General features: G+C 37.7%; 1 protein-coding gene and 1 long non-coding RNA gene across 4 annotated transcripts; one reads left to right on the top strand and one right to left on the bottom strand.

Moving 5' to 3' along the window:
* The first annotated feature begins 70,879 nt into the window (after positions 1-70,879).
* On the top strand, positions 70,880-141,524 carry kitlga (kit ligand a). Of its 3 annotated transcripts, XM_039761787.1 has the most exons (12): positions 70,880-71,110; positions 101,564-101,677; positions 102,102-102,189; positions 107,838-107,954; positions 109,852-109,914; positions 110,412-110,567; positions 112,252-112,420; positions 117,443-117,520; positions 132,687-132,799; positions 133,899-134,008; positions 138,280-138,339; positions 139,653-141,524. In XM_039761787.1, exons 2-11 carry the CDS (start codon positions 101,628-101,630, stop codon positions 138,302-138,304), a joined length of 969 nt encoding a protein of 322 aa, XP_039617721.1. In that variant the 5' UTR covers positions 70,880-71,110; positions 101,564-101,627; the 3' UTR covers positions 138,305-138,339; positions 139,653-141,524. The 3 variants fall into 3 exon arrangements, with proteins under 3 accessions (XP_039617721.1, XP_039617723.1, XP_039617722.1); XM_039761789.1 differs by lacking the exons at positions 101,564-101,677; positions 102,102-102,189; XM_039761788.1 differs by lacking the exons at positions 70,880-71,110; positions 102,102-102,189 and having other exon boundaries at positions 101,570-101,677.
* On the bottom strand, positions 121,469-139,712 carry LOC120534299. The gene is made up of 3 exons (XR_005634719.1): positions 139,630-139,712; positions 139,336-139,433; positions 121,469-121,503 (listed from the first exon to the last, which is right to left on the bottom strand). It is a non-coding gene; the product is annotated as an uncharacterized LOC120534299 (long non-coding RNA).
* Positions 141,525-144,179: the final 2,655 nt, after the last annotated feature.

Below are 144,179 nucleotides of genomic sequence, written 5' to 3'. Positions count from 1 at the left end.
GGATGTAATTCACCTGTGTGCATCTTCCTCCACTCTTGTACGTCACCCTATGTTCCTCCCTCTTCTTAAAATACCTATTCACCACAGCCATGCCCACCCTTTTGGCAAAATCCACTATCCTCTGACCTTCTTCATTCCTCTCCTTGACAGCATACCTACCCATCACTTCCTCGTCTTCTCTGTTTCCTTCACCAACATGTCCATTGAAATCTGCTCCAGTCACCACTTTCTGTCCCTTGGGTAAATTGTTAATCACTTCATCCAACTCATCCATCCATACGAAAATGATAATGTGCATCTTTTCTTAACAATAATGCTGCAGGAAAATTTCAGATGATCCATTTATTTCCAGATGAATAAGCCATTGTGATAAATGACATTGCCATGTATTGTAGAATTTCATATTGCATGAGTGGGTAAATAATTCAACAACACTATATATATTCTGTAAGGAATCTAATTAGCACTTTGTGCTTTTAACTTTTTCATTCTCTCCCGTTAAACACCATAAAACGTAATGTAGAAAATTTTGCAATTTAAGTGAACAAAGAACCCCTCCAGACCTGTATTTCAAGTTTAGTGTTTATAAAACTCTGGGGTATTATGCCCTCAGGTAAAATTGCAAATTTTCTCTGTTTTCAGTTTTGCTGTCTTTCTTCAGGCCCATTTTCAATACGTTCCCACCCACGCTGTCAATGGTAAAGCTATTAAGTTCTTCTCTTTTTTTCCTTTTTCCCCCAAATACATTGGAATATTTATTGGCTTGGGTAGGAAACAGACAATATGTTCATTTTAACATGTTATTTACCTTTTGTAATAAATCATAACAGTACTATGAAATTAATTCCAAATGAAGTATTGAATAATTAAAAGGGGAAAAGATAGACTGTGCTTTTCCATATAAGTTTTTAAACTCAGAAATGCCTTTGTATCAGAATAATAGGCTAAGATTAGCCAGGAAAACATATAATGAAAGGGAAAAGAAGAAGATTAAAAATTGGCTTGCATATGGAAATTTATTATCTCTATGGAATCAAGTGTGAAATAAAAACAGCTGAAATGTAACACAAGTTAAAAATATAACCCAAAGCACATTGTAGTAGGTGTTGTAAAAAGATTTTCAAAGGCCTGACAGTCATTTCAGTTTAACAATGCTTCCAGTACTGGTAGCTCATCCTAGTTCAATTCCCTATGTGAACTGTTGAGCGCCTGCAGTTCTGTAATAGAAAAAGTGTATTTTAAAAACTAAGAATGAAATTTGACTTTTGACAATGTCATATTTATTTGCTTACAATATTTATATTATCTTCCCTTAAAGATAAGGTGAGAAGTTCAATCATCCGGGAGGGGCTCAGAGTAGAGCCGCTGCTCTTCCGCATCGAGAGAAGTCAGATGAGGTGGCTCGGGCATCTGAACAGGATGCCTCCTGGACGCCTCCCTGGTGAGGTGTTCCGGGCACGTCCAACCGGGAGGAGGCCCGGAGGAAGACCCAGGACACTCTGGATGAACTATGTCTCCCGTGACAAGACAATTTATTGAGTTATTGTTTTGCTTCATTTCATCCAACTGTGTAATTTCTTCTCCCATCATGCCCATCATGACTACCGAAAGTTATAACAGGCATAAGGAATGCATTTCTTTGTATTATTATATCATTATTAATGTTTGTATTTTCTACATCTTGCACTTATGTAATAATTTGTGCTATATGTAATGTTTTACAGTATGTACTGTGTTGGTTCTGGAGAAACTGAATTTCCCTTCAGAGTTCAACAAAATGCCACCTATGGGTCTGTTTTATTGATGGGCTTCAAATTCTGTATTATTAACAAAAATTTGAATAATATTATTGTTCTTAAGGTTTACTGTATATTTATTTGCCAAAAAATAAACTGGAAGAAATACTAAAAATACCCACAAAGAAGATAATTTCCTCCTTTAAAGAAATCTGAAGCCATTCTTTGTTTCAGGCTTCTCTGGGAAGAACCGAATTGCAGGTCAGTGAGCATTCAAGTCAGGATCTCATTAACATTTCCTTAACGATGGCATACAGGGGTGGAATATGCATTTTATTTTATAAAGTGACGAGAGCCTACATTTAATCCAAGTGAAGGTGCAGGTTTATCCAGTTTTGTGCACTGCATAAACCAAACAGGATTAGCAGCATGGTGAGAGATGGAGTGAGCAAAACAGATTAAAAAGAGAATGAAATAAAGAAAACCTTTCAGGTACTGATAGATTAACAAGTGAACTCAAAAAACTCCATAGTTTCAAACGATAATGTTTGGCAAGTAATTAAAATATTTCCCTTCTAGGCTTTGTTTAATGAACAATATAAATTTTACTGTCACAAAAAACTTTATGAAATGCAATTTGATACTTTTTGTTGTATGTTGATCAAAACCGTTGTAAATTAATTGTATAATTTTAAATCATTTCATTTGATGAGTTGATGACAATTGGCAGGGCATATCTATCTTCTATCTGCTGATTATTTATAGGACTATTAAAAAGAAAAATTTTATACTTGGTTTTTGTCCAAAACAGCACAACTTCACTGAACATAAACCAAGAGCCAAATTGTGATGGCTACACAAATGGGTCAGAGCATCTCCGAAACAGGAGGTCTTGTGGGATGTTGCCAGTATGCATCAGTTAATGACTAGCAAATGTGGTCGAAGCAAGAACAACTAATGAATTGGCAACAGGGTCATGACGTCCAAGGCTCCTTGAGGAGAGTGGGGAATGAAGGCTAGCCCGCCTCATCTAATCCGAGAGGAGAGCTACTGTAGCACAACTTAATGAAAAACATAATGGTGGCCATTAAAGAAAGGTGTCAGAACACACAGTGCATCACAGCTTGCTAGTATGGGGCTGCATAGCTGCAGACCAGTCAGAATGCCCATGCTGACCCTTGTCCACCTCCTAAAGTGCCCACAGTGGGCATTTGAGTGTCATGACTGGACTACAGAGCAATGGAAGACGGTGGCCCAATGTGATGAATCACGTTTTCTTTTAGATTAGATTACATTATGTGGATGGCCAGTTGCATGTGTGCTGTTTACCTAGGGAAGACACTATTATGCTCTGGGCAGTGTTGTTCTGAGAAACCTGGGGTCCTGGCATTCATGCTGTTGTTAATTTGACACATACCTTGTACCTAAAATTTTTACACACCATGTACACCAATTCATCGCAATGGTATTTCCTGATGGCAGTGGCATCTTTCAGTAGGATAATGTGCTCCGCCACACTTCAAAAATATGTCAGGAATTGTTTGAGTTGTTGACTTGGCCTTGAAGTTCCCCATATCTGATCAAGCATCTCTAGGATGCATTAGAAAAACAAGTCTAATCCATGGAGGCCCCACTTCACAACTTGCAGGACATAAACAATCTGCTGCTAATATCTTCTTGCCAGATACCACAGGACACCTTCAGATGTCTTGTGAAGTCCATGCTTCCATGTGTCATTGCTTTTATGAAGGAACATGTAATGTTGTGGCTGATTAAGGTATAGTCAGTATTCTACACAGTATACAGTATCTGATATCACAAAACGCAATCAATATCCTGTGCTATACACTTCGTATCCCATAACAGACAGCTGGCATTGTATAACCTTCCATCAATATTCCAGAATATATAGTCAACAGCCCACAACATACAGTCAGAATCCTGTATTCCATACCACAGTCTGTTACTGTACATATCCAGCACTTGGAATCCATTAAAATTAAATATACACATATGATACTCTATCAAATATGGTCAATATCCAGTACTATACACTTGAAATTAACTAACATACGGTACAGCTGTTATCTTTGTTATGACTGATACTTACTGTTAATTTTTACACACTTCTCTGAACCGATTATATCTTGCTTTATATGTAATTATTATTTTTATTTTGTGGTGGAGTGTAGTTTTAATAAGGTTACAAATATTTCATGTCTTTTCTGACACAGTCTTTGTTTTTATGCACACTGCCATTTTGAGCAATGATTACTATACATACACCTATGCTCATGCACTTCATGGCCATCTGAGTTTGTAGATATTGTAAGGAATTCTCAGTGCTTTTGGTGTTCAGTGTTTGCAATTACTATACTCAACCTCCTTTTCTGGCTCGACTTTGATTTCTGGTTAGCTTTTTCCATTTGATGCAGGATGGGATGGACCACTGGTAACAATGCACTTGGCTTGGTTTACTGACATTTTCTTTCCTGGTCATTTTCATTATAAAATGTTTGCCTTCCTTTTGCCAACCATAACAATGCCCAAAACATACGAATGTTATCCCATAACTTACAGTTAGTATGCTTTCTTATACAGTTGATATTCAGGGCCAAACAATTAATATCTTCAAATATTTAGTTGCTATTCTTTCACATACAGTTTAAATCCAGTACTATACACTGGATATGCCACCACAAAAGGTACCTGTCCCATACCACACAACCAGTATTCTATATCACCACTAAAGTTTGCTCACTGACATCTTCCTGCAGTTAGCTGGCTATTAAAATGCCTATCTTTGCTAGTGTTGTTTATGGCAATCAGTCATAATGTGAATGTGTCTTATTTGCTGTACAAGAAAACAGGGACACAGATTGAAATTTGTTAAGGGTAAATTCTGCACAAACATTGAAAGATTTTCTTCAGAGAGCCATAGATACATGGAGTAAAATTCTGAGTAGTATGATAAACTGAGTGGTAGGGTCCTTCAGATATTCAAAACTGATTTTGTGGAAAACAGGTGGATAGGATTGGTGAGCTTTGTTCAGAATTTTTCTAATGTTCTAATTGATTAGCAAATGGCATTCATTGCCCTGAAAAGTATAATATAACTCACAGACTTCTCAATCCTACTTAATCTAAATCATTGGTCACTGGAGAGTGCAGCCCATCCTGGAAGCATAGAGAGCAAGGCAGGAACCTCCACCAAAACAGGACACCAGTGCATCACAAAGCCCAAGGGCCAAGTAGGGCCAAGTGGATTTTTGGTATGTCTTTGGTATAATGGAGGAAACATACAAACTGGAAACAGGATTTAAACGGGCTGCACTAAATATGTGAATCCGAGTGTGGGAGTGCGTGTGATTATACTCTGCAATGGACGGCCACACAGTCGAGGTGCGCTGCATGCTTTGCTCCTGATGCAGACATTTCATTTGTCTTTTAGCCATAGCTACTCCCCTCTTTGCTGTCTACTCTTAACACCCAGGGGCATTTGTAATTTTAAAATATTATTTCAGATAACAAATTAACTAAAATGTTTAAAAGAGATTTTTAATTATGAAAAATACTTGAATGCATTTAATGAGCCCTGGAGAGGAGTTGCCCATTCATTATCATTCTTTTCAGTGCAGACTAACTGGTGTTTACGCCTTTGAACAAGCAGCAACAGTGAAATTCTATGAAGTGGGTTGGAAAGTGAATATGCTTTTGTGGACTACACACTATTCATATTTAGCTTTGCTCTGTTTCACATTACATTTTAATTATGGTCTCTTTCACAAAGAGCACAAACAATAACATTAGAAACAGAACAATGCAGGGGAGTTAAAACCTCCTACAGAAATTAAACTGATTAAGAGATTATCTGCAGTGAAAACCTGTCACTAGCCAGTTATTCCTAGCTTGGAGTTGTATAGGCTTGGCTGTGGGTTTGTACCTTTTACATTTAAAATGTTTCAAGTGCTGCATGGGATGTAAAACAAATTGCTGTCTCTTAAGGAACGCGTTCAGTATCGCACGATTTGGAGATCAGCAGGTTCTGATCATAGTGCAGAACAGTTCTCACTGCCAAATTCTGACTCAGTTATTTTACAGGACAATGAATTGGGGTAGATGAACTATCGCAGATATCATCTGGTGTGTGTCCATAGTCTCTGGACACCAGGGTCCTTAGGGGGACATAACCAGTGGGATATTATTGAATAAAAAACAACAATAGTCATAACATATGTAGGCCACACAGAAGTGGCCTTCTTTGTGTCCTTTGGAGGGTGACATCTCCTGTTCCAAACTATACTGCATCAAACATGAATAACGGCTGCCATTAGAAAGATTAAGGCAGCTTGAAGAAAACCTGCTTTTCAAGGTCCACCAGCTCCTGCAGCATTGTTAACTTCACTGGATACTGTTTCAGCATGAATTAAGGAACATTTGGAATAGTCTTGCAAAGAACTTGAAAGGGAAGGATTGGTGAGCCTTCTTAAATGCTATGTCTGTCAGCTCATCTTTCACTCTTTAAAGATGCAGCGTATCAAATGCCCTAAAGTATACTTTTTATGGATGATCTGGTAATGTGCATGATGATCACAAGGAAGAATGGAGGGGAGAGTTAAAACAAGAAGCTTCAACTGCATTTGCACTTCTAAACCTGTCCAATACCAAGAACAATGCACCCATGTTTATTTTTAATTTACATTATTATAGTTCTCTGGAAAAATGTCCACCTTGGACAGCCTGTTTTGGGCATAATAGTACCAGGACCAATTCTGATGTCATAGTCAAAGACATCACAATACATGATTTTGCAGTTTTCAGCAGCCATGTTGACTCGGCAAACATACAGTATAAGCCACAAATGCCAGAAACGTGTAATTCACATATTTTAATTAACTGAATCTAATCAGTGGCCACTTTCAAAACCAATACCCTAGAATAGCCCTTCCAGGTTAAGACTCAAAACATTTTGATCAACATATGTAGTGAAGGCTGGCAAGGTGGTAGCATGAATGTTAATGGGATTTCCTACAGTAAGCATAGTGTAGCCAAACAGCCAGTAATAAGGCTGATCTTGCCACACGTTTATGAGAAGAACTGTCATTAAAGGTAATCTGGGCCAAAAACTGCTAGGGGGCTGTTGTATATATTATAGTTATGCTGCCAGAGAGATGTTACTAGGGTCATGAGTTTCACCAATGTGACAAAAGCCAGAATGGTTTGGAAAACTACATAAAGTCAGTGATACTGGTTTTATGAAATGGAGACAGGACCATATCAAAACGTGCATGAGGCTGTCCAAACCAGCCTGTCCCCAGTCCAGCCATCTCTCACAATACATCTTGAGACTCCGGCCTACCAAGACCAGAAATGGGGAAACTGGCTTTAAATTTTTAAAACTGTTTAACCAATCCATAATATCAATGATGTCTCCCAAGGGAAAGGAAACCTCAAAAAACATTTGACTTGAAGAGACAAAGGAGCCAAAAATTCTTTATAGATGAGGATTTGTTTCAGAAAAGTAAAAGTAACAGCAAATGCTCAAAAGAGAAAACAGGGAATTACCTGAAAAGGCAATCCACAGCAAACAAATTCCAATACACAATCTGTAAAAAAAAATCCAGGAAACCGAGCAAAATTTTTAAAAACACAGAAAATCGACAAGAAACATAATACTCACGAAAAGCTCCTTCACAAGTATAATGGATCCCGCCTCTTGGCGTACAGGGACACAGGAGAACATTGCATAACACAAAGAAACACAGTAATTTAAAAAAGCAAGATCAAAGAAATATATTATTTTACATAAGCGAAAACAATAAAAACCAGAACTGATGCAACTTGGAAACATAAACAACAAGGAAAAACTTTAAATATGCCAAAAATAAACTGTGGCTTAACTGTAACAATTGGCAGAATGTAATCTTCCTCAGTTGGATCATCTAACTGATAAGACTTTCTGAGTAAATTTTTCAGGTAGATGTGATTTCTACACGGAAACCCCCATCATTGTTGGGAAAGTTGACTGAATCCTGTTGTACTGAGATAACCTGGTTTCTTTTTTATTTTTCCTTTTTTTGCAAAACAATTGAGATTGTTTCCACCATAGACAATACAGGCGTGAGGAACAAACGGAGAGATACAGAAAGTTGCTGCAAATTAACTCTGATATTACTTTCTGAAACTATTTCAAGGATGTCTCTTGACTTACATTGCCGGTATTAAGCACAACTAAAATTTTCTGTGTAGTCCTTGTCTGACAGAAATTCTGAGCCAACCTGTCCAGAAGGGCTCTTCAGTTACATCCTGCAGTTTTAGTTAGCTGGCTTGTTACGATTCAGAACCTTTAATTGTGAATTTTAGTTTTACTCAGTTGCATTAAGGTTTTAATTGTTGCCTGCTTTCTTAACGGGTCGTTAGTTAATAATGACGTGCAAATGGCAAAGGAACCAGTTCTCCAGCTGACATACTTCCATTTAAACCTGTGTACATGCATCATGAATGCGTCATGTTATACATGCATCAACAAAAAGAAAAAGCTCTTGACGTCTCAAAATAACAGTCTTCAAATAAGAAAAGGCTTCTAAAAACCTTTGTCTGGACTGTTTTTGGAGTGGCTGTGAGACAAGGACCTTAGGAGTTAAGAGGAAAGAGACTAAATTCATTTGAGCTATGGTGCTTAAGGTGCTATGTTGAAAATTAAATGGGCTGATAAAATAATTAATGAAGATGTTCTCCCAAGTGTATGGGAAACTATAGCTCAAAGATGAATTAAACTTGTGGGACACATGAAGGGCTCCTGAAATTGATAATGGAAGGACAGGTGAATGGGAAGACAGGCAGAGAAAGACAAAGTTTGCAATATCTTCAGCAAATAAGGAAAGAGGAAGGATGCAAGAGCTACCAGGAAATGAAAAGGAAGGCGGAAAAAAAGAGGAGTGGAGAGTTGCTGCAAACCGATCTCTGGATTAAACATTAAAGAAAAAGAAGACACACATCATGAAGTATTTCTGTTAATGCAGTATTTTGAAATCAATGAGAGTGAAGGAAAGGACCGAGAGATATAAATCTGGTTTGGACCTCAAAACCCATGGAAAATATTCTTAGAAAATGAAAAATCTGCAGTGATTTGTCTTGGAAAAATGAAAGCACTAACAAGTGTCATTGTCTGCTAGACCTGGCTTCTAATTACAAATCTGGTTGGAACAAAACCAGCTACTATGTCTCACCAGGACCATGACTGAGGAAGCCTACTGTAAACCATTATATTATTCTGTATATACACTAGATAGATATTTTGCATGAGAGAATTCAGCTGATTGCAGCCTGACTGGACATTTGACAAGGCATTAAACACTCACACAAGTCATATCCTTGTGAAATTGAGAATGTGTGATAGAACTTTAATTTCCCACATCACCATCCAGAGAACATGTCAGTAAATGGAATCAAAGGCAGCCTTCAGGTTAATGGAGGTGGTGTATACTAGGTATTAAACTTTATTGGCTTCTTAGACAGAAGCTATATCATAGAACGTGGTACAACCTGACGGTCCTGATCATTGTTTGGTTGATACAAGTGTTTGAAGTCAAGTTAGTAACATGTAAGAAAAAACCTTAGAATTGACATTAATGTGTTTGGGCAATAGCTTCTTTAGCCCTCTCCACAGCTTTTTACTTTGTAAATTGATAAGATTACATCTTCTTTCCAGTCACCTGGGACCTCCTAGGACCACTCATCCAGACCCTGAGAAACAACAAGTGTAATTCAAAACTGGCTGGTTTAGTCACAAATCAAAGAAGATCCATAGATATTAAATCACAGCCTGCTGCATTGGGGTATGTTGAGTTTTCTTGCCCTGTTTTTCACTTTTACTAGAGCTGTACTATCTTTTGGTGTCATAGGGTCATCAGCTGAAGAGTCCAGTCAGGCAGCATGTTCTTGCCATTGTGTACCAGCAAAGACATTTAGAACTGTAATTCAGTATTCATTGGTAGACCTGGACTACTATGACTGCAGTATTGGTGAGGCTGTAATCTCTTTCAGAACTAGTGAGTTAGCCATTTATTTGTGATCCATAACATAGCATTACAGTCTCAAACCTGATTAATCCAATTCAGCATCAGTCTATCCCATTAGCTTTAGGTGTGGAGCAGAAAACAGCCCTGGACAGTATGACACTCTAACACAGGGCCAACTTGCCTACCCATGCACACTCATGCTCGCACAGGGCTAATCTGGAATCGCCTTAACATCTATGGGGATGTAGTAGGAAGATTTTAAAACCTGTATAGTCACAGGAAGAAACTCCACACAGACAATAGATGGGTATGAAACTCAAATCCAGGACAATGGAACCATTAGGTGGCAGGGCTGCCAAACCTTGCCACCCCTGTGGGGAAAAAAAACAGAATTTAAAATTATTTTGTATCAGTAATAAATAAAATATAACAATAGATTAGATAACAGGAATGATTTAGAATTTTAATTTAATTGTAATATCACCACATCTAAGTTTGTTTCCTGCCTGGATAGGCTGTGAACTCTATGATCTTTAATTAGATTAAGAATTTTTAAAATGAATAAATACATACACTTGTAAGCAAAGTATAACAAATGTGCTGTTATGCAAAAAAATGAGTAAGTGGGTGTCCACCTGTATCTTCAAAGAAGTGGCTACCCCAAAAGTTGTATGCTGCTCTCCCACTAATCTGTGTTGACGTCAAAAAATAGAGAAAGTACATTAAAGTGATGAGAAGAGTGAAATTATTTTTAAAACAAGTTGACCACTGCAGATACAGGGCTGACTTTGGATGTTTGTTAACAGGAGGTTTCACATAGATGCTAAGTTTCTTTTCATAAACAGAATTGTATGAAACCAGACACATAGATGTGGGGTTTAATTTTTTTTTTACATATGGCCATAGTTATCTCAAGTTCTCCATTAACTTTTTGAAATTCAAAGTGTGCCCAAGCTTTAGATTTAAATTACTGTGCATTGCATAAATTTGACGACATCCTTGATCAGTCACGTTCTCGTTTTGCTCTGCTTTAACAGGGCACATTCCGTCAGCAAAATGTGTCTGTGTGCAGAAACCACGTATGGACATTATTGCAGCAGCATAAGTAAATGTATGTACTATGCTTTCTAATTACAATAAATGCATCAGTAAACTGCTAGTAAATAAATGTCTGGTGCACGCCATTCATATTTAACTATCTAGAACAGGGGTCTCCAACCTTTTTTCCCTTGAGAGCTTCTTTTACAAAATGAAAATGGCCAAAAGCTCCTCATGTTTTCTAATATCACATTTTCTAATATCACATTTCCCTTTGGGATTAATAAAGTATCTATCTATCTATCTATCTATCTATCTATCTATCTATCTATCTATCTATCTATCTATCTATCTATCTATCTATCTATCTATCTAATGTTTATTCTCATAGCTCATTTCAACCCAAACAAACTGAATAAGCTTGTTTTGCCTGAACATTTACAAAATGTTGGTGTCCACAACTCACATTTTGAATTAAAACATCACAAAAAATATTTAGTTCCCCTGCAAGTGCATTTTGTATGCCTGTATGCATTTTCTAGTGTTTGTCACACTTTTGAATTAAAACATGAATGCTGTCAAAACAAAACAATGCAATTACAAATACACAGATATGACTTATTCATTTGTCATTTTGTTCCATGTCCCTGTTTCACTTCACATGTCCAGTTGCATGTGTGATGTGCTTTAAGTGAGTGAGATGACTGGCACTGCATGGAGTCAACAAGAGAGGTGTATGGTGGAGTGTAGCCACTTAGGTTCCCTCTTATGGAGTCATTTAAATATTCATCTGTCAGTCTTGGTCTGAACTTTGATTTCATGACATTCATGTCAGACTCACAGAGGTATGTAGACCCAAACAAAGCAGACATTTTCAGAGTTGCTTGGTGAAGATTCTTATAGTTATCTGGCTCTACTAAGCTCTGGAAATGCTAAGAATGCTGTTGAGACTTAAACTGCACATTATTTTAAAGGTTTACTAATATATAATATATAAAATCCAATATCTGTCTGTCTGTCTGTCCACTTTTCACAAGAGAACTACTTAACATATTGAGATCAGGATTTTTTCTATAATTTGCTTGAACATTTGACAACTTCTCTCATTTTGCTATGTATCATAATTCGCTTGCGGCATCAATTTATTTGCGCAAATCCCAGAGACACGCAGTGGACCGAGGAGACGGGTCTTCCTCACTCACTTGCCAGCTTTGGGGCATGTTCCTTAACTCCACTTAGCTAGTGAATGAGAGAACAATTGAATTCAACTTTGTTTAATATTTAAAATAAAGTGTTACTCAAGTCTTGATGAGTTTGAGTCTGGATATTCTCTTAAGTGTATGCCACATTGAAAGCAATTCAGATTGTGGATTGTGATTTTGTGTTAAAAAGGATCGTGATATGATTTTTTGAAAAGATCGCCCACCCCTAATTTGAGGTTTCAAATATATGTAGGATTTATTAACCCTTTGGCGAGCTACTTGGAAAGGGTTATGTAAACTACCGGTTGGAGACCCCTGATCTAGAATAATTAACCACATAGTATGTTTTTTTTTTTTGCTTTTAAAAATTGATTTTTTAATCAGCCTGGTGATCTGATAATTTCCATATTTTTGGAATCATGATCTGTAAATTAATCGATTTTTTCCCCCACCCCTAGTATATATGCTCTGTATTAATGGTATGCACTTCCATTTATAAAAAAGACCTACAGTATACTATTTTCATATGTAGATTGGATTCCTCCATTAAACAGGCTACTTTGGCTAAATTCACTCTTCTTCAGCTTCTCAATGACCATTTTGACCTCATATGTTAAACAAATTTGAGATTTATAGAGAAGTGTGAATAGCAAAAAAATACATGGAATTAGAACTTTTCATAAGTGCTGCTAAATCTTCTATGAAGACATTTGTCTTAAACATGACCTATATTTTAACACTTGAATTGGAATTTCATAGAAATGTACAGTCCCCAAATAATTTATATCTCTGCATTAGAAATCCAGTTGGATGAGAGCTTGGGCTCGTCGTACCAATAGAAAGAAAGCATCATGGCCATACAGCCCAATTGCCTTGTGTTTTCTGATGGAAATGACACATCTCGAACACATTCTTTTCTGACAGACTTGACATAAGTGATCGAATATCTCTCTCAACATTCTGAAATTGTCATATCACACACAGCCCATTTGGTATGTGATTTCCTTCAGATCACACACCTTAACATAGTAAATTAAGGTCACACTTTCTCAAGCTCTGGCTAAAACAAACAACCGAGTCTTTGAAGGTAAAGAAATCTCAAATAAAAAATAAAAGGAGGGACAAACGAAAAAGGATAAGCTGGAGGCTAGAATGAATTATGACCCTCAGTTGTATGGCACTTATTTCATGCCCTCAAAATATTACTTTTTGTAACACCTAAGGAGAAGTACATTCTTTTTTTCTATAGAAGTACTCTGTCTACTGAACTCTCATATTAACCTTTTGTTGCCAGACATTAATTAAAGAATTCAGTATCTCTCTCAGCATTCTGATATTGTCAGACCAGTCTTTTATATCACAGCCCTTCCCCAGTCCTCATGTTCATAAGTTTCTATGTATAGTTAGAGATGTAGTATTGGTGTTGAAAGCATCAGTTACAATTTTTCATTTCAATTTTTATCTTGCCATTGTGAGCTGAAGAATCTGCAAGCATTATTTCGCATTTGGAAACTAAATTCTCTACAGACACATGTGACTCGAAAACAGTGTTAAGCAACCCAGCAACCAGAATGCGAATTACTGTTCTTGGTGGTCTATTAGGTTGCACATGAGCTGAAAAATTAGTTTTCATCCATCTTGCACATACAGGGCTCATTCAGATTAGATATCTATACACACTCTCTTATCACATTTAGATCATATGGAAAATTAAAATGAACAGTCAAAGAAACAAAAAAAAAATAGTTATGAGCCAAATATCACAATTAAGTTGCTTTTAGCTGCAGTGTGAATAAAGTGTAGTGCTGCAATTACCCTAAGAAGTACCCACAAGGAATCAGTAAAAATACTAAAATTTAAATCGAAAGTTCTTAAAGATCTAATCACACAAGTAAAGGATTAGAACAAAACACATTGAAATGAGTAATTATGTAACAATTTAACACAAAAGTAATTCTGTTTTATTTACAAAATATGTAAAAGAGATATTTAATGATTTATATGAATAATGGTTTTTGATTGAGAAAGAACCAAGGCATAAAGAAAACTTAAATTAACACTAGAATATTATTAAATATAAATCCAAAAGAAATCATAATAAACTTCAGGAAAGAAAAGGCTATAAACCAGAAGAAAAGAAGAGAAAACAAAACAGTCTTTTCAAAAACAGAAGCTCTAATCATTCCAAACTCAAAATATCTTTATCCCACTCCCTGATCTGACATAACTAGAACAACATCCAAACTTTTGGACCAAATCTCCTATACCTTAAATAGAATCCAAAAGTCAAAAAAAAACAGAAATGAAAAGCCACAGGAAATGTGAGAAAAACCTGGACTCACAGAAGGGGCACAAGACAAGGACTGAGCACTGCACTGGACTCGGAAGCCCTCTAAGTAGCCGAGCCTTAATTAAATGTAGTATTCAAGTAGAACACAGTGATTGGAAGTCATTCACTTTTAGGCTCTGGCTGAAACCAGCAACTAAGCCTAAGAACTTAAGGAAATCCTACCTAAACCTTAAAGAAGGAACAAGAAAACTTAAAGGAGGAACAACCGAAAAAGGAAAGGATGGAGTCAAGTGCAGAGCCCAGAATGAATTGTGACCTTTAGTTGTAATGCCACTCATTTGAAAAGTTACTTCATTCTGATGCATAATGAGATGTTCATTCATTTTTGTCTATAGTAGTACTCTGTATACTGAACTCTCATATCATTCTCATTTCTTTGTAAATTGATCTGACAGCCACTAATTCAAACTGGAGTAAAATTGTTTTAATTTATAGTAAACGGTCTAATAAATTGGTAGATCTTCTGATCCTCCATCAATCTTGCTTAATCCATTTTTACCAGTGCAATATTCCTACAACATGTAATTAATGTTATATACTTTTCATTATCGGGTAGCTCAGTTATAATTGAGATTGGCCCCTGTGTGTTTGTGTGTGTGTTCACTCTGAGATAGACTGGTGACCCATCCTTAAATTGTTCCTGTCTTGCACCTGATGCTTGCTGGGATAGGCTCTAGATTCCCTATAACCCTACTCCTGAATATGCGGGTTTAGAATACGAATGGATGGATGAAGATATAATATGTTTTTCCAGGTCCAAGACTGGGAACCATTGTTGAAGATTAATATAGTCTTGTAGTACATATGCTATGAAATGGCACAGACATCCTCCAAGAAAAATACAGACAGTAGGAGAGGACCAAAATGTGGTAATGTGGAATCACTGTGGGGTGGTATGAACTGTAATGTACAGTGGGTGTACTGCTTTGGAAGAACATAAGGAAAGGATTTCATGCGTGCTAGTGAGAGATGTGGTCTGGGTGTTAGTGTGTCTAATGCTCCCCTAGGGACACCAGAGGGCAGGCCACCAAGTACATTTCATGGATGCCTGACCCTTTCATCCATCCATCCATTTTCTAACCCGCTGAATCCGAACACAGGGTCACGGGGGTCTGCTGGAGCCAATCCCAGCCAACACAGGGCACAAGGCAGGAACCAATCCTGGGCCGGGTGCCAACCCACCGCAGGACACACACAAACACACCCACACACCAGGGCCAATTTAGAATCGCCAATCCACCTAACCTGCATGTCTTTGGATTGTGGGAGGAAACCGGAGCGCCCAGAGGAAACCCACGAGACACGGGAGAACATGCAAACTCCACGCAGGGAGGACCCGGGAAGTGAACCCGGGTCTCCTAACTACGAGGCAGCAGCGCTACCACTGCACCACCGTGCCACCCTGACCCTTTCATTGAAAAGGAAATGATGCCAAGAAGGATGTGACAAAGCTGGCAATAACCCCTGCCATGCTGGAGGGTCCTTGGTCCTAGAAGAGAACATAGAGGATTATGCCACTCATCTGACAGAGCCACGCGAACGGATGATCTGCCTTTGAAGACTTGTCCCTACAGTATACCGAAGCTACTTATTTTTATATTTATTCTCTGTGTTCAGTTCTTCCTTTTAGTTTTTTTTTTTTAATAAAGACACAATCTTTAACTAATTTGTAAATACAGAAGGTTGTTACAAAGGCTCCCTCATATCTAATTCCCCAGAAATAATACATGCACAAAAACATGTATTGGTACATAATATATTTATCTTTAAGACTGACCAATACTGAAGAAGGCAGTGGCACTGACTCAGGATATTATTAAAAAGTCGCCTTGATCATAAGCCAAAGATTCCAGCAAATTGGGAAAGGGAGCCCCGGGGGTTGGATAATTCACCTGCATGTTAAACACACAGTACTTGATAATAATGTAATAGCCTAAATAAAATGTGAGAAAAAATGTAAAAGCTAAAGCAGTTAAATCATTCAAGCATGACTCACCAGTGAACAGAGGCTGAATGTCATGACAGTGCTGGAATATTCTTCTGTGTGCCTGGAAGACTAATAATTCCTCCACAGGAGACTCCAGCTTCACTTTCCAAAAGTTGTCCAAGTGGTTTATACTGACTTTTTGTCTATTCATTTTCTGTACTCACTTTATTTATTTGGAAGCAGAGCCACACCCAGAGAAATTCTGCACAAGACAGGGCTCAAACCTGAATTAGCCACCAGCACATTATGGTGCTTACACTGGCTTGCTCATGTTCACATACTCACACTAACTTACTCATTCACACTCACACTCACTGTTTTGATGTGGGAGGAAAACCGAAGTGCCCAACAGAAACCTTAGACAGACAGAGAGAGAATATGCATGTTCAATAGAATAAAGGTCGTGTTGGGACTCAAAACAGAGAGTGAGGTTAACCATTACATCACCATGCTTCCATTTATTGGGTATTCTTTTGGCAAACAAAACATCTCAAAATCTGAAAAGTCTAGTAACAGCAACATCCGGCCCATGTAATGGATGTTTTCTGGATTTAGAAATGGTGGTTGATACTGAATGCAGCATTCTGTGATATGAAGATGTTCCCACTCCAACTTAAAGTTGTTTAGTTGTTTTGACTAGTATCAAAAATATTTATATACAGTAACCATATGTATTGACTGATTTTTCTGCATTTTTTCACTGTTTTCCAAAATAATTTTCTTAGTTCCGCTGAACTGAAATGATCAATAATTAACCCACTTCTGACCATCAGTAAAGGCTATCCATAACTGATGACCAAGTGAGCAAACATCTAAGGAAGCTACACACAGAAAAAAAACATGGACTAGGTGGAATTAGTCCTCACATTCTTAAAGCCTGTGCCAACCAACTTTATGGTATCCTCTGTCATCTGTTCAGTCTGTCATTTAGGCTGCAAAAAGTGCTACTGATGTGGAAAACACTCTGCGTTGTTCCTGTTCCAAAGAAAGCAGGCACCTCTTCACCTAATGACTACAGACCAGTGGCCCTTACATTTCACCCCATGAAGACTATTGAGAACTGTTTCTGGCCTATATGAGGCTTCTTGTGGTAGACATCCTGTGCCCACAGCAGCTTGCCTATTGGACAAAGGTTGGAGTGGAGGATGCAATTATATATCTGTTCCACAAGGCTTATTCACACCTGGACAAAGCTGGCAGCACTGTTATATCTCTAGCACCTTTAATACCATCCAGACATCCCTGTTAAGGAGTAAGCTTGGAGATATGCAGGTAAATGAGCCTATGGTGTCCTGCATAGTGGATTATCTGTCAGACAAACTGCAGTTTATAAGACTCAAGAACTGTGATTCAAATACAATTGTGAGCAATGCTGGAGCACCACAAGGAACAGTCCCGTCTCCTTTTCTCTTCACTTTGTACACCTTTAACCTTTAACTATAAATACAATGCCTGATCATGTCACTTGCACAAGTGTTTTGATGATTTTGCACTTATGGGGTGCATTGATAATAGGAATGAGACAGAATATAGGAGTCAGGTGGCTATCTTTGTTTCTTGGTACAAATAACATTTTGTGCAACTTAACATTAGCAAAAAAAAAAAAAACTGGTTATAGAATTTAATCACACCAAAGAGATGGTCCCTACTTAAGGAGTGGATGTAGAGGTGGTGAATTGCAACAAGTACTTGGGAGTCCACATCAATCACAGGCTGGTCTTGTCTGGTAACACAAAGGAACTATATTAAAAAAGGAAGAGCAGTATCTTTTCTATTAGGAGCTTGTACTCCTTTAATATGGGTAATAACATCCTCCATGTCTTTTATAACTCTGTGATGACCAGTGCGATTTTCTACATGGTAATGTGCTGTGCTGGTAACATCACTGCGAGAGAGGCCCACTAAATCAACAAGATAATTAAAAGGGCAGGCTCAGTTTTGGGACACACTCCGGACCCCCTGGAGATAGTAGCAAAGGAGAGAATGAAAACAAAATGGAGTGTCATTATGAGCAATTCTTCCCATCCATTCTGAAACACTAACACACTGGACCTTCAGCCGAAAAATGATTCAGTAGAATTATATCAAGAAATGCTTCTTCATACCAACACTACAGTATGGCTATATGCCTGCACAATGCCTCGCTGTGCCTGTGACTGCCGAGTCAGATGTTTTCTTTCTTTTTTAGCCATACTGGTGAATATTTGAGAGCGGTTTGCTGTTTTTCATAATATTATAATAATATTAATAATAGTATTATTATAATTTAATAATATTATAGTAATATTTATGTATTATTTGAACTTTCTATCTATCTCTCTAAAACCTTAACTCCCAGCTTATAAGATCCTCATTGTTGGGGACCAGTCCAAGGAGTAGCCCAATTGGCACCTGGCTGAGGCAGATAGAGGGTAATTTCTGGAGGATGGGACTGGACCGTGTGTCTGCCTGGGGGGTTGCCAACCGGGATCCCGAGTTGTTTTGTCTTGTAGTGGGAACGGGCAATGCACTGTACCAGTGCATGCTCCGCTACTTTTACACATGAATGATGATTGCCATTTCCAAAGTACTGTTTAATCTGATGCAAAAACACCATTTACTTTTATTTGGGAGTGTTCATTGTAACATTAATAGGATAACCACCATTTCTCGGATTGGAGGTTATAATAATTCAAGAAACAGAGCTAAAATATAGCAAAATACTGTAGTCTATCCTGTTTTCCCTACTAAATTCCTGTCCTTAAATGTAGGCAATGTGAATGATCATTAGAATTCTGACATTCAACTCAGGCCATTTGCCATCATTACAATATATGTCATCATGTTCAGTTCATGACATTATCCACCACTACCATTTACATTATTTCAACCTTCTTCTTGACAATCCCTTACACCTTCCTGAAAGATCACATTTTCACCCAACCGTTCTCCATTTTTTTTCTTTACATAGGTAATCCACTTCTCTGCTTCTTCTCATCACTTTCTCATCAATCCAATCAACTATAGGGCACATAGAATATTTCTGTACACGCAAGCAATCATTCAAATTTCATTCTGTTCCAACTGTTCTTCATCAAAATTTATTCACATATTTGAATGACTTTTTCCTTTTTGATGCCAAAAAGGAGGTGGCACTTCTTACAGAACACCCACACTTTTGCTAACACCACACAATCTCTACTTTATAACACACTAGACATTCGATTAAAATTTTATGAATTTTTTACCTTACAAAAAGTAAAGCTTTTATTGCTCCCTTTAACACACTTTTGAAAAAGTACATGAATTTACTACCTGTAGGCTTTCTCGCTCTCACAACACTAATTCCTTTCTGAACCTACTTCCTGTAGTCCATGCAATGAAAATATTTCACAGTAAAAATATTATACCAGACACAATACATTCTATATAACTTTCTTTCACTTACTCTTTATCTTACACCCGTACACCAACTTTAATTATTTCTGTAACCATTTTCATGCTTTTTTTTTTTTTGCTTTTCACTTCAGTATTATCTCTTTAAACTATACACCACTTCAGTTTTCCCAATCAGTAGAAGATCAGAAGCTGCCAAAACAGCCAGTCCCTTAAAATTCAACAGTAGTTAAACAATAAAATGAGACCACTCAGCCAATCAAACTCCTTTTCCAATATCTCAGTTTACATTTTTGTAAATTTCCCAGATTCATATATATTGTAAGATAATAAATTGAGAGACATAAGAAGTGTTAGGGTCACAGACTGACATACTATAGACATAAAAATATCAAATAAACTGCTCAAAATTTAAGAAAACATTCTGCCAACAACACTGGTGGATATGATGTATTAACTCACATCCACTTCCTGTTTATGTGTCCTTTATAGATCGGTGCCAGAAAAGGTGGGCTTCGAGGTGAGGTAGAAGTGACGTCAGGGGGTGCTCTTCAAAGGAATTGTATTCTGCTCTAGGGATGATAGTGGAGAATGGGTCAAATGCTATTCAATATTCCTTCTCTTTGCTTAGTGCAATCTTAAATTAATCCCAAAAAGAAATTCCTTAAGGTCACATGCTTGACAAAATGAACCAGTAGACTTATCCAGAGCCAATACCTTTAAAGATATTGAAGACCCGATTTAATCAAAAGGCAGAACAGTGGCACGTTGGTTATTTAACTGCTCTACCACAAATACATATGTGGTGTTTGCATATTCTTCCTGCCTGTCAGAATGGGACTTCAGCTGTAAACAGTGCCCCTATGTTTGTGTGTAGGTCACCCTCTGCCCAATATTGTCTCTAGTCAGTCACTTGGGCACAATTTCATCACTGGTCCTTAACACTGGCATCTTTTCAAGGAAACTGAGGCACAAGACATGAAAGTGGAGCCTTCTACATTACAAATAGCGGACAGGACATGTTTTAATGTGACTGCAGATCCAGATGGGTGGAGAGAAACTATGGAAAACAGGTGAAAATAAAATAAATGCTTTGTTGACATATATAATACAAAAAGCAAGTTTAAAAAGAAGCAATTAGAGGTAACACAATAGTTAGACAGACAAAAATAAGAGACAGGCTAAAACATATAAAAGAAGGTATATGAATTCAACTAGACAGCTTTTATAAAGCCAGCAGAAACACAGTGCTACAGCAGAGGTGTCCTCCTTTATTTCCATAATTCTAGAATCAAGGTGTACATAAATGGAAGTGCAGAGGAAGGTCACATTAAGTGACTTCTATTCATGGGCTATGTCAGACTTGCTGAAACACAGATGATGACCAAAAATGTCAGTATAAATGACTGAAAATCATGGGCCATGTCATACACACCTCCACCACCGTATTACTAAAGATAAAATTAAACATGTTGAATTTTATTAGAGTAAATTGCAGACTAGTTAGAATGGGTTGCTCGGCATGCCACATTATGCAACCATCTCCATGAGGTAAAATTGCTGGCTTCCTACAAGTCACTAAGATTAAGTAAATTCAAAGCTGCGACTGTAAATTGCTGGAAAGGTCTTGTAATGAGTCAAGGCCTTAAGCCACATTTTGTACTTCTAAAATTTTTATTTGTATACTGTATCGAGGATTTGTTCTGTTCTGTGTATTGTATTGTACTGTATTGTATTGACCTCCTTCTTTTTGACACCCACTGCACGACAAACCTACCTGGAAAGGAGTCTCTTTTTGAACTGCCCTTCCCAAGGTTTCTTCCATTTTTTCCCTAATGGGTTTTTTTTGGGAGTTTTTCCTTGTCTTCTTAGAGAGTCAAGGCTGGTGGTCTGTCAAGAGGCAGGGCCTGTTAAAGCCCATTGCGGCACTTCTTGTGTGATTTTGGGCTATACAAAAATAAATTGTATTGTATTGTAATTGTATTGTATTGATAAGGCCTTTCAACAGGGACAACACTTTCCTGCTCCATCCCAAAGACGAGGTGATTGCTCTAGTATTAATGTGTGATGTGGGTTTATGAGTCACACCCTAACCCTAACCTTACATTTATAACAAAAATCACTAAACTTGAGACTCCTTAAGAATAAAATAAGAAAAACAAAATAAAATATTTATAATATAAAGTATCCCAGAACAATTAGACAACAAGTAATCCAAATTATAGACCCAAATAGAAGGCATTAAGGCAACAAGTTTAGAAAAGATGGTTAGGAGACCCTTAAAGCATTCTACCTTCTCGTGTTAGAGGGCGGATGTCTGTTACAAAATAACAAAAAGGTTTTTAACCTTACAATTTGAATATTTCATTAATTAAAAATCTTCACAATGCAACCTAGTGAGACAGATAAGCAGAGGTTTACATGGACTACTAGCCATGCTGAAATAATTCCACTGCAATTGAAGAAGAAAGGGCATCTCATTCTTTGTGAAATTTGTCCTCTTTGTTCATTTTATCAGAAACACTTGAAGGGTCTTTCATGTTGCTGGGTGGTAAATTAGTCAATTATACAGGAGACAACATCACTTGAATGGCTAATCTACTAACTGTCTGGTGTATATTCAGCTATCTGATAGAAAAAGTGAAGTAAGTTTATTTCAGCATGGAGTCAAACTGTACATGGCTGTTTTTCAGAAAATAACACTTCATTCTGGGTGTGGTTTGGGGGAATTGTATCAATTTAATTAAACATTAGAAATGAAAGGGTTTTTATAAGTTTCGAATATACTTCTAATTTTGGTTTAAAATGCTAAAGTCTGTCCGAGGAAATTGGTGAATGAACTAATGAATTGATTTCATTGTAATGGTCTCCTTTTTCTTATTATTCACTATCTTTATTGTTTCTAGCACATTATATTAAAATGCCATTATGAAGGGAAGCTTGTCTTAACTTGATATTCAGTAGTAAGACAGAAATCAGAATATTGAGGTTACTGAATTATTAGAAACCTTTGATCTCTGACAGTCTTTTGGCAACATGTATGAGAAAATAACTAAAACTATTATATCTAACCTCAAAAAGAAATTTCTGAGTGATGCAGAAATACCTTAGAGAAAAAAATGGAAAGAAATATTATAACTAAGGAACAATAATGCAAAATAGTTTTGTTTTCCACAAGAGAATTGGTGATTAATGAGGATGTGCACATAAGTGGGCCCTGTGGCGTCCCTTGCAGTGAAGCAGATACCCACTGCACCCCTGAATTTGTTTAAATGGGTATAAAAATGGTGTGTCACAGGATAAATAACACATTTTCTCAAGGATGAATAAAGAAATAATAAAATATTAGTGAGGCTGTAGATCACCTACAAGTAAAATAACATAAGTGTGCAATGTGGAGCTTAAAAAATATGCTAGAAAAATCATAAAAGGTGGCTGAATATATTAATAATACTGAACGTAACTAAAAGAAGTTCTTTTGAAGTTGCAGGGTCAGTTCAAGTGTTTTAAGAACAGCAAGAGAAAAACACACAGGAAAAGAAAGTACAGAATGCACTGAATTCTTGTTTTCACTGCTAATAAGATTAGTAATATACCAAGGAATATTAGGGTCAAATTAAATGATGTGGAAATTATAATTGCAAAGACTAAAAAGAGGATTTAAAAGACTAAACATACAGTCCTTCAATAAGCAATATTAACCAAAAGGTCTTAAAGAAGGTAATGATCCTACACAACTATTTAACATTTCTTTTTTGGGGTTCGTTAATGATTGGGGAGAGTCTTAAGCAATGGAAGCTTAGTGCTCTTTGTGCTCTTTGTACCATTATGCCTAAGAAAGAGAGTTTGCAGCCCTCAATAATTACAGGCCCATTAGCATAACTTGTATCTCAGGTAAATTAATTGAACCAATTGTAAAAGACAGCTCTTCAGCCCAGGTGTGTTCCCAGATGGTAAGTACTGATTGAAACAGGGACGGTCCTGTTTTCCATAATATGCTAGAAGAGCCTTACAAGGAGGCAAAAAGAGCATTTGGAGGCAGGTAGCTATATGATTTTATCTTTCTTGTCTTACAAAAAACCTTTTGATAAAGCACTTCATAAGAAACCAGTCATCAAATTGCAGAGAATGAGGATGCAGTATGCAAATAAGAACAGAATTGACTAAACCACAGATAATTGAGGTTTGTAGTTTAAAGAACTTGGGTTACTTACTGGGGTCATCGTAAGGGTCTGTTGCGGTGACTATTTCCTTTTTTAGTTATTTAAATTTCAAAAATAAAAATATAATAGACAAGTTGGTGAAATGACAGATGATGCTAAAATAAATGGATTAGTTGATCCCGGAATAAGAACAATTACCTACATAGAGAGACTCATAGGCAAGGAGCATGTTGAAAGGAGGTGTAAATTTATGACATAATTTTATATTTTTTTAATATTGGAAATATTTTGCAAAAATAATCCCAGGCATTGTCCACATCTGTAATTAGTAATATAGCTAACAATAGCCGCAATTAAGGCTTACATTTTACAAACCATTTCCTGAATGGATAACACATACATTATGATAATTTATATAGCAACAGATACATTTTCTAGAATACAAACAAGTGTACTAATGAAATAGCCTGATTAATTTAAATTCCCTGATCAATAATTACACAGGTATACATTGAAAAAATTGTTTGGATTATTTTATATGATTCTTTGAATTTACTACATAATAATATTAAAATTATATTTTCTTCAGCATGTAAATTTTTTTCACAAAATTATTTCTGTCATGATCATTTTTTGCATCTAGTACTTTGTAATATAAAAATGTCTGTCAGCCAGTCAGTCAGCCAGTCATTATCCAACCCGCTATATCTTAACACAGGGTCACGTGGGTCTGCTGGAGTCAATCCCAGCCAACACAAACCCCGGGCAGGGCACACACACACCCACACACCAAGCACACACTAGGGACAATTTTAGGATCGCCAATGTACCAAACCTGCATGTCTTTTGACTGTGGGAGGAAACCGGAGCACAAGGAGGAAACCCACGCAGACACGGGGAGAACATTCAAACTCTACACAAGGAGGACCTGGGAAGCAATCCCAGGTCTCTTTACTGCAAGACAGCAGTGCTACCACTGCACCACCGTGCCACCCTTTAATATAAAAAAATCTATGTTTAAAATCAAAATGGTTATTTTATTTGATAATAAGATCACATAATACAGTAACTGGAATTGAACATGGTGATAAGCAGGTATCAGCCAGGGAAAACAAAATTCCCATGTTCTGTCTGTGAGTGGGACAGCAGAGCCTAGGTTTTACATTGGGTTCAGAAGGAATGTTCAGCTAGAAAAAACTACAGCTTGAGGCCAGAAATATCATTGGACAAAGCTTGGTAGATCCAAAAAAAGTGCTGCCAGCTTGAAGTATATATGCTGAAATTGTAAGAGGGCATTTTTACTGGTTTAATTAGACTAATTTTCTATCAAAATTTGATGGTACAGTGAATGACTTGGAACAAGAGGCTTAGGTTTTTAGGTAATAATAAAGATCCAAATTTATAAAGAAATTGTGAAAAATGTGTTAGTTAAGTTTAAAGAATTAGGATGCAAAATTAGTCTCAAAGTTCACTTTTCAGATTTACATTTGGAATTTTTCCCTAAAAAACTTGGAGTGGTGAGTGAAGAGCAGGGGGTAAGATTTCATCAGGATATCAAGGACATGGAAAGAAGAAAACAGGAGTGTTGGGTTATCAGAAAAGGTGTACAAATGATGAGCCATCAAAGTTTTGGATCAAAAGAAATTAAGAAATGACAAAAACTAGAGAAGTTCTATGTACGTCAATAAATACAATAAATTCTTTTCTTTCCGTATATGTTTAAAAATATTAGATTGACTAAATACAGTATATTATTGTTAGTTTGATATCAAAGAATATTGCACACATTAATAAATTGTGTTATTTGTTAAACTTTAATTAGATTTCTTTTCAATTTTGTACTTAAATGTGATGCAAATAAAAATTACTATTCATAATTAAAGCTATTTTTTATGAGCTGTGTTGTGCAAGAGCAAATCAGACATGTGAAGTAATGATGAACAATGCAAAAGAGACACAGAAGATGAGGGTAGTTCTAGTTTCTTAGTAGGTAGTCATGTAATCAGTTAAAATTACATATCACATAGGATGGCAATAAAAAACTAAAAAATAAATCAAAAGATGTTATTATGCTTCCAGATAATAAAATAAGTTTGATATGGTACGCTCTACACTATACTGCAACCACCACAAACCAGAACTTAGACAACCATCTCAGATTATTAAATATGATTTTTGTTTTCACAATGAAATAACCTTTTTTGATGCAATTGGATTGTTTTGGGTCTCAGGCTATTAAATTGATCCATTAATGGAAACCATTTTTTTCTTTATTTGTCTGCAAACAACCAAAAACTTTTTGTCGGTCAGTCACTGAGTCAATTGGGTACATGCAATATATAAATACCTAGATATAGTTTTAAAATGTTATTATGAATCATGGCATATACAGGAAATCCATTCAGTGTTGGTACCTTCTTTGTTTGCTTGGGTTATATCCTAGAGGTAATTCTTAGAGGGACTCCACTGTCTCGCAGGACACATTCATGCATGTACTTAAACTCATTCACACTGGGGCAATTTAAAGTTACTAATCAAAAATGCTATAGTTTGACCATTTTGTTTTGCAAATGCTACAGTTAGAAAAGACATTTTTAATAAAAAAAAAAACAACCTTACAAAATCTTTCATTTCCATTTTAATTTAGCACAGCGATTAGCATTGCTCCAGGGGTGCCGTACAAATAGCTGAACCTGCGCTCTGACCCCAAAGCTCTCTGGAGAGTAAGTTGGGGTATGTGAAAAATGACACATTCCTAATTCATGAAATTATATATGGCGATTAAAGGATTAAAGTTGTCTCCCCTGTAGAGACTACAGGTATTGCACAGATGTATGCTTTAAAGCACGACATAAAAAGTTCTAAAACTTTACACATACAAATGAGTGTACAGTCAGATGGTGAGAAAAGAAAAACTTACTTGAAATGACTTCTAGTAGCTGCATATCTACAGTACATGCATATTCTGTGAAAAATGTGAGTATGGCTAAAATTTTGATCAACTTCTCATATAGAAAACCATTGATTTCATCTTCAATTGTTATTCATTGTTCCCAACTAGTTGAAAAGTATTGTTTTACTTTTTTATGATTAAATACTGAAGATTTTCATGCTGAGTAGCAATGCGAATTTAGAATGCTGCTCATGTCACAGCATTGCATCAGATTCCTCTTCTTCTTGTGGTGTCACATAGGAAAATGCACAATACAGGAAAAGAATAATGCTTAAACTGTATCCTTTTTGAGTGCAGGAGATGCTAACTAAAGATGCCAAGATTCTCTACAGATTGTTGTATGTTACTTCTTGCTGTTTATAAATGTTTACATATTCTTGCAAATATGTAAGAATGGATGTAAATTGATTAAACTACTTATAGTTCTATAACAAAACGTTTCCGCTTTGTTTGTTATTTTATATGCCCAAATGATTGAAAAGTACTGTTTTACTGTTTACGATTAAATACTGAAGCTGTTTTATGCTGAGCAGCAGTGCGATTTTGGAAAGTTGCTCATTTCACAGCAACCCATCAGGCCCCTCTCACTCCTGCTAGAATGATGCAGTGTCAGATAGGAAGATACATGACAAAAGAAATAAAACGGTATAAACTGTCACTATTTTGAGTGGTTGAGATGCTAACAAAAGTTGCCAAGAATCAGTACAGACTGATGTATATAGTGTCACACACTTGCGATTAGGAGACAGCTAAAGGGCTTGAGTAAGTGTAATACTACATCAAACCAGGAGGGTGGCAGAGTGTGCAGGTCCCGGCACCTCTGATGACATCACTTCTGGTTCTGGCATCTTTGATGATGTCACTTCCGGCTCCAGTATAGATGACATCATTTCCTCCACCAGCCCTTAAAACCACCATCTTACCTCCACATATTCAGTTCTGTTTTGGACTCAGTCTTGTAAACTATTTCATCTTTTTCAACCTTTTGCAGCCAGGATCATAATATATGGATGGCTGCCCCAAACCTTTCTGACTGTCTGCAGTCTTTTTGTGACAATAGCTTTGTTATAAGCCTACATGTGGTTTGCTATTTATAAATGTTTACATATTTATGGAAATATGTACATATGTTTGTAAAATTTAAATAATACTTTTATAGCAGACAATTATTTTATATGCCTAACGGATTGAAGTGTTGCTTCGCTTTTCACTTATAAACATTAATAAATAACAAAGCAACTTCATGCTGAATAGCAGCATGACTTTGGAAAGTTTTTTAACTAAAAAGATATGGTAACATTTAATATTAATGAAGTTATTAAAATTATAAAATTTAATTTTCATTCTGGGTTTTTAGGAACTAACAGTATACAGAGCTTTAATGAGAACCACACTTGATTTTTACACCATTTAATGTAGCCTGTACAGTTATAGTACTAAAAAAATGAACAGTGCCTCTAGAGACAGTCATATATGTCATGGTTCAAATATAATTATAAAAGAGGGTGCCATTATCTTTATATATAATACGCTACCGTGGCTGTCCGTTTGTCTGTCCAGGATTTTAAATCACCTGTAGCTCGCAAACCGTTTGACCTATTGACCTGAAATTTGGTACACATATACTATGTGACATCTACTATCTGCTTTAGAGGTGATGATTGACCTCCAAGGTTATTCCTCTTTTTATTTTTATTTTTTTTTATTGTAGAATCAACTCTCAGCAACGCTTCTCACCCCTAACCACCTTCGCCGTCACTTTCCCTACATCGTCTTTTCTTACATCATTCTTGCGGCAGATCAAAGATTTAAGTGTTAGCTTAAGTGAAAAATGAAGGAAAACGTACTAAGTAATTGCAACACAAACACTAACTTAATCAGTTTTAACATGAAAAGTTGCCGAAAGAAGAGAAGAAGCGAGCCTCTAAGGTGGACAAAAGAAGAGCTACTCAGGAAGCAGCAAGCGCATCAACCTCTGAGCAAATGAATGCTAAACGTACAGAGAACGAGTATGAAAACTAGGAATGCTCATGTCAAGTGTATTCACTGTACGATATTGTGCAGTGTGCTGTTACTGGTTACATAATAAATCTTACAACATGGAGCAAAGCATTGGGAGGATGAAGTTTTGTCGGGCCCCACTGTAGCATCTAGCTTGCGATCTTGGAAAAGAAGCTAATGGAACTGCTTCTATGACTTCCCCAAATATGCAGCAACATACAGAGCAGTCACCCCCAAATTTTAAACATATCACCAGAATGGCATGACAACATTGAGCCTAGCTAAGTCACCTCTGTATTAGCTGGTGATTTGTTTGCCAGTTAATATATTCCATTTGTGAAATTTGCTCCCATAGTTTAAAGAAATCAAAGTTATTGTGTGGGTGCCTAGCTTTTGTGGACATGGTTGACTCCTACCTTATGAAACTTGGATGTATGTTCATTGTAAAATGTTGATATCGAGGGGAGCCTAAAATTTTTGTCCCTATCTTCCTAGTGTTCTGAGCTCTGTAAGTACATTCCAGATGTAAACTACACATACACTCACCTAAAGGATTATTAGGAACACCATACTAATACGGTGTTTGACCCCCTTTCGCCTTCAGAACTGCCTTAATTCTACGTGGCATTGATTCAACAAGGTGCTGAAAGTATTCTTTAGAAATGTTGGCCCATATTGATAGGATAGCATCTTGCAGTTGATGGAGATTTGTGGGATGCACATCCAGGGAACAAAGCTCCCGTTCCACCACATCCCAAAGATGCTCTATTGGGTTGAGATCTGATGACTGTGGGGGCCATTTTAGTACAGTGAACTCATTGTCATGTTCAAGAAACCATTTGAAATGATTCGAGCTTTGTGACATGGTGCATTATCCTGCTGGAAGTAGCCATCAGAGGATGGGTACATGGTGGTCATGAAGGGATGGACATGGTCAGAAACAATGCTCGGGTAGCCCGTGGCATTTAAACAATGCCCAATTGGCACTAAGGGGCCCAAAGTGTGCCAAGAAAACATCCCCCACACCATTGCACCACCACCACCAGCCTGCACAGTGGTAACAAGGCATGATGGATCCATGTTCTCATTCTGTTTATGCCAAATTCTGACTCTACCATTTGAATGTCTCAACAGAAATCGAGACTCATCAGAACAGGCAACATTTTTCCAGTCTTCAACTGTCCAATTTTGGTGAGCTTGTGCAAATTGTAGCCTCTTTTTCCTATTTGTAGTGGAGATGAGTGGTACCCGGTGGGGTCTTCTGCTGTTGTAGCCCATCCGCCTCAAGGTTGTGCGTGTTGTGGCTTCACAAATGCTTTGCTGCATACCTCGGTTGTAACGAGTGGCTATTTCAGTCAAAGTTGCTCTTCTATCAGCTTGAATCAGTCGGCCCATTCTCCTCTGACCTCTAGCATCAACAAGGCATTTTCACCCACAGAACTGCCGCATACTGGATGTTTTTCCTTTTTCACACCATTCTTTGTAAACCCTAGAAATGGTTGTGCGTGAAAATCCCAGTAACTGAGCAGATTGTGAAATACTCAGACCGGCACGTCTGGCACCAACAACCATGCCACGCTCAAAATTGCTTAAATCACCTTTCTTTCCTATTCTGACATTCAGTTTGGAGTTCAGGAGATTGTCTTGACCAGGACCACACCCCTAAATGCATTGAAGCAACTGCCATGTGATTGGTTGATTAGATAATTGCATTAATGAGAAATTGAACAGGTGTTCCTAATAATCCTTTAGGTGAGTATACAAAGATGTTCCTGTGTATGTTCTACCAGTCACATCAAAGACATCAAAAAATTGTAGCACTTGAACGCTATTATAAACCATAAATGTTACTGTTTATGATTAAAGAAGAATAAAAATCAAGTTGAGAGTAGTCAAATTTAAAAGCCTTTTAAATTACTGTGACAGGCTGGGACAGGTTGTAGTTTCAATCTAATTGATCTGTAAGTCTTGAATAAAGGTGCTTTGCATAGGCTTGTGCTAAGATGATAAAACACAAAAGATGAATCTTGTACAAGTTGTTGTTGTTGTTGCTCCTATGGTTCCCCTTTAACATGCAGTGATCATTGTGCTGTTTTGTCTGCCATTTTTGCTAATCCTTTCATGGAAAGGTCACAACCCATCCAAGGAAAGGTGACTGAAATATTTTCAGTTTAATTTCAAAGACAGACTCTCAGGCAGGCTGATAAGATCGCTGATAAGAAGTATGTCAAGCCAATGCAAATGTATTGTTTTGTATTCTATGTCATTGAAGCAGGGTAATTTTAAAGTTATTAGTATTTAAATACAAATAAAAGATCTTCCTGTTTGCACACATTGAACATTTTTCTTTTACTGTATTTGCATTTTGCCTTAAGAAGGGGCCTTAACTGCCTTGATTGCTTGTGTATTCTAGTCTGTTTAGTAAGCCAATGAAAAGTGTCATTTTGCTTGACTTCTCATTGCTTACTTTTATTTCGTTAGTGAGATAAAACAGTGAACAGCAGAGTGTGCAGACTGAATTTAATTTTCAACATTGTGCTAATAAAGAGCACAGGAAAAATTCTTTCCAGCCTTTTTCTGATAATATCTTTTTCATAATATATCCTGTCATAGATACACAAAATAAATCAATCCAATCCAAAGCATAAAATGAAATATCACAATCAATTAATCAGACAATAGCAAACACAGGAAAATTTGTAACCATTATACAACCAGTTGTAACAGACTCAATGAAACGATAATAAACACTAATTGGCACAATCAGTCAGCATTAAAAGCCACAACCAGCCAATAATTCAATGTGAAATTGGCACAGTTAATCTGCCAACAGCAATGGGCTCAAACAGTCAATAGATAGCTATAGGTTAAATTTACTGTATAAATTAATGAATACTTCCAGCACAATGCTAGCGCTTGCTATCTACAGAAATTTTCAGATGATGTCTCTATCATAGGCTGCATTAGTAATATAGACAAGTCACAGTAAAGGAAGATTGTAAAGGACTTTGTCTTCTGTTACTCAACATCAGCAAGACAGAAGAGCTGGTGGTGGACTTCCAGCCTGCAAAAGACCCTCAGAGAACAGTTACCATTTAGGATGAGAATGTAGAAGAGCTACAAAAAACCTGGGGATTCACATGAACAGCAAACTGGACTGGTCTGAAAACACAGTGGCGCTGTACAAGAAGAGCCAAAGCAAGCTGTACTTCCTAAGGTTCTAGAAATGTTCTACCAGTCCAAAGTAGCCATTGTGTTGTTCTATGCTCCAGACTTCCAAAATGATGTTAAACCAACAAAAATGATAAAATAACCAAATTCATCAGACTTCCAACACCAAAATAAAATTCAAAAGTAAAGAAAATATGTTAAACTAAAACAGAGAAAAACCGAGTGTATGGAAATTCACAACACAGAGTCAGGAATGATCTCCATTGTCTCTGGGGTTGGCATTCTAGAATTCCCCTCCACAGCTACCTACATTTTCCTGCAGTACTGGACCCTAGCTCCCAGTTAGATGATCACACAAGCCCCACGTTGCCTGCCCACTAAAACAAATAAGACAACAGTCATGTAGGGTATAATAGGAGTCCTCCATACCCTCTTCCTGGACTGAGGAGCTCCAAGTATTGTCTCCCCTATGATTCCTTTCTGTTTACACCCCAGGATAATTGAACTTTAGGACTGATTGTCTTAGCTGATAACAGGGTAAATTAACCCTATTAAGTTGTGTCTCAGTGCCATCTGAGGGGAATATTACATATTTCATTGGTGACACAGATCCCACCCTGTCCTTACTGGTGGCCCTGCTTTTAGCCTTTTGGGGCACCCTACAAATGCATGGGGCATAGCATCCTCTGGCTGATGACATTCTGCAAGGACTTTTTACTTCCCAACTCCTGTCTTGCATGTTGTCAGTATTTCTGCAGTTCCAGTCCCAACTGTGTCAGCAGTATTTCTTTATTAATATTGCTAACTGAGCAGCTCATAAAAGAAACTCTCTGCAGTGACTGATGCTGGAATGAAGGTCACAAACCTGTGCTACACAGCTTCACCTTTATTTTATGAGGTTTGGTTTGTTTATTCACTTTCACAGAGCTAAAAAATGAGGAAATGCAGCAAAAAAAATATGTTTGAAATGAAATCCCCAAATATCTCCACCTACTGTACCTGCTCCAATTCAGTGAAAATGTGGCATTCATAAGTAAAGTGACAGAGTGAAAAAAGGAAAGAAAAATCTGCACATCAAGAAAAATAATTCCTAAAGATTAGTTATTCAAAAAATCAAACTGATACTTCACATTTAACCATACATCAAAAGACCTCTCAGAGTGGCAGCAGTTGTGAGCTTTAGTTGAGCCACCTTATCAGAAGAGCTATTAATTTTAGGAGTCAGAAAGCTCTAGCAGGGCAGAATGATGATGAGTAACAGAATTTGAGGACTTCTGTGTGGATGTCAGATCTGTGTAGCTCTTGGTCTTCAAAGGCATCTTATTCTCTGAGTTTATGAAATATGAATAGTGGAATAGCAACCCCAAACAGAAGGTGTGACCAGTGTAATAAGCTTCATGGATGGATTAGCATCTGACTTGGATGGAGGATGCTTCTTTACCTGCTCATCCTGAATGGGATGGTTGCTATTCCTTTTCCCAGTTTGGGGAGGACTGGGAAAGACTGCCTGACAAGAATACTTGTTGCCCTAGTATGATAAATGGCTTTGCTCCTCTTGCGTAGCTCTGGATTGGACATCTCTAGGACTGGATGAGAAGTTTAGTTCTGATGGGCAGTCCTATTGGGTTCCCCGGGTGCTGCCAGGGGGCACTGACAGGAGAAGACTCCCTTGTTTTATAGTGGTTCCTTGTGACCCAGAAGTACTTCCTGGGTGCTGTTTTCTGGCACAGGATGTACTCCTGGGTCTGGAATAAAAGAAGCAATCTCACCTCAATCTGAGTAATGGAGTCAGAAGAAGGTGCACTAAAACTTGTCTGGAATTAGTGGAGGAAGGATAAAGAGAAAGAATTGCATTTTGGAAGAAAACCTGTAAAGATATCTAATAATATAAAAAGTATTTTGTATCCGGGACTGGTATCTGTGTGGTTGTATTTGAGGTATGGGGCACTAAGACATACTCTACAGATCTCTGCTGCCAGGGATATGCTCATGAGTGGGTGGAAATGTGGTCCAGCTCCGAGTTTGGAATAAGCTTAATTTTATATTTATCATGATCTCAATGTAGGTACTACATAACCAAAAGTTATTTAACTATTAATATATTCATGTTTATTTTAGCACATGTGAACTAAATAAGGATTGATTACTAATTCAAGACAGAGAGAGAGATAGACTGCCAGACTCTGGCAGTTGTAATTAGAAGTCTGAAAGGGCAGTGACCTTGCAGTTCAACTGAGTGAGCTGGTTCTTTCTGAGTCCAAAGCCATGTTAGGAGGCCTGAGAAATTTCTTGGTGAAGTACTGACATGTGACATTTTCAGTGGGTCAACATCAACAGGTTTGTCATCTTTGGTAAGAACATTTTTGGACATTCACAAGAAGTATGGGTAAATGCTTGAAGTGCATGCATGAAAACATGGCAAAACAGATTTTGAGCTCTAGACATGAATAAAATGTTGTTCATTAAATTAGGAGTGTGACTGTATATTATGTGTGACAGTGTTAGCAGAAGTGAAATTAAATTGTGACACTTAAAGATTACTGTAACACACCCATAAATCTGCCCATTATAATCTGAACCCACTTAGTTTACTGTAACATCCTTGGATGCTACAGCCACATCATGTGATAGGCAACCCAACAATGGGTCCACTCATGAACACAATGTATAGTATACTTAACATACATGTGTTTAGGATGTGGAAAAATTAATGTGCGCGTTCCACATGCTCAATGTCCTGGACACAAATTGTGAAGTCCATGAAGTGGTGAGGCTGTAGCAGTGTAAACCTCTGCTCCAAAACTCTGTCCATAGTCCACAACAAGTACATACCTGTGTTCATGCATCAGGAGTCAAGATAAAAGTGCAATGTTCTTCATATGAATTTGAATATCAAGCAAAGTCCAGAGAAGGAACAAAGTGAATAGGAGGAAACGCCACAAAATAGCAAATAAGTGACTACAAATATATAAATAACTAAATCTAAGAAAATGAGCAGTTTCAATAGAAATCCTGATTAATACAGTATGTGACTTCAAATCATGCAGCCTTTGCAAAGCTCATAATAAAGTGTGAGGATAAAATCACCTCTTGATAATAACTTCTGTATTCTACAAACGTCTCTAAGATGTACTAAGGGGCCTAAAGTGTGCCAAGAAAACATCCCTCACACCATTACACCACCACCACCAGCCTGCACAGTGGTAACAAGGCATGATGGATCCATGTTCTCATACTGTTTACGCCAAATTCTGACTCTACCATTTGAATGTCTCAACAGAAATCGAGACTCATCAGACCAGGCAACATTTTTCCAGTCTTCAACTGTCCAATTTTGGTGAGCTCGTGCAAATTGTAGCCTCTTTTTCCTATTTGTAGTGGAGATGAGTGGTACCCGGTGGGGTCTTCTGCTGTTGTAGCCCATCCGCCTCAAGGTTGTGCGTGTTGTGGCTTCACAAATGCTTTGCTGCATACCTCGGTTGTAATGAGTGGTTATTTCAGTCAAAGTTGCTCTTCTATCAGCTTGAATCAGCCGGCCCATTCTCCTCTGACCTCTAGCATCAACAAGGCATTTTCGCCCACAGGACTGCTGCATACTGGATGTTTTTCCCTTTTCACACCATTCTTTGTAAACCCTAGAAATGTTTGTGCGTGAAAATCCCAGTAACTGAGCAGATTGTGAAATACTCAGACCGGCCCGTCTGACACCGACAACCATGCCACGCTAAAAATTGCTTAAATCACCTTTCTTTCCCATTCTGACATTCAGTTTGGAGTTCAGGAGATTGTCTTGACCAGGACCACACCCCTAAATGCATTGAAGCAACTGCCATGTGATTGGTTGATTAGATAATTGCATTAATGAGAAATTGAACAGGTGTTCCTAATAATCCTTTAGGTGAGTGTAGGACATAAGGCACTTAGAATATTGTAGCGACCCGTGGTCGAGTCTTGAAGATTTTCAAGCCGATTTCGCCGTGCACCTCTTCCAAGCTGTCGGCTAGCGGATTGCCAGCATTAGGCACGCAGCTGTACCCAGCTCTTTAAGTACGAGCGCTCGTGTCCCATACACCGCACGACTACGAGCGTCTCGGCAGCACGCAGCTGTACCCAGCTTCTCAAGTAACGAGCACTCGTGTCCCATACACCGCACGACTCCGAGTGTCTCGGCATTAATTGCTTAGATGAAATCTTAGCAATGAATAACAGCTCTGTCCTGTTGTATCTCTTTATTCACAGATAGCCAGAAAGCAAAGCTCAAATTCATCCGCTTAACCACTGTCAAGGTCAACAACAAAACGACATTTCTGAACGGCGGTATCTATTTACATTTTTACAACCCCGGACGGCGATATCCCAACCCACCCCACCGGCTGCACAAACACATATAACATTTACAACAGGAAAGACAATTACGAACTTAGTTAATCTTTACACACAATAACTTTCACATAAATTTCCCATGAATTCCCCACAACTATTTTACATAATTTACCCACAAGGCGTCACTCCGCCAGCGCGGACTGCCGGGTTGCTACAATATACACTAAAACACACTCCTTATTACATCCATACATTCAAAAACAAAAGCATTGCCCTCTTTATTGAGAGGTATGTATTCCATAGCGAATCACAAACATTCTACATTAATATGGCATTTAGTAATACACATGCACTCTGTACTGAAACATACATACTGAAATGTGTATGCTGTTTTGTGAAACTCACACACTTTATACCAAAATGCTGGCAATATACACTAAACCACACCCACTCTGTACTAAAATCACATAATGTAAATTCTAAATTTAATACAATTGGTGAGAAATATACACACTGTACTAAACAACAATCTGAATTTCCTACATTGGTAGTTTGGAATAGTCCTGCAACCCCTACAGTTCATAATTAGTGCAAACATATTATTTTCTAACCCTGCTTAATCCAAACCAGGGTCGTGGTGGATGGGTGTGTTACCAGAGTCTATCCCAGCTAGCATAGGGCACATGACAGGAACAAATTAGGGTTAGGGTTCCAGTCCATCTCAGGTTAAACACACACACACCACACCAATTTAGGATTGTTAATTCACCTAATCTGTATGTCTGTGATCTGTAGAAGGAAACCAGAGCACCTGGAGGAAACACACATAGACACGGAGAGGGCGTGCAAACTCCACACAGAGGACATGAACCCTGATTCCCTGGTCTCCTTACTGCAAGGCAGCAGTGCTACCACTGCACCATCAGTTTGTAGTTAAATTGAAAAAATATCATTCTGCAAAATACTTTTCATCTTTCATTTATTTCATAGAATACTCCTGTAAAAGAAAATTGCATAAATTAGCCTTCTTAATAATGAAGAAGCTGTTACATAATTAACTTTTTTTTAGAGGAGAAGCAAACCACGTCCAACATTTTCTTACAGCTCTGTGAGATATGTTTGAGCACAGTAGTTATAGTGGTCCAGCATAGATGGAGAGCTGTACATTTCCTTATTTGGTGGAGGCCTTTATCCAAGGCGACTTACATAATTTATGATACAATTGGTTACATTACCTTTTAGTTTTCCAATTGGAGCACAGGCAGGTCAAGTGATTTGCTCAGGGTCACACAGTGCCAGTAGCAGGACTTGAACCCACAACCTCAGGGTGTGAAGTCCAAAGCCTTAACAACTACACCACACTGCCTGCACTGTATTCAGAGAAATATATAACTGAAAAATATGCTCAAAGCACAGCTCCTATGATTTTTCAGATCGCAGTTAATTGCAAACATACACAAAATGTAGGCATTTTCTACCCCAAGTGTGATTTATTATAAAGTGTATTATTGAAAATCACATTATACAGTGCCTATGCAAAGTGTTCATCCCCTTACAGGTTTTCACATTGTTATACCACATGGAATTACAATTGATTTAATCTGGCTTTTTGACACAGATCAACAGGAAAAGTGCCAAAGTGAAAACAGATCTAAACAAATTACAAACTTAAAATGCAATATAATTAAGCGCACAAATATTCACTGCCTTTAAATCATTACTAGTGCAACCATTTGGTTTTAGAAGTCACATAATTAGTTCAATGGAGATCATCTGTCTGTAGTTAGGAGGTTTCAGTTGATTGTAGTATAAATACATCTTATCTCAAAGGTCGAACTTAGTCAGCGTGGTGGCCTAGCCTACAAAATGTGGTCAAAAGAACACGCTGAGCAACTGTGTGAAAAAAGTGATTGAAAAGCACAACTCATTTAATATCCAGTCAAATCAGTCATTAGGAACACAACTGAAAAGTGAGTGATTGTGTAAGAGTGAATTAGGCCACCAAAAAGCCATTGATAACTCTAAAGGAGTTACAAGCTACAGTGAGTGACATTGGAGAGACTGTGCAGTCCATACCTGTTCCATGAATGCTTCACCAGTCACAGCTTTTTGGCAGAGTGGCAAAGAGAAAGCCAATGTTGAAAAAAAAATAAATAAAATGACACATGACATCTCAGCTAGAGTTTGCCAGAAGTCAGATGCCTGCACATTATACATTATTAAAACACACCATCTCCATCGTGCAGCATAGTGGTGACAGCATAATGCTTTGGAGGTGCTTTTCTCTAGCAAGCCCTGCAAGGCTTGTGGGGGTAAAGAGTAAAATGAATGCAAAGTGTACATGAAACCTGCACCTTGGAACAAGATTTGTTTCCCAGCAAGACAAAAACCCCAAGTAGGCATAAAGCTAAAGCTACACAAGAATAACTTTATAACAATAATGTTAATATTCTGTCATGGCTGAGGCAGAGATCAGACCTCAGACCAGCTGAGAATTTGTGGCTGGACTTGACGAATGCTGGTCACTCACAATCCCCATGCATGAGCACTTTTGCAAAGAAAAATGGAGAAAAAGTTTGGTGTCCAGATTTGTAGAGCTGATAGAGACCTGTGCACAGATCTAAGAAAGTCATGGCTGCCAAAGGTGAATCTATGAAATATCAAGTTAAAGTGGTGAATACTCATTTGATCAATTATTTTGTGTTTTAGATTTGTAATTAATTTAAGCCATTTTGAAGAGATCCATTTTCAATTTGTCATTAAAAAGTCTTTCTGTTGATTAGTGACATCCTTCCGTCCAACCCAGCCACGGGGGGTGCACAAACCAGTCTGTTTCTTCGTCCCAGTCCCAAGCCCGGAAACATGGGGAGGGTTACATCAGGAAGGGCATCAATTTTGCCAAATTAATATGCGGACAATAATACAAATTTCCATACCGGATTGGTCGAGCCCTGGGTAAACAACGACGACCACCAGTACTGTTAGTCAACAGGGAGCTGGTAGAAATTGGGATGCTGTTGGCCAAAGAAGAAGAAGAAGGAGAAGAACAGGGGGGAGACGTGTCCAGAGGCAGGAGTAGGGGAAGAATGTAAAGAGATTGGAACTGAGGGTAGGAACTTTGAATGTTGGCAGTATGACTGGTAAGGGGAGAGAGTTAGCCGATATGATGGAGAGAAGGAAGGTTGATATATTGTGCATACAAGAGACTAAATGGAAGGGGAGTAAGGCCAGGTGGATCAGAGGTGGATTCAAATTGTTTTATCATGGTGTGTATAGGAGGAGAAATGGAGTAGGGGCTATTTTGAAGGTATGTCAAGTGTTTTGGAGGTGAAAAGAGTGTCAGAGTAATTATTATGAAGCTGGAAATTGGAGGTGTGATGATAAATGTTGTTAGTGCATATGCCCTGCAAGTTGGGTGTGCAATGGATAAGAAAGAAGATTTTTGGAGTGAATTGGACGAAGTGATGAGCAGTATAGCCAAGGGAGCGGATTTCAATGGACAAGTTGGTGAAGTGAACAGAGGAGATGAGGAGGTGATGGGTAGGTATGATGTCAAGGAGAGGAATGAAGAAGGTCAGAGGATAGTGGATTTTGCCAAACGGATGGACATGGCTGTGGTGAATACGTATTTTAAGAAGAGGGAGGAACATAGGATGATGTACAAGAGTAGAGGAAGATGCACACAGGTAGATTACATCCTATGCAGAAGAGTCAATCTGAAGGAGATTGAAGACTGCAAAGTAGTGGCAGGGGAAAGTGCATCATAAGACGGTGGTCTGTAGGATGACGTTGGAGATCAAGAAGAGGAAGAGAGAGTGAGGGCAGAGCCAAGGATCAAATGGTGGAAGTTTAAAAAGGAAGACTGCAAGGTTGAGTTTAGGGAGGAGGTGAGACAGGCACTGGGTGGCAGTGAAGAGTTAGCAGACAGCTGGGAAACTACAGCAGTTGTAGTAAGGGTGGCAGCAAGAAGGGTGCTTGGCATGACATCTGGACAGAGGAAGGAGGAAAAGGAAACCTGGTGGTGGAATGGGGAAGTACAGGAGAGTATACAGAGGAAGAGGATGGCAATAAAGAAGTGGGATACTCAGAGAGATGCAGAAAATAGACAAGGGTACAAGGAGATAAGGTGCAAGGTGAAGAGAGAGGTGGCGATGGCTAAAGAAAAAGTGTATGATGAGTTGTATGAGAGGTTGGACACTAAGGAGGGAGAAAAAAACCTGTACCGATAGGCTAGAGGAAGGGAGCGAGCTGGGAAAGATGTGCAGCAGGTTAGGGTAATAAAGGATAAAGATGGAAACGTACTCACAGGCGAGGAGAGTGTGTTGAGCAGATGGAAAGAGTACTTTGGGAGGCTGATGAATGAACAGAACGAGAGAGAGAAGATGTTGAATGATGTGAAGATAGTGAATCAGGAAGTGCAATGGATTAGAAAGGAGGAAGTAAGGACAGCTATAAAGAGGATGAAGAATGGAAAAGCCGATGGTCCAGATGACATACCTGTGGAAGCATGGAGGTGTTTAGGAGAGATGGTAGTGGAGTTTTTAACCAGATTGTTTAATGGAATCTTGGAAAGTGAGAGGATGCCTGAGGAGTGGAGAGGAAGTGTACTGGTGCCAATATTTAAGAACAAGGGGGATGTGCAGGACTGTAGTAACTACAGGGGGATCAAATTGATCAGCCACAGCATGAAGTTATGGGAAAGAGTAGTGGAAGCTAGGTTAAGAAGTGAGATGATGATTAGTAAGCAGCATTATAGTTTCATGCCAAGAAAGTGCACGACAAATGCGATGTTTGCTCTGAGGGTGTTGATGGAGAAGTTTAGATAAGGCCAGAAGGAGTTGCATTGCGTCTTTGTGGACCTGGAATAAGCATATGACAGGGTGCCTTGACAGGAGTTGTGGTATTGCATGAGGACGTCGGGAGTGGCAGAGAATTACAGGATATGTAAGACGGAAGTGTGACTGTGGTGAGGTCTGCAGTAGGAGTGACGGATACATTCAACATGGAGGTGGGATTACATCAGGGATCGGCACTGAGCCCTTTCTTATTTGCAATGGTGATGGACAGGTTGATAGACAAGATTAGACAGGAGTCCCTGTGGACTATGACGTTTGCTGATGACATTGTGATCTGTAGCGATAGTAAGGAGCAAGTTCAGGAGACCCTGGAGATGTGTAGATATGCTCTAGATAGGAGAGGAATGAAGGTCAGTAGGAACAAGACAGAATACATGTGTGTAAATGAGAGGGAGGTCAGGGGAATGGTGAGGATGCAAGGAGTAGAGCTGGCAAAGGTGGATGAGTTTAAATAATTGGGATCAACAGTACAGAGTAATGGGGATTGTGGAAGAGAGGTGAAAAAGAGTGCAGGGTGGAATGGGTGGAGAAGAGTGTCAGGAGTGATTTGTGACAGACGGATATAAGCAAGAGTGAAAGGGAAGGTCTACAGGACGGTAGTGAGACCAGTTGCATTATATGGGTTGGAGATGGTGACACTGACCAGAAAGCAGGAGATAGAGCTGGAAGTGGCAGAGTTAAAGATGTTAAGATTTGCATTGGGTGTGACGAGGATGGACAGGATTAGAAATGAGGACATTAGTGGGTCAACTCAACAAGTTGGACGGTTGGGAGACAAAGTCAGAGAGGCGAGATTGCGTTGTTTTGGACATGAGCAGAGGAGAGATGCTGAGTATATTGGGAAAAGGATGCTAAGGATAGAGCTGCCAGGCAAGAGAAGAAGAGAAAGGTCTAAGAGAAGGTTTATGGATGTGGTGAGAGAGGACATGGAAGTGATGGGTGTAACAGAACAAGATGCAGAGGACAGAAAGATATGGAAGTAATGGGAGCAGCTGAAAGAAGAAGAAGAAGTGACATCCTTCCATCCATTCATTCTCCAAACCCAGTGAGGTCGTGGGAAAGCTGAAGCCTATCTCAGTAGGCATAGGGTGCGAGGCAGGAACAAACCCAGGACAGAGTGTCAGAACATCATAGGGAGAAAACACACACACACCACACTAGGGCCAATTTAGCATTGTGGCAACAACTGTAGGTTGACACTAAATTCACTGTCACTGCCACACAGCATGAGGACCATGAACTGTCTGACTTCAAAAGGATCTTTTTTTACCTTTCTGTGGAGTGCTGGAGCTCTCTGACTGTAAGATGTTTTCTGGTGACTCAACTCACTATACATTGTTTTGCTGCTGTACATGACAGATTACTTGTTACTACAGATTTTACCAGATGGAAATCCAAGGTACCATTGGAATATTCTAGATTAAAATCACATGCTCATACTTGGCTTGTTCCTGGGATTAAAGATTAATGGTAGAGCTTGACCCAAATCAAAGGGTAAAGTGAACTTTATGAACATTAAATATTGTGGAAGGATTCAGAACTTTCAAAAATCTGTGTTATCTTTGATTATAAATGGTAATATAATTTCTCTTTTAATTTTATTCCCTCTAACTTGTTTCAAATTACATACAGTATATGAGTAACCTATTCTAAATCTTAGTTAGAAATTGTATGTTTCACCTATTGGCATTTATTTTCTGCTGTAATTTGCATTAGACTTTAGACCATATTTAGCCTTTTATACACCAATAAAAACTCAAAAACAATGACAGTTAAGCATGAAGATACCATAAAATATGTATGTGTAGCAAACTTTACTTATATTGAAGTAAAAGCTGGGCTCATTTGCTCCTTTTCTATAAGAGAAATGACAGTGCTGAGTAGTGTATAATCAAGTGAATTGAGAAGTGGGCTGTTTTTATCCAACAGGCATCTGGGTCTCTGACCTTTTTGTCAACCAGCCATTCATTTCTGGGTTTGAGGCATTCATCATTACCAACAACTGATCTTTATAGCAATGCAATAGTTGAAGTCACTGCAAAGCACCTGCCTATCAGGTTTTAGGTAACAGACAGGTGCAGTGGGCAATATTCATGATGCATGGTACTTTGCCCCCAGTTTGATTCCTGGCTAGGGTGTCTCCTCTGTCTAGTTTGTATTATTCATTCTATATTTGCACTAGTTTTTTTTATTCCTTCCCCCCAAAAAATGGTATCAGGTTTAGCAACACCTCTAAATACCATGGTTGTGTATGTATTTGGTGAAAGCATGTGGCCAGCCATGGAGTGGCATCATGTCTATTGCATGCTCTGCTTCATGCTTGTTGCTAGAAGGAAGTGTTGTGGCACCAGTAAATGATGATGGATGAATGGATGTATAGATGAAATGTGGTCATTTTTAAGTCCAGGATGCCATAAATATTAACCAAAATCAACATGGAAAATATGTTCCTTTAAATCCACAAGAACATATGTACCGTATATACTCATGGATTAGTTCTCCCTCAGATAAGTCAGGGCTTGATTTTACCATATAATTTCGGGTATTTTATGTCAGTTGAATGCGGAAAACTCATGCTATTGGGTCAAGTGATTATGATATGCTAACGCCCACCTGAGAGAGTAACTACAGAGCACACTGCCTTTTTTATTTATGTGGGTGCGGCAATGCTCTGTAACAGCGCCTGCTCCTAACCTCTCTCTCTCTCATTCTATTGTGCCTACGTGACCACACGGTAATACCCAAACTATTCCCGAATCAACGTTTGCACTGATTTGTGTTTTTTGTATCTCACACCCTCATACACTTTTATCGTAAGAGCATCCCTTATCAAAGGTGGAGAGTTCGATCAGAAGAAAATATGAAGCTGGTTTTAAATTAAACGTCGTTGAAGTAGTGAATGAAATTGGTAACCGCGTTGCTGCAACAAAATTCAATGTGTCTGAGAAACTGATGGAAGATTGGAGGAGGCAAGAAGATGTAAAAAAAATTTTTAAGTGTTGCATTTTTGAAAGGGTGTATAAGTCGGGGTCTGATTTTATGATAGATTTTTTGGGGTTCAAGACCCGACTTATATGTGAGTATATATAAGGTATATATTTTTGGACCTACCTAATCCATTTAAGGTATTTTAATCTGCTGTATACATTGTAAACACTGCACTCACTATCCACCCCATTTTCCCACTGGGCAAGGACTAGGAGCAAGGGGAACCCAAAAGGTCATAAGGTGGGGAACACAGATACCTCAGAGTATGCTCTTCTTTTTGGACCAGAAGCATCACAAGGGAGACTTGCCCAAGAAGAACAATGCCAGAATTAGGGAAATAATGCAGACTAGTAAATTCAGCAGACATGATTGAACTACCTCTTCTAGTCAGATGACCAGAAACCAAAAAAAAGACAAGACGGCCGTGCAGTTGTGGCTAAGAAAAGTCATGGAACTCCACTTGAGACTGCTTGGAAGCATAATTGGAAAAGGGTCCCTAGCCCTGCTATCTAGGGCATGAGAAAGAGGTCTGATCTATTTATACTTGGACTCTGAACTTAGACTTGTTTTCTGTTTAAAAAGAGCCACTCTCAGATAAAAGCAAAAAGAGCCAAGGTCTCTAAGGACAGTGGATAAAAAGTTTAAACTTATTAAATTATTATTTGGCGTCTTCTTGATTTTTAAAGGCTTTCTTACCTGGTTGGGATGGAATATCTATTTAAAACGCTTGTTTGCTACTAAGTATGAGTTCTGTCACTCCCTATATACCCTACGTTACTATGCTGTATATACAGTATATATAGTTTATGTATGGGGCTGATTAAAAAGTAATGAGACTGATGTTTTTATTCAGAATCGGATGATTCCACAGGCTCAGAACATTTTTTTCTTTTTTGAAGTAGAATACCCTTTTTACAATGTTTCGGAAACAACATCACTTTAGCACTGTTAGAGATGCAACCATATTTTTCACTTCATTATCTGAGAAGAATTTTGTTCCATGTACTTGATTTTTCAGTGTTGGGAATGCCCAGAAATCATATGGTGCTAAATCCAGGCTATATGGAGGGTGTTCTAGTGCAGTCCCATCAATTTCAGACAGTGCTACCAATGCAACAGCGGCAACATGCGGCTGGGCATTGTCATGAAGCGAAAAACACTGTTTCTTTATCAAATATGCTTTTTTTTCCTCATGGCTCCATTGAAATGGTATAATAGTCACCGTTAACTGTCTGTCCATGAGGAACGTAGTTCTGTAGGATCATATAATGCTCTTTAAAGAGCAGCAGAAGCATGACTTTACCCAGGTTAAATAAACCGAATTTTGTAATCAAAGGTGAATCCACGTTTCCACACAGTAAACCTTTGTTTTGATTATGGGTTATAATGACGAATCTACTATTCATCACATGTTACAACTGAGGTTAAGAAATCTGGAATCCTCTCCGACATTTGAACACACCTTAACTTGGCTTTGTATCTGTTGTTCTGTGAGATTTGTGGGTATCTGCCTGGTGCACACATACACAACACACTGTCAGTTTCTCTGTGTTGAGTCCATTTGCATGAGATACCAAGTGAAGCTGAATGTTCATGTAAAGTGAGCCGTTTGTCTTCTTGCAGTAGTTCATTAGCCTTGGCAAGGTTGACATCCATAACCATGGTGGATGGCCTTACTGTATGTATTTCGTCATTCACTTACATGTTGTCGACGTTAAAGTGCTTCCACCACTGAAATACAGCAGCACAGCTAATCATTTCATCACCATATTCTTGCTGAAACATTTCAAGAGTTTTGTTTCCCCTCTTCGACGTTTTAGACCTCCCTGAGTCCAAAAATACCATTTTTGGAATTATGTCTGTGTGTGTGTCTGTCTTAGGTATTAGGTACAAAACGTAGATTCTGTCAACTTTTGGGCTATTTTCGTTAACCGGAAGTGGTACTTTAGCTTTTATTCATGCAGCTGCAGAATCTGATTTATTCAACTTAACTTTTATAATTGATCGATATATTATTAATTTGATCTGATTTGTTGTTGATGGTTCTTTAATGTACAGGGTGACACAGAAAAACGGAAACTTTTGAAATGCATAGTGGCAGCCATGTACAGTTGACAGCACTACAGAACAGAGACCTTGAGCTGTAAACAATCTCGCCATTTAGTAATTTAGTAATCAATTGCAAGGCAATCAATGGCAGCTGTGCGAGAATTGTTTGGTAACCGTGTCATCTCAAGATTCGGTGACATTGCCTGGCCCTCAAGATCATCGGATTTGTCTGTTTGTGATTTTTTTCTTGTGGGGCTACCTTAAGAGTCGGGTCTTTACGACTCGGCCAAGGAAATTGAATGAATTGAAACAAAGAATTCAAGACAAAATTCGTGGGGTCTGGAATCCCTACAGATTTTATTTTTTCTCCAGCCGTCTGGAGTTTTTTTTTGTTTTTTCTGTCCCCCATGGCCATTGAACCTTACTCTTATTCGATGTTAATTAATGTTGATTAATTTTGTTTTCTTATTGTGTCTTTTATTTTTCTATTCTTTATTATGTAAAGCACTTTGAGCTACTGTTTGTATGAAAATGTGCTATATAAATAAATGTTGTTTTATCCCAGCTGAGATTTTGCAGCGATCAATGGGGAACCTCAACAGCAGATTGGAAGAATTCATACATACAGGAGAACGCCATCTACAGGACGTAATTTTCAGACATTGATAATTTGGATTACTGTCTCTTAAAAGGCAACTTGTAGTGGTTCAATTGCTGTCAATAAAAAGTTTTTGTTGGATTTCTTCTATTTTTATATGGTTTTTCAAAAGTTCCCATTTTTCTGTGTCACCCTGTACATAATATAAAAATATAATCATTGTCTTTTGTGGTTTACACCTCAAATATCCATCCCCATATCTGAGTATATGAGAAAGTCTAGGGGAGGCCACTCCCGATTTTTCCTACCTTGTATCACAGACTACTCTTTCTGCCTCACCTCTCATTTGTTCGGTGTCCCTGAGTGTTTAGAAAGGTGCCTACAAATAAATAAAATGTATTATTATTATTATTATTTTTCTCTCTCCAAATTTTGACTTCACTTCACTTCCCTCTGAACCATTCCAGCTCTGAGTCTGTTGTTGAACTAGCAGGGAGAGCTCTTCAGAATCACGTCTAGAATAAAATGTGGGTCTGCACTGCTGAGACAAGGACAGATTGACCTGCTGAGCCTGTTAGCCTTCTCACCTGAACGTGCAGAAAGTTATCAAATACTGGCAGGAGGCTGATAGCAATAAAGATAAGGGGGATGTCATCCTAAATAAGGAGCTATGGTGCACTGCGTACCCACCACCATGGTGTCTTCTTTTTCTTGAGCCATCAATATTCATATCTCTCTCACTACGTCTGAGCTGCACTTTTTTTTTTTTTTTGATATCTGCAACTACTCAGATCCTCTGAAGACCCTGGACACCCTTCAGCACAGGAGCAGACAGTCAAAACGTCTAGGTACCTTAGTGACCTGGCTCTATAAAGGCCACTGAAAACCTGTCAGGTACTGTATGTGTGAGGCCTTCAGGGTTATCAAGTGGCAGCCTTTATTTCTGAGCATGTTTCACTTATTTCATGAAGAATGTATTAATGCTTTATGAATTAAATGATTAGTATGTATGCTGTCAGGTGCTTATCATTAGGTAAGTCAAGAGACAAGTGGAATGATTTACTGTTACACAATTAGGGAACATTTGGAAGAAGAACTATAGAGCAGTGGGTCATTATCCTGGGGCAAGGCAGCTGATAAATCTGTATGCAGGTGGCTTTATTGGCAACGAGCTGATTTATGGTGATGGTGAGATCTCAACAAGGATATAATACAGAGGAGTCAGCCAGCAATCCTGAAAAATTCCTTTGGATGCGAGTGAAAGCACAATCCTTTCTAGAACGAAGAGCCATTTTACTTTATACAGCAAGTGTTTACTTGCCATGCTGGAGTGACATAAGAACATAAAGACAATGCAGTCTAGTACATCTAAAGTGACTAAATATTACATTTTATACAGTATGGAAGGTGAAGCACCATGAACCAAACAGGCAAAAAACACTTTTTATTCATTTTTTAAACCAGCTTATAACAAAACAGCCACAGAGGAGTCTAAAATGTTTCCAAACAATAAAGCCTTGTGCAGTAATTATTTTAGAGTGGCAAAAAGGCCTGGCAGTAAATAATGAAAAGAAATAAAATGTTTCATTAAGGAAATGATTAAAATTAGTCTTTAGCCACTTCAGAAACTTTGCCATTATTATAGATGTACAAATATATTAAAGGTACAAATATTTTTTTAAGAAACCCACTACATTCAAAAATGTATGTTTAATATCCATCCATTTATTATCCAACCCGCTATATTCTAACTACAGGGTCACGGGGGTCTGTTGGAGCCAATCCCTGTCAACAGAGAAGGATTTTGGAGTCATTAGTGGACTCTAAGCTATCGACTTCCCGACAGTGTTCAGAAGCCATTAAGAAGGCTAACAGAATGTTAGGATATATAGCACGATGTGTGGAGTACAAGTCCAAGGAGGTTATGCTCAACCTTTATAATGCACTGGTGAGGCCTCATCTTGAGTACTGTGTGCAGTTTTGGTCTCCAGGCAACAAAAAGGACATAGCAGCACTAGCAAAGGTCCAGAGAAGAGCGACTAGGCTGATTCCAGGGCTACAGGGGTTGAATTATGAGGAAAGATTTAAAGAGCTAAGCCTATACAGTTTAAGCAAAAGAAGATTAAGAGGTGACATGATTGAAGTGTTTAAAATTATGAAGGGAATTAGTACAGTGGATTGAGACTTGTATTTTAAAATGAATTCATCAAGAACACGGGGACACAGTTGGAAACTTGTTTAGGGTAAATTTCACACAAACAGGAAGTTTTTTTTTTACACAAAGAATGATAGACACTTGGAATAAGCTACCAAGTAGTAGACAGTAAGACGTTAGGGACTTTCAAAACTCGACTCGATGTTTTCTTGGAAGAAATAAGTGGATAGGACTGGGGAGCTTTGTTGGGCTGAATGGCCTGTTCTCGTCTAGAGTGTTTTAATGTTCTAACACAGGGCGCAAAGCAGGAAACAAACCCCGGTAAGGGCACACACACACACCCACACACTATGCACACACTAGGGACAATTACGATCGCCAATGCACCTAACCTGCATGTCTTTGGACTGTGGGAGGAAACCCACGCAGACACGGGGAGAACACGCAAACTCCATGCAGGGAGGACCCGGGTATGTTTAATATAAGTTTTAGAATTAGATAACCCATGCACACTCTTATGCTGCAATGGTAATGAGACAACTGCCTTAAATATAATGCTACCAGCACAGGCACTGTCTTCCCATACCACTGACCAGCATAAGCATGAATTAAAGAGTAGCTGTATAAAGAGTATTATAAAAATATGGCAAAATGTTTGAGCATGTGAAAAATGTTGCCAAAATCAAACACTAAGGGATAGACCAGTTTGCAGAGCAATATACCGTAATTGTGTGTTTGTGTGTGGGTGTGTATATATACAGTTATATGAAAAAGTTTGGGAAACCCCTCTCAGCCTGCATAATTTACTCTACTTTCGACAAAAAAGATAACAGTACTATGTCTTTCATTTCCTAGGAACATCTGAGTACTGGGGTGTTTTCTGAACAAAGATTTTTAGTAAAGCAGTATTAAGTTGTATGAAATTAAATCAAATGTGAAAAACTAGATGTGCAAAAATGTGGGTTCCCTTGTAATTTTGCTAATTTGACTGCATGTAACTGCTCAATACTGATTACGTGCAACACCAAATTGGTTGGATTAGCTCATTAAGCCTTTAACTACATAGACAGGTGTGTCCAATCATGAGAAAAGGTATTTAAGTTGGTCAATTGCAAGTTGTGCTTCACTTTGACTCTTCTCTGAAGTGTGACAGCATGGGATGCTCAAAGCAATTCTCAAAAGATCTGAAAACAAAGACTGTTCAGTATCATGGTTTAGAGGAAGGCTACAAAAAGCTATCTCAGAGGTTTAAACTGTCAGTTTCAACCGTAAGGAATGGAATCAGGAAATGGAAGGCCACAGGCACAGTTGCTGTTAAACCCAGGTCTGGCAGGCCAAGAAAAATACAGGAAAGGCATATGTGCAGGATTGTGAGAATGGTTACAGACAACCCAGAGATCACCTCCAAAGACCTGCAAGAGCATCTTGCTGTACATAGTGTATCTGTACATCGCTCTACAATTCAGCGCAATTTGCACAAAGAACATCTGTATGGCAGGGGGATGAGAAAGAAGCCCTTTCTGCACTCACACCACAAACAGAGTCGCTTGTTGTATGCAAATGCTCATTTAGACAAGCCAGGTTCATTTTGGAACACAATGCTTTGGACTGATGAGACAAAAAATGAGTTATTTGGTCATAACAAAAAGCACTTTGCAATGCTGAAGAACACCGCATTCCAAGAAAAACACCTGCTACCTACTGTCAAATTTGGTGGAGGTTCCATCATGCTATGGGGCTGTGTGGCTGTTCAGGGACTGGGACCCTTGTTGAAGTCAAGGGTCGGATGAATTCAACCCAATACCAACAAATTTTTCAAGATAATGTTCAAACATCAGTCACAAAGTTGAAGTTACACAGGCGTTGGATATTCCAACAAGACATTGACCCAAAACACAGTTCGAAATCTACAAAGGCATTCATGCAGAGGGAGAATTACAATGTTCTGGAATGGCCGTCACAGTCACTCGACTTGAATATCATCGAAAATCTATGGGATGATTTGATGCCGGCTGCCCATGATCGGCAGCCGTCAAATTTAACTGAACTGGGGAGATTTTGTATGGAAGAACGGTCAAAAATACCTCAATCCAGAATCCAGATATTCATTAAAGGCTAAAGGAGGCATCTAGAGGGTGTTATATTTGCAAAAGGAGGCTCAACTAAGTATTGATGTAATGTCTCTGTTGGGTGCCCAAATTTATGCACCTGTTATGTTTGTTATGATGCATATTGCATATTTTCTGTTAATCCAATAAACGTAATGTCACTACTGAAATACTACTGTTTCCATAAGGCATGTCATATATTAAAAGGAAGTTGCTACTTTGAAAGCTCAGCCAATGATAAACAAAAATCCAAAGAATTAAGAGGGGTTCCCAGACTTTTTCATATGACTGTATAATATTTATGGATGTATAGAATGTATGTATATATAGATTTTAGTGGGGCAATGATGAGGCAGGGTGAGTCCAGTAATAGTTGGGATGCTAATCAGGCATAACCCCATTTAATTTGAAATAAAAAAAAATGTGCTCAGTGACAATGCAGTTGTCGAATTGATACGTTGTGAATTGCTCTGGTGATGTTCTTAAAGACTTTCTGTCTAGCAAGGTCAATATGTATCTTCCATTGATTGAAACAGTGCTGGATTCTTGTTGCTTGAGGCTCTTCAACAGGCTTGCCATTTCTGTCTTCACTTGATCCATGGAAGAAAAATGTGTTCCATTCAGGTCACTTTTGACTTTCGGGAACAAGTAAAAATCACAGGGAGCTAAATCGAGCGACTAGAGAATATGATCGAGGACAGGAATGTTTTTGTCAGTCAAAAACTGCTTTACGGAAAAAAAGAAAATTATTGCGGCAACTTGTGTAGTGATTGTTGTGCAGATACTGACTGGACTAGTCACAGGATATAGCTAGCCAGTCGGTGGTTTGAGAGTGAGTGTAGGAGGGGATATAGTTCTATGATTCATGTCCAGCCGACCTCCAAATTGTTTTCCAGGAAAGCCCCAAGGTGTCTCACCTTGTGGGCGTACTTGAAAGGTTAAACAGTGATTTTAAATTGGTCCGGTATGAGTGCATAAAGATGTGTATGGGAGCACGCTGTGATATACTGGCACTTCCTCTAGTGCTGATTCCCACTGCTGATCAAATAGGCGCCATCCCTCTATGACCTGGATAAGCAGGAATGATTATTGATGAATTAACTATATTCTCATTAAACAAAAAATTACAATATCCTTTTGTCCCTTAGGGAAACAGTGGGCAGACTTTCTCCTTCAAAACACACTACACAAGTTCTCCTCCCTGCACATTCTTGGTTGCCTTTTGTCTCTGTCTTTGAACCATTGCCTTGTCTCACTTGCAAAATATTAAGGCACTTGTACAGGTGATAAGACTGACTTTCAAGTTTTAGCCATTGGCCATCTTGAAAATTGATTGGTATTTATCATAAATATGTACTTAATGGAAGACAAAACCAAAATTGGGTAGGAATTGAAACCACACTCTTGCAGAGAGTGAGAGGAAGAATGAGGGATTGGGGATCATCCTGCAAAAAGACACCAAACTCTTGCTTTTTTTCATTGGTCTAACTATATAAGACTATTAAAGCCTTCAACACATTTTATTGAGGGGCAGGACTGCAGTCATCTATCTTGTTGCCTGAAAATGTCAGCTTGCGCAACTAGGAATTGCAGGTATGTTAAATTACACAACTCTATGATGATTTTCCAGCACAGATTCACATTTCCAAAGCATCACAAGGCATCTCTATTTTATGATATGCTTTCCATGCTGGCATGTTCAGCCACAATCACTGTTTCATTTTTTCCTTTTTTTCCATTCTTTTTTGGTATGTAAAACACACAACATCAGACAGACAAACATCTTTTGTGCAATGTCCAAAACACCTGTGTTCCTTATTCCTTTTAGCTGCATTATATGCATTGTTCTTCTGGCTGAGCAGTCATTAGTTGTCAGCTATCACATGCACACAGAGTCCATTCCTATGATATAAGATAAAATCAAACCAGTTTGACTTTGCAAGGCCAGTTGCAGACTGATTGGAGTTCACTGCTGCAGGTTTCACATTATGACTAATTGTCACAGAAGTGTGTTGCAACTGCCTTGCTAAGATTATGCAAATAACCTGGAAAAGTCAGGTAATGTGACATGATCTTAAGAAAAGAATGTCATTACCATGACATATTAGCGGATAATAGAGTAATGACAGACACTCCAAAAAAATTGATGCCATTCTTTAATCTCATTGACTACAAAGAAATTTAAATGATTCGAATGATTATTCACAACTAAAGCATCAGTGACTTTGATTTTTAATCATTAACAATTTGTTTGTACTTGTTTACAGGTAAATTTGAAATAGAAGTGATGTGAATAACTAATTGCTAAAGCTCTGTTCCTCCTTTTGGGGATCCTCATCATCTAAGCTAGTCACATGGCTCAAGACAGAGCCAATCCTATAAAGCAATCGACCAGTATAAGTTGCTACCACTTAGTGATCACAGCAAGCTTTGCAGCCCCCAGTTCTATGATCTCTTTTAAATGGTCCTTCTTCCCAACATAGACTTCTATAACACCTGATTTAACAACTTCATAGCACAATAACAAGCGCCCTGACATCACGTTGACTCTCAATAGAAAGAAATATAACAACATTCATAAAAATACTGCACAATAAATACAATTTAGCTTTGCTATCTTTTATTTATTGTATGAATGAATTTACTCCAGTGTACAGTGTTTTTGCACTTGACAGCATATTCCAGCAAAAATGGGATTAACACCAGAACCAACTCTTGATGTAAAGCCAGTCCAATACAAGGCCCAGTCATTCATACACTCCCCCTCGCTTACGCTTTTAGGGACTTTAGGTCCCTAAAGTCCTACTGTCTACCACACTACTTGGTATCTTATTCCATGTGTCTATGGTTCTCTTCCTGATGTTTGTGTGAAATTTACCCCTAACAAGTTTTCAACAGTGTCCTGGTGTTCTTGTTGAACTCATTTTAGAATAACAGTCCACTGTACTAATCCCCTTCATCATTTTAAACGCTTTAATCATGTCACCTCTTAATCTCCTTTTTGGGGCTGTGTCTCTGTCCTGCCTAGTAATATCATTATTGGGTAATGTAGCGCATCTTAAAAAACTTTGTTGGAAAAATGGTTTCTTTTCTCTTTTGATGCATTAGTTCTAAGCAATCTAGCTATAAGAGGGTGCCTGTGGTAGTTAAGCTGGTGGAGAAGTTAAGGCTATGATTTGCTGGTTTCTCACCCACCACTAACTCCTTCGTGCCTTAGCACCAACTGTATACCACTGCTCAGTGATTGTGAAGTGCCTTACAGTGATATTTATTATAAACGGTGCAAGCTTCTGAAAGATTTCATTAACTGACAAAGTTATATAATTTGCTACCTGGCAGTGTCGTATTACTTGTAGCTGTAGAGTAAGCGTATTCATTTTACATAACCCGAGGATTTAAAACACCAGATCTGCTCAAAGAGATTTATGGTGCATAATTGCTTGACTTATCCTTGCTTTTTTCAGTGAAATGAAAACTTCAAAATGAAAGTAACACTCAAGTCTTGCGTGGGCTTACTGTACAAGAGAGCAATCAAATTCACTTTATTGTAATTTAAACCATTTATTGAATTAATTTAATTAAATTTTAGATTGTAGGAAGTTAGAGTTTATTCACTTTATTAAAATGTAATCTTGCATGTGCAGATTGCTCCAGGTTCAAAATCTGGTACAGAGGCATCTGGTGCATGTTCTCCCCCTGTTCCTGCTGGGATCATGCTAATTCAGCTTCCATTCCTGCTGCCTGGCGTAAGATGATTGAATGACTCGAGAAGGCCTCAATGTGTTTGTGCTGGAGTCCCGATGCATTGTAAACCGTGTCCCACATTTACCAGATGAAACAAAACATAACATAATGTAGTGCTGTGCCTGTGTGCTGAATGCCAGTGCCAAGTGTCAGAGTGATTCTTGCTCTTTACCTTGCTCTTTTACTTAACCTGCTGTCCTTATGAGGTCAACTCTCTGTTGCCACACAGTTGCAATTCATATGCGACTTTGCAGGCTTGCTGTTTTTATCTAATCTCCTATAACTGCCATTGAATCTGTTCATTCACATAATGGAATGCAAAGCTCATAATGTTGGTAACTCACCCAAGGCTGATACAACTTGTAGCTCACCTTTCAAAGTCACATCAGCAGTGGTCTTGATTGCTTTGCTGTCAGATGGAGCAGCAGGGATATTAAGTGCTACGCTGGCATGTGGCGGAGCAGTAATGTTTTACACTGCACTTCTGTGCTGCAATCAGTTCATTATATGTGGCTAGGAAACTTTATTGTGTAGAGCTGCAGATGGAATGAACATTTGGCTATCATCCTTCATACTGAAAACTATTTTCCATGTTAGGATCTCATCTTTGAGACTCTTCCCTCCACGTCTGCTAGGTAATGACTCTACAATCTGCCTCACTCCTTGCCTGTGCAGTTTCACACTACCCAGCTGAGCTCAGTGGCAACTAGATATGCCACACTTTATCCCAGCTCCATGCTCCCAAAGCTCTGATCTCCAATGGAACTCAATGGATGGAGAAGAAGAGGTGAAGCTGTAGAGGTAGCAGTATCTCAGCTATCGTTCTTCCATTACTGATACTGGATACAATATCTCAAAACCCAGCAACACCATTTTGGGTCTCCAAGGCACTAGGTACTCTCTAAGTTGGACTGTGGGTATTCACCTTCTTGTATTCCTGACACTGATGAGTGCCAAAGGATTCTTGCTGTTTACATCTCTCTTTTAAGTCAGTTCTTGCTATTGTAGACTCATCACTGTTGCAGCTTGTCAGTGCATTCATCAATATTATTAGTATAGCGATTCTAAATTGGTCCTAGTGTGTGCTTGGTGTGTGGGTGTGTTTGTGTGTGTCATGCGGTGGGTTGGCACCCTGCCCAGGATTGGTTCCTGCCTTGTGCCCTGTGTTGGCTGGGATTGGCTCCAGCGGACCCCCGTGACCCTATTCGGGTTCAGCGGGTTAGAAAATGGATGGATGGATGGATAGCATTAGTATAACATTCTCAAAAACACTTAAGCTAATTTATGACCTTGGTGGGACAGCATCATCCAGTGCAAAACAAGATCCACACCAGGATGGGGCACCAGTTCACCCCAAGGCCCAGTCATGCACAAACTCATACTCAGAATCACAGGAAGTAAATTAAGAGTTGCCTGTTTTAAAAACCTGTAGGAAATATAGGAGGAAACCTAGAGTGCCCAGAAAAACTAAGGCAAAACATTTAAATTCATTTTGAATTATTAAGTGACATCCAAATACCAAAGGAAATTGAAATATACTGCACTTTTCCTTTCTTGGAATATCACATATACAGTACATATAGTTGTACATTCCAATATAAAGCTTATATCTATATGATGCATATATATAGGGAGAAACATATAAAATGAAGAATTACATTTTATTTAAATAATATAATAATTAGAACGTTAAAACAATTTTGATCAGAACAGGCCATTCATCCCAACTAAGCTGTCCAGTCCTATTCATTTAATTTCTCCAAAATAACATCAAGTTGAGTTTTAAAGGTCTCAGATTACTACAGTCTTCCACACCACTTCGTAAATTATTCTATATATCTTTCATACCCTGTATGAAACTCATTCACTCATAACAAGTTTCCTGTGTTCTTCTTTATTTTAAAGGAATAGCCAGGATCCACTGTTCTAATTACATATATAATTTGAAATACTTCAGTCATGTCACCTCTTATTCGCTGATTGTTTATACTAAAATGGTTCAACTCCTTTACTCTTAAGTTCAGCTCTTCTAGTCTTTCCTCATAGCTCACACCTCTCATTCCTGGAATCAGCTTGGTTGATCTTCCCAGGGCTTTCTCTAGTGCTGCTATGTCTTTCTTTTTGTAATATGGAGACCAAAAGAGTACACATTATTCCAGGTGAAGCCTCACTAGTGTGTTATACATCTTAATCATACAGTAACTTCCCTTGTCTTGAACTTTACACATTGTGATATGTAACCTAACATCCTATTAATCGATTGTTTCTCTCCACTGTCTTGATGTAGACAGAATATGAATCCACTCTGACTCCTAGGTCCTTCTCGTAATGAATGCTTTTAAGTTTCAGACCTCTCATTGTGTATTCATTCCTAACATTCTAACATATAATACCTTACATTTACGTATGCCATAAATCTGTTCAAGCCTGTAGTCAGTCCAGGGCCCTTTGTAACAAGTTAGTCAATTCTACATGGTCTATCGCTCCATGTAGCTTGGTATCATCTGAAACCTTGACCAGCTAGTTGCAAATAGTGCTTTCTTATCTAGGTCATTTGTGTGTTTCGCAAAAGGCAATGGCATCAGTACCAATCCACTTTTAACATCCCCTAATTTTGAAAAGTTCCCATCAACATAGCCTTTCTTTGCTGTGTTCAAGGGAAATTATGTACCCACCTACAGACCACACCCTGAATTCTAAATTATTTTATTTTGACCACTGACCTTTCAGGTGGTACTGTATCAAATGACTTCTGAAAATCAAGATCAATTACATTATATGCACCTCTATGATATGCTTCTGCATAGAATCACAACATATACGGTGAAATAGTGGCACAGTGGCTAAATGGTTAAAGATAATCCTTCAAAGCTCCATGAGCTAGATAAAATCTATGCATACACACTATGGCTTAGCGTTTACATGTTCTATCTGTGTATACATACATAGGCCTTTTTGGTTTGTTCCAGTTTTCTTCCCACTTGTTTGCGAGTGTTCTCATGATTAGCTGGCATTCCATCTACATATACTGTAAGCTACATGGTGACTTTCAGCAGGCTCATTATGAATAAGCACAGCTATGTCTGATGATGGACTTGCACCTGCTACTTCTGCAGTAGGCTCAAGCTCCCAAAGATCCATTAATTGAATTAAGAAGGCGCAGATCATGGGTGTATACGGACATGCAGATTTATGGTGTACACTTTTAAAGCTGTACCTATCATTTTTGATTATTTTTTTCATTATTCATTTGCACACAAAACTTAAAATCAGTTAAAATGGCCTCTCAATCGAGTAGCTGTTGTCTCAATCCATCCATCCATCCATCTGCTAACCCGCTGAATCCGAATACAGGGTCACGGGGGTCTGCTGGAGCCAATCCCAGCCAACACAGGGCACAAGGCAGGAACCAATCCTGGGCAGGGTGCCAACCCACCGCAGTGTTGTCTCAATGCCTCCTGTTATTAGTAAAGTTTCTAAAGCTTTTATATTCTAGCACACTGTTTAAAACACAAATCATTTCAAAATGTATTTTAACAATTCAGTACTTGGATACTATTAGTAAACAGTAGGATTAAACTATATAAAAGGAGAAATCAAATTGCCAACATAATGTTTAAAGGAAGACAACAACGGAAAGTTTGTAAAGGTTCTGTCAGCAGCCGATTTAATTAAATGTAACTGCCTGTCACATAAACAGTTTGAGTTCTTGAACTCGGTGACATTTTTAATTATCAGGCAACATGCTCGGGGCTGCGCGATGGTCTGACCTTGATATTTTTAACATACAGCAGGATCACAGAGTGTAAAATCAATGATTGGGTAAATATTTGGCATTAGCTGTAAACAGCCTCATCTTCTGGATTACAGTGAATAGAACTGATAGAGTAGAACAAAGATAGCAGAAACTAGAATGGGGGAGGGTTATATGGAAGCCATATTGAAAAATGTATCAGAAGTAAATAATTAAAATGTTGCACATATTTTTTATATTAAAACATTGGTTTGCATTTACAAATCTTTCATACATAAATTAACTAGATTTATTTCATGATGTATCCATTACCAGAGCTTCCTCATTTAAATTAGCTATGGGGGCCAGAGATCCTGGTGAGATTAGGGTAATAGTAACAACAAACCCCAGACCTGACGACAATTATTCCTTGCAGCGCTCACATCCTCTCATACATGGGACAGTAGAAGATCACCGATCTGCCTGACTGGCATGTCTTTGGGGAACGTTTGAAAATGATTGGCCTATTCATCTGAATAATAGAGCATTAAATCAATGAGCTGACCACCAATTTATATTAAATAAAAACCTCATATCTTTGCAAGCTTTGTACTTTACCTTGATAAGCAAATTCAGCATAACATTATCTAATCCAGTGATTTCCAAACTCAGTCCTGAGGACCCACTGTGGCTGCAGGTTTTTATTCCAGCCAAATTCACAATCTATATATATAAGTCAATGTATCTGTGTGTGTGTATGTATGTATGTTCCAGCATCACTTCTGAATGACTGCAGCAATTTTCATGAAACTTGTTTCTCATTGGTCGACTAAAAATACTGTAGGGTGAAATCAACCCTAACCCACCCCTTTCTGGGTAGGGTTGGGGTGATGTTGCGATCTTGTATGCATGTTATCATCCAGTTGACACTCGGAACGACCACCAGAGGGTGAAATGGAGGTGACTACCAGCATTGCTTATGTTTGAGCACCGCCATGCCCCAGTTGCTTTTGAAATTAAATAGAGTTGGTCGCTTCTGAGCATCAACTGGGTGATAACATACATACAAGACCGCAAGACAAGCACAGACAAGTGAGTCTTCATTGTTTGTTAATCCATCCAACCATTATCCAACCTGCTATATCCTAACTACAGGGTCACAGGGGTTTGCTGGAGCCAATCCCAGCCAACACAGGGTGCAAGGTAGGAAAGAAACCCCGGGCAGGGTACACACACACACACACACCAAGGACAATTTAGAATCGCCAATGCACCTAACCTGCATGTCTTTGGACTGTGGGAGGAAACCGGAGCACCCGGAGGAAACCCACACAGACACAGGGAGAACATGCAAACTCCACGCAGGGAGGACCTGGGAAGTGAACCCAGGTCTCCTTACTGCGAGGCAGCAGTGCTACCATTGCACCACCGTGCTACTTTGTTTGTTAATTTATTTTTTATTTTTAAAGATTTTTTTTATTTTAATATTATTTTTCTCAGTTAAAAAAAAAATAAACACTTTATTTTCCTCCTGGGCAACACCGGGTATTTCAGCTGGTTAGTGATAGTAATTGATCTTTTTGCCCTTCTCTTATTATGCCTTTAGAAAAGCACAGCAATATAATTTTTACATTTATAACACATTTAGAAATATTTCTACTTTTGCTATAAATGCTTACCTCTTTTTTTGTTGTCCTATTGTTTTGTCATTTTTTATGCAGTTTGCACCCTTCATTGTATCCTAATAATGATAATTTAAACAAACAGAACTGACAGCCAGGTATACAAATCTGAATGATGAAAGGCTGCAATAACTTTTAACATCAGACCCACTAATTAGTAGATAATAAATGAAACAATCAGAACACTTGGAAATGAAGAATGAAAATTAATATGAAAATATTGTTATAAAGAAAAAAAAATACATTATTCCCATATAACTGCTTGGTACCTTTTAATATTTTTTTTATACTAAACTTAGTTTTCTAATTTCTATATTGTTCCCAAAATACATAACTTGGAAAATAACAGTTCACTTATTTAGCCCAGGAGTCCAATTAAAAACAGAAGTTGGTTAGAACAAAAACTGGGGATCGAGTTTGGGAAGCACGGCTCTAATCCATTTAATACAATTCAGGGCCATGGGGATTTATTATATTTGAGCATGGGAGAGGTGCTATATAAACAAATCCATGATAAATAAATAAATGAAATGAAATGTATTATTTAAAAAATAAATAACATCAATTATAAATACAATAACAGAATGTCCATAAAGTCCATAAATCCAAATCATATTAAGGGATACATTCTGCTCTGTACTGGTAATATTTTTTTGCACTATTATACTGTATTGAGGATTACTTGTGTTCTGTTCTGTGTATTGTATTGTATTGATCCTCTTCTTTTTGACACCCACTGCACACCCAACCTACCTAGAAAGGGGTCTCTCCTTTAAATTGCCTTTCCCAAGGTTTCTTCCACTTTTTCCCTACAAGGGTTTTTTCCTTGTTTTCTTAGAGCGTCAAGGCTGGGGGGCTGTCAAGAGGCAGGGCCTGTTAAAGCCCATTGTGGCACTTCTTGTGTGATTCTGGGCTATACAAAAATAAACTGTATTGTACTGTATTGTATAAAGCCTGTGTGCAATTTAAAATAGTTGTAACTTTGTAAGTATATGTGATAGAATTCGTAAAAAGGATTAAAAAGCTTGATGTATCTAGTTTTGGGGTTTTTTTTGTCATTATTTTTGTCGTATTTGGGGAACTGAAAATCCATGTGAGTCTGCTGAACACGAAAGAGATTCTTAATGTGCTAATGTGTGGTGTGCTTTGGGAAAAAATCAAGTCATAGGGCCATTCTTCTTTGAAGGGTGTGTTGTTAATGGTGATAGCTAGTTAGAAAAGCTGCAAAATTACTTTATTCCTCAATTTGAAGAATTAGGACTGATAGAGAATACAGTGTTTCTACAAAATGGTGCTCCTTGTCACTTTGCTTTGCATGTTAGACAGTTTCTACATGAGAAATTCCCTGACAGATGGATTGGAAGAGGTGGACCATTTTCTTGGCCTCCACGTTTGCCAGATTTGACTCCATTGGATTTATTTTTATGGGGACATGTGAAAACTAATTTTTATTCAGCCAAACTTCGATTTTTAGAAGTATTGCAAGCTAGGATAACTGATGTGATTGCTGGTATTACGGAAAATCAGCTTGAAAATGTTTTCAGAGAACTACAGAACTACAGAATTGCATTACTCTTTATATTAGTAATGATGGCAGACATGTTGAAAATTAACAAGAACAATAAAAAATGTTTCTTTTTTCTAATCTCTTTTGCAGATTCTTTCTATCACATATACTTACAGTACAAAGTTACAACTATTTTAAATTGCACATGGACTTTATGGACACCCCCTATTAATACAAATACAAATGTTATCAATGTATGCCCTCAATAAATGCACACTCATATATCTAGAAATGCAAGGGTTCAAGTCATTTTCCCTCAGCTTCATTTATAAATTCCACCCATGTCCCTAGCTTCTTGACTTGAAAACAATGCAAAACATACTTGATCAGGTTTTGTTGGGGCCAAAAGGCACTGGGTTAAGCTTCTTGGAATGTTGCACACATTTTTTAGTGGTCTTCAGGAATGAATGGTGGAACAGGAAAATCAACAAAATGGGAACATCCCTATTGATGTCATGGCAGTTGGTGACATCACAGGATGGACCTCAGGCAATTTGTAGCATTTGAACCCATTTTAGTTAGCTACTTCAGTTTTTAGAAGCCACTTATTCCATTAGAGAGTTAAGGGAGAATCAATGCCTCTGCCTCTTTGATTTGTTCAGATTGATTCCAGCCAGATGTTGCTGGTGTACTCAGCATTAGAATAAGTAAATCTAAAAAAAAAAAATGGATTAATAAATGAATGAATGAGCACCGCCGTCTTCTCAATCCAAGAAAATAAGATTTCTGTGTGAGCTTTTCCTGTACTTCATGTGCTGACTTTGTATGTGTGTGTGTGTGTGCCATGAGATATCAGGTGCCTACCACTTGTTATGAAAGGTAATCAATGAAACTACCTTAACTGTCTATCTCGATAAACAAGAAAAGAGACTTAGAGATAAAGGAATGTCTGGTAAAGGTAGAGAGAGTTTTGTCAGGACAATTATAGAAAATTGTTAGACTTATTACTGACTCCCATGAAGTGCTGTTGTGGAAACCGCTAATTTAGAACATTAGAACAATGGTGGCGAGACACAACACACAGGAATCCTGTGCAATCAGAAAATGCCCATATACTGGACTGCAGCCATAAGTCACGAGCAAGCCCTACACATCATAGATATGAGAAAGCTGTATTGAACACTTAGATTCTCAAGATGGCACCATGTTATGAACATCGGTGTCTGTAGTATTATTTGAGTAGTGCCTATCGGTGATAAAATGCAGGAAACCCGCCTGCACTGGTATGGCCATATTATCCAAAGAGAACACCACTCAGTGGCAGAGACTTCCCTCAGTCTCAGCCCACAACCTAAACAACCATGCCCTCATGTAGCAATGGGTTAAGAGACGTCATGTGGCAAGTTAAAGCCAATAAATAAGATACTTTAGTTTGGGAGAAATGGAGGGAGACATGCAAGTCGGGAGATCCTGTGGTAGCGTGGGGTAAACATTGAGGAAGAAGAACAACTGAATCGAGAATAGGGTATTCAGCCCAAAAAGCAATTCCAAACTGGAATTCACAGTACTATTTTTTTTAAACTCTTCAATTATATCACCTCTTAATCTCCGCTTGCTAAAACTGAAAATGTCTCACCCCTTCAATCTCATTTCATAGCTCATACCTCTCAGACCCAGAATCAGTCTAGTCACTCATCTCTCTGGACTTTCTCTTGTGCTACTATGTCCTTTTTGAAATATGGATACCAAAACTAAATACAGTACTCTAGGTAAGGTCTCACTAGTCTTTCTATGTATAAAATCCAACATCTGTCTGTTTGTATGTCTATCCACTTTTCACAAGAGAAATACTAAACAGATTTAGATTGGGTTTTTTCTATAATTTGCTTGAACATTCGAGTTGATTTTGCAACGTCTCTCATTGCACTTAGAATCAGAGTTTGCTTGCAAGAACGATATGTTTGCACTAATCCAAGACAGAGGCTGTGGGCCAAGGGGAGGGTGAAGCATGACGTCAGGAGTGTGGAGCTGGGCAGGGCCTTTGTCACTCACACACCGTTCAAGTTGTTCTACCTCTGCATTTTGGAGGGTACCTTGCCTCTGCTTAGCTAGCGATAACTGTTTGTTTATTGATTTTTAAAGTTTGTCCTGTTTCACTACTATGGGGGAGCTGCGGGGGGCGGCTAGTATGTTAAATAACTTAAGCATGACATCCCTTGACTTGTACTCGACACATCATGATATACCAATGAACATCCTATTAGCCTTCCTGAGCTCTTTGATACACTGTCCAAATGCAGATAGTGATGAGTCCACTATGACTCCCAGGTCATTCTCATTGTTGTACTGTACTCCCAAATTTTAAACCACCCTTTGTGTATTATTCACCCTTCCATCTAGTTTGGTATCATCTGCAGAAATTAACCAGCATTTTTATTACATCTTTGTCATGATAATTTAAGTATATTATAAAATAAATGTGGCCCCAGCACTGACTCCTTAAGGACACCACTTTTAACATCAAGTTCCCTTCACCATAACCATTTGTTTTCTGTGTTTAAGTCAATTTTGTACCCACCTACCAGACCTCACCATGAACTGCCACTTACCGTAATCACAAATCTTTAATGTAGTGCCTTATCAAAAGCATCCTGAAAATCAAGATAAATAATATTACATGAACCTTTCTTATTGTAAATTCTTGTTTCTTCCTCATTGAATTCCAGCATATTAGTAAACTCAGGTTTAATATTTGTTAATACTCCTGTTCTAGACATCTGCTGTTGGACTTTTTCCTTAATTTACCTGTAATGCATGTTATGTTAAGCTTTATGGCTTACTGTTCCAAAACATTTAAAAGCATGAGGTGTATCGGAAAAAGATCTCAACTTTCAGGGAGGTTATGCAACCAGAGAAAAACAATGAAAAAGATATGGCAATGAGCACAAACCTGGTTTGGTGTGGATACAGGATATGTAGGAGAGCCACCCAGCTGCTCACACAAGGAATGGTTATGTATAGCAAAGCCTTTAAGATTGTGAATTTTTGTTGTTGTGTGTGCCACACAGTAAGGCAACCAGGGTTTATGTCCCGGGTCCTCCCTATATGGAGTTTGCATGTTCTCCCTATGTTTGCGTGGGTTTGCTCCATACTCTGGCTTCCTCCCACTGTTCAAATACATGCACATTATGGGAATTGGTGGTGCTAAATTGGCTGAAGTGCGTGGGTGTGTGTGCTCACCCTGCGATGGACTGGCACTCTGTCCAGGGTTTGGTCTTGCTTTGTGCCCCATTACTAGCTGGGAAAGGCTCCAAACCACGGCCCTGGTCTGGATTAAGCGGATTAGAAAATTACATGACACTTTGTATTTTTCTCCTTTCGTCATTCCTGAATTCTTATTAATAAACCATTGAATGAAATACAACTAAAATCATATTTTGAAGTGTTTCTCTTGGTTAGATACAGTGAGGTAACAACATCACAATGTCTTAATTGTTGAATAACAACAAATAGATTACCCTAATTAACCATATATTTTAGAATAGGTTTGTAGTTCTTTTATAAGTAATAAAACACATACTACTCTTCTGCAGCTCTCTCATGTTGGCTCTCATTCTCTAAGGTGGGATGGCTGTTCCATTTACCAACCTTCCAAGTTGTACTTAGAAGCTCCTGTACTTGTTTCTCTCTCTCTCTTTCTCTGCCAAGGTCCTGGCCTCCGATCTTCCTGTCCATCTCACTCTAGATTATATGGACCTTTGTCTTGGAGTGACTTTTAAGGGAAGGATTAGGCTTAGTTTAGGAAGCATCTCTTGTGATCATTGATGATCATCCTTAGCTACATAAGATTAACAGGAAATAGTTCCCACTGTCATTTACAATTACTTATTTTGCTGACACCTTTATCCAAAGCAACTTATAACATGAAAGATACATTATGGTCACACAGTGTCAGTGGCAGGACTGAAGGGTTTGAAGTCCAAAGGCTTAACCACTACGCCACACTACCTGCCCGATAGATAGATAGATAGATAGATAGATAGATAGATAGATAGATAGATAGATAGATAGATAGATAGATAGATACTTTATTAATCCCAAGGGGAAATTCACTATCAGCATTCATTGTCCATGCACGCATGGTAAGGGTTACAGAACTGCCATGATAGCTCCCAAACTGTCTGTGGCACTAAACTGTAAAGAATCACAAGTAAAAAAAGTTGCGTAAACTTAATAAAGAACATTTTTTGGACTAGGCTTTTTGGGCTAATATTTATGCCATTTTCTCCAAATTAAATCACTAACATTTGGGTCAGACTTAAAATTAATTGTTTAAGTTGAGACTGAGGCTGATTGTATTTAAAAAGATCAACATTTCACTCAAATTCAGCTTGTTCTTGACATCTTGCAGGAGTGTCAGACTCAGATCTTGGAGGGCACACAGTGCCTGCAGATTTTCATTTAAGCCACTTTCTTACTTGTAAAATGCAAAAGACATATTTTGCCTTAATTGTAAATGACTAGCTCTTTCAGATTCATAACCCATATTGTTTCTTTTCTTTCTGAGAACACAGTCAAAATCTTTTGTTGATCAGAATAGATTAATATTTGTCAGACCTTCACTTTTTCCTTTAAAAAAGGGACAATTCAATCAATTAAAATTAAGACAAAATAAGTAGGTTCCATTAGCAGCAGCAGCTAATTAAGAAAGCAGCTGAAACAGAAACCTGTAGTCTGACAGCTCTGACGTAGTGCAGTTTGTACAAGGAGTGGATGGAAACTTTGATTAAAAGAAGACCAGAATATTACAATCTTTTAACAGTGTGTTTCACTTGTATTTAACTCTTTTATAGGAAATGTCATTCACGTGGCAAGTTTAAGTTTATAGGCCGTCAACTTTATCTTTGTTGTTAGTTGCTTGTGGGTGGCAAACCAATACAGGATTTCCAAATAAGTGCATGAAAACATGTTAATTTCTTGAAATGAGATTAATTATGATATTAACTATGCCACTGAAATAAAGAATTTTATGTTTCTAGATGACACATTTATAATGGCAAGACTATGACCCATTGAGGAACCAGGAGATAAGTGTGAAAGATTCCTGAACTCTTCAGAGCCACAAGTAGGGTTTTACATTATGGAACCAAACCTTTGAGAAGTAAGACCCGACCAGAGGGCATCCCTTACTGGTTGTATAAGAGCTGCCCTTGGTTGACAATAAAACTCTGGAGACTGATGGGGGTCATTTAGAAGAAAGGCAGAATGCCGGAGTGGTGGAAAATGGCAGATGGATGTTTCATCCCTAAGAAATAAGAATCCAAAGACCTCTAAAATGTTCAGACCATCTCACTCTTGAATGTTGATGGCAAACATTTTCTTGTCAGTCATCGTCAATCTAGTTCATGTTGGTCAGTCAGTACATTGATAAAGCAGTAGAAAAGAGTGTCATCCCAGGAGTGTCAGGATGCCTAGAACACACCAGAAACCTATTACAGATTATTAGGGAAGCAAAATCACACAAGTGAGACCTCACGGTGTTGTGGCTAACCTGTATCAATACCTATGGCTCCATTCCACACTAGTTGGTAAGTACCATCCTGATAAAGTACTATCTTCCAGACAAGGTACAAGATCTCCTGAAAAACTACTTTGACAGATTTAAGATGAGATTCACAATTGGTAATTACACAACAGAATATCAAAGGCTTGAAGTGTGGATATTGACAGCTTGCATAATCTCAGCCATCCTTGTTGCCGCAACAATACATCTGCTCGTGAAGTCAGCCAAATAACCAAGCCGAGGTCCAATGAGGAGGTCCATTGTATGTAACAGCCCACTCAGTTATACATGGATGACATGTCAATAACAATGAGGTCAGTGGTGGAGGGCAAGTGGAAGCTGGATGACCTAGGAAAGCTGGTTACCTGGACCTTGATGACAATCAAGCTAAGTAAGTCTAGAACTGAAAGGATGGAAGGTGGAAATTGCTACTTGGCTTAAAATCAGAGGAGAGGAGATGCCAACACAATTAAATGAATCAGTGAAAAGAATGGGGAAGTGGTTTGATGACAGCCACAAGGACACTAAAAGAATCAAGGTAGTGGTGGGACAGGCAGAGAACAAGGTGCAAAGAGAGTAGAGAAGCTTACCAGGGAAATACAAAGCGTTGTGTTACCAGCATGGGCTCTTGCTATGGTTTCTCTGGTTGTATCTGACTTCCCCATAACAATAATGGAGGAGATGAAAATAAACATTAGCAGTTATTTGAGAAGGTGGTTTGGCATGCCAAAGAGCTTTGGCAATACTATCATCTACAGGTTGAAGATCAAGCACCGTATCCAAATCAGAGGTCTATTTTAGGAGTTCAAGTTGACCAAGGTAAGACAAGTGGTGATGTTATGCAACTGCAAAGAAAACAAGGTCAGGGCAGCAGGAATATGAGTCTGCATGTGGTAAAAATGGTCAGCCCCAACAGCAGTGAGTAAGTTCACTACTTGGGCCATAGCATTGCAGTGGCTGGGTGTGGGGAGCATCCCAAGGATAAGCTGGGGAAAAGTGAAGCCCCGAGAGACTTGGTGGAGTCTGAAATCTGGTCTTTGGTTCAAGAGGGAAGGCTGATGAAAGCAGTTGGAATGACACAACAGAGTAAATGGATGTGGTGGGAAGCGGGTAAGGGAAGGAAGATAACGTTGAGTGACCTGTGGTCAGTGGAGGCCTGCAGAATAAGGTATCTCTTCCTCCGTGTCTGTAACATCCTTCCAAGTCCTACAAATCTGATCATCTGGAGGCAGAGAGAAGACCTGCAATTTAAGCAATGTGAACATCCAGCACATTTTTGGGCACATGTTGTCTTTTTGCAGAGCAGCACTGACAAAGAGATACCACTGAACGCATGACAAAGTACTAACAACATTGACTTCATTTGTGAAAGATACAACATGGAAATGCAGGTAAACTGATGAGACCACAGTTTATTACCTTTATGAGTAGTGAAGACAAGGCCACTTGGTCAATGGAGAGTGGTGTACTGGGAACAGCTGAAGATGAGCAGATGAGCTGGCATGCATCTCACCTTCCCACAGGGTGCTGTCATCCCTACTATGATACTAAAAGGGCTAATCTGGTCCAGAACAGTTAAAACGATTATAATGCTGGAGCTGACAGTACCATGGAATGAGCACATGGAGGAGGCCTACATGATGAAAATGTGCAAATACCAGCCACTGGTGGATGACTGCACTGAGAAGGGGTAAAAATAAAGTGCCTGACATGGAAGTTGGAGTAAGAGATTGCAATGAAGATTCTACGTATCAGAGTGTAACCGTTGAAGAAGATCTGCAGTACAGTGGGCCAAAAGGAAGACAAAGTATATCACAATGGCTGTGATATGGAGAGAGGAGTAATGGTTAGGTCACCTGGCTCAGGTTGGGTCTGATCAACCTGGCAGAGGATATTGTGACGAGCTTTGAAACATCCTGTGACAAAGGGAGTCACCTGACAATGAGTAAGGTAGCAGCTGTACCATCCAGCTGTATGTACGTACGTAAATAAATTCATTTATATTATTTAAGAAACATGAGTTTTTCTAAAGATATTTAATGTAATGTGTTTGATTAGGTTTATTAAGGAGCCATATTTAAATGTCAATATTTTATAACTGGCATTTGTTGGTTGTATAACAAAAGGGGGTACACTTGAAAGAAGGTAAGAAAACATATGAACTTTTACTGAATTTAGTCTTGATATTTGTGACTTTTCATTTGAAAAGGGATTTATTTTAAGAATTTACCCATGCACCTTGATAATCTACTGTTTTCATTGCCTTATGTGCATTCACATTTAGAAAAATGTTGTGTTGCACTAACAAGACACTAACTTAGTATTTAGAGCAAAAACAAAACTTTATCTGATCCCATTGTATTTATTTCTGTTCAAAAGACTAACGTACAAAATAAGTTTAGATATACTTAAATATATGAGTTGGCATAACTTTAATTATGTTATGAATTTACAAGAATCGAGATTTAAGCATCTTTTTAGCTTGGCCAAGTTTCACAGCTTGTTGAACCAATGAAATTTTTTAAATCATGTAAAACATAATGCTCAATGGTTAACTTGAAAAGTGTGATGAGATCAGTAAATTAATATTTTTAGGTTGGGCACACAATACTTTTTTTATTGTCTGTGTCTGCTACCTGAAGATTTCTCTCTCACCAAGAAGAGATTCACAGATGGCACCTCGTATACATATGATGTTGTCTAACATTGTGCTGGAATTCATCTCAGTTTCTTCCCCTTGGTTCTTTGCATTTGTGCCCCCTAGAAGTCTGGTTTCCAAGGTGGCACTTGTCTTTACATACTGACATATTGGCAGAGTGTTTTCATACTGCACCCTCCATCTCCTGTCACCTCTACAGGACTCCTTCGCCCAGTTTTGTGCAATCCTGGTAGTGTTCTTCTCCCTAGCAATCTCTTGTTATCCAGGCGCTCCAATTATATAGAAATATGTGATATATATATATATATATATATATATATATATATATATATATATATATATATATATATATATATTTTTTTTTAAAGCATAGTCTGACATATATTGACTCTGAAACAAGATTTTTTTTTCTTGATTACTATATTATATTATAACTTCAGGTTAGCCTTAAACCTTTGCTCCTAGCCATCAAGTTGCCACCCTTATGTACAGTACAAACAGGAATGGGAAGCTTAACTTAAATACAACCTCCCATCTGAAAAATGTGCTTTAATAAGGTACAGTCAAATAATGCTGTGTTAGGTACTCGCTTTCACACATATACATATAAGCATTCATGCCTAAGCACAAACACACACACACACACACACACACACACACATACACATATATATATATATATATATATATATATATATATATATATATATATATATATATATATATATATATATATATATATATAATGTCAACGTTTATGTTAACCTCTGCACATCTGACCATCCTGCATCTCCGTCTTTTTCTCTTCAGTAGAACTGTTTAACTCCCTAGCGATTTGCGCCGAGCACAATGACGTGGGCGTTTCTCATTATAAAGAGCTAAGACGCTCGGAAGTCGCGTTCATTCCGGCTTTAGCAAACTCTGTGGCTTATCTGTCAGCTGTGATCCGATGCAATCTGGATATGTGCGCCTTCTTCGAAACAATTACCTGCAAACGTTGTTTCTCCGGATCGAGCGCTAGTTTCGTTGCGTGATTTTGGATATGTGCATGAACAGTATGCGTGGCCATTTACTTCAATCACAAGGCAGCTAACAAGCTTTTACTTGGGTTGGATGTACAGCTCTCTTTCCTTATGAAGAAGGCAAAAGTAAGTGGAAGCGATTTATTCTTACTTTTTTTAAGGGGAAGCAATTACTTGGACTGGATTTTGGACATTATTTTGAAATCGTGGAGCAAACCATGAACATGACAAGAGCTACATTTTAGTACAATAAGTTTGATCTTATTGTTTTATGATTATAGGGTGGTGCATGATAGAAGACGATGCATGCTAGCAGTCTAAAGAGCGCTGGTATGCGCATGCCAGCGTCACAAATTGCTGACCCATTCTAATTTGTGGATCATCTTGTTACGTCTGCTCGCGATTGTGTCTTACATATCTAGAGATAATGCAGGGCAAACTGTGCAGTTTATCCATGCTTGCCTCAAAGTGAAAGCTGCACGAAACACAGATTAGCATTTTGATGATTAACACTTCTGACTTTCGATCTTGCTGCCTCAGTCTGATTTCTGTCCCGGACGCCGTACGCGGCTCCAAATGATTTTGGGAACACCTTAGCGAGTCTATATGTCACCAGTAAAATACTTCCTTCGTGTGGTACTAAATATACGGTCATATTAAAATTAAAAGAAAACCAACGTGACCAAAAGCACAGTGGAGTCATACGTCAACTGCGCCACAAAAATCGCACATTGTCACTTGTACGGCGATAATCTAGGGGAGCTTCCGAGTCATTCCATCAAACGCCTTCGTGGGATATTCTGCACAATTCACTCTTAATACTCTCAAATTATGCAAGATATAAATGTCACAAAACAGCATGTTTTGCGCTCAGATATGTCAGCGGTCCATTCCTGAATCTATTCCTGTTGCCCCCCACGCTGCAGAAAAGGGCAGCCAAGCTACACTTTGACTATCCAAGTTTAACAGCTCGATTGGTAAAGCGCTATATTCAATTATGTTTTCCGCCCCACCCGCTGGTACAGACCAGCGTCCCGGCCAGGGCTAGCTCTTACTTACAACATGGCACTTGCTGCCGGAACTTCAAAAAATGGCTGGACGCCATCTTCCTAGTTCACATCACCGAGTCCAGTAGACAAATGGAGAAAAATATCTTATTTGAAGGCACTGCTGTGTGTTGTCTAAAGAGCGGCTGCCTGGTGATGGATGCCAGTGACAAAGGTACTATATCGGGCTGATTTAAAACTTGAATCAAATTTCAGGACCAATGCACATAATGATTGATAAGCGCAGTTATCCAAAAGGTAAAGTTATACGACTTTCTCAAAATAATTAACAGGTTTGTCGACATGTAAAATGCAAGTTTGTGTCCATCATAGACGACTAAAATAAGGACATTCCCAACGTGCGCAATGCAAAATCGCATGCGTGTCCAGAAAGTAATCACGCAATCAGGAGTTGTGAAAGGCTTCTGCCAAACAATCCAAAATCTTGCATGAGCTGCTAGTATCGCTTCCATCATAACTTAATAATATGTCTTTGAGCATGCACATTAATGCAAAATATGAATTACGTTCAGTGCTATCTATCTATCTATCTATCTATCTAGCTATCTGACAGACAGAGACCTCTCCGTCCATGCATTGCCATTTGAACACCTACCAGTGTTGCGGAAATTACCCCCCGTATTTATACTGCAGTCATTAATCACCGTCTTGTCACTTAGTACTACCTGTGTTTGCTTAATGAAATTATGACATGTATTATAAAAAGTAAAGAAGAAAAATGTGGCAGACATGATGCTCGTTGGTGGGTTTTGTCGATCAATATGCCTGGCTGTGCTGTTTGAGATAAAGTACAGACAGTCCTAACTTGCGCTTGCAGTGCCCGATGCCTCTTCATCCCTCTTCACTGTGCACTGTGCGCGATCTCCTCAGTTGCCACCAAAACGCAGAAAAAAATACCATTCTTTCGTTTTTTTTTTTCTTTCTCTCTTCTCTTCATACCTTTCCAAAGTTATTTTTAGCCTTCTCTCAAAATTTGAACGCTGTCTCTTATGGCTTATTTTATAAGTAGACGGATCACCAGTAGCTCCGAGATGGCAAGCTTTTTGTCACGGATATCTATCCAGTTATTTTTGCTGTGCAAATATATTTGTGTAGTACAACTCTTAGTCTGTTCACAACCTTTTAAAATATATAAGATATGTTTAAAGATTGTTTTCACAACTTATGTCTGTTTCAAATATTTCTTTACAGTAGTTTACTATCCACGCGCCCATCATTTTTCAAACCCGCTAACTGTAGTACTTCAATTCGATCCCCAGTATTGGACGCAAGGCAGGAAACAGCACTGAAAAGGATGGCAGCTACTTTATTAGGCTATATCATCATTTGTTATAAAATTAATTAAAATAATTATGAACTGTAATGCTTTCACTTACCTTTAAAATAATATATGCATCACTATTATCATTGCATTTAATCTGCTGGATGATAAATCCAATGAAATGCTATTCTCATTAATAATTTAAATGTCACTAGTAGTAATTGTGGGCGGCATCGTGCTTCGCAGTATAAAGAGCTGGGTTCGCGCACCTGACGCTGCCTGAGTGGAGTTTGCATGTTCTCCCTGTGTGAAAGCGAATTTCCTCCGGGTGCTCCGGTTTTCTCCCGCTGTCCAAAGACATGCATGTTAGATGAATTGGCAATGTTACATTGTCCCTGGCGTGTGCTTGCCTTGTGTGTGCGGGTTCGCCCTGCAGTGGACTGGTGCCAGTCCAGGGGTTGTTCCTTCCTTGCGCATATGCTTGTCTGGGTTAGGCTTCAGCACCTATCCCAAAACCAATATGTCCTCGCCTCCCGCGGTCCACGTCTCGATTAAGCATTTAAGGTAATGAAATGACATGACAAGTCGTAATCATAATTCACAGTGGTGTCAAGTTAGTGCCTCTGTTAGTCAGGTTCGCATTATAATTGTACAATTTTATGTCTTTTAAAACGTATTTTCGTCTATTATTTGATCGATATATCAAGAGACATTCTATATATAAATAATAATAATAATAATACAGACTGAGAGACTGATATGAAAGGCACTATACAATGGGAAGTTAATATAGATAGATTGATAGTCGGTATTTTATTTGTCCTAAGAGCAGTGCAAAGTCAAGCAAAATGACACCTTTAATTGGCCAACTAAAAAGATTACAATATGCAAGCTTTCGAGGCAACTCATGCCCCTTCTTCAGGCAAGATGTAATCAAAGATAAAATATAACTTTTAAAGAAGTTCAAGAACTGTAAAAATGTTATTACAAAAAGCAACCTCCCACAAACACACACACACCCGAATTACACAAACGAAAACGTCTGGTCTGGCTAAAGATAACAGAGCGGTCACAGTAATGCATTATAAAGACGTACCGCCGCGGGTATGTGGTTAAGAAGACTTAAGAAGATAGTCAGAAACACTTAATTCAATTTAGGATCGCTCCCGGCAGCTTTTGTGCGCAGGGCATGAAACGATTGCGGACGGTGAGGCAGTCTATGACTATGCGCAAACTCCGGGCGAGTTCAGATTGTGCGTGTTTGCTATGTGGGAGGAAAAAGAGTAGGGATTGGTGGGGAATCTGAACTGTTTATTACAATTATTATTATTATTATTATTATTATTATTATTATTATTATTATTATACAATATTTCATTTTGGATAAATGGGGCCGGAACCAAGTCCGGATAAGTGGGCAGGGTTGGCGTCAGGAAAAGCAACCGGCCGTAAAAATTATATATATATATATATATATATATATATATATATATATATATATATATATATATATATATATATATATATATATATATATATATATATATAAAACGGTGAGATATTTATATAACTTCCCTTAATGCGATGTTCTCACCGTTTTCTTAGAGGGAGCTGCGACTCCCGCAGATCGGAAAAAAGCAAAGGGTTGAGGACTTGTACTTTGTGGTACTTATCTTGCACAACCTGCTATAACCCCCAGAGGGCCCCCTAGCCCAGCCTGAGAGCCGTCCCTTTTGCCCTGCTGCGTCCTACGCTCACAGAGCTGTTCGGTCCCAGTTGTTCGCTACCGGCCTGAGTTTTTGAGCTCCAAGTCTCGGTAGTGCGAGGAGCAGCGAATCAGTGTGTTAATCAGTAATGCGAGAAGTCAACACAGGAATGCACATGCATCCAGTTAAATTTAAGAATGGGGAAATACCAAAACGGACGTTTCCTTGTTGTAAATGTTTGGGTTATGTGCCCAGTGCCCTTCACTCTTCCATAAAACATACGAATTGTTAATTATTATTTCTGACTGGCAGGTCACTTGTTTACTTATTGCTGCCTTTTAAATGTTGCTAAGACTCGCCCAGTTTCAAATAACTGGGATTTCGTGTAACTGATAAAATGAAGGAAGCAAAGTGAAAACATATAAGGGATACAGTACTAATGTCTCCTCTTAATCCACGTGATAATCGATTTTTGTTGGCTGGGAGACAGTAGTTGTGTAATTTGTACTTTAGGGTACTTTCTTATAGGCTTGGCTTCTCTATAGGGAGCATAGTTAAGTGGTAACTATTAACTTTATTGCGAGTTCTGTTTTTTCCCTTTGGTGACTGGCCAGTCTAAAGGTAGTGAATTTCTGGTTAAACTGTTTGCTGTAATTTGACCTGTTTTAGTATACTATGAACTGGTGTTGATTATTAATTTTATTTGGTGTCCATTTGAATTATTTCCGAAAGCAATTACTTTTGCAATAATCTTATTGCAGAAGAGCAAAGTAATAAAGCAGCAACCTCTTAAGACCAGGGTGCTGAGTTCAAATCCCACAACAGGATATGTTAGTGCAATATTTGTCTGTTCCAACAGATATCTGTATGGACTTTCTCCATATTCACCCATTTCATCCTATATCTTGAAAAGATACACACAGAGCTTAGAAGTGCAAATTCCATATACTGTAGACTGTTTTGGGTGATACTTGTGCCCGTATCCCTGGAGTTATGATTCAGCAACACTAGCATTTATATATTGTAATTATATAATACATATTGTACAAATACATATCAATCAGCATGACTTTATTGATATCTATCACTATAGCAAATGTGTGTATTATATATATATATATATATATGTACAGTACTGTATATACACACAGCATACAGAATAGTATATATAGTACACAAAACAATGCTCACCCTCTCCGATTTGTTTTCATACCCTACTAGCCCCAATGGTCCATCTGTAACAGCTTTTATTAGCAGGTGAGGCAGGTGCTGCTTAGTAACACTGCTAAACAGAGTGGAAAGGGCAAGCAGACATTTTCAGGACTGAACAGTCCTTCTTTACATAAAAAATAAAAGGGAACTGTTTCTTTTATTCATATATTTGCCAAGCAAGTTACTGATGTCAGTAAAGAAGGGTTATTATTCCTTTCAAAACTGAAATAAAATCTGAGTATGTGACAAATTAAAACAGTTCAATATGAAGTGGTTTAAGCACTTCAGAAGCAATTTTATTCACATCATATGTTTAGATATATACACCGTGCATATTTATATATATTTACATGCAATATATAAAGTGTATATACAGTATATATATATATATATATATATATATATATATATATATATATATATATATATATATATATATATATATATATATATATATATATATATATATATAGTACACTTTATATGGTGAAGTGTTAATGCTGCTTCCTTGCAGTAGGGAGTCAAGGGTTTGTATTCTGGTTTCTCCCTATGTGGAATTCACATGTTCTCCCCGTGTCTATGTGTGTTTTCTCTGGGTACTCCAGTTTCCTCTCACACTCCAAAGACAAGCTGATTAGGTGGATTGGTGATACTAAATTGGACCCTGCATGAGTGTGGGTGGGTGTGTGTGTTTGCCCTGTGATGGACTGGCACCCTGTCTGGGGTTTTTTCCTATCTTGCACCCTGTGCTAACAGTAATAGACCCAAGCCACTCCCCTGTGACACTCTTGGAGGTTAGAATATGACTGATATGTACAGTATGCCTGTATATATATATATATATATATATATATATATATATATACACATTCAGTATCTGCAGGATGGTCCAGATCTAATTATGCAGATCCAGATTGTCTGGATGACTTTGATTTATGCGGGGACGATTCCAGTTCGGCACAAGGACAGTTCTTCATGTCGTCTGTTTGCACACTTCTTGATGATCTGGGATTTTTCGGATGATTTTCTATGTAATAACTTAATAAGTTATAGCGTAATGAAAATTTCATAATTACATCTGGACCACCCTATATGTATGTATAATATATATACTGTATATACAGTATATCTAATATCTTTTGAATTAGTCCAGTTAGAATGTGCCCAGTGATGGCCTGGTTTATTTCCTGCAGCAATAAGCTGTGCATCATGCAGCTGTGTATCGGACTAAGCAGTTTAAGAAATGTGATAGATTATCCATATTAGTGCTTCCCAATCCAGGTCCTGGCAGAATACCATGACAGCTGTCTTTCATTTGAATTTCTTAATCCAAGAATAAGGTCTGGCTTTAATTATAATTTCCTTTTAAAGAATGTTTATTTCCTTTGTTTCATACTATATCATCTCATTTCATAAAATGACCTATGGTGATTATTTTACTTTTTAAACCCATATAGGGAAGATTGATAATACACACAATTTATTGTTTCTAATTTGGATTAACTGGGAAGGTCTTGCATCTGATTTCCTTCAAAGTGTTTCTGAAAATAGACCCCACATGATGTGTTGTGTGATGTTGTCCTCTCTAAGGACACTGAAGGTAACTTGAAGAACTTTAATGAACATCACCCGAAGCTTCACACATTCTAGAACACTTAACAGCAGCTCTCCTCTCAGCGTCCGTCTGTGTGTCCACATCCACACGCTGTATGTCACCTCACACAGTGGCCTGTACTTACAAAGTCACTTGACACTCTGCTGGTTATGCAGTATTCAGTAGTCCCTGATATCACATATGGTACGGTGGTTAGTGTTGCTTCATGGATTCTACTCCCTATTTATAATAGAAATGTATTGCTTTTCCTTATACTTCACACATTTTAATACTTTATCCTTACTATATGTAATTTTTTGTACGACTATTGAATAGCTACAATAAAAATAAATCAAAAAATGTGTTCAGCATCCTGGATTTGAATTTCTCAATTGTGGGTGTGTGTGCATAAGTGGAACACAATGATGGATTAGTGCCACATTTAAGGCTGTTTGCTGACTCGTTGCTAGTACTGCTGGGATAGGCTGCTGCCCCTTTAAATTAGATTAATGAGGTCTGAAAATGTTATCCTATCACTTGATGGGCAGTGTACACTCACTCTGGCATGAACATAAATCAAAGTGAGTGAAGTTCTCTGTTGGACGTTGGATTTTTTTTTTTTTTGCTTTGTGTCTGTGATCCACTAATTTGCAACTGTGACTTTAGTGAATAAATGATGATGATCAATCTATCTATCTATCCAATCCAGTGTCCTATTAAGATGGAGCCTAGGCAGGAGCTAACCCAGAATGAAGCATCAGTATGTATTTTGCTAAGATGCCTCCTATAAAAATGTATATGGGATAGAAATTGATGGATAGGGAGCAAAGATGACACAGATTAGGAAAAAGGTTTTTGAAAAGAAAACCTATTCAATCGCAATGTTACATTGGGACAACTAATGGACATCTTTGACAATAAGAAGTTTAACTGTAGAGAGTGATTCAGACATTAATACTCCTAAACAGGATGACACCTTGAATGGCAGATAAGATAGAAGATGAATTCATCCAAGCTATATCAGGTGTATTCCCATGTAAGGTGGGTGACACCTAGTTGTCTGTCTGAAGAGTCGGCAACCCAGAAGAAGGCAACTTCTTGTCCATTGAAAGAGTTTGGGAGGCTTATAGGGACAGTGCTTCCAGGGACTGCAGGTAGCCTGGAGGTTCTTAGTGTCACTTCAGACATAATCCTTGAAGTTGCCTATGGGTGGCTTTATAGGCCACTCCCTGCCAGAACCTTATTAAACAATTAAAAACTGGGACAAAGTCACATTCATCAGCGAAAGGTCTGGAGAAAGAGAGAGAGAGAGTGAGAGAGGGAGCGGTAGGTACTTAGAAAGACATACATTTTCTGGAGTTTTTGAGTTTATTGAATGCAACACACATTTCACAGAGAGTATTTATTTTTCTTGGGGAGATGGGAAAACAGGGAAGCCACTTGGCGTGACGGAACAAAATACCTGTGCAGTCAGGTGGGACCCTATAACTGGATAAAGCAGACCTGTGAAAGTGATGTTATTCATTAGCCTAGTATCTATTCGTTTTAACAAATATTTGTAGGTTTAAACATATATAGTAGTAGCACATTTAAGGAGTTTAACCAGTTTAGAAAGCTCTTTGACTGACATAGGCTCTTCTGTAAACAGCTGCCGAGGCACACCTTTCACTGCCAGTTTTTTTTTTTTTCTGCTGAAATAAGCAATTTTTAAAGAGGCATATCTCCTCCAAGATATAGAAAAATGTCTTCATGCCACCTGGAACAACCTGACATTGCTAAAATAATTGTATCACGATTAAACTGCTTGCGCAAATATGTTTGCATTTTCCTTCCTTTCTGCTGCATATCAGATAGGCACAAGTCTCTAAGCAGGGTGTAACTTTAATATCCGTCAGATGTACGTCATCTGCACTGGCGAGAACAATATATTCTTTGCACCTGTTGAAACCCATAACACTTTGGGAGTTCAATAATTACCCACACCAAAAACCCCAATATGAATGTGTTTCCTTGTAACTCAGGTTAAAGTATCAATGATTTTTTTGTTACTCTGTGCATATCAATTGTTGCTGTGAGATCTCCGCTCTTGCCAAAAGAATCAAACTAAAACAAATTAACATGTAATCATTTTTGTCAAAAAATTTTTAGTTTATTGTACAACTGTATTATAAACAGTTAGCTGAAACAGGTTTTACTGGCTGCTCATAATGTTTAAGCTATATAAAGTATTTTTTATTAAGTAGAATGAATGAATGCATCTGTTTTTGGAATCCCCTTAGTCTGTTATAGAGTCACATACTTTCCAGTCATGGATACAAGGCAGAAGCCAACATCTCACATACACCGAACCTACTATAAAAACAATCACTGGAGAAAATCCAAGTGTACACATGAACAATGTGTATAAACAATGCTTAGACTGGGAATTGAAACTGTAAAGGAGCAAAGCTTATGACTATGCCACCATGTCCAGACAGTGCTCAGGAGCCATTAAGAAGGCTAATAGAATGTTAGGTTATATAGCACCCTGATGTGTGGAGTACAAGTCCAAAGAGGTTATATTCAAGCTTTATAACGCACTGGTGAGGCCTCATCTGGAGTACTGCGTACAGTTTTGGTTTCTAAGTTACAAAAAAAAGACATAGAATTGATAGAACAAATCCAGGGAAGAACAACTAGGTTGATTCCAGGACTGCAGGGGATGAGTTATGACAAAAGATTAAAAGAGCTGAGCCTTTTCAGTTTACACAAAAGGAGATTAAGAGGTGACATGATACCATACTATTTCTTAAGCTGCTAAATCCCAAGCAGCGTCATGGGGGGCTAGTGTCTATCACAACAAGCATAGGGTACCAGTCCATCACAGAGGAACACACTGACACACTCCGTCTAGGGCCAGTTTAGTATGGCCAGTCTACCTAACCTGCATGTCTTTGGACTGGAGGAAACCCACATAGAGAACATACAAACACCACACGGGGGGGATCTGGGACATGAAGTCTGGTCTAATTACTGTGAGGCAGAAGTGCTACCATTGCACCATTGTGCCACAAAGGTGACTTGATTGAGGTGTTTAAAATTATAAAAGGAATTTGGAAAGTGGAATGTTATTTTAAAATGAGTTCATCAAGAACAAGAAGCCACAGCTGGAAACTTGTTACAAACATTAGAAAGTTTTTCTTCACACAGAGAACCATAGACCATTGGAATAAGCTACCAGGTGGTGTGGTAGACAGTAAGACTTTAGGGACTTTCAAAACTCGACTTGATGTTTTTTTGAAAGAATTAAGTGGAGTTGAATGGCCTGTTCTCATCAAATTTATTCTAATGTTCTAATGTCACTGTCATTCAAATTAATGTTATAAATGAATTAATCACTAAAGAAAAGCTGTTCCCTTTTAAATGTGATGTGTCTGTTTTTCAGGTCATGCATTTAAGATTTTAAATATCTAAATAAAATGTTCTGACTGGGTGCTGTCACCACATCACTGAGAAAAGGAGTACTAATTCCCAGGTAGACAACCCTAATTTGGGTCATACATCAAGTGAATTAGTAACCTACATTTAATGTAAAAGCCAAGTATGGTGTCAAACACAAAAGTGAGGATCTGTAAATATAGTAAAGTAATGATTAAAGGAAAAAGAAATTAAAACATTGACTATGGCATTGTGCTGTAAGATATGGAAGAAGATGATCCGCTGTGGCAACCCCTAACAGGAGCAGCTGAAAGAAGAAGAAGAAGAAGACTATGGCATTGTGCTGTGAGTCACAAGTTTACAGGTCCAGATACCGACACTGCCTTGCTAGTCTCTTTAACACGGAGCTGCTGCAGAAATTTAGATTGTTTTAGTTGTTCATACATTCAGTACCAAATCGACTCATCTAAGGATTACATTTCTGACCTGTGACATAACAGGTGCAATTATTATGTCTAAAGAGAAATAAGCTGAAGAGCAGCATTGGTCAAGTATGTTACTAATGTTTTTCATGCATGCATTATCAAACCTGAATAGTCCAGTTTAGCGTCAGAAGGAACTAGAGCCTAAGTCATTATAATGACTCACTGTGAGTGCTCTCTTATCGTTAGTCAAATCAGAAGTTTTTCTTCATTTTTGTAATTCTTTTGTGTGTTTGAGGGAGTTGATGTTGTTATGTGTTATAATATTTCTGTATTTCTTGAACTTCTGTAAAAGCTAAACTTCTCATTGAGACTAATGCAGTACTATCTATCTATCTATCTATCTATCTATCTATCTATCTATCTATCTATCTATCTATCTATCTATCTATCTATCTATCTATCTATTAGTTTTGGATCCTCAGCCCATCTCAGGACATTCTTGTACACATCCATTCCTAATTCATACAAGTCCACCTCAGAACCATCAATTAGCCTATCACACTCATCTTCAAATCAGAATACCTGGGAAAAAAATAACTCAAACATGAATATATGAAACCCACAGACTCCACACAGACAGAGATGGTGTTTAATTCAAACCCAGGACTCTGGAGCTTTCAGGTGACAATGTTAACTAGTGTGCCACTGTGCTGCCTTTTATGGTTTTTCAGAAGAATATAATTTTTACAAAAAGTATTGCTTTTAAAATATTGAAATAAAAATTGATAAGAGAAAGCAGCAGTGATCCAGATTTTTGAGAGCTGCATTTTGGTGCTTCTCCTTTTGCCTGAAGCAGCTGTGCAGTAGATGTCCCAATATTGTGCCTGAAGGTAATTTGGTTTATCAGTTTTCTAGCTTTAAAGATATAATAACTTATACCACTAATGAGTCATTCATTCACATTAGTGCTTGACCTGGCAGTTTTATAGCTTTTTTCACATGTAAAAGCAAAGTCAATAAATAATAAAAGGAATTACATAAGGTCTCTATGGATTTTCCCAGGATATTCATTTTTAGCTTTATTTGCACTCTCCTTTACTAGTAATTTCCAAGGTGTTCGAAGTGGGCTTCTTAGTGTCTGTGAGCCATTTTTCTTATTACTGTTTATGAAAAAAAATTAAGTTTCCTCAAATCAGAAGATGCCTGTCTTTAAAGAAGTAAACTTCACAATTACAGATTAATAAAGCAAACAGCCTACCTGGAAGATATCCTGAGTTTGCATTTTCAGCTTCTTTGAAAACAACTAAATGCCAACACGACAATTATGCCTTATACAGAGGGTAAGCTGAGAATGCCTTAAGGTGTTCCATAGCTGTAGATGAATTGAAGCAGTTAGATATATGAACAGTTGGATTCCTGGTGGTCAGATAGGTTTGTAGGGTCATTATTGTCACATGTATAGAGTGCAATGAAATTATTACTTGCATGTGAAAAGTCAACATGCAACACATTGGTGCTCTCTGGACTCCAGATGGCAGTGGTTTAGTAACATGTAGCTCACTGCACCTCAAAAATGGGTGTGCTGGAATGAGTAATCACTTAAACAGAGATGGACAAATACCCAGTAATGGAGGAAAAAGGAAATAAACACAAGTAGTAAAGTACTTTGCGGACACACTAGCAGGTACAACTGAGAAAACTGATGGCAAAGAATTTTGATAGACAGTGTGGCGTAGTGATTAAGACTTTGGACTTCACACCCTGAGGCTGTGGATTCAACTCCCACTACTGGCGCTGCGTGACCATGAGCAAGTCAATTGACCTACCCATGCTCCATTTGCTAAAACAAAACATTTTAATTCATTAAAACAATCTAGTAGAGAACAGGCCATTCAGCCCAACAAATCTCATCAGTCCTATCCACTTAATTCTTATAAAATAACATCAAGTCTAGTTTTGAAAATCCCTAAAGTCCTACTGTCTACCACGCTACTTGGTAGCTTATTCCATATGTCTGTGGTTGTAAAGAAAAACTTCCTAATGTTTGTGTAATATTTACCCTTAAGAAGTTTCCAACTGTGAAGAAGAAAAGAAATGTAACCAATTGTATCTTAAATGTTATAAGTTGCCTTGGAGAAAAGTTTCAGCCAAATAAACAAATTACTCATTTTATGTAAATGTTTTGCAGTTTTCATATGAATATCATAGGATCGAAGGATAAACGGAGATTGCATTATGAATTGAGTGAGTTATTGCCTCACAGCGTTTGCATCCCCATTTGATTCCCATCAAATTTTTAATTGTTTTTAATTATCACGTTTTGTTACTGTCTATTTGGACTTCCTGCAGTGTTCATGCACAAGCCAAATTTTGCCCAATGACATGTGATCTCAAGTGAGTGTGATCTTTAATGCGGCATGGTTCTAAATCCAGGTCTGGCTGCCTTTGTCCTTACTGGGGAGAAACAGATATAGATGTAATAAGCTTGGTTGGAAAGACTTTAATACATGTGCAGAAGCTAGTTGCTCGAATGTTTGGTATAATGAAACAACAAATTGAAGCAGTTCCCTCTGAATTCAGTCCACAATGATGATGGTAATCACCATCATTGTAGTTCTATTATGTACAATATAGCTCAATCCACTGTTTCAGGCTTACATAATACATAGGGGGCGGCACGGTGGCGCAGTGGTAGCGCTGCTGCCTCGCAGTTAGGAGACCCGGGTTCGCTTCCCGGGCCTCCCTGCGTGGAGTTTGCATGTTCTCCCCGTGTCTGCGTGGGTTTCCTCCGGGCGCTCCGGTTTCCTCCCACAATCCAAAGACATGCAGGTTAGGTGGATTGGCGATTCTAAATTGGCCCTAGTGTGTGCTTGGTGTGTGGGTGTGTTTGTATGTGTCCTACGGTGGGTTGGCACCCTGCCCTGGATTGGTTCCTGCCTTGTGCCCTGTGTTGGCTGGGATTGGCTCCAGCAGACCCCCGTGACCCTGTATTCGGATTCAGCGGGTTAGAAAATGGATGGATGGATGGATAATACATAGGTAAGTTCTCATCTCCTCTCTGTTCCATAGATGATTACATGTGATAAAATGTGATGCTGTGTAGTTCTTTCAAGATGACCTTGTCACCATTTTTTATGTACCGAGTAACAGCAAACTAATTATTGCAGCAGCACATTTCATCCAGCTGTATGATATTCCCAGGACTCCTATCGCTCAATTAAGTTCAAAGCAACCATTGTCTTTCTCTCCAGTATCTGCATGTAAACAAAGGTGTTTATCTATAATATTGTATTCTTAGATAGTGGAGGCAAGGCTCTTTAACCATTTCTTAAAAATCATCCAAGAGCTAAATGAAGTATGTGGGATAAATGATTTATACTTAGTATTAAGCATAACTTCAGATAGATGAAGCAAAAATGTCAAGGCAGAAGATTCATCAATGGCCAAGCCTGTAATGGTGTAATGATTTCAATGGCCCCCAAAAGTAGCAAATTTTGCTTTGGTACTTTTTCTTTTGCTTGGCCCGTTGTGTAGGCAACAATGCTTCATTTGTTGAGCATCTATAGAGCTGATGTAAGTGACGCTGCTATACCCTACATACTGTATATCCTTATCTAAAAAAAATTAAACTTGAGCAAAATTTATTAGTAGGATATGCCAAAGTCGTACAGAGGACAGGAAATGAAAACAGAATGAGAGCCACATAAGTCTAAAAGGATTGCTGTAATAATATAGGGAGGTCAAATAATTTTAATTGCCAGGAAATTGTTTCATAGCAGGGCAGTGCAACAGATCAGACTTTGACTATCATGCATTTTTTTTATTCTATTTATTTAGATCCTTAATTTTTATGGTATTAAGTAAGTTAGAGGAGAAATTGTCCTCTAGATAGAAGAACCCATAATGAGACATTGCAAGGAAGGCATTATTCCAGCCTTTCATACTTCCTACCCTTTTCCTTTCATGTTAAAGAGCAAATCAAAAGAAAAAAAAGTCTGTTTTAGCACTAGATGTCCAAATTCAGGGTGTTCACAAGAAATGTGATGACTTAATTCTTGAGGGAGAAATATGTTATAAACAAGAACAGTTGCATCTGTTATTTGAAACATTAAAATGTGTGCTTTAGCTTAAATGTTTAAAGCGTAAATACAGTATTCTCGATTGTAACACAAATTTGTCATTTTTCTTTCAGATCACTAGTAATGGACTGAAAATCAAAAATAACATCAAATTCGTAAACACTGACCCTGAAATTAGTAAAACATTACCCCACATGCTTATATTTGTCATTTTTAACTTTGTGAGAGTGACATTAAGAGAGCTTGGTCATCTGGTAAAGAACCAAATATCAAAAGTATTATCATATTTATGATCATCAGCCTTGAAAGAGCATAAAACGACACTGCACATGCTATACTACAAACCCTCATGTTTTCAAGGTTTTGTGAAAAGAAGTAATTTTGACCCCTCATATTCCATTATGGTCAGTCCATGTGGCATGCACACTTTCTAGTCCTTCTGATCATTTTTGTTGAAAACACCTTTTGTTTTCCTATTTATGGTATGAAAATTTCCTAAATAATCAGCGGTTTTTGAAGTTTACAGGGCCAAATATTGGGGGATGTTAAAAGCTCAAAATATTGCATAACTAGACATCAAGACGAGTCTAATGATATATCAAATGTGTTTTTTTTCTCGTACTTGTAAGTCAAAAAGTGTCTACAAAAAAACTGATTAATTTAAAGCGCTCATAAGTAATTTTTTTGAACACAAAATATTGAAAGTGCACATTTGCATTGGTTTGATGTATTTATGTTTATGACAAGACTGTATTATAGTATGTAGCATTAGCAGCCCCATAGTAACTGGATCTTGGTTCAGCTGGCTGTGGGGTGCTTCTATTTGTGCTCTTTGTACAGAAAATAGTGTGGCTGACGTTGTTACAAGGTAAACCAGAACTGGAGTTGGTCATTGCGAAATGTGTTGATAACTTGGTTTCTATTTCTATTATAGGAATATGGGAACATAAAGTCTATATTTTACAAGACCAACATTGTATAAATAGTAAATAATTATAATAAATAACACCAAAATGCTTCAAAAGGGTGGTCACCATAGCACAAAGTAAAAGTTGTTGTCACACAGGCCAAATGTAGAAGTATGTAAAGAATTTCATTACTGTACAGTAAGTTACATTTCAGAAAAGCAGACAAAAATAGTGTGTGCTATTACAGTGTTTTGTTTTTTCCATCATCCAAATGTGTGCTGTTAGTTTAATGTTTTATGTGAAATCTTTTTGTGTTAGAAAACCTTGCAGTCCTGGTAAAGTGTGGAGTTTATGCTACTACAGTCTGGTCGGCTACTTTATAAAAAATACTTGTGTTTTATTGAATTTTGGAAAAATCTTATGTGCCATATAGAGGAAAGTGTTTAAAAAGGCCACATTTGGGATGCAAATTCAAATGACTTGGTTCTGGTTTTTCTTTCATACATTCAACAATTTTGTTTTATTGCATAAGGATGAAAATGATAAATGGAGCCCAGCTTTTGAAATGAAACTGACATTCAGTTTTGTATGTGGCTTCTGATTAGAAAATGATTCTGATCCTTAGAATGTGATAATTGTAAAAACAACATAAAGGTGCCCTGTGTTATCTGGAACCAAGACATTAGGAGGAGGTTCTTTAAGTCGTGTAAGTTGTGAGTTGGGGTCTCCATGGCTTGGATTTGTTTTTCCAGCACATGCAACTGATGCTCGATTGGACTGAGACCTTGGAAATTTGCAGGCCAACTCAATACCCTGAACTCTTTGTCAGGTTCCTCATACCATTCCTGAACTATTTTTTCCATGTGGTAGGGCACATTATCATGTTGAAAGAAACTGGAGAATGCCGTTGCCATGTAGGGGTGTATGTGTTTTGCAACAATCTGTAGATAGTTGGAAAATGTCAAAGTAGCATCCTTATGAATGCCAGGACTCAGGGATTCTTAGTAGAACATTGTGCAGAGTATCACACTGCCTTTGCTTCCATTCAATAATGTATCAAATAACTTACACGCACCCGGCCTTCCACATGATATAGAAGAAAACATGATTAATCAGACCAGGCCACCTTCTTCCATTGCTCTATGGTCCAACCTTGAAGATCATGTGACCATTGCAGGCGTTTTAGGCGATGGACAGGGGTCAGCATGTGCACTCTGATTGGTCTGCGGCTATGCAGACTCATACACAGCAAGGTAAGATGCACTGTGTGTTCTGACACCTTTCTTTCATGGCCAGCATTAAGTTTTTCAGCAATTTGAGCTACATCAGCTATTTTGTGGTATCGGACCAGAAAGGCTAGCTTTTGCTTCCCACACACATCAGTGACACTTGAGTTCCCATGACCCAGTTGCTCATTCACCGGTTGTCCTTTTTTGGACCACTTTTGATAGGTACTAACCACTGCATACGTAAGACCTGCCGCTTTGGAGATGCTTTGACCCAGCCATCTAGCCATCACCATTTGTCCCTTGTCAAAGTCTCTCATAGACTTTCATTTGCTAATTTTTCCTGCTTCCAACCCATCATGTACAAGACCTGACTGTTCGCTTCCTGCCTAATGTATCCCATTCCTTGACGTTTTCCATTGTAACAGGATAATCAATGTTATTATGTTGACCTGCCAGTGGTTTTACTGTTGCGGCTGATCAGTGTATAGTATATAGCTTGAATAAACATTATTAATTTTCATCCAATACAGTGTCATAAGGAGTCATAAATGTATCCATCCAGTACAAAGAAGGAATCACCCTTCTTCTTTAGAGCCTTCTTGCTGTTCCAAAACCTAGTTTAGCAACTCTTGACAAGGACTCTCATTTAGCTTTGCAACTCCTGCTCCCTGTGCACTTTTGTTCACGAGGTCCCATCTGCCCTGCCGCAAAACCTGACATCTTAAGAGCTGTTCATCTCTGAATCTGGGCCACTTCAGAGTGCTGTCTGTGTGAACTGAGGAATCACATAAGATGTTGCATGCTTAAATAAGTACAAAGTCTCAGAAGAAAAAACTATTTAAACGAGAAAAATCTGGTTGTGTTTTTGGTCCTAGAAATTCCTAGAAACAAATAACCAGATGTTTAACTGCATATGTTTTGAAAATACACTCTTCAATTACTGCTTGAATTGACTTTAGCACCATTGAATTTCATATAAAAGAGGGACAGAATTCCATTTTTATATAACATTTACAGCTCATTGGTGGGTATAGCAACAGGAATGACATTGCCTTTATGTGTAAGAAATAAGTTATGATTCATCAGTGAACTTTGCTTTATTCAATTTGTTAATGATCAACTTGTTCTTTACAACTGATCATCTCTATTTAATGCTTTGGAAGTGTATCTGTTTAATGTGCAGATATATTTCTAACAAAGTTCATGCCCTACTATGTCTTTTTATCCTGCTTTTTGTTTGACGTCACATTGAGGTGGGTCTGCAATATTTGGCACTAACTGGCAATTCTGAACTCACCCAGCTGAAGTGAATATGGATGTATGCACAAGGTTTGCCTGAGATGGACTGTGATGTTGATAAGGAAAGAGTAATCCCCAAAACAAATTGCTACCAGGATACTTCTAGCTCCCTGCTTCTCTAAAAAGTGTTATCTGAGTTTGTGTAATCTCCAGAGACACAGAAAAACAAAGTTTCTCCCTGGACCAGGGCCAGGTTAAGGTCAACTTAGGCCTTAATCTCAGCCCAGCACAAACGCAAGAACCAAAACTGGGCCTTTTCGTACTGTGTGAACATTTTAATGACTTTATAAAATGCTCCGAAAATCGCCTACAATGTGAATAAACTTGATCAAACACATGGCATTTATGTTACATGGTGCCTCTACATGGGCCCAGTGTGAGTGATCTACTGTCTAGTCCATTGTTGGTTCCTGTCATGCACTTAATGTTACCAGGACAGGTCATGCAAAAATGGATCATTGGATAATACTGGGTGCTTTTCTGTTAAAGAAAAAAAAATCTAATTTGAATAGCATACATTTAACTTTCAGATCCAAACAACGTGCAGGTACGAATTCTGGTATGCAAGGACAAAGTTCAACAATGCATTTGTTAGTCTAATCTGTAAATCATGCCATACCTAGTTGTCCTGTGAAGTCTTGGTTAATGTATCCTTTTTAGACTGAATCTGATAATAATTATCAGAGGTGGCTATCTTGACTAGCGTGACTTTCTCCGAATGCACAAGATCTGGATTATTACTTTTGTTGCATAATGAAAATGGAACACATCTGCTGGTTAGTATCTGCTCTTTATGTAGGGATTACGACAATATTTTAAAAACATGCCAGGCAGAGCTCTAATAATTGTTGCAGCAAAGGGAGTGGAATACTTGTGGAATTGATCATTCATTCTCTTTTAACATTCATAGGCATTTTGGTAGGATCTTTAGCATTTTTTTTTGTTTGTTTTTGTTTTACTTTCGCAGTATACAGTTTTTGTAGAAACTAATGAGGCAAAAGGTGGCATGAATCCCTTAAAAAGTTAGCCAGGTTATCCATGTCATTGTTCAAGTATCTCGACCAAAAACAAAGAAAGCAAGCAGATCTTCATCAAACACTTCATCCAGGGTTGGTTCTGGCTTTATTACCGATGTTACCATTGTTAGATCAGGCTGAATAAAAGTTGAATAGAAGGGACCTTAATCTGATATTACAGTTGTCAGAAATATTCAATGTGGTTAATTTATCAGAAATCAATACTTAGAAAACATATCCTCTTTAAAGCAGCCAATCTTTTCCTTTATGTAGGGTTGCCTTTATTTTTTTTTCTTTTGCTTAAACCAGACAACTGTCCAGATTGTTTGCACGAACCATTCTTTAAAGTCTTTAAACTGAATGCACATTTGCAATTTTATTTCTTTATTTAGATTAATTGTAGCAATGCATAAAGCCAGCACACTTATGAACGATGTTAAAAATAGGCATTGGCTTATGATATTTCATCTCATCCCACAAAAGTGTGATTGGCTGGGTCAGTATTCTTTAATCTGCTCAGTGGTAAAGAATAAATCTGAGAGTAGAAATTTAGCATATGACCTTGGTGCTGGTTAATGATAGAGTTCATGTGTTTTACACTAAGCGGTGTAGAGCATTCAGCGAGGCATGCAAAGAAAGGCCTGAAAATAAAACTTCTGTTTCATCTTTCTTTTAGGAAGGCTTCTAAGCTGTCTGTCCATTCATTTTCAAAGCCATTAAATCCAAGCCTAGGGTTTTGAGCACAGGAGCCTATCCCAAGTAGTATCGGGTTCAAATCAATAACCAGCCCTGCCAGTCACTTTGTGATCATTCCATTCATATTCAAAGTTGGTTAGGACAAGTATAGTTTGTGGACGTAGAGATCTGGTAGCACTGGGTGCAAAGGAGGAAACAGTCCTGGATAGTATGTCAAATCCTGCAACATGGACTTTATCAGTCCAGCTTTACTGACTGGCTTGTGAATATGCATTCACTCCCAACTTATAATATGCATAGTTAAAAATTTTCAATTCTGCTATGTCCTTTACTTGTTTGTGGAAAACCTGACCTTTCAATGTTGTATATAAGGTAAGAACCAGAAGAAATGATGGATTATGCAGGTCCTTCATGACTCTTCAGCACAGTTTTGGAGTAAATAATTGAGAGGTCAACACATTTTGGCAGACAGTGAACACTTTGCCTCCAAAGTTTCATGAACCTCCATTTGCACAGCTGAGAACACCTATTTTACTTTGTGTCTTGAGGCCACTATTGCTCTTTTCCGGTCTTTTTTTTCTTCTAGATTTCATTGGACTATTCTGTATTTCTGGGCATCATATGCATTTCAGGTCTGGTTGAGCACTTAATTGGGTTTTTGGTCTTGCACACACAGAAAATCAATCTTTTTACATCTTGAGACAAAATCAAACCTGACTGATTTTTGTCATGGCTGGTCACAAAGCACTGAGTCACTGACAATGTCACACTACACTAGCAACTCTCCATGAAATCGTTGAAAAAGTCATGTTGTATTACAGGGACACACTTACATACACCTATGCTCATTCATACCAGTAGTCCATGTGGAACGGGGATGTCCATGTGTTATCCTTCTCATGTCTGTGTTTGATTTTCTCTGGATACTCTAGTTTAACCCTAACATCCCTAAAGACAGTAAGTTAGGTTGTTTGGAGATTCCAAACATATGAGGATGAGTGTTGGTAATGGTCTATATGTTGGATTGGAGCCCCCTTCTGGGACTGTTTCTTGCCTTATGTGCCTTATGTGCTGCCAGTATAGTCTCCAGTCTCCTGTGACTCTTAGTTGGATTAAGTGAGTTTCAGAGTTTTAGGTTATGCTATGTTGTACAAATTACCTTAACATGGCTGTAGCTGCAATGTAACAGAAAAGTGGTGTACAAGGAGAAAATCCAGCAGCACGTGCAAGCTCCACACAGATAATGATTGCTTGGGCATGCCACCCCAGATACGTGCAGCATTATGGTATAGCTATAGCCACTCTGCCACTGTGCAGTCCCAATTCTAGAGAGTATATTACACAAAATGTCTAGGTGTGGCAGCTTCTTGAGCTTGAAAGTAATGTGGCCTGGTGGCATAAGTGCTGACCTGTAAACCACAAGTTTACTTGTTCAAATTTATAAAATTATCTAAATGCATAATTGTGTGTGGTTTGCATACTTTGGCAATGCTACAACTATACAAACTACAGAAACTATTGTACCACTCACGTATGTTTAGTTTGGTTTGAATAAAATTACTAAATACTGAAAGTAAATATTACAGTGTGTATTGTCACAAAAGAGATTCTTGCAGGCATCATAACAATGGTTTCTCAATGCTTAATACAAGTTTGTATGGAGCTGAGAATTCACACCTTGGGCTCGTAATACTGCTCTATAGCGTGTCATTCGATTAGGTGAGTGAAAGAGACATTGCATTGGTTGGTACTTTTTGATTGGTTAAGAGGAATCCTAATATATTCTTAAATCTATTAAGTATATTCACACTACAGTTAGGTTGAATGTTGCCAACACTAACATAAATGTCAATGCCAAGGAAAAGGAAAAAAAATGTTAGCTATCTGAGACTTCCTAGTGCTCAGCAGTGCTACGCTGTGTGTTCACAACAGTAGGCTGTCTGCAAGAATCTTGAGTTTCCCAGAACAAATAAAGAGCTGACCAACTACTGGCTAAGGCAGATGAAGACTTTATGGCTCATACTGAGTGAGGAAAACACATCTGAAAAACATTGAAATTTGAAAATAAAATCATGGCCGAAATCTTATGAGTTACTTTTTATGAGATTTTTCTAAAAGCCAGGAAGAATGTGCAACTTACATGATAATCTCCAATCAGCATGGTGTTAAATATAAAAAAGTGCCATTTTTCCAAACCCTTTCAACAAAAATTGCTTTATTAGCACGCCAGATTACATTTTAAAGGAAATGATAGTTTGTTCTGCTGGTGTGAATCATTACAGAAATGTTCAAACTAAAGTGGGCAGGTGGATAACAATAATACAACACAGAAAGTAAGCAAATCTTATTGAATAGATAAGATAGTGAAATTTTACCTGCAAACAAAAAACTGAAAATTTGAGTGTTAACTTTTTATTCTTAAACACAAGGGATATAAAAAAATAAAATACAAAAGGATCTGTTTCAGTTTATAATAAAGAAAGCATTGATGTATTAAATATGTAACTGTATGGGACAGCACACTGTCACAGTGGTAAGCACTGCTGCCTTATAAATCAAGAGGCCTTGAGTCCTATGCCCATTGTTGCCCATGTCGATACCAGTCTCTATGCAGGGCTTTTCTCCAGGCACTTCATTTTTCCTCACACATTTCCGAAGACGTACAAGTTAGGCTAATTGGAAGTTCTAAATTGGCCCCAGTATGGATGACTGTGTGAGTGCAGTAGACTTGCATCATTTCCAGAGCTGGGTTCTTCCTTACCGCTGATATTGCCAGAGCTGATGTCCACCCATCACAACCCTTAATTGGATTTAACATGTTGGAGAACATTGTATTATGTGTTTTGACTCCATTATCTGTGATTAGTTATTCATCTTTTAGAAAACAGGCCAAGAAGGAGAGGAGAAGACAATGCATTAAATGACATATTCACCATTAACTTTGCTAAGGCCATCTCCCTTTCTTCACTTGAGAAGGCATCAGCCAGATTGCATGCTTTGCCACACTATAAACACATCCATTTGTACTCATATGTCTTCATACAAAATGCCAGCCCCTCTATAATTCTACTCCTTTGTAAACACTGCAGTGACTTATGTATGAACATGTCCCATAGGAGTGTGGTAGCAGCATCAGGAAAAGATTTTTTCAGGACATAAATATAAACAATGTAACAATAAATATTTGTACAATATCTCTGCCTTTTTTATTTTTTCTTCATTGTTGATTCTGTGTCTCTAGGGTATTAACAAGCAGAAGTGTAGTCAAGTTGAATTGTAGCCATGGTGTAAATAGACATTTATTTTGTTTAACCCACTTCATTCAATGCAAGGTCACAGAAAGCCAAAATTAATTCCCTGCAGCTGTCACCGCTGGATGGAACACAGGGTACACTGACATCAGGACAATTTTGAGTCAGTCATTAATCACTGCCTTTGAGATGGTCAAGGAAACTGGGGAAACTTTTCGGGTACTTGAAGGACCACACCTCGCTTGCCATCACAAGCATGGTGACCAGGTTGGGCATCAACTCCTTAATGTAGCAGTGCTCACCAGAAAGTAATGTCACGTTCTTAAGGAAATCAAATGATAAACTTACTGTTTGTCTATTAACAACCATAATCCTTCTGCATTAGTTACTTTTTAAATATTCACATACACATGATGGCTGCAAATTGTTTTCTGAAGATCTTAGAGTAATCTGAACATCTACCATTTAAAAAGGAAATTAGCAAAAACAACATCCATCCATTTATTTCATAAACTCATCTCTTTCAGTACAAGATCACAGGAAGCCGACACCTGTCAATAATACTCAGTGTAGATTGTCATATGCATTATTTACATCAGGATGGTACAGATAAAAACGCACACATTTGTGGCCATTCTTTATCACCTGAGATCACGTAAATACCATCATGTTGCTGGAGTAATGTGTTTGTGCTCCTGAGTCTTTGAAGGACTGATTTCTAGCTCTAATGGTCCATTTGTTGTGATAAGCATCAAGCTGTTTAAACAGTCGGCAGTCTACCATAACCTTCCCCTGTTATGTTTTTATTCACAAGACACAATGGAATCACAGATAAAGTGGAGACAAACCAACTTTCCTGTGTAATTGAACAATGGCCGGGGAATAGACTTGCTCCAGGGTATACAGTGAGTCGACAGGAGGCTGGGGGCTTCACCACATGATTTCTGATTTTATATAGTTTTTATATTTTATATAAATTTTATTTATTTTATTTTATATAGATTTTATATATTACATCTTGCCTGAAGAAGGGGCCTGAGTTGCCTCGAAAGCTTGCATAATGGCTAACATGGTACAACACCAGAGTACTACAGATATAGTGTCTTTGCAATTTACAAAGGCACCATTTCAAAGCTCTATACAGTGGCATTACAGCTGTTTGCACACTTGCAGGACTGTCATGTGAATGAAGTTGCTTAGGGTTACTGCTGTGGGTTAGTGGTTGGTGGCAGCCATGGGATTTGAGCCAAGGTCTGCAGTCCTTTGAGGCAAAATGCTTATGACTGTTCCACTTATATTCAGAATAATTTCTGGAGAATGAAACTGTTTTGCCTGTGACATTTTATTGAGTTAGGTCTTCTCTGTTCCTCATACTTTTGGACAGCCTTTACTATCAGATGTGATTATCTTTCCACAACACCTTTATCATTTTGTTTGATATTTAACACAAATTCTGAAATTGTTATTTGTTTATGATGTCTGCATGTTACGTAAGAAGTATTTGACTCCTCCAAATATGTGATAAGTGGTACAGTGATTAGTGGTGCAGACTCATGGACACACTGTCCTACAGCGGTAAGATGATCATGTAGAGTTTGCTTATTCTGAACATATCTGTTTGGGTTTTTCTCTCACATCCAATGGATATGAATAGCAAGTTAAAGCTATGTCATATTAGTAGACCTTTCCGGGGCTTTTCAATTGTAGCTTTCCTTTACGTAACCTTAGGGAGGTGGAGGTGGAGGCAGTCGGCGGTGCACTCCCGTGAAGACAGTCACCTAATGTGACATACTCCGCAACTCATCTCCACAACTCCAACTCGTCTATGACTCTATCCAATAAAATCAATTAGCATTGATTTTGTCTTTAGTCATAAGGGTGGACTCTGTGTGCATGAGATTTGGCAAACAATGAATGCTCATGTAGAAGGTCAATGCATAGACCATAGCAAAGAGGAATAACGACATGTGTGTTTGAACTTATTTTAAGTTCTAAAACTGAATGTAAAACAATCAAAAAGGGCAAGGACACCATCTGAACTCTTCGCACCTGTTAACCTATTAACCATTCAAACCCTTCTTACAGTGCCAGCTTCATCAAAAAGGAGCAGGCATGACTGTGCTTGATGGTCGGCACTCAGTCAGCAAATATGACATGGAAAGTGGTTTTCAGTGGTCTGGCCATGAGATGAGTGACTATGGTCAGCAGATCTGAAGTACCCAACAAGAAGAAGTGACATCAGCCTTATCTGACCATGTCTGTGTGCCCTGTTAGGGAGTTTTTTTTCTGTCCATGGCTGGATCTTACCTTGCGCCATTTATGCTGGAATGGGCACCAGTTCTCAATGTTTCTGGACAGGATAAGTGAGTTAGGCAATGGATGGAAAACATATGTTATGAGTGATATAATGCAAAATATCTTGGATTATCGTAGATTAAACAAAAACTTGTACAACTTTGTTTGAGTGTGCAAGCATTGCCAAAACTGGGCATCTTTTCAGGAAGTTTTTTATCCAGTTATAATACTACTTTAATTAATTAAAGATAATTAGGAAACTGTTGAATGTATCCATCCACACATTTTGATGTCTATGTTTTGTAGTAAGGACAAAGGTATCATCATTAATGGAAACAGCCATCTTTAGCACACCAGTTCATTAAAAGCCAACCTAACTCTCAATTTGATGAGCAGGTTTTATAATGCTGATCCAACCTGACAGCTTATCATTGGATTGTGGGTTTCCATTGGAAGTCTTACATGGACATGAGGAGGTCAAGCTTACTCCAAAGAGAAGAAAGGAAGAAACTGTACTGGGTCCCCTACATGTTGCATGACCTGGCCCTCCTTTGAAATATACCTCAATTTAAAATAACTTCTCAGCAATTTAAACAGGCTGCCTATCTGAAGCTGTGGTAATACAAAGAGCTAGATTAGACCACAATGGAATGCTACCATTTAATATGAAATGTGTCAGCTTACAAAAAAAAAGGAATGGGATTTCTGCAGGATTGTACTTGATAGCATTTCTTAATAGCTACACAAATCTTCATTTTTTGTTTATGTTTCAAGTCAATATGAATTGATTTGTTGTTGGTGTTCCGAACTGTTGATGTTCTCCCCATGCTTACACTGTATGTGCATTTTCCAGGTTATTTGGTTTCTTCCCATGTTTCACAGAAACTCATTTAAGCTGTCTGGTGACTCGATTGTACCTTGCTGTGATATGTGTATTGTGTATGCCTGTCCTACTTCTTTTATTGCCAGAATCTGAACCAGATGATTCAGTGGAAGGATGGCACGCATCCTTTGTTCAGATCCGCTTTTACCATTTTACCAGACTATGAAGCTTTAGTTTTCATTCAGACCTCAAATACTGAAGGAAAGTTGACACTATTTCATTTCTCACTAGCTATCCATTTCTACTACACACTTTATAAAGTACAGATTGTTGCAAATAATATAAGAAAATGTCAGTCATACAGATCTGAGTAATTAGAAAGCAATGTACTGTACATATTTGTTTCAAGTGTCAAAAATGTTACACACTGCCGCAAAGTTTTATAAAATTCATGGTCATGGGCACAAACATTTTTAAAGTCTTGGTTAATCCAGTCTATTCATCTCACTTTATTAATTTTCTCTAATCAAATAACATCCAAAGATTTACTGGCCATTTTCACTAAAATCTAAAGTACCAAATGCACTATTCACAATTGTTAACTGTACACATAAATTTATTGTTAGCTTACAGTGGTTTGAAGTTTGAGCTAGCTATAGTGACTTGGTTGCAAATTATAATGATGCCCTACAGCACTGGTTATTGAAATTCTTCCAGTGGTCATCCAAAAAACTCACTTGCATGTTCCCCTCATGGTAGAGATATGCATCTCACTTGTGAGCTCATGTTGTAGAGGGGTGAACATTAAGACTGGGATTTAAAGCTAAGTTCTTAAATGAGCATTTGTGAATCCAGCCTCCGTAACAATGTTGTTATTAATGAGAATTCTGCTCTATGTTCAAGAGGTGAGTGTAACAGTGTTTAAAATGTAAGCCTGTGATAACACTTTCTATAGAGCTAACAATGTTAGCCACCCTGACTTCATAAGCTGATTTAATTTAATTCAGGTCAAGTCAGTTCATTTTTGTATAACGCTCTTCACTAAGGTTATGTCCACACTATTACGTTTTCATTTAAAAATGGCGTTTTCACATAGTGTACTAGCATTTCATGATAGTGTTTTCATCTGTCCACACTAAATATTCATATGACGTAGACATTTGCCTACATTATCCAAGTTCGGATAGGGCAGTAAAATCCTTGAAGGGGTGGTAATAACGCTGGCCACAGGATTTATCACAGAACTGTAGTGACCAGTAAATTATTTGACTTTCCTGCATAAATACAGCATTCAAACTATATAAAACACAACTTAGTTGCACAGATGTAAGCAACATAACGGACATCATAGACTGCAACAAATATATATCTATATATATATATATATATGAGAAACATTCAAAAAGTTTCCACACTTTTATATTTTCATTGGAAACGGTGAAGGTGGGAGGAATATTAATTGGGCATTAAAAAGCTGGGAAAATTGCATCGTAAATGAAGGTGACTATGTAGAAAAGTAATGTAATTTGTTTTTGAAATTCTTAATAAATACAGTTAAAAAAAAGTGAGGAAACGTTTTGAATGTCCCAGGTGTATATAAACCTGCTATGTTGGAATATGGTTTTCTTCCATGAAGGGTGACAAGTCAGGGAATGAGACTGTAATGACCAGGATCCAATCAGGGAAGGGCAAAGTAATAAGCATGAACCAATCAGAGTGTGATTACAGTCTGCTGTATTTAAAAACAATCAGAGTTTTTGTCCAGGCAGAGTACAACGCTGAGGATGCATTTTTAAATGCCTTCAATTCTGGGGAGTATTTTCAAAAGTCTCAGTTTTTGGGGATTGAAAATACCAGAGTAGTGTGGATGAAAGTCAAAACTGTGACTAATGTCCATGTTTATAAGTGAAAACATAGTAATGTGAACAGAGCTTGAGTGCAAATGCAGAGTGCTGTGACAAGTTTACATGCAAATGCAAAGACAAACTTTACAAATTATTATTTAGATAATCCGTATACATAAAGACACACATTTGTTTAAACAGACAGGAAAACAAAGTAGTTTGAAACTGATTAAAATAAATGGAGCCTAAAAATATCTTTCCATTAATTAATTCATTCATGTATGGCAAGCTGACAACAGAGGAGAGAAAAACAGAAACACCAGTCAGCAGCGTCCCTGGAGGAAATAAACGTCTAAGGGGTCCACAGTTAGTTTTAACAGTGAAGGTTCATCACTAGTTAAGTCAATTAACGACTTTTGTGTTCAGTTCACAAGGGGAATGTAAGCATGGAAGTGTAGCGAACCTGGTCTTGCAAAAAGCAGCGCCATTGATGAGGATGCCCCTCCATGTTCACATAATAAATATAACGGTATTCAATATGTGAGAATGTTACATACTGTGCTGTACTGTAGATAACAATACTAGCCATTCTGACTAGGTTAACGCTTGTAAATTTCTTTGACAGTATGGCAGATTAGGCTTATCTTCCGGGCCCCGTTTGCTGTAGGAATGCGAACATGAGAGATGTGATTTAATCCAAAAGCGGTAAATGAGCCAGGATCTTGAGTACAGTGGTGTTATGAAGAACAGTGTAACAGTGTTCAGTTGTTTTGGTGAAATGACAATACTTGCTACCACAACTGTAATTTTTATTCTTTAGATCAGCCAATCAAGTGGAATTCTGAACATGAAGGTCACAATTCAGTTTTGGTAAGGGAATGATTGGTATGCAGAACAACCTCAAAAGATAAAGATGTCCTTTTACAGAGAATGATGAATTAAATTAAGGGAGTGTGTAACAGTGTTATAGTGATAAGCCAGGGGCATATGTGAGGATCTTGTTTTTGGATTTTATCTCTGCTTTCAATACAATCATCCCAGAGCTTCTAGATAAGAAAGTCACCCAGTTCAACCTGTTTAGTTCAATCTGCTATAGGATCACAGACTTTCTAACAGATAGGAAACAGTACATGCGGTTGGACACACACATGTCTGACTCATTAATCCCTAGCACCGCAGGGTTGCATCCTTTCCCCAATATTCTTCTCACTTTATACACATGACTGTACCTCTGGTGATGCGTCTGTCAAACTTTTTAAATTTGCAGATGACATACCACTGAAAAGCCTCATTTCCAACAATGACAAGTCCATATACAGACAAGATGTGCAGCCATAACAATTTGGACCTTAACAGGAGATGATCATTGATTTCAGGAAACAGACACCTGCTCACCTATCACTTGCTTTAAAAGGCTCGGCCATTGGAATGACCTTTACGGTTTTGGGCCTTGTACTGTCACAAAACCTTAACTGGGACAATAACATTACATGCATTATTAAGAAACCTCAACAGAGAATGTTCTTCTTTGGTCCAATTCTACACAGCCATGACCGAGTCCATTCTGACCTCATCTATAACTGTCGGGTTTGGGGCTGCCTCTGTTCAGGCTCAGGCTAACCTGCAATGCATCATTAAAGCCTGTGGCTGTAACCTACTACACATTGAAGTACTATAGGAGTCCAGGGTAAGGAAGAGGGCTGCAAAGATCATTGCTGATCTCTGACTCACAAAGGCCATCACCCGTTCCAAAGACTTATGCAGTAAAAGCTAAAACGACCCATCAACTAAACAGTATTTTTTTCCACGTGTAGTTATTCTTACTAATCAGGTATGCGCTTCTGCTCAGTATCTGTGTATACCTGCACACTTGGCTGCCTGGACATTTTAATCCCACTATCTCTTTATTTGTTTTTGTATTACTCTTGTATGCTGCATCACAGTCTACCATTTTATATTTTATCTTTTGTATTCTGTGTTGTCCTTGTATGTTGCACCAATACTATCAAGACAAATTCCTAGTACACATTGGTGTACCTGGCCAATAAAGTGAGTTCTGATTCTGATAATGGGCTGACATTTTTAACTCTGGCAAAAGCAACATTACTGCACTTTTTCTAAGAGATAACAATGATGCTTATCTCCCTGACTGCAGATAATTATTAGCTCAGCCAGGTAATCCTCTTGTGAGTTTGGTTTGTAGCAGAGCTGAGAGCGTGAAGACTTCAGGTGGATTCCCAGAAGTTGCTCTTTGCTGCATGATTGAGAACTAATGCCCAAGACACCAACCTGCACCACAAAAATGTAAAGTGTTGTGTACTGATTGAAAACAAATCCACACCTTAAAGCAGATACTCTTCACCCAATTGCTAATAATTCTTGACTTGTGACGTGGTTTTGGTTTTGATTTTCAAGTACAGTGTACTTAATTACATTGTTTATTCTTTGTATTTACAGTACCATACATAAAAGAAAGATGTCAGGGTTGTGGCTTTGTGCATGAGATGATGGTGTATTCCAGATGATCTTTTTGCAGTCAATGCAATGTGTTTGGCAAGTGCTTCCCACAAGGTGAGAATAGTGTCTTATTGCTAATAATCTGCACTAATAAAGTGTTTTATTGTGAAGGGGATAAGTCAGGACAATGCCCGTGGCTACTGTAAAATAATTTATTCTGCAAAACATAGCGACATAATTGAAAATGAATGATGGTAAATGTTTTACAAAGTGGTTCGGTGGTTAGCCTTAAAGCTCATCCTGGCCTCTTGTCAGTGCATGTGTATCTGGGAGTTTTTTTTTACAGGTATTCTGGCCTTCTCACTAAATGTGCATATTAGGCTTATTAGTAAATGATTGATAGTACACAAATTTTTATGAATAATTACCATTTTATGTATTTTTACTGAAATACAAAATGTGTTAAAATACTTATTAATATGTGGTTGATTAACCAAAATGGTGGTAATGTGGCATAATTACCATTTCTGTCTTGCAGCTCAAGGGTTATGGGTTCAATTCCAACCCCTTTCTCGGTGTGTGTGACGTTTGCACGCTCTCTGCTATTCCATTTGGGTTCTGTCCAGGTACATCCTAATTTGTGTTTTAAGCTCTGTAAACTTATATAAATCTTAATGTGCCCCACAATGAAGTAGAGTGCAATCAAGAAATGGCTCCTGTCTTGCTATGGCTCCTGTAATCCAAAATGCATAACTTAGCATTAGATAACAAATCCAATTTTGAGTTGCATGGGTCTGGAGCCTATTCCAGTAACCGTGGTTGTAAGGCAGGAACCAAACTAAGGGATGTAGGAGGAAAAAGCAGAGTGCCTGGAGAAAAACCCTCACAAAAATGAGGAGAACGTGCAAATTCCACATACACAATGACTGTTATGGGACTGCAACCAGAGATACTGCTGGATCTGTAAGGCAGCAGTGCTAACCACACCACTACTTTACCATCCTAGTAAAGAAAATAGACAGATGGACAGTTAGGCTTTTCAATGTTATAAGTTGGGGTAGCATGGTGGCACAGTGGTACTACTGCTGCCACACAGCAAGAAGGCCGGAGTTCACATCCAGGTCTTCCTTATGTGGAGTTTGCATGTTGTTCCCGTATCCGGGAGCCCCAGTTTTTCTCCCACAGTCCAAAGACATGCAGGTTGGGTGAAATGGTGATGCTGGATTGGCCCTGATTAGTGGGTGTTTACCCTGCAACTGGCACTCTGCCCAGGGATTGTTCCTGCCTTGAATCCTATGCATGCCGAAATAGGCTCCACCTACCCCATAACTCTGCTCAGGTTTAGAAAATGGATGAATGTTGCATGTTCTCCTTTTGCTTCAGTGTTTTTCCTGAGACAGTAAGAGTTTCTAACTATGTTATTAGGGTATCTGGCATCTGTAATTTACAATACTGTGAATGTGTGTGTGGCTGAGTTTAGATGTACCCTGTGATGGAGTGATGGGTTGTTGCTGCCACCGAACTCACCAGCTCCCTAGCACCTTAATCAGGAAAAGTACATTTTCTGCTTTGTAGGTATAAGAATGGAAATAAAAGAGAAGCTCAACTGAAATATTTGTTGTATAGCACAGAATTCCTAATATAGAAACTAAGAAAATGTGGCATAGACCTCAATAAGTAGGCAATTGCATTGAACCTATGTGTTCTGCATAGTTTTAGTATATTTTTACACACAGAATTATTTTCATCTGCCATTTTCTTAGCTTCCTGTATAATTTGTTTCTCTTTGGTTAGAAGCTGATTCCTTAAATGCCTAGTGTAAGGCATGCCTGGACTGTTATTTGAACGATTCTCTTTACCTGAGGTTATTCTGGTTTAACACTCTGTGTATTTTGTGGCTACTTACATTATACAACATTAAAGAGTACAAATATAACACATACACATCAGTATAAATGGCATATACTATACTCAGAAATCTTGGTGCACTAACTAGTGTTATAATTTTTTTTGAGGTTTTTGTCATGGTTTAACTTACACTTACTGAGACCAAAACAGAAGGTGGGCTTCACCGCTTTGTTATGATTAAAGCTTTCTGAGGTCTGATCTATGGAGTACTTTTTTGTAACACTGTAAAATAGTAATGACTGAGTTTTTAGAGATTTATTTTATATTTATATTAAAACTAACCATCCCCCGTGACTTCGCCCACATATTAGTGATTCAGGACAGTGAGGAGGGCCCGGCCCAGCTCTCTACTCCTGATGTCACTCTTCCCCTCCCCTCGGCCCGCAGCCTCTGTCTCGGATTAGTGCGTATATATCACTCCAGCAAATGAGCTATGATTCTTAGCGCAATGAGAGAAGTCACAAAATCAACTGGAATGTTCAAGCAAATTATAGAAAAAAAAAGATTTAACTCCGTTAAGTAGTTTTCTTGTTCGCTAACTAAGCGGCGTTAAGGTTATGCCCCGAGTCAGACGCGTGAGTGACGAGGGCCCTGCCCCCCTCCCCACAGCACGATGAGTCTCTATCGGATTCAAGCTAATAAATCGGTACTGCAAGCAAACTATAACAAAAGTCGCGAAATCAATGGAAAGTTCAAGCAAATTATAGAAAAAAACCTGATCTTAATCCATTAAGTAGTTCTCTCGTGAAAAGTGGACAGACATACAAACGGGTCAAAAAAACTGTAAGAAATTTTGCGCTTGGACCACGAAATTTTTAAAACCATTTCATAGCAAGCACCTATGGGCCAAGGGTAACCTACATTCCAAATTTCAAGCCCCAAGTCCTCATGGTTCGAGAGATTTCGTGATGAGTGAGTCAGTGGTATTTGGCTTTTATATATATATATAGATTACCTTTTAAAAACATAATAATTACTTACAGAATAATTCTCTGACGGTACCATTATCTAATTAGGACTCTACCTAAGGTCTTGTTAGGCATTTGGAATGTTCTCTATATTTCTGGTGTGACTATTAAAACCCTTATAGCTATAATCTCTGTGGATTTTGAATGTTCTCACTTTGTAAATATTATTTCAAGTACTTTAGTATTCTCCCACATCATAAATATGTACAAATAAGAGTTTTTTTTGGTGATTGTAATTTAACCCTGCATGAATAAATGTGGCCATGTGCATCTGTGTGCCCCATGAGAGTCTGATGCCCCCATTCAAAGTTAATTTTGCCCAAAGATAGGCTATCCTCTCGTTATGGTCATTTCTATCTTATTGAACATATTTTATATGAATTAATAAAGTCATTTGAAAGAATTATATAATAATTTGAAAACAAAATTATTATATTTATCTGCTAGCAAATATTTAGGCACTTGTCATTGTCCACAACTGTATTAAAATGAATGAATTAGTACATTCACTGTTTGCAAGTTTTATAACATCATCTATCCATTTATTCCCTGAATTTGCTTCCCCACACATCGATATGTGGAGCATCAAGAACCAATCCTGGATGGATTGACAGTCTATCTAATGACACACTCATGCAGTTTAGGTCACCAATGAACTTGACTTGGGTTCTACATGGAAACTAAAGTGTCCATCAAGGCCCAAATGAACGTAAGGAAAATGTGTAAACTCCACAGTTCAATCTCTAGGTGTCATAGCACTTAACAGACCTTACCTAATCACAAAAATGTTTGTAAACCGCACAGAGTGAATACCATTATAGTCAGAATATGAAATTTTGGCTTTATATTTATTTATAGTGTTTTACTGCTCTCCACAGCATATAGATAGGTGGGCTTTTTCCAGATTATTAATGCCTTATAAGTGTGCTACATTAATGACCCTAAGGTAGGTCTGTCTGAAATGGATGGCTAGTTTCACTAATGACAACAACAATACAGTGTATCTAAACAGGCTGATCTAATGTAAATCAAAAATGTATTGTTAAATAGCAGAAATTATAGGAAGAGCTCTATATAGTGAAAGGATTTTTTTGAGAAGTGCAACAGATTTTAGAGAAATTTGAGAATTTAAATGAAGTAAAATGGGTAACGTAAAATAAGCAAGGAGAAATGTTTGTATTATTTTTGATGCAATGAGAAGTAGAGCAAAATGACACCTTGTATTGGTCAAATGAACAGTTTGCAAAATACAAGTTTTTGAGGCACCTGAGGCCCATTCTTCAAGCAAGATGACAAAGAGGCCTGAGCTGCCATGACAGCTTGCATATTGTAATCTGTTCATTTGGCCAAAAACAGGTGTCGTTTTGTTTGACTTCTCATTACATCCAAAATGGCAAACTCGCTACAACACCATACTATTATTTTAGAGACAGGGTTAGTGTCGGCCTTGAGCCCATTCTTTATCAATAGCTCTGGGCTACCCTGTAAATTATGGGCTCTCTGCAGCCACATTACTGCCACACCCAAGTGTGAATGGCCAGTCAATCTGACTCATTGTTAAACACTGCGGGAGATTTTAGAGATAAGAAGGTGAATATGAATTCACCCAAACTGGCTGAGACACACTGGAATACCAGTGTGTGAAAACTGGTGAAATGCTGTCATCTGCATACAGTTGTGAAAATGAAATAATGCTATGCATTATAAATGAAATGCCTTTGTTACAGATGGACATGCATTCAGATCTGGACCTCCAGAAAAGCAGATGAATTACTGACAGATCCCATGCATGAAATCACCACACCTGAAACAAGAACAGTGTCACCACCTAATATCTCATGCATGATCTGACAATTCCCATGGCCAAAATTATTTAGCTAAATGTTTGGTTGTTTTTTGGACATTTACACCAATTGATTAGAGTTGAATCAAGTGTAGTACTGGATAATTTCATTATTCATCTTCTAAACTCAATTTTTTTTTCTATTACATCACTGTAACCGCTCAGAGCTTTTGTAAGTTAAATTGTAAACTGTAAATTTGGCTACAACACAATTCATTACTACTTTATTTCCTCTCTTTCAAAATTCTTCTATGGAAAAATTACCAATATAGGTGGTTTTATTATTCATTGTGTCATACCAGGTAGCACAATGGTTTGTAGTGCAAGCTAACATTTATAGTGACCCGAGTTCGATTAACTTTTAGTATCCAAATTATCATGATGTAGAACTTTTCTACGTAGTTCCTATTTCTTCCCTCATCCCAAAAAATGCGTATTAGGAGAAATGTTGGCACTAAATTGACCTGAGTGAACAAAGATTGAACAATTGCCTGTTCGATCCTGCCAATTCTGGTTTTACCTCCTCAACAACTCTAAATCTTACATCCTCATCAATCTCCAAATGTTTTCATGCTTTTCTGGCACATCTCAAAAATATTTTTGTTAGGTTAATTGGCAACACTTAAATCCACCCAGTGACAAAATGTGTGGATGGATGGATGTGCATTTTATAGATTATATGTGTAAAAGTATTTGATTTAAAATATGTTCTTTACAATAAATTACAGACTCAACTTCAAATATGCCATCCATTAGAAACTAAAATAAAAAGCTATTCTATTTATCCAAGGTTCAGGGTTATGTGGGACTGGTGTTTGTCCCATCAGCTCTTGGCACAAGCCAACATTGGATGGAATACATCACTTCTGTTCTTCATATTAGTCACAATGAAATGTTTTGTGATGTTTGCAATAGTTTTACTTTTTATGGATGTTATACTTAGATCCAAACAAATATTGCTTTGCTTTATTATTAGGCATAAAACACCAACACATCAAATATTTTTTGTGAACAATAGTTGCCCAAAAGTGTTAATGTTTAATGAAGCTGGATGAATGATGATCGCATTTTCAAATTTTTTGGTTGGATGAAGGTTCTTCAGGCAGATGGTGAATGGTTTGTAATAAGGCTTGGGGTGTTGAAGGAGACAGTGGAACTGGATAACAAACTTAAATGGGATGATTGGGTTATTTGTTGATGATGTAGTTATTTAAAATAATTTTATTTATATTAACTCCAGTAAGTTCTGTAACAGGGCACTTTATTTTTGTGAATACTTCATTATTGATTGAAAGTAAATAACTATGATAGTGGAGTGTATTGAGCTAAAAAATGCATCTTCAGTGTAATAACTCCTTAAATGTTTGATCAAAACTCTGTTGTGATTCTACTGCTACCCCAATGATGAGTTCATATATTCATATACATTGTTCCATTACATTTATTTGTCCTAATTCCTTCAAAAAACTGGAGTGCATTAAGTAAGTTAAACAAGAAAATACGGGACATCTAGAGGTGATTATTGTAACCGGTTTCTCGTATATCTTATCTACAGATTTGGGTAACCGCTTATATCTACCTTTTCTTGTTGCTTCTTTGCTTTGCCTTTGTGGATCAATCCAGTGGATTGGGAAATGCATTAACGAATGATGTTGACAAAATTCCCATTCTGGTAAGTTCAACTATATCTTAGCTAATGCAGAATCTTTACATGTGAAAATATGCTTGAAAAAACAGTTGCAATGAAAATGTTCACTTCCAGCACAGAATTTTTAGAATGGGGATTGAGGTTACCCATATCAAATGCATTTTAGAAGAGGTCCTCCACCTATAGCTAAGCATGTTTGGGCCCAGCCAGTACTTGGATGGGAGCCCATCTAGGAAAAGCTTGGTTTGCTGCTAGAAGACGGGTTTGGTGAGATCAGCAGGGGTGCTTACCCTGTGGTCTGAATATGGATCCCAATTCCCCAGTGCAGTGAAGGGGACACCGTGTTGTAAAAATGGCACCATCTGTTTGGATGAGAAGCAAAAACCAAGGCCTTGACTCTTTGGTCATAAAAGATTCCTGGGTATCCTTCGTAAAGAGCAGGGTGTATCCCAATGTCCAGGCTAAATTGCCTTCCATTGAATAGTTATTCTGGCCCTTTAATCACCTCCTGTCTCTAATATGCTAATCTCTCTCACCCCTTCTTAATTTAACGGCTAATGTGTACTGGGAAAAAATGGCCACCGTCACATGAACCAGGTAGATGCTAATGATGATGATTATGAAAAATGCTTTGAGTAGTGAGAAAAGTGCTATACAAAGGTAAAGAATTATTATTATTGTTGTGAAGTTTCAATGCTCATGCCTAGTAATGGCCAAAAAAAGGTGATGGACGAGTCTGTGATAAAATTAACTTTCAGTTAGTCTAACATTAGAGCAGAAGAAAATGTATTTCTTTTTCAGTGGCACTATGTAGAACATGATGTGTAATGAAAGAAGCCATGTCTGTTTAGTTCACCTTCATAAACTTGTTAGGATTGCACAGATAAGGTTTCATTTTTCCTTTGTGTATCATTTTTACTATTATTTTGATCAAGTCATTTCAGTGCCATTTTGTAAAGTATTTTTTGGTGGGAAACTGCAATTTTGTGCGTTTCTAATTTTCATAGGTACCATAGGTATTTTGATAATACTACTAATACTATTAATAATAATAACAATTATTATTTTAATTATAGCTATTAATTGGTTATACATATATAGTGGTCTTCTAACCTACTCAAGAACTTTACACAGGCCTTGGGTAGCCACTTCAACTGTCACTAATGTGTAGCATCCACTTGGATGATACAATGGTAGCCATTTATGCACCAGTATGCTCACCAAACAGTGTTTTGGGGTCACTATGATGTCATGAGGTTGATAGACGTGATGTATATGCCATGTACACTAAATTGCCTCTTTGATGCATCTGCAGAACAATATATTAAACAATACCTATTTCTGGTCTAGCGGGAAAGGGTTTAAAATACCTGTCAGAAAGGTGTTTCTCTATTTATTATTGACCTTTTTTTAAAATATGCTATCACTTGTAGCCAACATATTAACACTTTTTTTCCAGAGGTCAATTTCAGGGCTCAAGTGCACATGGGTGCAGTTTCACAATCTAGAGAAGAGAGGTCTTGACAGGCACAAGCAGATTTCAACCACTTTACTGTAGATAGAGCCAGAGGCATACAAAGTGAGTAGATCTAGGCTGAGCAATACAGCTTTTTTTCCATTGACGTAAGGCAACCTTTACCATTATAAGCAGTTTTAAACAACACAGGAGGCCACTGGCCTAAACTCACTACCCAGTTCTTGTTTTAACACGTCAGGCATTTTAACTAAACTGACCCTAACATAACCCTTTGTGTTCTCAAAAATGACTAAAGTATGTTGTCTAACAAGAACAGAGAGGTTAATAAGATATTCTCGGAACTGAATATTCAGTACTAGTGTTTATTCATGATTAAGTATTGTTATTAAATGTTCTCAAAGTAAATGATGTTGGCCTAATGCTCACTTTTTTGTAATTTTGCAGAAAGGGAATATACCACGTGACTACATTATTAAAGTGAAGTATGTTCCTAAGTCAAGTGGCTTGGTGAGTTCAGCGTTATTTTTTATTCTGTACACTTTTGCACATTCACAAGATATGCTTATATTACATTGTAATTTTGAAATATTTCATTTAGATTTATAGCATTAGTAAAGATAATAGTAAGTGGTAATTAAAGACATGGCACAATGCTAAAGCAACAGCTGTCCAAATGAATAGTATGAGATAAACAAACTCTGTGTAATGTAATGTGTAAAGCCCACTGACTAAGGGACACATCCAATGCAAAGTGGAGGGAAGGGACACGAAATCTAAGACAATCTTAAGCTTGAATCCCTTGGACACTAACTGTATGTAATATCCAACTAATAATTCATTTCCTGCTCATAGCTTCTATACATCCTCAATTTTCAGATGTCTGCACAAATTTCTTAAATTATTTGTATCTCTACCACTTTTTACTAATTCAGTTGAGAGAAATTATACCAACAATTACATTTTTTGTCTAATTGTTGTTTTCTTGTTTTTTCTTTTTTTTTCAGTCTGATGCCTGTTGGTTGATTCTTAACCTTCATAAATTGCAGGAAAGTTTGGAAAATCTTGCTGAGAAATTTGACCACAACGCCGACAACCGCAATAACATTACAGTTTTAATAAATATGGTACAGCAAATGCGGTCACCCTATAATGACCTTGAGGTATTCTGTTTTTTTCTTATTTTAGGATTTACTTTACTTTTTTTCTGCATTTTGACTTATATTCAGTTCCTAGCTGCTGGCTTGCATGAATCTACTAATTCTTTGCAAAACTTGATTATGTCATCCAGGTAGAATAATGTTACTGTTTTTTTATTGCATTTGAAAGCCTACATTACTCTTAACATTTCTAATTAATTAAAAGTATTCAACATCTGTTAATAAATTAATGCAGAAAATGCCAAAGAAATTCATGGTAGACATAGTATATAACAACAGAGCTATTCCCAGATGGGAATGAATAATTGAATATGTTTACACTTGCATTAGTGATTGAAACATTATAATAGTCCATGCGGCATGGTGGTGCAGTGGGTAGCGCTGCTGCCTCTCAGTTAGGAGATCGTTAGGTTCGTTTCCCGCGTCCTCCCTGCATGGAGTTTGCATGTTCTCCCTGTGTCTGAGTGGGTTTCCTCCAGGTACTCCAGTTTCCTCTCACAGTCCAAAGACATGCAGGTTAGGTCCATTGGCGATCCTAATTTGTCCCTGGTGTGTGTGCGTGCCATGTGATGGGCTGGCGCCCTGCCCAGGGTTTGTTTCCTGCCTTGCACCCTGTGTTGGCTGGGATTGGCTCCAGCAGACCCCCGTGACCCTGTGTTCGGATTCAGCGGGTTGGATAATGGATGGATGGATGGATAATGGATGGATGGATAATAGTCCACTTCTGAAAACACGCTACACTTTGTGCACTGTCCTCGCACCACTAAAACCAGATTCTTTAGGGTAGCGAGGTTCATGTTTTATTTGTTTCAGAAAATATGTGGAATTCCACTGTGTACAAACTGAACTTTGCCTCTGGGGATAGGTCTTACACAAGATTAATGCCTTACTCTGTGGAAATCAGTGCTTTGCGTGCTTTATTTGCTCTATGTAAATCACAGTGCTCCATAGTAAAATGTTTAAGTAATCTATTTAAGGTGACGGCTGTCTTAAATCACTTCTAATGTCAGATGTAGTACCATATGCTAGTCTCTTCCTGCTACTGTTCTATGTTATACTGTATTCAATCTCTTTCAGACCTTCTCTTTTCTTTTTATATAAAAAACTTTAACAAGCTTGTTAATTTCTTCTTGCTTCAATGATTTTATTGTCACCTTTTTAAGAAACCCAAAACGTGAATTGAATACAAGCTCTGATTACAGTAAGCAATCTCCTCATAATGCATACTCTATAAAGATACATAGGTTAATTCCATATTTACAATGGCTGTCTTTTCTGTGGAAACTGGGAACTGAACATGCACTTGAATGCTGCTCAAATACTCACAATTTAACGTGACCCATAACCATTCGTAAGGAGAACAGTATCTTATTGTCACCTAAGGTAAGCTGCTCTTTGGGTGGGTCACAATCGGCACTGATGACATGGCATAAAACCTTAGCACACTTGTCTATCACTTTTATCTTCAAGAAAAAAAAAATATCTGAAAAGACAGAAAGTTTTGCTTAAAACTTATATGGAGTAGAAGTGTTAGCATTATGCAATGTTTAATAATATTATGAAGTTCATTGTATCCCTGTGGAAAGGTAAAGACAAATAGAATGGAAAAATGTCTACACTTTCTTTGTTGCTGAAGAAAATATTGCGTAATCAGATCTATATTTCTGTGTCTTTTTTTATCTTAAAGCGTGACATCATAGGAGACCTTGACTGCCTTTACATAGATGGATATTTTAACACCAGCACATATTTCAAACACTTTACGACAATTACCAAGGTGTATGAAGTCGCGAAGTATGAGGATGACGAGTATTGTAACCCTCCCTGCACAGCAGAAAGCATAAGTACAGAAACTGGTAAGAACTGCTTATTTCATATTATACTTATATGGGCTAACTAAGAGAACAAAGTATACTCGACTTCTCTTGTTGGTACATCTTTACTTTACCAAAATTAATTTGCTTTAATGTTTGTCGGGAGCATGTATTCTAAATGACTTATTGAAAAAGAACATATGAAAATAAAAGTAAATGATGAGTACTGGGTTTATCATTTTGATGAATTACAATGAGAGAGCTTGCACTGATATAGCATGTTGTCGCACCCACCACACAAAGAACCACCTCAGGATCCCAAATTAGGAGCTGAGCGCAGCCATCCAACGGGACACCTCAGCACCTCACTAGTTCCAAAAGGAGTAGAACAGTGTGAGGTGTTTTACAGTGGCTGGAGTCCCAATCCTGCCACCAACCCCCAAATTTTCCATGCAGGTTGGAGGGCCTACTTGCAGGGCTGTATGCAGGTTAACATCATACCCAGGATGGAGCAATTACAGGTTAAAGGCCGTGCTCAAGGGCCCAATGGAGTGGAATCACTTCTGGCATTTGCAGGATTCGAACTGGCAACCTTTCAATTGCCACTAGCCACCAAGACACCTCTCCGGAAGTCTATCAAAATCTAGAGCGTAATGTCAAGTGCTAACACAAGTCACCACAAAGTCAGTCATTTTCTAATCCGCTTTGTCCTGAACAGGCTCATGGGTAGGTACTGGAGCCTATCCCAGCCTGCACAGGGCGCCAGTTTATCGTAGGTCACCACAAAGGCAAGTGAATAAATACATTTTAGTAAAAGCCAAACCCAATGTAGATTGTAATCTGAACAGCCTCTCCGTCTGTGATAAAATGATTAAATGCTATGTTGAAGTAATTTAAGTGATTAGGTTTAAATACAGGGTGTGAGATGACCACCATTACTGTAAATGTGTAGCTTTGAAATGGTTAATAGTAGTTTTGTGGATTGCCTTCGTTCATTTCAAAACATACAATAAAATATGGGCCTACTTACAGTACAGTGTCATTAAGTCATTCTTTGTATTCAGCTTTTTTGAACATGGTCAAATCAAATCATGTACAAAGGGGAGCAAACATTTCAGTACATGAGCTACACATTTGTTTTGATACAATAACAATCACATGGGATGAATTCTTATATAACTGAACGCATGCATTATTAGCTTTACACTAAAAGTAACTGAAATTTTCAAGTTATATCAGCCCTCCAAGCATATTACCTTCAAACATTTGTGCATCATAACGTCAAAAAGTACACCAGGGCCGATGAACGACTCTACAAAATGATTAAATGCTATTATTTTCACATTCAGCTATCCAAACTCCTATCCTTTGACAGGTTATACTATTATTTTTACTTATTTGTGGCAGTGCAAATCTATTTTTAATGACTTTTTGCCTACTGCTGTTATGACCTTAAATTGAATTTGCAGGCACTTAAACCGCACTAAAGTGCCTTGAGTCAGGAAGCTGACACAGAAAAAATAACTTCAGAAGCTTCCGGAAAATCAGTGTTAACTTATTGAATTTCCTTTTTAAGATATCAAAGGTTTTTCTTGAAGATAAGGCGTTGCATTTTTCTGCATCATAAAATAGGTTACAAGGAATTTTCCACATTGCTATCATACAAGCTTCCTTGTTCTGGCCTTGCATATATTTATGTTTGTCAGGTTTCATTGCAATTGTTTATTCAACTGTTTTTGAAATTATTTTTACATTTTCTATTACTACAAATCTAAAAGGGAGGCACTGCACCTGCAAAACTGTGTGTACATCACTTTTTTAACGCATTTATACAGAGGAATGAGGACTAAGGTTAGGATTTAGTTTTGATTAAAGTGTGAACATCTTCCAAAGTTATATTTATTTGTTTCCAACAGGAAACCATTTTAAACACGCAAACTGTTAAATGGTGTTAATGTAACCTCTAAAGATGTGTCGTTTCCATGTATACATTTGACAAAAGCATTTGTTTTCATTCTGGTCTTCCTTCCGCATATTCTTTTCATAAGCTAACGTCCTAGGCTACACAGCCATGAAATGTTAAGGCCTGAGCAGAAATCAGCCTTGGAATGCTCATCAGGTCGATACTGAGCTACCAATTAACGTAGCATCTTTTTAATACAAGAGCTGTCAGATTACATTCATACATGAACTGGGAGAACTTGCTGACTCCACACTTGGTCCCTGAAGCTGCCTAGTAGCTATGCTAGTCATTGTGCCACCATGTCATCCATCAAGTCAATTTGATGCATTTTTTACATAGTACACCTTCCATTCCCAACCTGAGAGCCATTTATTGTTGCAAACATATCACATGGGTGACGTGGAGAAAAAGTGGTTAGCTCCTGTTTCCTCGTTTCACAGACCCTTGGGTCTGGGTGGGTTTGTATGTGTGTGATTGTGAATAAAGACATGTATATATACAGTGCATCTTTCCTTAATAGCTCTTTATCCCTAAGATTAAGGGTATACATTATATATATGTGAGTGTGTGTATATGCAAAATGTCCTTCAGTTTTAATTTCTTTTTGTCAGCACCAGTACTTCAGTGGTGACATTTGCAAAGTTACAATGAAAATTCAGCAAAAGAGTTGAATTCGAATAAGAATAAGACTATTTATCATGAAAGCCCCATCAACATTTTAATGTTGTAGATGCTTATCTTCCAACAATAGTAGTGGAAAAAATGTCAAAAATCCCAACTGGGTAAACAAATCTGTTTTCCTTACATACTTTGTGTCAAGTGATTACAACAGTGGTGTGGTCATCTGATGGCTATCTGCCGTTCTGGCATAATAAATGGCTTTTAAAACAGAGTAAAATGGTTCTTTTAACCATTACACAATAAACACTCCACCGAACTCTGAAAGACAAAAAAGACACCAAAAGTATGGACGCATTAAACACATTGAACATTAAATTCTGAAAAAGATGTTTGCAGTGATGGTGTTCCTATTAAAATACTTACTGTTCCATCAAGTATCTGAGGTGTCTAATGACGACACATTTGGAAGAACTGGTTCATCTAGCTGAGTGTTAGACAGATGTGACCTTCAACCAATAAATCGTGTGAGTGAGTTTGGGTGTGGCAGCCCCTCCAGGTTTAATTCCTCCCTTGTGTCCAATGTTACTGGCTCCCTACGTGCGTGGCTCACACTGTACTAGTTTGACTTATGCACAAGTTTTTGAGATGTAGAAAGATCTTTGCGGTTGCATGGTTCCCTTTGGTCTGTGTGGCTTTTCTCTAACTACTCCAGTTTTTCGCTATCATGCCACAGGCATGCAGGTTTGCTTAATTAGTGACTCTAAACAGACCTTGTATTGGAAATAAGCAGGATCAGAAAAAGACTAACAAACCTTTCACATCGATATATATCTCAAAACACCACAAACACAATAATCGGCAAAGGATAACTTAAAGTAACTACAGCATATAGTTTATAGGGATAACTAATTAAACAATTAGTTGATGGACAGATATTGCTGGTCCCCATTTATGTTAATCAGTTTTGAACCACTTTGTTTTCCTGTCTGTTTAAACACATCTGAATCTGTATGTGCACTCATTATGTCGTTAGTAATTTGTAAACTTTGTGGTTGCATTTACCTGTGAAGTTCTTACAGTGCTCTGCGACTGAACTCTTTGAAGCACAAAAATAAACTGAATTGAATTTAATTTTCCATGCATTTCTATAAATACTTCATGGAGCACATGTACTTAAGGTGGTCTTTGGGCTATGGGAGGAAACAGGAAGACATTTAAACAGCCACAAAGAGAACTTCCTAGTCAGTCATCAGTCCATACCCTAGTCAGTGTTTCCCAACCTCCGTCCTGGTGGACCCCTGTGGCTGCAGGTTTTTGTTCCAACCAGCTTCTGTTTTTAATTGGACTCCTGGGCTAATTAAGTGAACTGATATTTCCCAAGTTCTGTGTTTTGGGAACAATATAGAAATTAGAAAACTAAGTTTGGTAAAAATATATATATATATATATTAAAATGTACCAAGCAGTTATATGGGAATAATGTTTTTTTTTTTCTTTTTAACAATATTTTCATCTTGATTTTCATTCTACTTTTCTAGGTATTCTAATTGTTTAATTAATCCATTGTTTACTAATTAGTGGATAATGTCATGAGATCAGTGTTATCAGGTGTCACTGAATATTAATCTGGTTGGAACAAAAACCTGCAGACACTGGGGGTCACAGGACCGAGGTTCGGAAACACTGTCATAATACATCATCCTTCATTTATATCATTATTGATATATCAGTTTTAAAAATATTCCCTCATTTATTTAATTTAGTTCTTTTTATGTGGAGCACTTAACCAATAATGCATGAAAAAATGTGCAAAATCATACAATACAATACAATTTATTTTTTTATATAGCCCAAAAATCATACAAGGAGTACCGCCATGGATTAACAGGAAAGCACCTTACAGTTCCAGCCACGGGGTCTTTTCCTGGCCAGTTCATTGTCTATGTGGATTTTGCATGATTTTCAATGATCTTTGTTTGTTTTATTCAGATACTGTGCTTTTTTGTTTTTCACTCTTCTCAGTGGCATGTATTACTTTTTCAAATGGAGATTCTTGCTTAGCCTGCTATGACTGAGTTTAATGTATCAGTTATTATGCTCTTTGAATACTGGGGTCCCATTCAGGCCTCCTTCCAACTTATTTACCTGTGCTCAATTAGAAACTTATTTAGGAAACACAACGTTTTAGAATGTTTCATTATTGTATAGAAAATAGAAACTATTGCATATAATCAAAATTTCAGACTTAAAACTGGGTGGGGTGTATTTGTACATCTCAACAGTCCTTTCCTTTAAAGCTAAGGGAATGAAAATGAATCTCAACAAAGTGACAAGAAAAAATATGGAATTCTTCAGATCTTTGAGAGGCAGCCTGTAAAGTGTCTCATTTGATAAGGGAAGGGGAGATTGTTATCTGCTTGCATGTGACAGGATGGTAGAATGAGGTACAATGCAGTAAATCCCCACCCTTTTCAATACAGGATCCATTACCAGCGTTTCTGAATTGACGGTGAAAATGAATACAACTCCATGTATATCTACGAGTGGGTGCACGACAGGTAAGTACAATAAATGCGTATCTTTTGTTCTGCCTTCACTGGTGTATTGAAGTTACTTGAGCCTATTTACTGAAGAGTATCATTGTTTTGTGAAAGCTGCCAAATGTCTTTATCTGCTAACAAATATGTGCAAATCCCCTGACACTCTTTACCATGTCAAAGACGTCACTGAGAGTCAGCTTTTTTCCATGCTGGAAAAAAAAAAAAAATCGGGACAAATGTTAGTCACTTTGAAAGATTTTGCAATGTACATTTTTATTGATTTATAAGGTGTGAGCTGCTGGGCATGGACTCCACTATATATATATATATATATATATATATATATATATATATATATATATATATATATATATATATATATATATATATATATATATATATATATATATATATATATAATTATCACATAGCTGTCCTTTCTGTATCTGTTCATTCCAGTTGATGGTTGCATGGATTATAGTGTCTTCATATAGCTTTAGATGAGACAATCTCAGCATCACACCCACAGTCATGCTGGCTCAATTTACTGTAAACACACATGCCTGTCAACTGTGGAAGGAATCTGCAATTAACAATAAACCTACATGAGCTGTGGGAGAACATGCAAACATTATAGGAATAAGTCCGGTGTGTAGCAGCACTAATCACTGGAGAAGCCAGCAAATCAGATGTACAGTTAGAATTATAATTTCTCATGTAGTCTTGCCCACTGGGTGTTCACTTAGTTGAATAAACAGGTTCTTCCACTGATTTTTCTCTGGTTGCTGTGGTTTTCCACAAATTCTAAGTATATGCAGGTTAAGGTAAGTTAAATTAGGTCAGTGCAGTTGTGCACTCAAGTGGGCTCTTCGTTGGACTTGCATCTCAGCCAGGGTTGCTTTCTGCCAATTCTGCTTGAAGAGTTTTTGGCACCACGCAACCCTAAAATGATCTAAAAATGATGAAAAATCGCAGTAGCACAATTACATTCTTTTTTCTGCAAAGCATGCCTTGACGGTTAAGACTTCAATAACAGTGAAAATAATAATATATTTTATTTATATGGCGCCTTTCCCATGCTCAAGGCACTTCACAGAGTTTAAGAAAGAACAGCAGGGTATACAGTATATAACTTTGTGCTAAACCAGATAAATAAATAAAGAAGAGTAAGATAGTAAATTCAGTGAAAAAGCCTGACAGACAACATAATTGATGGTCTAGCACACACACATACAGGTTACATGAGCATCTTGACAGAGAGGTAAACTGAGAGAAGGGTAATAAAGTCAGGTAGAGCTAAAGGCCTTCCTGAACAGATGTTTTGAGTTGTTTTTTAAAAGAATGCATGGAGTCAGCTGATCTAATTAATTTCAGTTGGTCATTCCAGAGTCTGGGCGCTATACAGCTGAAGGCCCTGTCACCCATGGAGTGTAGATTAGTGTGGGGCACAACAAGATTGCCAGAATCAGAGGACCATAGTGAGCGGATAGGCATGTAGTGATGGAGAAGGTCACTTATGTAGTTTGGTGCAAGGTCATTTAAGGCTTTGTAGGTTATTAGTAGGATTTTATATTTGATTCTGTAAGACACAGGGAGCCAGTGAAGGCGAAGCAGGATGGGTGTGATGTGCTCGCTGCTGCTGGTTCGTGTAAGGACTCTTGCAGGCGACTTTTGAATAAGCTGGAGCTGTGATATAAGATTAAAAGGGGCTCCTGCCAGTAGGGAATTACAATAATTGATGCGGGATGTGATAAAACTTCTGTGCAAAACGTTTTTGCTCTCAGCATGTGGTCACTTACAGGACCAAAGGTGTTAATATTTGCTCTTGTTGTTGACAAAATATTTTGTCAGCAGGCTCCAGTTAATAAATGTGCTGACAGATTTGTTACTTCATTCAGTGTGATAGCCTACAGCTTCTTGTCTTTGTTAATATGCTGCTTTGGAAACATCCGCAAAATTAAACACAAGATCAGACAAATCGAAGAAAATCACCTGCATCTATTAACACCAGAATGTGATTAAAACACCTGGCAGTTGAAATATGGGCATCTGGAAAACTGTATGTCAGAAATTAGGGAGTAGTGTTACAAATGCTGCACAGTAGTCAGGAATATGACATTTGTCAGTGACTGTTCATTTTTCAGTGTTGAGTGGAGAGCACAGTTTCCTCATTACTTACATCGTTCGGAGTAGATCACAAGTGTTACATATTACTACCATATCAGGTTACAGGCAAACCTATGTATTGATCTTAGCGATGACAGTACTGTCTTTCCTAAGGCACTTCTGAACTTTTCTGAAAGCTGGCTATAGCAGCATAACAAAAGTTCTGATGACAAGAAGTGCTTCCACCCAGCATTGCATGCCAGACTCTATTCACATAATGATTGCAAAATTTCATCAAGTTCAGATCTGAAGGTTGACAAAAAACAACTGACTATGCAATTTTGTAACTAATTTGATGTTGTTTATGATCCTTAAGCAAGTACTTACTAAAAATTATGCAAAATATAACCTTAATAGGGTTCTCATTGTACTCCCATGTCCATTTGGAGGACCACAATTAATAGTGAATCATGTTACAAATAATCTCAGTCAAAAAAAGGACTGTTTTCCCATATTTTACTATATTGATTTTGGCAATTAAAACAGGCAAAGGTGGGTATTTATTAAAGTTTTCTTCAGCACTTTGAATATAAAGGGTGCCACTGCAATAGACAAGGAGTAGCTCTGCAGTGAGACCACATATGGAATATTGTGTGCAGTTCTGGTCACCACAAGTCAAGAAATACATAACAGCACATGAAGCTGTGCAGAGAAGATCAATCGAGTGCTTTTCAGGACTTAAGGACATGTTGTAATCTGAAAGACTCAGAGAATTAAACCTGTTTAGTCTTGAGCAGTGGAGACTCCATGGAGACCTAAACCTACTTCTGAAGGTCATTGACAAAGTAAATCCAGCAGAATTCTTTAATGCTAAACTTACTAAAGCCTAAAATAAAATTTGTAAATCCGGCTCACCTAAGGCCACGAAAGACTTCCTTACGCAAAGAGTTGTGAGAATCTGGAACAAAGCAGAACCCTTGGCAATCTTTAATGGCAGGCATACACTGTGTTCTTTTGGGATGTTTTTAAGTCAGATATGCAGTTGCCAGCCAATTTGCTGAATTGTCGTGAATTTCAGCTTCATCGGCCATCATGTCACGTGCAGGATGAAATTTGTTGCGATACTCGATGACATCTTATAAATTGGCTGTTGTACGGTCAGAAGAATTGTCAGAAATGTCAGTTGGTTGTCTTGTAGTTTGAGTATTTTCACAAGCTGATTTTCTGAGGTGGCTATAAAATTTCATTGGGCATTGAATATAGTATATTGTACAAACACAATGGTAAATTGCATAGACAATGTACCTCTAAGTCTCTCTGTAAAATAGACACACCGTATTGTTTGTGTCTCAACCATTCACATCTCTAGTCACACCTCTTTCTTTTCTTTGTACTTTCCGAGCACATTATGGTAAGAACCAGGAATGCAGCTCTTTTCTTTGTAGACATTTTGAGAATTCTGCGACCATCATGTCTTTTTTGAATGGGCAAAACTGTCCATTTGGACCATGTGCACCCATATTGTGGCATGTCAGGTGAACCAAATGTGTTCCTACAGATTCAGCACAGATATCAACAACAACAACAATATGTGTTTATATAGCGCATTTTAATGCAAATGCTGTAGCTCAAAGTGCTTTACAAGATGAAGAAAGAAAAGTTTACAAAAATAAAAATATAAAAATAAGATTAGGCAATACTATAAACAAATAATAAAGTTAGGTCCGATGGCCAGGAGGACAGAAAAATGAAAAAAAAAAAAACTCCTGAGAACTGGAGGCCATGGGACCGCATAAATGATCTAAATCAGTCCTCATGGCTTTCAGGCTTCACATGGAAGAATTAGATGATGATGGTCATGTGGACCTCTGGCCTTCAATCCATCAATGTAGGGACTGCATGGTGCGCAGGCCGTCACCACAGAAAACCGGAAAAAGAACAGCAAAGAAAGTAGGGGTTAGTATGGATTGCAGAGCCATGATAAAAATGATAATTCAATGCATAAACAGTATATCAGGATTGCACTAAAATGCAGCTATGAGAAAGCATATTAAAATAATGGGTTTTAAGCAGTTTTTTTAAAATGCTTCACCTTATTAGCCTGGTGAATTTCTATCGGTAAGCTATTCCAGATTTTAGGTGCATAACAGCAGAAGGCTGCCTCACCATTTCTTTGAAGTGATTTTATCGTGCAGTGTGAGTAGTCGTTTCCCCAAAATTTCTATAAATCTCTCAGTGTATGCCCAGCACAAAAAGTGTCTGAATGAGACATTGGGACAGCTTAGCTATTAGCTAAACAAATGAGAGTGATGGATTGAATATTCTCCTATGATTTGTCAAATTTATTTTGTTCTTATGTTCAAAAATCACCCAGCTAAAGCAAGGAAGACAGCTTAAGACAGCTGTGCTCTGCACCCTGAATCCAGCAGGCCAAGTTTGCATCTAGCAGCTCCCACTGAAAGTGCGCACACCCAGACATTTAGGGGAATGTTGAGGACTCACTCATTTGGGAAGGGACAATCTTAGTGAGGCTGAAATGGCGAGAGTTGGTGCCTTTGCAGACAGAAGCCTGATTGGTCACTAGAGAGAGGGGAGTTCTCCTTCAGCTCGTCTGGCCTAGAAGGCTGTTGTCCTCAGCACTCAGTGTTTAGCAACCTGAGTTTGTGAAGCTCTAAGTTAGGATGTGCAACTGAGATGGAGACTACCTAAGGGAATTTGTCACAAGTGACGATCCCCTAGTAGTGAATGTGTTCACGGCCTGTAACATAAATCATGCAAGTTGTGAAGCAGATACCCACAAGCAGTCAATTCAAGTGGGTTTATAAGAATGGGAACAGATGGCCTGTGCCACAAATCAGAATCAATAGTATACAAATGTATAATAACATGATTTGAGTTATTTAATTTAATGATTACCAAGTCAAGTTGAGGAGCATGCACTGGTACAGTGCGTTGCTGCACCCACTATAACAATTACCTCCTAAGAATTACCAATGCACATATAATGTTTTATGCTTTGGATCAAGAAACATTAATATTAAACCTGAAGATGATTAACACCACTTTTGGAAAAAATGTTGCCATATGCAAGAAAAAAAAACAAAAGTAAGAGTAAAAAAATGTTCATGCTTTCCAAAAGACACTTTTACTGTTTGCACATGAAATTCTTCAAGCCTTGCAGCTTAGATTACTGACAATAGATGATCCTGGCCTGAGAAATGCAAAGATTGTGCAAGATAGATTCCCCCTTGAAAGAAGCTTTAAAATGTTGAGGAGTGGAATAACATGGGATGAATTGTATTTGCTTTAACAAAAGGCAGAGGCATGCATGTTCTTAAAGTGTTGGGAGAGTGTTCTCCATGAAGACTCACAGGCAGATTTTTAGTACATTTCCCATGTGTAGTTTTTTTGGTTTCAAATATGCCATGACTGCACACTGATACTAGAAATTGAACAGATGGATGGATAGCTCAACAGAGGTTTGAAATATATATTGATGAATTGGAATTTTTGCACACTGACCTTTTTTTCCTGCACTAGTATGCACTTTTGGAATGACTGAACCATCTGCAGGCCACAATTCATAGTTCTAACACAGCATCCCTCAAGGGTATGAAGCTCTTGACAGCTTTCATTAAAGCAGTCAGTTTGTACATAAAAGAAACGGTATGTTCACTTGTCTTCATGAAATTCCTGCCATCATTAACTCCATGGCAGCCAAAATCATAGTGCGTATGTAATGTATGTAAGTATTTTTGCACAGTGTTCTAGCTATTTTTAATTTGGAAATAACAAAATGCTACCCACCCAACATTTTATGTTATACATAGTTCATATTTATAATTTTACAGTCACGTGCCGATTTACAGCACATTAGGTGATTCATACTTACAGACATGGGCCTTAGAAGAATGATAAGGTGATAAGTTGTGGAAATTGTCAAAATCATCTGCAGTAATAAAAAATGTTGTTATTATTAATATTTCACAGGGTCTCACATGTTTTCTGACTCTTGGTTGGTCCTTTTAGGTTTGCTTTCATCTGCACTACTCCGCGTGGCTAATTGTAATGTTTTCGGCCTGCACTGCTTTTTTAATTTCACTGACGACACACTAGCCCCCTTGGTAAAACGAGTGTCATCAGGGGTCCCCCTTGGTGAAATGAGTTATCATTTAGAAACATAGAAACATAATGTGCAGTGCTGCTGATTGCCTAAGCAAATCTTGACAAATCACTGTCACCCACTAGCGTACCACGGACAGCAGGCTTGGGGAAAACACAGCCTTACACAGACCCGGGACTTGAAGATTGGTTTGTGCTACTCCATACCGTCAGTTAAAGTATGCCTACCAGTGTGCCACACTAGTCCCACAGAGCCTCAATTGCAATGACTTGTATACTTTATAACTGACATACTGCCACATTAACATAGGGCCAAATTGCTGGTCCCAAATGGAGCTGTAAGTTGGTGAAACTGAAACTGCAGATTTGTTACTTTTTTACTTTGTTAAATCTTTTCCCCATTCATCTTCAAACATCCAATGGTGCCCCACACCCATTCATTCATTTTATTCTGTTTAAAAACATCTTTGATTAATTCATTTTTCTAAGCCTGTGATTAAGTTCTTGGACTGATGTTGGAACATAGGCCTCTGGACATGTTTGGCAGCAGCATTATCACCCTGCCTGCCAAGATTTTATAGTAAAAAAGATTAAACAGACATCAGTAATACAAAGTCATTTAATATGACAGTACACCATTGTAATGGGAAATTGTGCTCACATAAATAGACTTCATAATGTACAATAGTATTGGGGAAATAGACTTATAGCAAAAATTGTTGCTGTCAACTATCATTCATTCTAATTTTTTGGGTGCCATTATTTGTTTCAGAGCAATTACCACTAAAGTATATGGGAGACATGGGTAGGTGGTAGTTAACACTCATGCTTCATGTGAGTGTGATCACTTGTGTGTATGTAAGGGTCATTTAATGGCTCCCACTGGAATATACTCTTGCCCGCATGACTTTGAATTGGGTTAAAGTTCAATAATGTATGGTGTGGACTAATGAAATGGCTTATCAATACCAAAGAATGCAACATCTGTTCATTCAAACTGCAGTACCATGAAAATTATTAATTCCATTAAAACATACTATAAAAGCTATGCAAGAATTAAACAAATACACATTCTTATTATGAAAAGTAAGCAGGGATTGATATGTAATAACATGAGATGTTTGGGTATAAAATTTACATGAACTTATAGTGAAGTAGTGACTCTTATCTGCCTAAAACAGATAAAGCAAAAAGCATTTTTTGAAAGTGTGTCATTTTTACTTTCCGCCTCCCATTTCTCTGTGAGATTTCAACCCCGCGAAGTTTGCCGCGAAAACAAAGAAAGAGAAAAAAAAAATGTGCATGAGGTGAAGGGGGTCAATGCTAGAAACACCTCCGAGGTATTCTTAATCTGAGGTTAGTCTGTGTAAGAACAAAAAATGATGTGTATGTTAGGAATTGCGACAATGTGACATTAGATATGCATACCCTCAACTTTACATCTTGTCCATCTTTACCAGTACAAATTGTTTTGAAATACATATGAGTATGTGAAGAAAGGTGAGGAAGATTAGAAAGCTTCTCCAGCCAGTGATATACGTCCATCCCGCCATTTTGTAACCCATTGATTTACTTCAGGGTCTTCAGAAGCAGCACAGGACACAGTGCCAGTCCATTATAAGACACACTAACACACATATATCCACATTTTATTTTTACACTAAGCTGTCTTATAGAGTTGACTTTCACAGGACTTAAATTCAGTTTCCATTCCAGCTACAGTCTCCCTCTGAAAATTTCTCTAGAGAAGTATGGTTCAGTGAATTGTCATGGTGTGCTTGTGCTATTGATTGCCATTTCATACGCTGTTGCTTTTTGCCTTATATACTCCATTTCCTAGCAACTCTAATCACATAAAGTAGACTATGAATTGTAATGGATGGAAAAACTAAATAGAAACAGTAAGGCACACTAGATGTAGCCATCATGAGAATGGAGACTTATCAAGCTCAATAGTGATATTAAATATATAAGCTCACTTTCAATGTATACTTTGGCCTCCATCATACATTAATTCTCTGAACCAGCATTTGTAACGTAGGCAATGTGTGAAAGCTTATACAAGCACCATCAGGTTTGTTGCAGAAAGTATCCCAGAGTCAGACAGACTCGTTCATATCAGGACAATTCAATTTTTGCAATTTTTTGAGATTTGGGAGGAAAAAACTCATACGGTCACAAGCAGAATATGTAAACAACACAAAGACATGTAAAAAGCAAATAATCATATTCAGATACTTTCCTTGCCTTAAGGCAGCAAAGATAATGGCTACTCCACTTCTGCATCCTTATTTTATAGAAGGACCACTGCTCTAACCACAAAAATAACAAATTATCCAACAAGTGTAGTAGGCAGGATATAAGATTTACTTTGTTCAGTTGCATTTCAAAGAAGTGTAAACTTTCTTGATTCAACTGCTCCAACTGATATAAAGAAAATCTGTTTTGTAACCCATCCGGTCTTCTCTTTGTTTTGCTTGTCTTATGTGAGTAAGTGATAGACTTGTGATGGACAATCACCATGTTTCAGGGTCATACGGTTGAGATCAGTTTGGCGCTTTGCCACTCTGCATTTTACTTACTGCTCATAAGAACTAAAACACTGAGATGTGAGCCACTTTGTCTGTAACTCCCCAGCGCTATGTAGATGACTTCTTATACCAGTGAGAATGTCTGAATGCGCACTGATAATTCCATCTTACTACTATATTTTACAACTGTATTTTAAGAACACTGCCCTGTGGCACTTTAAAACTATTCATGCAATCTAAAACGTATAAACTTGCCCCATATTAAGTGGCATTGCTAGCCTAAAACATTATGAAATGTGATGTGCACAGAGCTAATACTGTAATCCAGTTAAACAAATTGGCTATGTCAAGTTCATCCTTTTCATTTAAAGAAAAATAATGAAATTAGAGAAGTAGCAGGATATTCTTTGCAGTTTGTTCAAGTCTTTAATCAATTTGTAGAAATGTTAAAGGAGAGCACTTACGCAACAACCATTAGGGAACAGAAAATGACAACAACTAAGTACAGACTTGTACTGTTTGAGATACTTTAGGTGCTGCAAGCACAAAAATGCATCATGTCTCATTCTTTCCTTCCTTGCAGCCTCCCAGCAAGAGATACCAGTTTAACAAATAAAGAATTTGGCATTTAGGCTTTGGCGGCTGATAACTTTGACTCGCGCATTGATTGGAGTCACTGATTAATACATGTACCTAACAATGGCCTTCTTTCAATATTTTTCATGGCTTAAACAGCAATATCCATTTATTGTACACACCTTTTTTTTAATTTGCATCAAGTGTCCATTTACAAACCATCAGTCAATATTTTCCGTAACTGAAATAAAGATTCTTAATTAGGCTTTTATTTTTGAACTATTACAGACTAAAGTATTGTGTTTCTTAATGACATGTGTTTTATGTTGTCTTATCTAATCTCATATCATCTTCTCAAACTGCTACTTAAGTAGTGATTAAATAAATACCTGTCACTTTAACACAGTGACTGTACGATTTACTTTTATTATGGACTTGCATACATGTGATTGCCATCTACAACATTACATATGTTACAAAATATCCAATGATGTCCTATAATCCATCCACTTATCTAGTTCATCGTTTTGTGGAGACAGTGCTTATTTTGGCACCTTTGAGAGAAAGATGAAAACCAGCTCTGAGACATAACAAATTACACAACAATAACTAAAGTGTTATCAGGTTTTGTAAGCTGACAAACCTTGTGGAGTGACTGACTCAGAATAAATCAAAGGTAGCTGATGAGGTGACAGAAGATTGACAGTCAAATCTATTTTCACTAAAAGTGACATCTTTAATGCAGCGAAGCTTGGAAATTCCATTGCAGTCATTAATGTATTGTGCCCACTCGTCATTTTCCCATTCACAAGTGTACCAGTGTAATAGGTGAAAGATCAATATGTCAATCAATTGCAAATCTGAGACAGCACTCCCTCCATTTGGAGCCACATTTTGTGATTATTGAAATCTCTACACTGTCCCCATATACAGGGAGAGAAATACTCACCTTTAGATCAGCTTGCTTTCATACTTTTGACAAAGCATAAATGTTAAGCAAGCATAATTCTAACCAAAGATATGGAGCATTATTTACACAAGAGTGAGCCTAGAAAAGAAGTAGCTTGTAGACACTTTAATATGAAAATGTAAACTTGCATAGGATGCCTTCCTATTGTGCAGAATATTGGAATGCACCTGTTAAAATTCCTGTCTGCCAAATACGTGACATTCCTTGCTTTGAACATTTATAACAAGGGGTAAACTGAAGGACCCTGATTGGCTACGTGCACATTAACAGTAACTGTCAAAACCTAGGTGGCCAGTGAACGTTTTTAATGACAAAGGAGTTATAAGTTGTTTAACAGAAGATGGCAAACATGTTTGCTCTCTTATCAGATGTTGGAGCTATTTCAGTCATGCGATGAGATTACAGTTTGTTCCATTAAATGTCTTGTATTTGTTTTTGTTTTTTTTGCCTCAAACTTTTCATAAACTTCCTCAAACATGTTTTACCAAAATATTTAATATGACATTTATGTTTTTGACATCTGTCCATGAATTTCACTTACTGAATATAATCGTATCCATCCTGATTTCCCTTTTAGAACAAATTAGAGCAAGTACGGCTAATTAAAAAATAATAAATAAATAAAAAAGAAAACACAGGGCTTGAGCCTCTTTTTTTTCAATCATGACTCAGAATTCAAAATGAATAAATGGGATGGAGGAGTGTGTGGATGGATCAAAAGGTTGGGAGGGGAGTTCATAAAAAACAAATGGTGAACAGTTAGATGGAAGCATTGAGTGAATGAGTAAATTAAAAGGTGAGTAGCTGTTCTTATTTTTTGGGTGTACAACTGAATGAGTAGAATGATAGATGGATGGATGGCTGCAGGGACGGTGGGGTCAATGGATGAATGGATAGATGAGTTGGTAGGTGAATGGAAGAGTGGTTGGATGGATCATTGGATGAATGGATTAATGGATTAATGGGTGGCTACACGGCTTGACAAGTGGCTGCATGGATGAAGGGATGCGGATATGCTTGCCTGTTGGCTGGATGGATACATACATACAGTAGATGGATGTGCAAAGGGACGTGTGGTGTCAGAATGTAAATGTTAAATAGCTGGGTAACTAGAAAAATGGAGTTACGGGTGCTTACATAAATGGATGGGTGTATATATGCTTGGGTGATTGGATGGATGGATAAATGGAAAGATGTTAAGGTTTATTGAAGCATGAGTTGATGGATATATTGTTCGTGATTGAGTAAATGGACGGATGGATGGGTGAACTGACTGATACGTGGGTGGGTTCATGGATAAACCATTACGTGGGTGGATGGATCGGAGAATAGAATGGGTGGAAACAAAGATTAACGGACAAATGAGTGTATGATTGTGTGGATGGATGATTGAATGGATCTTTGGATGGATAGTAGCGTAAATGATAGATAGGTGGGTGTAGGCATACATAAATAAAAAAAAAAACAATGAGTGGAATCCACAGGAGAGTGTGCATATGGAAGAAGGACTGGTTACACAGACTGATGGCTTGGTGAATGCTATATCTACATTATGAGGGTGGGGCATTGGTCAACTAATACTCACAGTAACAATTTTTTTTTTTTTTAGTTCTCTATTCTGCCTTATACAATTTCTCATCTTAGGAATTTGTTAGTTTTCGTATACCCCTTGGGGTCAGAGTGCAGGGTCAGCCATTGTACAGCACCCCTGGAGCAGTTGAAAGTAAGAACCTTGCTCAAGGGCCCCGCAGGGTAGGATTTCTTTGGTCAGTGACAGGGATTCGAACCAGCAACCTTTGGGATACCAGCGCAGATCCTTAGCCTTACAGCCACCACTCCGCCCTGTGTAAATGCAAGTAATAATGACATTGCACTATGTGCACATGACAATAATGACTCTAGAAATTACATAAAATGGAAATATAGGTGTATGAGTGCTAGGCTGAATAGATAGCCTTATATTGGATATGTTGATGGATGGCTGGGTGCATAGGTAGATGAGTGGATGGTTTAATGAATGGATGGATGGGTGTTTACTGAATTCATGAATAGTTGGAATGGACTCTTAGATGATGAATGAATCAGAAAGTGTGTGACTAGATGGAGAAAATGACAGATGAATAAATGGGTGCATGGAAAGAGGAAAGAATGGGATGAGTGATCAAAAAGCTGTATTATGACAACTGAATGAATCAATGGATTGGTGGATGAAAGGATGTGCACATAGACGGGTGTGTGTATGGTACAATGGAAGAATGAATGAGTAGGTGCATGAAGGGAAGGGTGGTCGGGCAAATGGATTGAATATAAAAAAAATGTAGAAAAAAAAAAGACGGCTGTTTAGATAGCTGAGTGAATGGACAGTACCATGTAAAGCCTTATCTAATAAATAAATTCTTTATTCTTAGAGCCTGTGGAGTTTTCAGTTGCTGTGATTTTTAAAAATCCTTTGCTACTGCTCTGTGACCTGATGTTATCATAAGTCATGGGCTGGGTTTTATTTACCCATCATCTTTCAAATCACAAATGACTGTTTATAACTCCTTCAGCTGTTAATCATTTGGCAATATAAATGTGACGGTGACCCAGTGCAGGCAGGTTTACACACACAGGAGCGGACTTTGACAGAATAAGGTAAGAGGGAGTTTGCACAGGTGAGAGATAAAAAAAAATAGGCTTAAGGAGAGAAAGTGCCAGGCAGTAACCTGTGGAACGCACTTAAGCTTTCCTGGATTAGCTGATACAAAGGGCTTGTGAGCGGCTCTGACATTTGATGCGACTGACTCATAAGCGCTTTACTTTCCATTAAAAGAATGTTTCTGAGTCAGGCCTAGTTGGTGCCCCGCAGGGCTGTTGGCTGCAGGGGTGGGCGGAGGTGGCATCGTTGGATGGTTCTCCTCTCCCTTGAGAGTTTACCAGAGATAGTCTGAGGAGTTCCTCTCAGGGGTTTTGCTTTGTACGTGGAGGGAGTAGGCTGGCTTTACATTCAGTCAACAATCAAGCGGCCGGCCAGGTTACCACAGTAAAATGCGTGGGACACAATCAGGAGTTTCTTATAAAGTATTCGGTTTCCAGCATCATTGAAAAGGTTTCAGGGGAGCATTCCTCCCACACCTTGGGAGATTAGGCTGATGCTGATTCATTTTTAAAAGAACCGCGAACACCACCTGGAGAACTGGATCAGGTTCAATGGAAGACGAAACTCCAACTTTAATGAATAAATGCAAAAAAAGAGTTTGTTTTTTTTTGCAGAATATGAATTTCCTGGAATTATAATGCAATTCAGTTTATTGTTACCAGAGGAGAAATCAATTTTGTTTTTAAGTTTACTTGTCTTCTTCCTGTCAATCAGCACTTTTTGTATAAATGAAGCTTCTCCAAGTCTTTCTGAAGTTTACTTGCAGAGGAGACTGTGTGGGGACCTAATCCAGGTCTTCAATATTCTCAAAGGCATTGATAAAATAGATTCAGCAGACTTCTTTCAAGTGAATCAGTGGATACGCCAGTGTAAATTAAGGAGAAGTTCATTTAGGGTGTAAGCTACAAAATACTTCTTTATGCAAAGAATTGTGGCAATAAAGAACAAGCTACCAAGACAACCTTGACAACCTTTTAGAAGTATCTGAATGACATGTTGGGACCTCTCAGCTATTAGCTAAACAAACAAGCTTGATGGACTGAATGGTCTTTTCTTGTTTGTCAAATTTCTTATGTTCTTATATACAGTGTACTTATATAAATGGCACATATTACAATATATTGTATGAGATATCTGACATAATGCAATGTGATATAGTTATACTTGCTGTATGTAGCCATCTCAGACTCACTTCAACCAATTCACAGATGTCAAAGGCCCAGCAGCATCAGGCCATTGGTGAATTATGTTATAACTTTGTCAGACCAACGTAATCAGATTCATTGTAGTGAAGCACTGGAGCTAATCATTGTAGCACATGATACACAACAGGAAACGACCCAGTACTGGACACCAGTTGATCACTGGGCCCACTAGCACAAGGAGCACCTTTCAAACTAAATGCTATTTTAACATTGTTGGGGATATAGGAGAATTAATAACATTCACACCTTATACAGATGACTCATGACACTGGATTCAAGAGGCAGCAGGTTAACTACTGTGCCATTCTATATTATGTTGTAATATAGTATAAATTATACGTAACGTGCCATAATTTCTGCTAATTTATGAATCTAGCTAAATCTCATAGTTGTAACACCACTGGCATACAAGGCAGAAAGGATCAGGGATTTAAGAGTCATGGATTAGTGGCCGTGTTAGTTTTTCTGCAGTTGTAGAGCAACTTAAACCAAACCATTGTCTGTTTATTTAAACATATTTATTTAAACATCTGCATGGGCATATTATCTTGCTTCATTCTCAATTTTCAATGAGAAAAGTTTACATTTTTATAGAATGTTCTTATCATGTGAAGCTTCTGCTTGGCTTAGCATCCAGTGTCCATTTTAAGTCTAACAGTGTGCATGACTGGATGAGCTCCATGCTATTTAATTGTGAAACAAATTGTTAAGAATAAAAGCTTTACTATTAATAGAAAGAAATGCAAGAAGTACAGTAGAAGTAGCTTATAATGGTCAGAGCAAAGAAGAGCCATTAAGACAAAGATAAAAGAGAAAAGCTCATTATAAGCAACACAAAAATGAGCGCCATTGTGTGAGTCTCTGTGTATCCTGTTGACTAAACAGAAGCCTGTGTGCAAATGCTAATTGTGCTGCCGCACATAGCAAACACTGTGTGCCAGACGTCTTGGTTATTAAAATCTTCTTTTGGTGCATAAGAGTATAGTTTGCATCCTTTTCAACTGATATCCTTGTTCATTTTGTTTTCCCTCTACAGCAGATCCAAAACGTGCTTCAAAAATCTTTGACGATGTGCTACCACAGAAAGTACAGATATCATTTCTGTCACTGCTACTCATCCCTTTAATTGCATTTGTGCTTGTGTGGCAGGTAAGACTTCTTTTTAATGCCTTCCAAACTTATTATACTGTATGATTATTTAGGCATTATCAATCAGATTTTCATTTAATCAACACTATGGTGGCATCAGGGTCGTCACTTCATAAGAGAATTATAATTGCAGCTACTCAGAGGCCAGCTAGTGGCTTGCTTTGTCTCACATAGACACAAGCTGCAGTGTTTAATGTTTCAATTTTGTAGTTTCATATCTCCTTAACCAATAAAGCAATTCTGGCTTCCAACTATTAGAAACTCCCTCTTTCCTTCAGCCATTCCAGAATATTTAGACTGATCCCAGAAAATGTATGCATGAATATCTACTTATGCATCTATGGGAGTTGGCAGGTTTTTTTTTATAATTATTATTATAGTAAAACATTCATGCTTCTGTTGTTCACCACAGGCTTATTTTCTGGCAGGCAATGTGATCTTGTGTCTGGGAACCTGGAATTTAATGGAGAAGGATACTATTTGAGTCTTACCTTCTGACTCACTCTGTCACCCTGAGTGATTTACTTAGCCTGGAAATTCTCCAGTAATAAAAAATATATACACTGGCTAATGTTCTATAAATTAGATTTGAACTTTGAAAGCATCTTGGGATGATGTTCACCTTACAAGGGCACAATATAAACAATGCTGCTTGTTTATTAATTGTGAAATCTATTTATGGGGTTTTTTAACAAAGTCATGAAGAAATGAATTGATTTCATTAATTCAAAAGACTCATAGCATTGGTACTTTGTATTTCTTAGACCCTAAAGCAGTTTTACTCTGACGTTCCTTTTACGTGGAGTTATTTTACGTTCAGCCTCTTTTTGTCTGTGTTTGTCTTTGGAACTCTGGTCCACGTTCCCACGTTCCCTATTATGTTATTACATCTGAAAACACTACATTGAGTTTTTGTGAATATGTGTACGAGTGGGGCTAGCAATGGCCTAAAATCTTGACCGTGATTGGTTCCTCATTTGAAGTCATTATTATAGGTATGCAACTACCTACATTTCCAAGGAAGAATAAGAGGTCTTTGAAAATGAAAGTGTGGCTGAATAATTAACAAAAAAAGACCAATATTTCACTGTACCAACAGGGCAGAAAAAGAAAACGAAGAGAAAGAAGTGAAGAGGAAAAAAGTGCAAATCAAGTCACTGAACATACAGATATTCTAATACCTGAAAATAATGTTACACAGGAAGAAAGGTAAGACCTCACCTCTGACAATTCTACTTTTTAGTCTTTGTCATGTATCGATATCCTCCGAAATCTTTTGCACCCTAATATTTAAATCTGATAAAAGAATATTCTTGTGTTAGTTTTTGACTAACATGATGTGTTATGGTTTGAACCACCCCAATAAAGTGTAAGGTAAATGAAGCATAATGACTGGTGGAATCCACCTCCGATCCACCTGGCCTTACTCCCCTTCCATTTAGTCTCTTGCACGCACAATATATCAACCTTTCCTTCTCTCCATCTTATCTATTAACTCTCTTCCCTTACCAGTCATACTGCCAACGTTCCTACCCTCAGTTCTACTCTCTTTACCTTTCTCCTCTCTTCTTCTCCTTCTTCTTCATCGGCCAACAGTAGCCCAATTTCCGCCAGCACCCTGTTGGCAAACAGTACTGGTGGCGGTCGTTGTTAACCCGGGGCTCAAATGATCCGGTATGGAAATTTGTATTGTTGTCCGCATATCGATTTGGCACATTTTTACACCGCATGCCCTTTCTAAAGTAACCCTCCTCATTTATCCAGGCTTGGGACTGGCACGAAGAAACACACTGATTTGTGCATCTCCTGTGGCTAGGTTGTTTAAAATAGATCATTAACACCTTTAAAACAATTTGTTACTCATAAATCTAAATACATACTAGAAGAATAGGTTGAGTATCCATAATGCAGAGATGGACAAGGCCACTCTGGCTTCTTGACAAGCCAACGTCAAACTGTCAGATGGCAGTAAGTACACTGAAAGTAAATATTCAGCTGCTGGTAAGAGACCAGAGATGGTTCTTGTGAAGATAGAGGAACTCCAGCTGGCCAACAAGGTTTTACATTTGAGATACCTGCTGGTTATTGTTGAGGGGATTCTGCGTTGAAGTTGATCAGGACACTTGTCTCATTAAAAGAAAAATATAGACCCGATGTACTGGAACAGAATGGCCTCTGTTAAAATGGATCCAGGTCATTCAAAAACGAGCATTCCTCACCATGGAAATAGTTGTGAGGATGGAGTAGGAGTTAGAACAGAAGAGAAGAGAGAAAAAGATGGGAGGAGCTGTCACATTAGGCAGTGGGAAATGAGGAAGCCATTCTAATAAATAAATAAGAAAACTGCTTGTACTGAAAAGGCCATTGTAACAACAGGACTTGCTTTGCCTTTGTTGATATATACTCTCTAGTCATCACTCATTAAACAAATCCATGATTTGATATGTAAGTGTAAATGTATATGAATTATTCGGTTAAATCTATGGAACTGGTGGTGCTCACTGGTTCAATTCTCTCTAGCAAACAGTATGAACCAATGCGCGTCACACAGTAGAGTCCTCGAGACAATATTATATGAGTTTTCATCTAAATTGTTTTTGGTATGCCGTTCAGAATACAATATGCTATATAATGTAAAGATTGATTCACTGGCCTTTATAATAATAATTAATAGCTCATTGTTCATGCCCTGTACATTATAATCTGTTTTATAATCTGGGGATCCTTTCAATATTCATAAATTATGAGAGAAGAGATTGTCTGATTTTTTTCTTTTAAGAGAGAGAACAATAGACTTAACTGGAACCACCACAGTCAAAATGTGGCATACCACTTCAAATAGAATTGTTTGTTTTTTTAAAATAAAGGTGTGTTTTCTGGACTCTAAAAGTGAAAGGAATTTAGAACCGGCAATCTGCACAAAGAGCATGGAGACATTTTCTTTGGAATAAACACACATTAAAAAAATGCAAAGGAGAGACTCCAAGTGAGGATCTAAAATATGAGAACCAGGATGAAGAGACTATAAGGGCAGTGAGTCAGACAACAGATATTAGAATGATTTCCAGAGAAATGTTGTACATACAATATGCTGCCAACATTATAGAACATTTGAAGACATGTACAAATATGCACTACTTTTTCTTCTTTTTTTATATTTTTTAATTTGAAGTTAAACACTTGGATTTTGTTGGAAGTTTTAGTATTTTTAAAAAGTGCTCTTATTATAATGGGAGCTTGCTACTGACTTGCTTAAGTGCATGTCTGGGTAGCTACTGGCATTTTTGGTTTTAAACAGAGCAGTTCTGGGTTGTTTTTGTTTTAGTGAACTTCTTATTGTTAAAGAATTATACATGTCTCTGAGTGTTGATTTTGTGCTCTGTAAATTCATAAAATCTTTGTAAGAGTCCAGGTCTCATGGTCAAATGTCCTGATAAATAAAATCCATGCATTTTTTGGTTGTTTGCTGTTTAGGTCTCTTGCAACTTTTGTGTTTTTTGTGAATGTTATCTTGGTCTGTAATATGATAACAGTGCATGAGGGATGCCTTAGACATAAGGTGCTTACGTATAAGTATTCCATGCAACCTTTTATATATTTTGCAGCAGACAAAACAGCAGTGACAATTGAAAACAACTGTGATATATCTGATTTTCCTTTTTTATTGGGCTCTAAATGACCTCTTTATGAGACTTTTCAAAGTTGGTAAAGCTCTTTTTAGCTGCTTACATGTAATTTCACAGTAATCGAGGTACTGTACATGACACACATGAATCCCATTGCCTGCATCCTCATTAACAGCAATGTTAGCAATTTGTATTATATAAAACAAATATTCAGATTATTCAACAATTAGAAAACACATTTTTTTCCAGCATTTTATTCCTTACCTACCTACTGCCATCAGTACCTCTAAAATTGCACTTTTTGCCACAAAGAATTCATTAGAGCCCTTCAGGGTGACTTCACTGATCTTTTTAAAAAAGTGCTTAATGTAATGTTTCAGATATAAAGTTGTGTGGTAAATGATCAGAAAAACGCATGAGCTTTTTCTATTGGAGGTTTTGTTAAAGAATATTATTCATTGGCTGATGAGTTTCTGTGTGCTGATAAAGCTTATGTTTTTAAAGAAATATGCCTTTTAAGTTATTTCCTGTCTTGTGTTGCCAAGATAGGCTCCAACCCTCTTCAACCCTAAAATAGTTATTGGTTACGCAACCCAGAAATTTGCCATATTGAAGATAATGTCATAAAACGTGGCAGAGCATCAAAAGTAGAATATGGTGGAAACGGGAGCTGTCTGTTTTCTGTCTTACCTTTGAGCTGAACTAAGGATTGTTCATTTAGTGTGCCCAAATCATTATATCAGATCAGTTATATAATTATAATATTAATAACCTATTTTAGCATAAACAAGACGGACAGAACTATTATAATAAGCAACTTGCCTCACCTCCATTTGGCCCATGGGTCGCCTTCTGACTTACTTTATTGACACTAAGGTCACTCATTCTGTCCACTATAAACATTCTCTTTCTGAAATTTGTGTAACCTATTGGTGCCCCCTTGCATTCAAAGTACAAGGGATGTTCAAAAAGTTTCCACACTTTCGTATTTTTGTTGGAAACAGTGAAGGAAGGAGAAGTAGTAATTGGGCATTAAAAAGTTGGTACGACGCTGAGAAAATTGCATCACAAAGGAAGGTGAGTATGTAGAAAAGTGATATAATTTGCTCTTAAAATTTTTAAAAAATAGAGTTTAAAGAAAAGTTCGGAAACATTTTGAACATCCCTCGTACATAATAATGTATCTTTCATCTCAGCTTGTATCAAATTCTGATATTCTATTCTCAAGTAGACAAGGCAACATGGCTGACTTTACGTAATGGATAAGATGTGTGACATGTAACACTCAATAGGAAGCTGGTCAGCAATGCTAAACAAAATGCGCGAGTCGTGAATTCAACCAGGTTATTAATTCAAAGCATGCAGTAATATAAGTTATTAAGTTAAAATTTCTTGCAAGTCTCTGTTTTTCAGTTTTGCAAATGAGAGTTCATTTGTGAATATAAATGCAATTATACAATTTATGTACGCTCCACTTTTCATGGGTCATTTTCTATCCACTGACAGTCTGCCAGCATTTGTTATCCATATAAGCGACATTTAATATTTTATTATTTCTACTGAAATGACTCTTGTACAGAGATAAATAACTGCTTAATGTGTTTGTTTAAAAAAGACATCCTTCTATGTTCTAATTATCTACTTTATCATTTTGTTATAAAGCATCTGAATACTTATTTGTGACACTACTAGCATTGTAGATTTTGGGGAACATGATGCATTTTCAAAGCCAGCATTGGTTTGGCTATTACCTTAGTTGGAAAGAGCAAAATTATACAACAGGTAATGTGAATTAGTAATGGGTAAAAATAATCCAATGAATAAATCAATGTTAAAATTGTTTTCTCTTTACAGTGACAGATTGAGAACAGAAGTATAGTTCTACAGAGAGCTTGTTATCTAAATAATACTGTTGTAAGTATACTTTCTAATAGTTTTTTTTTTAAATTATAGCTAATTAAAAACAATTTTAACTAACAAAATAATGTCAGGTTCTGCTTCCAGTAAATTAATTTGCATAGCTGTAAATAAGTTTACACAGCATGCAACATATGCAGTATAATTAAATGTTTGTTCTTAGGATTGATTGTTGAGCAACCTTATGAGCTTCGGGTTAAAACTGTCAGACAGTCAGGGTCAGATTCACAAGAGATAATAAGAAAACCGAATGGCAATATAAATTGTGAGTCATTAACCAGGAAGACGTTGGGAAAAATAAAGGCAATAAATCAAACAAGAATTTGAAATAAGCAAAAAGCAAAATAAACTGTGTATCACAAGCTTTTACTTTAAGTAAATCTTGTATATCATGACTGCCATGATGTCACACATCACTACTTTGCGCATGCACACACTTGCAAGATATGCACCTTGAAAACCTACAATACTGCAACAACAGAAGCACAAAACGGTGTCAATGATGTCACCAAAGAAGAAGATAAGCAAATAAAAAATTAACAAATATGACAAAATGACTTCATTTTATGCTAAATGATTGACAAATATGCTATACGTGTGTGATATTGGGGATAATTTAGTCAAATACATCATTTTCATTTGAGTTTAAACTCAAATTGAAGTAATACAAATAAGTAAATAAAACAAAATGAGAAGCCAAACACAAAGCTAGAAGATTGCTTGGTCCAAACCTCTTCACATTTCTGTATACTGCAATTGCCAAGGCCCACCTTCCTTTACCCTGGGCAAAGTTTAGACAAAAAGAGTCGGTGATTTCCGCATTAAACTGATGAAATGAGTATGTGATAGGACACGATAAAGGTGTGCTCTTGCATCACTACTAATAATGGCATCACAGTGCAATACCCAGTCCATAAAACAAAAACAAATCGATAAAATAAAATTTCACACACAGAAATTAGCAGAAACAACCCAAAATGGTACATTCAGTACCTAAACAGCTCTGATATGAGCGGTTATGCACTGCCATTCTGTCGAGGTTGGTTTCTTCCTTGGTCCTGGTGCTGCTTTGATTCTGGTTCTCTTCTTTTCTGTAAAACAATACGTGGATTTAGAAAATAACTAAAGAAGAAGAAAAGAATTTGTGTTTTATAAATAATCTGAAAATAAGTAACCATGTGTCAACTTAATGACTTAAAAAATTACTATACATTTGAAAACGTCCTCTTTGTAAATATATTACAAAATAAACATGATAGCTGAGTGCAATACAAATTGAATTTTTACCTGTGTTTCTTCATAATTTCCAGGTGACAGTGTCTATGTTGCTTCCCTGCTGAAGCTCTTCTTTTATTGCCATTTATATTCTCTCTGGACTGAAGAACAGAATGTTGGATTTCAGAGCAACTTATGATTTATGAGAAAAGTCCACTTCCTGGAAAATCAGCATTTGGGATGACTTTTTGTTCCCCGATGTAACAGAACCTAAAAATCATGCACTCATGTGTTTACTTTGCACAGCATGGAGAGAAAAATAGACAATAATTGATACTTTGAAAAAATAAATAAATAAAAAACTGGAACAGGACCAAAAATTCATGTTTTGGCAAGCATGATAAAGGTTTGTGAAGCTTCGAGCTGTGATACAAGAAAGACTTGTCTGCACGCCCGTTCAGCCTGGCAGTAATGACAAGACTGACGAGAAAGACTACAGAACATTTAAAGACATTGAACATTTTAAAAATGTTACAGTTTTAATGAAATTCTATTGAACCGTGACAGTGTAAATACTCCTTATTACTGGTCAAGAGTGGTGGGAGGGGGGGTTAAGAACTTCTTGGAAAAAAGGTATTGTTGAGCAATATTTGGACCCAGTGGGAGGATATTTTAAATTTTAATATTATATATGCACTGTTTTTATAAAACTTTTTTGATGTGATTTTCTTGGCACTGAACCACATTTCTACCCATATATTAAAAAAGATATATACATTTTTTTTTGTCCTTTGAATTTTGGGTTTGACAGATTCTAATTGGTCTTCATATATTGGCTGGGTTGGTCCAATTCGTTTAAAATATATTAAACAGAAATGGTTTCAATATGCAAGTGTTATCATGTAACCAATCATGCCTGCCCTGGTATAACTCTGGTGCAAAGTGAATGATGTAGAATTACTATTTTTTTGTCTTATAAAACAACATTCAGAACATTAGGTTATTACTGTTCCCTTGTATAATGTGATAGTCTCTTTCTGTGTATGCTGCTTTTTGTCTTAGATATGAGGAAGTCATTCATTTATATCAAGTTCTCTCTCAACAAAACACATCAATTGTTATAAAATGACATGATTTTTTTTTAATGTGAGAAAAAATTATAATTATCTTGCACAACACGAAATAGAGATAAATGTGCACAAATGTCCTGAGATTTTTTATTTGTTTGTTTTTTTGTTTTGTTATTGCTGGTCTTTTTAATAAGATGCAGAGCAAGATTTTTTATTATTATTATTGTTATTGTTAAGAAGATGGACCTAAAATGAATGTCCATAAACTATACATTTACCTAGTTGTTATTACTTTGGCATATAAACATAGCAATTTTCTAAACAAGTGCATTTCTTTTGGTTTGACCATCCATTACATTTTAACTACGATCTGTGCAGTACCTGCTGAACTGACAACTTCCTCATTGGTCTTTATTTCTATTGCTGACACATCAAAACGGGGAGAAAGCCTTTATTTTATTTTATACTTGGTTTTATGTTATTGTAAAACGTTTATAGACATGAACGCCATAATAAGAAATTCTGATAATCTGCATTAATATATTTTTAATAAAACACAGAAAAGCGGAGCAAATGTTTGCCCTATTTATAGCTCGCATTGCAGTCTGCAAAGACAAAGGCTGAAGTGTGCACTTTGAAATGTTCAAGTTTGTTCCTTGTATGTTTTATTTTTTATTTTAACTATTTTTTGAGACTGTAACATAACACTATCGGCACAGCAGAGACACACTTTGACTCACCCGATGCTAAATACAGATGAATGTGCCAAAGATGTCTCATTCTATTTCATTCAGTTTACCTCTTGTTAAGATAAAATGCTTGTATATCTATTCTATATTCCCTTATATTACTGAAAAGAGAAATAAAACTTTATATTTGTAGCTCTTAGAAAATTAACCACTATTTTTCGTAAGTCTTTAACCAGAATATAATATATATGATTCTACCCTTTGTAACATTACAGTCTTATTTAAACTAATATGATAGTTATAACTTGTACAAAATCACCCAAATAACATACTTTATGGAAATTCAGCATGTATTTCAGTAAATTGGATACATTTGCTTGTGCAATTAGTAGATTAAATAATACCAAAAATAATAATAAATTTAACTTTGCCTTTAGACTCTAATAAAGTAAACAATGGGTATCTACTAAATTAACTCTGAGCTGCAGTTATTTTGAATATCATGTGCTTGTGGATACAAATTGCTTTAAATCTAAGAAAGAAAGGGCTAAAGGGCAAACCTCCAGTGTTCATCTACTAGTTACACAGTAATTAAACACAAACATACATTATTTGAATACCCTGGTATTTAAAGTGTTTGAGTTTTTAAAGCTCAAATACTTCAATATGTACAAAACGCAAAATTAGCATGTTTTTACCTGGTAAGTCAAAAATAATTTAAATTCAGCCTTTCATTTTTAATCAGTGGGGAAACTGGGTATTCTTTACATTGGCTGGAGCTTGAGGGATTTATTTATATGACAAGACTGTTATGCATCATTTCCTTTGTTTCCTTACATATCGTATGACACCAGCTTTTGAAATTTAATGTAAAGATTCAAAACACTTCTTCAAGTTCAGTGAACACTTATTTATCCACTTTTCTTGGGCATACAGTAACCCTTGAAAAGATCCCCAGCCACATGATTAAATGATTCACTAATCAGTGATGTACCAAAGGGAAGAAATTACACTCAATTTTAGATGAATTATTTCTGGATCATGCACAGTACCCTTTTAAACATTCCCCAAACCTCCTCAATATTCTTCCTGGAGATGAAAAGTATTGGCAATCTTTCTAAAAAGGACATAACTCAAGAGAAAGTACTAAAAGAATAGTCAAAATGAATCCAATTTGGTTGATAAGGGAAGTTCAAATGATCATATCATCAAAACAACAACCACTTCAACAGGTAGGACCAATGATGGCTCTACCTCTAAGGATCAGGATGGACTGTCCATAACTGATGACCAAGTAAAGAGACAACTGAGGATGCTACACACTGTCCGTTCTCGAGTTCTTAAGGCCTGTGCTGACCAACTTTGTGGAGTCCAACGGATAGTCCTGTCTCTTTTTCTCTTCACCCTGTACACTTTGGATTATAAATATAACACTAGGTTATGCCATTTGTAGAGATCACCTGATAATTCTACACTAATGGGGTTGTGTTGACAAGTTGGATGAGACACAGTATAAAAGTCAAGTGGAGAAGCTTGTTTCTTGGTGCAGAAAGAACTGTCTGCAAATTAACAGCAGCAAAAGCAAAGAACTATTTATTGACTTTCGCTGCACCAAAGAGCCTCTATGTCTGGTCATTAGACACAAATTGGATGTAGAGTTGGTGCACTCTTACAGGTACTTGAGGATCCACATCAATGAAAAACTGGACTCCTTTGACCTTTGGCCAAGTCAGAAGTATTCTTTCTCCTTAATAATTCAGGTTTGTATTTGAGGAGGGTTGTTGTTGATGGTCACACTATTTATTTATTTATTCATTTATTGACATTCTATGAAAAGCTAGACTTCCCCTTTGAAACAAATAAAGTGCTATCTATCTATCTATCTATGCTGCCACAATTTGTTTCTCCAATCCTATTGCAGATCAAATAATAAATATGGAATTTAGTTACAATTACAGAATAGTCCAAATTTTGTATTCATTTTTCAATACTTACTTAACTAATTTAATGATTTGTTTATTTTGTGAAGAACATTAGAAGTCTGTCAAAGAAGAAGAGAATATTCAGCCCATCAAGCACATTTTCTTCTAAGAGCTAAGCTGGCCCAGTATCTCATCCAGATGCCTTTTAAAAGTTGACAAGGTTTCCACATAAACCGCATGACTTGACAGCTTCTTCCTGGCTCCCACTACCTTCTGTGTAACGAAGATCTCTTTGGCTTTAGTTTTCAATTAATTTCCCCTTCATTTCCTTTTGAATAATTAATTCATTAATCAAATGGAAGAATTCTTGCTGGATTAGGATTCTTTGTGGCTTTGAGAAGTTTGAAGAGCAGCATTAGGTCCACATGCAAACTTCTTTGCTTGATAATGAAGAGGGTTTGATTCTCTGCACTTCCCAGAGTTGGACATCCAATTCAGTTTCAAAATGCATTTGATTGCTCTTCTCAGCCAAACCTTTAAAGCCGCTGTGCAGTTTTAGTAGTTTGGTGACAAGAACTGCATGGAGTATTCCAGGTGGGATCTAAGTACAGCCACACCACATGCACTTCACATGTTAACAGTTAATCTACGTGAAGCAAAGCAGGATCGGACCTGGCCAGCAGTTGGATGAGAGACCAACAAGAAAAACCTTGGGCTGCTGCTGGAAGAGGTGTTGGTGAGGCCAGCAGTGAGAACTTACTCTGTGGTTACAGAGACACTGTGCTGTAAAAAAGGCGCCATCCTTCAGATGAGATGTAAAACAGAGGCCCTGACTTTTTGTGGTCATTAAAAATTCCTGGGCATCCTTCATAAAGAGTAGAGTGTATCCCAATGTCCTGGCTCAATTGCCCACCACGGCCTAGTCATTTTGAGCCTCCAAT

Source organism: Polypterus senegalus, chromosome 8 (genome assembly GCF_016835505.1).
Source record: "Polypterus senegalus isolate Bchr_013 chromosome 8, ASM1683550v1, whole genome shotgun sequence".
Lineage (NCBI taxonomy): Eukaryota > Metazoa > Chordata > Cladistia > Polypteriformes > Polypteridae > Polypterus > Polypterus senegalus.
Note: the sequence above shows the minus strand (reverse complement) of the source record. Positions and strands in the feature narration are given on the sequence as shown.

What these genes read in the sequence shown, in the direction of transcription:
- kitlga (XM_039761787.1), top strand. Translation starts at nt 101,628, where the DNA reads ATGATCTTTTTGCAGTCAATGCAATGTGTTTGGCAAGTGCTTCCCACA. An exon ending in TCCATTTGGGTTCTGTCCAG is followed by an intron (nt 102,190 to 107,837) that starts GTACATCCTAAT and finishes TCTTATCTACAG; the next exon opens with ATTTGGGTAACCGCTTATAT. An exon ending in AATGTTACACAGGAAGAAAG is followed by an intron (nt 134,009 to 138,279) that starts GTAAGACCTCAC and finishes TTCTCTTTACAG; the next exon opens with TGACAGATTGAGAACAGAAG.